Genomic DNA, 112,235 nt, shown 5'->3' with positions numbered 1-112,235 from the left:
TCATCACCAAATAAATAGAGACTAATGACAAGAACTAAAAACTATCAATTTAAAAGTGTTAAGGACCAAAACAGGAACTCTTAGATTGCATGGACTAAGAACATATTAAACTAAAAAAATGGATTTTTCACATCACGTTTATACCTCTTTAAGAGCTTTGCATACCAGTCAAAGTTCAAAAGTAGGAGAGAGGTGTATAATTAAATTTGATCTATTTAAAGTTTTAAACTGCACAATCTATAATTTCATTTGAAGTTTGTAAAGTTCTGCATTTAATTTTAGCAATGTACTTTGAATGGAAGGGTTGAACACATCAGCTAGTGCTAAGGTTTTGTAGAACTGCAGAAGAGCTACACTATATATTAGTGGTGGTCCTTGAATGTCATATTTTGCTGCTGAAATCAGGATAGAACTGAGGAAGGAATTAAAAGACTGAACCCACTTAAATGATGTCACATGGCATCTCTCAGCCAAAGTAATGTCCTAGCTTAGTACAAATTCACACAATCATCATTTTGGTAGGTTTCGATGACTCATATCCGCTTGCTTTGGTGGGGTTCTTATCATTATATTTAATTTAATTTCGTAGCTACTGCTTCATAATGCATATTAATCCTGCCATATTTTCTTCAATGCATCATTGCATCTATTATATATTATTATTGCATATAATAGTACTGTTAGAGTAAACATAGCTTTATTTTATTATTGCATAATCATAGTGTAGAGTAGGTTTAGTAATTTGATTCTACTATAATTTGGTGCTATGCGTACTATTCTATGCCTGTATATAACTTTTCACAAGTTGTTTTTTGTTTTGGGAAGATGGGGTTGGAAAAGACAAGGACATTTGTTGTCCTTAAGGAAGAAAATTAAAAGGAGACCATTTTTTTTTTTTTTTTTATATAATAAAGATATTCACAGTCGATCTTGACATTTTATGAGTTTGAACAAAATAATAAGTTTTGGCCTTTATATATAAATAATAATATTTAAAATATAAATATTTATAATATAAAAATATATACATGATTTAATTGAGACTTAATATATTATTTGATTTATATTTTTTTAAAAAATTTTTAATTAGGCCTTAAATTAAAATAATAATAATGTGGTATTTCATATTTTTATATTAGTCTCTATGATTTTATAATTCATGATATTTAATTTGACATAGTATTTTTTATTTTCTTGTTCTCACACAACTATATTAGATTATCATTCAATATCATCATTTATTTGTATTAGGTTTAAAATTTCATTGGTCAAAATTTCCTATTATGCAAGAATTATTATGATTAAAGAAACTATGAAAATTTTTATAAATAGATTAAAATCCGTTAAACATGTACAATTATGTATGATAATAATTTGAGGTGACTTTATGAATATAAAGATATAAAAAAATGTCATGTAAATAGATCTCTAGTCCTATGGATAAAATTACGAGAGAAAAAAATCAAAGACTCGATTACAAAGTTTTTAGTTTTGAGATCTAATTAAAATTTTCAAAAACTTAATAGACCAAATAATATATTAAACTTTTAATCGAGTACAATATATTTTATTACATTGAAAAAATAACAATGTTAATAATATACTAATATGTTTTTATTCAATTTACTTTTATATAATAATTTATTATAAAATATAATAAATAATTTTAAGGATTAAAAGTAATGCATCTCCAAATTAAAAGGATAAAAATAAAACAAATAAATTAAAAATTTGGAATCAAACTTGAAAAGTTTTCAAAGGATAAAAATATAATTTATAATTTTATAAATATAATACATAAAAAAATTAACAATAAAGACAACAAGATATTATTTAAATATAAAAACAGAAATATATAAAAGATGATAATTTCAATTTACTTTTAAAAATAATATAAAATTATAGCACAATTGTATAATTTTAAAAAATAATAATAATTGGTCTCTCTTGATAACGATCCTAATTAAGCAATTGTCCTTACAACCAAGCTTTAACATTTTTTAACTGATAATCAAAAATTACTTTTTTTTAATAATAGAGATTACAAAGTTACTTTTACTTTTGTTTCTCTTGAAAAAGTCTTTTCCAAAAAAAAAAAAATGATTATCTCTTAAATGTAAACTACATGCAATGCATCACCCAATGCCATATACTACCAGATTAAATTACAGTTCCATTATTGCAAGCAAGATGTGGTTCTTCTTTATTATTAGCTGAAACATTAAATTTTATAAGTTGTACTTTATATTTAATAAACTTTTTGTGATTTTATAGATTCATATAATTTCGACAAATAATAAAATGTTACAAAGAAATATGTTAAACAGTAGGGAGAGCATTAGTTTCTGTTGAAACTGTAAGTTTAAGACTCAAGACTTTTGCTTAACAAAGTTTTCTCTATTCTCACGGTGACATAATTGAATCCCTGTTAGTATATTTAAATAACTCAGTTATCTACCAGCTGTGACCCTCTTGATTTTAGACTCAACAAATGAAACACTGCTCTGCATCTCCTCTCACTGGTTTTAAGTTTTAACCATTTATGTACGTGAACTAAATACCTTTGATGCATCGCTGTCCAACTACATTTTCAGCTTTCCCACTATGTGTTGCCTAACCCTCATGCTTAGTGCTAGTGGTTATAACCTTTTTGCAGAAGACAAGAGAAAACGTCCATATCCACTACCCTTCTAACAAAGGGTGTCCTACTTCTTCAGCTTACCCCCCATTATTGTCGAGGACACTGACGAGGTTCTCCTTTGTATTTTTCTCACTCTCATAACTCTTAGCTGGCTAGCTAAGGGCAAAATTAAGGAGTGGACAGAAAAAAAAGAAGAAAAAAGCCTTTCTAGTTTTAATATCCACACAGCCCAAGTCTAGTGCAATAAGAGAAATTTTACATGGTCTACATTGTCTAATAATTTCTCCACTTAAGGATCCAAAAAATAAAAATAAAAAATATTTTGGTTAGAAGAATAAAACAAGAAAATCCATGTTGATCCTGTTTTAATCTGCTTTTGTCCAGCATGTACTTTGAATTCATAATAGCAAAAAGGGTTAATGTCAATTTCTGAGCATTAACAACTGAAAAGGACAGGATTTTGGACACGTTAAGATCAAAGACATATGCATAATAGATAAAAGGCCAAAAATGATTCCCTACTGCCAGTGAACGCTTTGTTATTTGTTAGCCAAGTCATAATGACAGTACGATATCTCTTCTATTCTACACTCACTTAGTATTTCTCCCACTTTGAAGACCATGTGTTGTGTTAGAACACTATAATCCCTAGGCCTTAACTTCCCCCTTAAAGTTGTTTCACCATGATGAGCCTGAAAAGCAGTAAGAGAGGAATGATGAATGGTTTCATGTGCCACTCTCGAGCATCAACAGCAGTGTGCACTTGTAGCATCGATCTTGGGTCTGTGGTTGTGCCAAGGACTAAGACTAGGAGTCATGAAAGAAGTGTTTCTTTGGATGATACAAGGTTGATCAACTATGCCAAGTACTCCAAACTTGTTAAACCTACAAGGTTCAATTCAGCTCACAAGAAATCTGCCTCTCTCTCTCTACCAAACATCAAGCATCAAGAGAATGAATCAAAGGAACTTCAGAAAACGCCAACAGATAATGTCTTCCAGTTCCAGGTTATATTACTATACACTTTCTCATACATACGTCAGATGCAAACAATATTTTACCATCCAAACATTTCCTTTATACACCGTTTCTCTTCCACATTTGTAAAATTAATATTCATCCATTAAAAAAAATTAATCATGTGGAGGATCAAATTTAAGTCCTCGTATACATTTGCTCAACTCTCCGACCACTATCAAACGTTGAATTATTTTGAAATATCATGTTAACATGTTAAGAATTGATGGACATAATAATTGGAACAAATATTTTGAGTGGGAGAAAAAGGTTATACTACTTCATGTTTTTGCATTTTACTTGCACTAATTTTGAAGGGGTTACATGCAGGTGGTTGTGATGCGGGTTGCTATTCATTGTCAAGGATGTGCTGGTAAAGTGAAAAAGCATCTGTCTAAGATGGAAGGTAATCTAGTCAACAATACCATACAAAGTTTGTGTATACATGCATAAAGATATTAATCTGAATTTGTAACTTGTTTTTTTTTTTTTTTTAACATATGATCTCAGGTGTTACATCATTCAGTGTGGATGTAGAGTCGAAGAGGGTGACAGTGATGGGACACATTTCTCCCATGGGAGTCCTTAATAGCATTTCAAAGGTGAAGAGAGCTGAGTTCTGGAATTGTTAAGATCAGTACCTTGATTGTTAGCATTTAGCAATAGAACTAGACTAAACATGGTGGAAATTTGTATTTTGCCTTTGCCTCTGAAATTTGACCTAGTAGTGGTTATCTTAGAATAAAATTAAGGAATGTGACTAGGCAGTTAGTGATTGTGAAGTTCAAAAACAATTATTGATATCTAGCCCTTCACTTCCTATTTGCAATTTCTTTCATATTGAATCCCTTGTAAGATCATGGCGTTGGTGCCTCACTTCTTATCTTTAAATTTCCATTTCCGTTGAATGTAGTTATTGATGAAAATTAGGTGACATATTTATTCACCAAGAACAATTTTGTTTATTGGATAAAATATTCTATACGTTTTAAGCTTAATTATGACATTAATATGCACCAAGGCACGTATATCGGGCAATTGATTTACATATAAATTTTGTAGGAAAAATAATGAGTGTGAATGCTCTTAAATTATATATCTTTCTTTTGGATAAAGTGAATGTTGCTTTTCTTAAAATATGAATATTAACGATAATATCACAAAATTAATTAACATTATTAGGAATTCACATGATAGTAAAATAGAAATTAACGATAAAACGACATCTCATATTAAGAGAATAAAATAAGAAGTTACTACATTAGTTGTTCACAAGTACTAATTAAGACTGTTTAGAAATGATCGAATGAGAAATGGACCCAACCAAATGGTTGAGACCCAATGAATATGGGTTAAGTGTGAAGATGAAGTGAGTTTGAAACGATGATTGGGCCAATTCAGGAGAGTCTCTCTTTCGTTTGCTCAAACGTTGTAAGGTGGCAGCAAATTACTTCAACCCACTAGTTCAAATGTAGGGATTTGGATTTTTAAATCAATAGTGATTTTTTTTTCTTCTACCACGCTATCTCCTACTTCATTAATCTAGACACTGATCTTATTCGTGATGTTATAATTGTTATTGATGAACAAATTTTTATAGGGAAGCAGTGATATTTAGGATCGAGACAGGATAATTAGTATTTGGTTGTTACTTTGGGAGCAAGTCTCATGAGACAGACTAGAATATTCCAATTGGCACCATTTCCCTTTGTCTCTTTCCCTCAACATCGTGGACTCCAACAATAAAAATTGTCATTATTATAAATTATGAATGAAATTACAAGGTAAAATAAATAGATATAGATATACAAAAGAAACATCGCAGAAAAAATCAACAACGTATTTCCAAAAGCCGATCGACTTTGAATATTCCATTCATGTCTAATTTAAGAATCAGAATCTGATGAACTTTGCTTAATATTGGGAACTAGTTCATTTGTAACCAGGCAAAATCATATTTTATTTATTAATTCTGACCATGAGAGTTTTAAATATTCCGTATACGGGAAACCAATGAATTTTTCAATATATATATTTGTATTCCTCTTCTGATTGATAAGGATTTTACTTTTGTTTTCTATAAACCGAAAATGATCATTTTGATAATTTTTTATTGATAGAGTATTTGTTGTTATAGGAGGTTTCGATTTCAATGTCCATAAATAAGCACACATGTCATAAACCCTCTATTATCCTTATCTCGAAACTTCAAGTCTTGTTCTGCCTTTTTGCATAGAATGATTCATTTCTTGGAAGAACATCTGCGGATTGAAGCATGTTGAGCTCCAAATTCAGAAACATTCATATTGTTGAGATCACTGAGATGGGAGGAATTAAACGAAGCTCCAAACATGATGGTATGATTCAAATTTACTTCTGATTTTCAGTTTTCAGTATATATTTTGTTTCCATCGTTTAACTCTATATCGTTTCATATTATTTCTTGTGCACCTTCATCAAATGGACTTGCCATATGGAATCTGCGTTACTACTAATTCTTTTTTTTTTTTTACATAATTAATAAAATGAAATATATCAATGCTCATTTTTTATATACATATTTTTCTCTGGCCAATGATATAAGGGATGCGTTTAATTTCTCCACAAAAATTAATTTTTTTCAAAATCCAAGTGAACAAATTTGAACACACAATTGGTGTATAAGACATAAAACATAATGTAGAATTGAGGGAGAGAGTGAAAAAGATGAAAACAGAAGGAGAATATGAGAAAACATTTCTCAGTTGTTTCTATTTTTCGGTTTTTAAAAAACCTATTTTGAAAATATCTTTTAAAAGTTTGAAAATTTTGAATGAGATATTAATTATTGAATAGTGTGAAATTATCTTAGAAAACAGTTTTTAATAATAAAAAATGAGAATATAATCAAACATGCCCGAAATTTTCTATTTTTTTAATACTATTTTTGCTGTGAATTTTCTGTTCTGATCCACTTTAGCATCTCCTTTAATTTGTCAAGGGCACAATTAGGATAAATATTTTAATAATAAACAACAAATAATTAAAATACATGACATAGTGTTTGCCGTAATCAAATGTCTTGATGCATATAATACGGAAAGATAACTTCAAGGTCCAATCATTTGTTGATAAACTACTTCTAGTCGATCAAAAAAGTTATTTAAGTGTCGTAATTAGTAAATTTATATTTTTAATCATTTTTATAGTATATAAATTTAATAAATTTTCTTATTAAATTGTGTTATATTACACTCATATCATATATTAAAATTCAGTAAATTAATTTAGACTTTTCAATACATGTTATTTAATCATGTGTATTTATATTTTAAATATCATATTACATGTTATAAAATATTATAATAGACTATTAAATAATTTACAATTGTATGAAATTTTATATATTTAATTAATAAAAATATTAAATATAATGGTTAGATTAATTAAATTTATATTTTATACAAAATTATTGAATTTATCAATTTAAATTGAATTATGTAATGTTACACATATAATTATGTATATTAAAACTTACGTAATTTAAACTTTTAAATATATGTTAGAATAATTATCTTGAACAAGAAACTTTTAAAAAAAAATTTCTTAACTTATTATATATTTCAAATTAAATTTTAATATTTTTTAAAATAAACTACCAATAATTAAAATAACTTTGTACATCAGAATATAAAATATCATTTTAAATGTTAAATTTTAAAATAATTGCATGTTAAAAAATATTCATTATAAATTTTAGTTATCTAAAATAAATATTTATCATGTTAAAATACTAGCATATATAAAATTTAATTACAATATACTACTAATACATAAACATATAAGATTAATTAGTATTAAATGTCAAGTTTTTGCATTTATCTACTTAATAGTCTTCGTAAAAATATAAAGTTAATTAATTCAATTGCTATATTTTTTTAAAAAAATTATTTCTAATAAAATACATTAAATGTTATAAAATCTATAAAATAAAATAAAATAAAAAACAATGTGATAAAATATTAATTAATTAGTTTTTTTATTTTCATGAAATTTTATAAATTTAGTCTAGTTTGTTAAATCTTTGAATTCAATGATTGAAATTCTTAAATTTAGTTAATGTGGGGTGTTTTATTTAATTTTCTTTTAAAGGATTTCAAAATCTTAAATATAAATCAAATTTTATATAGAAATTAAACTCAGTGCTAAAAAAAAATTAATGCCAACTCACACATCCTATTAATCAACTGAATTAGACTCATATAATATCAATCAATTTAAATTGCTGAACATTTAAATGATGATCATCACTTTACCTCATAAAGATAAAACATGAGTCAAACTTAAAATAAAAAGGAAGAATCATACTTATTTTTATTTGGAAAATCATCTCTTGTAAAATATAGGCTTAATTGTATTTTTATCCTTCAAATATTGTAATTGTGCAATTTTAATCTCTTTCATTAAAAATTTAATAATTTAAATTTATATATATATATATATATATATATATTTATATATATATATATACACAATATTTTAAAATTATGTTATTTGTTTATTCAAGTTAACGTATATTATAATTTTTATTAATGTATCAAATGATATATATTTATTATTATTAAATAAATAAAATTTATATATTATTATTTTTATAATATTATTGATAAATTAATATCAATAATATTATTACTATATTTATAGATAAACTAATAATTTGATAAATATAACTTATTATATATTATTATACTTTTACAAAAATATAAGTATATTAATTATAAATATACATATCTTATCTAATATATTTATATTTTTGTAAAAATATATTACTATATACTAAGTTATATTTATCAAATTATCAGTTTATCTATAAATATACTAAAAATATTATTGATATTAATTTATTAGCAATATTAAATTATTAATAATATATAAATTTTATTTATTTAGTAATACTAAATATATATCATTTGTTACATTAATAAAAACTATAATATACGTTAACTTAAATAAGCAAATAATTGTTTAATTTTAAAATATTATATATATATATATATATTAAAATTTTAAAATTATTAAATTTTTAATGAGAGAGATTAAAATCGCACAATTATGATATTTGAGGGACTAAAACTGTTTAATTAAAAATTGAAGGACTAAAATTACACAATTGTAATTTTTTAGGAACTAAAATTATCCAATTAAAATTTTAGGATCAAAATTACACAATTACAATACTTGAGGGATTAAAAATGTAATTAAACCTAAAATATAATATCTTCGTACGGAAATGTGATAAAAAATAACATGAGCAAGTGGATGATTAAAAAAGGTCAGTGATTGATATAATTGATAAATAAAATAGTAAATTAATGATAGAAGAAGAGAAACTCAAGTAACAGTAGCCACGTGGCCATCCACCAGTGGTTCTAAAAGAAACAAAAACTCAATTCTCATTAGGACTTGACCGTCTCCAGAATGCAGATTGCCAGATTCAATGAATGTAGACGTATTTATTATTATTATTATTTTTAATTCATAGTATTATTTTGTTTTTTTAGTAACTTTATTTTTTTTATCAATAAATATGATTAAATTAGTCAAAATTAACGACTAATAATTAATCTGCGTTCATATGACTAATGCTTAAAAATTAGACATTAAACATTAGGATAATTTCTCAACCTTTAAAATTTGTATAAAATAATTAAAAATAGTTGTGAATTATATGGAAAATAGGATATAAATAAAATATTTAGAATATAAATTTAAAAATGATAAGAATGTTAACTTAATTATTAAATATTTTTTTAATAAAATTAAAATGCATTCAAAATATTGTATTTCAAAAAATAAAAGTAAATTGATTTAATTAATGAATGACGAGTATTTCACCGATGATTACAAATACTCCTAGTACTATTTCATTATAAACTTATAATTATATTAATAGAATAAATTTAATCGTAGATTAAAAAATAATTTCAACTTAATTATGCTTTTATCCTCTAAATTTAGTATAATTATTTTTTATCCTCAAATTTAAAATTTTATGATTTTAGTTCATGTAATTTTAAAAAAAATATTATTTTAACATCAATATATTTTTTTCTGGTCCTTCAAACTTAATACATGTGTTTTTAGTCTTTAAAATATAAAAAAATTATTATTTTGATCCTCAAATTTTTAGTTTTTTAAATTTAAAATTTGTCATTTAAGTTTTTATAATTTAAAAAATATTATTTTAGTTCTTAGTGATTACCGATAATATAATTAACAATAACAAATTAATATAATTTTGCAGTATTAGTTAATTTAATATAATATTGTTACTAACAATGACATTAATAATGACATAATTGACCGTGACAATTTTGCAATATTAGTTTATCTAATATAATTATTTTAATGATAATGAAACTAATAAAAGAATTATATGCAATACATTAATTATTAACATTTGAATAGAGGACTAAAATAATAATTTTTTATATATATTTTGGGATTAAAAACATATGTTGTAAAATTGATATGTTGTAAAATTGAATTGATAAATTAAAATAATATTTTTTTTATATTTTGAGGACTAAAAATATAAATTTTAAATTTTAAAAACTAAAAAATCATATATCTTAAATTTAAGGGAGTAAAAACATAATTAAACTTTCAATATATTTTTACTTTTAGTAAAAAATGAATGAACTTTAATTTTAGTTTTTGTAATTTTTTTATTTTTCTAAAATTTAGAATTATTATTTTTAGTCTATAATATTATTATTATTATATATCTGTTAATTTCTTATATTTTATTATAAGGTTAATTGATTATCTTATATAATAATATCCATAATTATTTGTCATATCATGTTATTATGTTCTTTTAATTTTTTTTATGAATTATTAAAATAAATGTTATTTACGAAGAAGAAAATATTATTTATTAATATTGAAATGAATATTAAGATACAAGAATGTCTTCGAATCTTAGAGAATTTTTTTTTAAAAAAATTATATGATCAAAATCAAAATTTATTTATTTTACAAAATTAAAATAGTTATTCTAAATTTTAAAAGGATATTTTTTTTACTAAAATTAAAATTTAAATTTGTTATTTTTTATTATTAAAATATATCTAATTCTTAAAAATTAAGAATATTTTTAATTAAATAATAATTAATAACTGATAATAAAATACCAACCTACATATTAAACACAAATAGTTATATTATTTGGAGTGAATTTGGAAATTTTTCTTTCATGATAAAACTTTTAGAAATTCTTTTACATTTTTTTATCTAATTTATTTATTATTTATCCTAATTATTTATAAATTAAATTGTAATATTTTTAAAATAAATTTTAAATAGACAAAATAAATCTTATTATAATATAAATTATTTATTATAAATCTAAAATATAATTTATATATTTAAAATATTGATTTTATATAAATTTTAAGTATAATTTATGTGTTTAAAAAACATATTTATTTATATATAATTTATTATAATTATAATTATATAAATCCTAAAATAGTAGTTAAATTAAAATTGATATATGAATGGAGTGTATGAGGGTGGGTGTGATAATGAGAAACATAGAATGTGAAGCCAAACCCAATATCAGTATTCACCATTCACCATTCACCATTCACCATTCACCATTCACCACCAATGCATTATATAAAGAAACCACCACTTTTTTCACGCCTCCTTACTCCCCTTACTTGCGTCTAATATAAAATCTTCATACTTGCTAACACTCTTTACCTTTACCTTTACCTTTTTATCAAATTAAAATTTTACTTTAATTTTTAAATATTAATTTTTCATTTCTATATAAAAATAATCTTCTAAAAATTCTTTGTAATTTTTTTTAAAATAATATTTTTAAATAACAAATTAAATATGAAAGACTAACATTTTTAACCTCAAATTTTTAAAAGAGTAAAAAATTTCTATTTTCTAAACGCTTCATTAAAGTTAAATTTGAGATATAGATGTACTCCAATGAACTATGAAGTTGTTAAATATATTATTTAATGATATGCTAAAATAAAAATTAAAAAATTGTATATAATTTATTGAGGATGAAAATTTCCGATAGTGATTTTTTATTAATATATATATATTATTTTGTTGATAATAAGGTAAATAGTTATATAGTAATGGCGTAACAAAATAAATGTTTAAAGTCAAATGGTGAATTTTAATGTTGACGATGATGGGCCTTTCCATTTTTTGGGTAGAAGTTGCATTATGTTAGGACTGTGATATCAAAAAGAAGCAGTAGTGGGTTGTTGAGATCGATTCTTGAGAAATGAGAAGTGCAGAAGATATACGCTTAATAATACCATATCAATGTCTTTCACTTAGGGATAGTAGGATCCATCAATTTTTTTAATTATTATTATTATATATATCGGTAACATGTTGTGCTGCTGCATATGGTGTATTCATAAAATAAAGAATAAATTACATTTTATATTCCTGAAATTTCATGAAATCCCACGTGATTTTCTTATTTTTTAAAGTTTACAGCAACTTCTTTTATATTATATGAAGAAACACATGAAAAAAATATATACAAGTTTCCTATGGATTAGAGAAATAACTCCAACAAAATTCATATAATTGGAAGATAATTTTTATGTGGTAGTCAATTTTGTAAAATTAAATTGAATTTAAATTCATTCTTTTAAAATGATACTAGAGTTGTTGTAAATTCATTTAAAGAGTTACTTATCAATATGATTTTGATGTTTTTTCTTTTCCTTACTTTTTGTGTCCGAATTCCTCTCTCAGATGAACCTTCCCTCTTTTTCTAATGATTTACATGATGAATTTAGTCGCGCACAATGTTGATTTGGTACGTCAAGTGACGCGAGCATTTATGTGTAACTCCACATGTATGCCAAATTAGTGGAGATCAAAATAAAGTTAATAAGGGTTAAAATCAAAATCATTTTTTTTTTGACAGAAAAATGAAAATTGTTTAACCTTTGTTTCTTAACACTCATAATTTCTTCCCATGCTCTAACCTTCACTCGATCGATTGTTTTCTTAGTAATACACTTTTTTTCTTTTTTACAATCTCGTTATTTCTTGAATAACATCTAATGTTTATTTTTTTTAGTTTTGTACAGTATTTTAAGATTTCATACTAATCTAATGTTTATTAACAGGAGGAAAAATTACGATAGAATAAAATGTGTCACAATCACTACTATATTGAAGGATTATTTTTTTTCCCGCCTAAATATGTATTCCTTAAGCATTTTGAGTCATACGTTAAAGATTCCCTTACAGAAAATAAATGAAGATTTTCTTGCGAGCATGACGTACGTGTAGGTTAAAGATTCATAAAGTAGGCAATTTTGTTGTTGAAAAATGTCATCATAATTTCTTTCCTTTGTGAACTCAAAATAGTTAGGTACTATGCCAAAATGTAGAATGATAAACACAAGGACGGAGCCAAGGGGGGACCTACGGGTGCCACGGCCCCCCCAACAATTTTAATTTTTTTTTATATACATATATATTACTATATGGCACCCCCTATTTTTAATATAAACTCATATGTATAATTAAATGAATAACCCAAATTTATTTTTTTATTCAACTTTTGGACTTCTGGTACGGCCTGCTATGTGGTATCACTTTGGAATTTTTTTTTTTTTAAAAAAATGTAGCGCCTCATTTGATCATTCCAATTCTCGGCCCCCCAGTATTGAAATCCTGGCTCCGTCCCTGGATAAACATGAATATTTTTAAGTGTGGAAAAATTCTTCAGTCTTATTAAAGAAAAATTATAATATTTTTAGTGTGGAAAACCTCTTTAGTCTTAGTAAAGAAAAATTATGAAATTTGTAAGTCTCTTAAACTTTCACTATAATAATAACATAGATATAATAATAAATAATAATATATCTTTAATTAGTGGGTAATACTAATAAATTAACTTACTAGTTTTCTCTCTCAAATTAAGAAACTCTCTAAGATAAGGATGACAATAGAGTGAAGCGAGTATGAGTTTCAGTATTCTCATTCTTGTCTATGCTCTGTTCCCATACCATATACCTATTGTCGTTTTTATACTCGTTGGATACAAAATTTACATCCTCATCCTTATTTTTGTCGGGTATCGGATATATTTGTACTTATCTTGTTTCAGTAAAAAGATAATTAATTTTTTTTTGTAAAAAATATTAAAAAAAACAAAATTTTTAACATAGAATAACAATTAAAAAATTACATTAATTAAATTTTATTTGAAATAAATTTAAAATAAAGTAAAAATTATATAAAAGTCAAATACATTCTAAAAAAAATAAATTAAATTTATAAAAATTTAAAGTTGGTACGAATACATGTACTCATATGAATTCTATATCCATATTCATATTTGATCAAATTAAATATTCTTTGTCAAAATTAAGACATATTCATATATCACTTGCGAGTATAAATTTACTTGTCATTCTTATTTTATAAGAATTTCTCTATTTTCCTCAAATTCTCTTTCTCTTTAAGTGAGTATGTCTTGCTCCTTGATGCTTGATCAATGACTTCTCTTCCTATATTTGTCGAAGAGGTTTGCACTTGGTGCAATTAATGCACCGAATGGTGCTATTGGAGTTTGAATATTTTCACACCTCCATTTGCATTATTTTCCATTCACGTACATGTTTCTTTCTTATTTTCCCGTTGGCCGGTAATTTTAAGGTACAAATTCTTACATTCACGTTTGCATTGGGTGGTAAATTTCCAACCCACTGCATTTGTTTGCTGGAACTCAAACTTATATACACTTCTATAATTTATTCAAATTGTATGAGATGTTTATATTGAAATATTTATTAATTTGTTTGAGGAAATCAAACCAAAAGAAAGATTCAAGTTAAAAAAAGATTGTTCATATATAGAAAGACGTGGTTTTACATCTGAAATTCATTGAGCACTACAACAAAATCAAACCAGAGTAATTAAAAATCATAGGATGAAATGGTCAAGCTAAACCATTTTAGATCGGAGCCTCTTCAACTCTTATGCCACCAGTAACCCTTCTTTGAGTTCTTCCCCCTACCCTTCTTTCACTTCCATATTGAAAGGCTTGGACACCAATAGCCTCAATTATGGGTGTCCATAACTTTTCACATTACAACACATGACATTAAGAAATTAATTAGGGATGTATGAAAAAAGGATGGTGTAGGAGTGGCAATGAGAGGAATACAAAGTAGAGGAAAAGGAGGTGGGTGGTCATGGGCTCATGGCAACGGAGGAGAGGAGAAGAAGAAGGAATGAGTTAATATAAGAAGGATTGATTTTTTATTTATTTATTGAGAAATGTTGGTGATATATTATTTAACACATTTTTTTAAACACTTTCTATTATTGATTAAAATTTATTGAAAACTATAAAATTATGAGTGTGATTCATTAAATGAGAATAAAACTCCTAAAATTTTGTAATTTCTAAGGACATCCATCAAATAATAAAGAGTATGTTCAAATGAGTGTTGTTAACATTTTTTTTTGAATTCCTATTGAATTCATTTTAATCCATATATACATTGTCTTAAGAAAGTAGATTTTAAGTCTAACTCAAATGATGTAAATTTTTTAATACACTTCTCTCATGTTGAAAAATAGACATTTCTAGCATAAAATTTGTAAGACTAGATATCTATGGATTGTGGTTGACTTGATGATAACCCAATAATGAGTAACTTAATAATTCTGACAATAATTAATAATCATTAGAATAAGCTTTGATATCATCTTTAAAAAATAGATTTAAAATCTAATTCAATTTTATAAAATCAATTTGTAAAATAATGATTATTCTATACTTATATATACTATTATGACTTTGTCACTAATTGATATGATATCTTTAATAAATGAAAAAGAGTGTTTTTGCACCATGTAATGTGTTAATCAACACTAAAATGACACTAAATTATGAGCCCATGTTAGATATTAACTCAACTAATGATAATTTGGTTCAAAGGAGGGGGAGGAAAAAAAAATTAATGGAGGGAAAGGAAGAGAACGTGTTATAAATTTTGTTTGGTTGAGAGGATGAGAGGAGTGGAAAAGTAACTATTTTCTTGTTTAATTCACAAGGGAGAAAATTTTTAATAATTAATTTACTTTTATATCCTTATAATTTTATATTTAATAACATAATTAAGAATATTTTGAATACTATATTAAAAATATTTCAAAATTTCTCATTTTGCCTTCAAATTCTCTCAATATTGGAGGATAACTAATTAGATGAGGTGGAGTTTTGCTCTACTCTTCTCTTCTTTCTATTCCTTTTCTAAAAATTGAAACAAACAATAATTTTTTTTAAAATCCCTCCAATATCTTCTTTTATTCTCCTCCAATCAAATATTATGTAAAAAAAATTAGATTAAATTTTAAATTTCGTTAATTCTGATAACTGATTTGACATGACATTACAAAACCAAAATGATGATAATTTATCTAATAAAAAAGAGGTGATTGTTCCACAATCCTATTAATTTCTAATTCTTTCCTTTTTTTTTATTCATCAAATATCTTATTATGTAAGTAAAGTGCAAATTATAAAAAATGGAAGAGTCATTATCCATAAATCATCAAGATGGAGTAAATATAAAGTATATGAGATCCGGTGACCTTAGTTTTATTATTTGAAGGCACAAGTATACATGGTTCTGCCCTAAACCATTCCGATGCCATATAACAGATCTTCCAGGAATCCCAACCTCCGCTGGGAAGGAATTCATACTACCACAACCTCATTCGGGTTAACTTAATTATCATTAGCAAGTAAAGCAGTTAAATTAATAACAAAAATCACACCAAGATCATTGGCTTAGCTTACCAAGTAATGAAATAAATCTGTATCTTGGAGTTGGAAATCAATTTGGCCCCGTTTAGTTTTTTTTTTTTTTTTTTGAAAAATACTTGTTTTTTTTTGTCAGACTTTTGCTGAGGAAAGATCAAAACACACGACAGCATAAATAATAATTCAGCTGAACGAATCTCTTAAAAAAGAATCCCAGCTTTGTAATTTAAGTTTTTCTTTTAAAAAAATGAACCATAACCTTTGAGTTAAAGAGTTCTTACATCATTAGATGGTCTAAGATGTATTAAAACGAATCAAACATAGTAACATATGAATGTGCAGATAACCATTCTCTTACTTTACCTTTCCATCATTGGAGATTCTGGTATCAAATTTTAATGACTATTTGAAATCAGTGTGCGTGATTAAATACTACTAATTATTTATTATATGCAGTTTTTTTTATTCATTTTATTATTATTATTATTATATATGTAATAATATGGTTATCAAAAATTTATTTTAAAATAAAAGCCTATAAGTATAGTAGCATCTCCTCTCAATTCAGAGTCAACGCCATTAAAACATTATTAATTTTGTGTAGCATAATCAGACAGACAGCAAGTAGGCAATGTGCTGTGCAATCCCATGATTAAAAATTAGCAGTCAACGGCTACACTCCATTCAAAGTTTTCATGAACTTGGACACAATATAGGCCCAATTCATAATTCATACAATGCCTATGCGTATTAGTATAAAATACTACTATATGTTTGGTTTTTACTAATTTTATTTCTTTTATAAACTCTCTAAATAAAAATTTATTAACAACTTACTTCAAATATGTAAAGCTAATCAAAATACTGGTTAAAAGAAAAGAAAATAGTTAATCAGATTAACCAAAAAAATCGATTTTTTTTTTAATTTTTTTGTATATTCATGAATTTGTGCGAGTAAATGACCCTAAGAACCGAATTTTTTTTGTCATTTTTACTTTTATTTTAACTGTTAATTATTACAACCTTTCTTTCTACTTTCAAACATCTATTATCTATTTACATTTACAAACTGAAGTACAGGTTGTGTGATTGAGATTTAGTAATATCAAATTCTTTTCCTCATATCATCAATATTTAATTTGTTAGCTTCTCTTCCTTTTTTTTTTTCCTGTCAAGTGTCAACTAACCAAATATTTAGTGCATTTGATAGAGCAATTTTAAGTGTAAAAGTTTCAATATCAGTTATTTTCTTAAATTTATCTTATTGCTTGTGATATTCAATTACAATATTTTTTGTGTAACTAAAATCAGCTGAGTGTAAATTATCAGCTACCACAATGAATTTTTTCCACACACTAACTCATTCTTTGTTGTTGTGTAATGTTTTCCAATATTTAGGAGTTGGTAGTGATATAATTTGTTCAAGATGGTGTGTGAAATAACTCTTAGTATTTTCGATATATATTTATATATAATATAATATCACGACTTATTAATTTAGTATCGGTAATTTTGATGTGAAATATGAGAGGATGGGAAGAATTCAGTATCATTTGCTCAAGAAAAATGAATTACAAAATTGCTTTGGCATTTGTAATTTAGAAATTGTTCTCTCTTTGGTTCAGTCATTTTCTTACAAATTGCTTTGGCACTTGTTTACCTAACTGTAAGTATACAACATTCAATGAATGATTGAATGGCCAACAACACGCATGTAACATTCAAGGAGAAAGAAAACAAACACACTGCTACCCATTTGTAAATTAATTGAAAATCATGGTCAATGGCAATAATAAAGCTTATCCAGGTGTCAATTTGTCAGCGAAAAGAAACTTAAATTCACACGAGAATTCGTTTGGAAGTGTTCCATCATATATAACCCCTTTTTTATGCTGTCGACGATTCAACCTTTTCGCCCTCCCACTCAAACAAAATAGAAATTGTAGAACCGTTTGTCTACGAAATCTCAAGTAGCCAACTGGTGTGGTTGACTTGGATTAATAAATAGAACAACAATTTGTTTAATTGAAGTTGAGCCTCACACATTACATCAGTTACAGTTGACATTCCCAACACTTCTCACTTCTGGTTCTATATAAAGCACATTGGCTTTATCACAAAAACAGCAAGTTCGTGGGGTATCATATCTTGTAACATCATTTGGTACTTTCACATTCACTGTTTCGTTTCAATTATATTCTTCTAACTAACAACTTCACATGACAAAATGTGACCATGCAACATTATAGAATGGTCTACTTATACAAATTACTACGTGCTTTGCAGGCGATATATTGAATGAGTCAGCGTGTGAGTGACGAGATTGTGGCAAAGGCCATGGAAGAAATAAGAAGTGGAGCTTCTTCAGGTAGACATGGAAATACTTTACCTCATGTTTACAAGGTTGGAGCTCCTCCTAAGCAGACACTTTGGCAAGAGATCAAACATTCTGTTGTTGAAACTTTCTTCTCAGACAAACCCTTTGAAAAATTTAAGGACCAAACTGCCTCTGCAAAGTTTTTTTTAGGCCTCCAATATGTCTTCCCCATTTTTGACTGGTCAAGGAACTACAATCTTAAAAAATTCAGAGGTGATCTCGTTTCTGGACTCACCATTGCAAGTCTGTGTATCCCTCAGGTAAATAATATTTTTTTTCTTCATAAAGACACTTTTTTTATTTGGTGAAATTTACGCAAAGTCTCATTTTTATTGATATTTTTTAACACACTCTTTTATCACCTGAAATTTATGTGTACCCCATATTAAAAAAGTGGATTTGAATCTTTTCTCGATCTCATAAAACCAGTATATAAGGTAAAAATAGAATATACAAAAGTGTAAGATAATCCTCAATTCATATTGAATTTGTAAAATTGTGATAAGTCTAAACACTCATCTTTTAAGATGGTATCACAACATATATATTATATATATATTAAAGGGGTGATCAACATATTATCCACATATAAAGTGTAATAGTATTGAGCATGAAGAGTGTATTAATAAAAGTTCAACTCTTATATAAATTAGAAATAAAATCAAAATAAAGTATATAATTAAGAGATGACCGTTATATTAATGTTGAGTTAGTCATAAAACTATGTTCTTAATACCCTAATTCTTATTTGATGGATCTCATCCTTAAATCAGTATGACTTGCATGAATTTTAACTGAAAAAAGCAATTGTGTAGGAAAGAAAGTGTTAAAAAATGTAACTATTCATGGTAGTAATTTGTTTTTTTTTGGATGATCACTTCTTAACATATGAATTCATGGCAGGACATTGCATACGCAAAGCTTGCAAATTTGGATCCCCAATATGCACTATGTGAGCATCTTGATTTCTTTTAAGAAAGCAACTTGGACATGTTAGCTCTTCAGTTATATGACTTGGCTTTCCTTTTGACTGTGTGCAGACACGAGTTTTGTGGCTCCTCTTGTGTATGCTTTCATGGGAAGCTCAAGAGATATTGCCATAGGACCCGTAGCTGTGGTGTCCCTCTTGCTTGGAACTATGCTATCTGATGAGATCAGTGACTACCATAGTCATGAATACCTGCGTCTTGCATTCACTGCCACCTTCTTTGCAGGAATCACTCAAATGGCACTTGGCGTTCTAAGGTATAGTACTAGTGTTTGTTGGACTAGTAAATGATTCTCATGCTTTGTTCTTTCTTGTTTTGCCTCAATTATTCTTGTGATGCAATCTAAACGTGAATTTTGCAGGCTTGGTTTTCTGATTGACTTTTTGTCTCATGCTGCCATTGTGGGATTCATGGGTGGAGCTGCCATTACTATTGCACTGCAACAGCTTAAGGGTCTGCTTGGCATACAAAAGTTCACTAAGAAAACTGATATTGTTTCTGTCATGCGATCGGTTTTCAATTCAGCACACCATGGGGTAAGGTTTCATTTTGTTTAGAAAATCACTTTGAAATGGGGTTCACAACTCACAAGCATATGTTTGCTTTAATCTTTGCTTACAGTGGAATTGGCAGACAATAGTCATTGGATTAGCATTCTTGGCTTTCCTTCTTACAACCAAGTATATTGTAAGAATGCCAAAATCATCTTTCATTGCTTTCTATACCTTCCTTTGGAACTTCCATTACCATAACTTTTCTGCTGTGATGGACAGGCTAAGAAGAATAAGAAATTCTTTTGGGTGGCTGCAATTTCTCCTATGATCTCTGTCATACTGTCTACCTTTTTTGTCTACATTACCAGGGCAGACAAGAAAGGCGTGTCAATTGTAAGTAGTATAAAATTGATTGAATAGTTGAAACATGAAACAAAAGTAAGCATTGTGAAACTTATTGAAAGTATTCTATTTCAGGTGAGACATGTTAAGAAGGGTGTGAATCCATCATCTGCTAGTGAGCTTTATTTAAGTGGAAAATATCTAGGCGCCGGTATTCGGATTGGTGTGGTATCTGGTATGGTAGCACTCACGGTAAGCAAATTTCACTCATGACTCCTCATTCCTCAGTGAAAAGTGAGCAATTAAATCCTCCATGAAGAAAATAAATGATTGAAGATTGATATTATGTGCACATGCATAATAAATCATGGATGTTTTGAAATATCAATAATTGATTTTCTCTGATAATTATATTTGTTGAACTTTAGGAAGCTGTAGCAATTGGGAGAACATTTGCTGCCATGAAAGACTATTCACTGGATGGTAACAAAGAAATGGTGGCAATGGGAGCAATGAACATTGTTGGTTCACTAACATCTTGTTATGTGGCCACAGGTACAACTACTCAACATGTTTGAGCCTCTACTAACTTCATTTGATTTTCTTTTAACTATTTACCCATCACTGTTATTGTTATGTAGGATCTTTTTCTCGCTCAGCAGTGAACTTCATGGCTGGTTGCAGAACTGCTGTTTCAAACATTGTTATGTCCATGGTTTTGTTATTAACACTGTTACTCATCACGCCACTATTCAAGTACACTCCAAACGCGGTGCTTGCTTCTATTATTATAGCTGCTGTGCTTGGCCTAGTGAACGTTGATGCAGCTATTCTGCTTTGGAAGATTGACAAATTCGATTTTGTTGCATGCATGGGAGCCTTCTTTGGTGTGATCTTCAAAAGTGTTGAGATTGGCCTTCTAATTGCGGTAATTAGAAAACCAAGAGAAAGTTCAAAAAGTGATATCTGTCATTTTTGCATATTCATCAATTTGGCCAACCACAATATTTAATATTCTTATTTATGCAGGTGGGTATATCTTTTGCCAAAATCCTTTTACAAGTGACAAGGCCAAGAACGGCAGTGTTAGGGAAACTTCCAGGGACTACTGTTTATAGGAACATCCAACAATACCCCAAAGCCACCCAAATTAATGGCATACTGATTGTCAGGGTTGACTCTGCTATTTACTTCTCCAACTCCAACTATATCAAGGAGAGGTAAATAACTGTTATCCCTAATAAATATGCGTGTGCATGTAGAATATAGTACACACATAATTTAAAATGGCAACTAACTAACTACAAGTGGCTGATATGACAATTTTTACCATGAAAACTGAGCTAGTAACCTTTTGGAATCCAGTGTTTTCATCCTTGTGGTCAGTTTGTAATGGGGATAAAAATGATGGTAAAATATTCATGGATAAGTTTTACTAGTAAAAAAATTATATTGAAAATTGAAGCATCCCTTGAGGTATAATATTATTTATCAAGTTGTAGACACTCCCAGGTCAGGGTCAGGAAAGTCTAGATATTGATTCAGTTGATTAAATTTAGGGTGATGAATAATTTAATCACGATTTGCAGAATTTTGAGATGGCTGACAGATGAAGAAGCCCAAAGGACAACAAGTGGCTTGTCTAGAATAGAGTATCTCATCGTTGAAATGTCACGTAAGACTTTCTACAAAATCTTTGCCAGTTAATTTTAATGAATGAATTTATTCAATCAATCGTGTTCTTGCAGCTGTTACTGACATTGACACAAGTGGCATCCATGCCTTTGAAGAGTTATACAAGAGCCTTCAGAAAAGGGAGGTCCAGGTAATAATAATTAAATAATCGTAGAATTTAACTCTTTCTACATCATGAGTCATTCTAGCTAATTAACACATTTAGCCTTGTCCTATTATCCTTAAAATTTGGCAAAAATGTCAACGAATTCCTAAGAACATGTATTGTATCTGCTGGACAAAGATACAGTTAAAGCCAATTAATTAATCAAATGACTTGCATGCGCGTGCAAAAAATGTCATGAATAGTGATATTATTGTTATTTTGTAGTATTAGAAAACGACGTGTACTAAATAATTGTGATGACGTTCATCTCTTTGGTCTTTTTCACAGCTTATGTTGGCAAACCCGGGGCCAGTTGTGATGGAGAAGCTCGACGCATCCAAGTTAACAAACTTAATTGGGGTAGATAAAATATTCCTAACAGTGGCTGATGCTGTTTCAACTTTTGGTCCAAAGGGTGAAGGTGTAGTATGAACAAATTCAATAACTGCTTCAATTCAACCGTTGAAGTCAAAGATGCAGTAAAGGGTTGGGGAAAGCTGTTCAAGGAGCTCCTTAGAAAGCTTATGAGCAGTGTTATGTAAATTTCTCATAAGTAGTTCTGTTTGATTCTCTTCGATTTTTAATCCCAGTCGATGTATAAAACATAAGGAATATGAAATAAATTTGGTTTGATTACACCTTGTCTTTGAGAGCGCCTTGTTTTAAGTTCTCTTTATTTTTTTATAGGAATAAAGAGGTCGAGAAAATGTAATCTCATGCGAGTTAACAAATTAATAATTCTTAGGCATATTTTATTTTTGGAAAAATAATAATATTCTCACATGTAATTATTTTTTATTCACGAGAGAAGAGATGAAATAAATGATTTTCATGGGACTATAATTAAATATGTCAAAATGGTACAATGCGACAACTTTGTCTAATAGTCAAAACAATGAGAATGGGTCGTGTTAGGAAGTTAACATCTAAGAATACTTCATCAATAAATAGTGAATAATTCATGTGAATGAACTTGATATCATATCTTAATCCAAAATTTTAAGACATTTAATTGGTAAATCTTTTTTTACTTATCCAACTATATTCAATATGGGTCACTTACATTTGAACTTCAACACTTCTTCTTAAGTGTGAATCACTTTCACATGGTCACACTTCTCGTTAAGGGAAAATCATTTTTTTATCATAAGTATTCAATGGTAGATACAAGAGATAATCTCACTCTTGAATCTACTGTCCTCCCTATTATTTGTCAACTCAATTGTTTAATAGGGATCTCACTTTTAGATTCATTGCCAATTTTATTAACCAATACTTATTTAAATTGGTTATTAGCTACTTACACTACTAGAATTTTTTTATTACATGCGACTTTTCCTGCGAATTTTTGTTCCTGCGAATTTTTCTGCAAAATTTTATCTGCAGGTAATACCTTCGTGGATAATATATTTTTGCGAATTTTAAAATTTGCAGGAAAGTTTCTTGCAAAAAAAAATTTGCAGGAAAGTTTCCTGCAAATTTTTTCGCAAGAAATTTTGCAGGAATATTTTTACGAAAAAATTTAAAAAAATTACTATAAATTCTATCAATAATTTTTCAACTTTCAAATGCTCACAATGAATTCATCCGAAGCATTTGTTTTCATGCCTCCAACATGTGATACATAATCTTTTAAATTCTAAGATTGTAGATTATAAACTTAATACTCAACCATACAAATCAACTTATAAGGTAAGTGTTGCCCCAACTTATATACTCCTTGATTGCTTTATTTTCAATCAATGTGGGACTTGAAGTTTTTTTTTAAAATATTAAACTTATAAATTTAAATATTTTTTTTTATTTTTCCTGCGGATTAAAATTTGTAGGAAAATCTACAGGAAAAGTTACCTGCAAATTTTTTTTACCAATTTAGTAAACATTACTTGCGAATTTATTTTTGCAAGAAAATCTGCGAGAAACAAAATAAAATTCTTACAATATTTTCTGCAAATTTTTACCATGGAAAATTTTTTTTATGATTATTAAAATTGTAGCAAAATTTGTAAGAAATATCTGTAAATTATTTTTCGCAAATAAATTCGCAAAAAATTTCTGCGAATATTTTTTCGCAGGAAAATTTGTAAAAAATTTCTGCGAATATTTTTTTGCAAGAAAATTCACAAAAAATTTATGCGAATATTTTTTTGTAGGAAAATTCGCAAGAAAATGACACTTTTCTAGTAGTGTTAATTAATTCATTAACTTTGATACCATTATTGAAATTAAATACTAGAAAACATTTTACTAATGGATAATGAGTAAATTATATAAATAAACTTCACACTACATCTTAATCTAAAATCTTAAGATATTGAGTTGATTAATCTTTCTCACTTATATACTAGTTAACAAGTTTAATTTTATCTTACGTGAATCTCTCATTCATACTTGAACTCCAACATGCTAGACTTCAAAAGAAAGTGAAAAAAAAATTTAGACCAATTGAATCAAGTTGGATAATTAATTATTATGACCAAAAATTGCTTCTCATTATTTCTTTTATTTTAAAAACTTTAAATTTAAATAAAAAATTAATTAATTTAACCTAATCTGACGAACAACGTGTTAAGCTGAATCACAAAATAAGTGAGTTACAAGAAAGTTGAGCTAAATCAATCCATTTGACAACTCTGTCGAAAATCCTTTATGTTAAGTAAGAATTCTTAAATACATTCGCTAGTTGCTGCTCACAACATTAATACCCTTCACATTTCATTACAGGACATGTGTCTTAATAATTATTAAACCGCTTTAATTTTTATGCATTTAAACATTACATTAAACTAAAACATATTGTATAATAACTTGAAAACCCATTTCATTCTAATATCTTGATTGACTTCTTAATATCATTACCGATTTTTTTGAGAATAAAAGAGAAAGAAAAAAAAACCATCATTAATTGATGAAAGAAAAGCATATTAATATTTTAAATTTCTAAAAGCAAAAGCGAAGAAAAATGTGTTCTGGTTTGATTATACCTCTGTTTAAGTGTTTATCTTTCTTGGTGGAAGCAAATGTTTTCTTTATGATTTACATATGCTCAATCGTTGCAGAAGAAAGAAAATAGATTTCATGGTTTGATGAATTGAATCATAATGAATTTCCAAATGGATCAATATTTATTATGATACGTTCAAACAATAAAATAATTAAGTATTTTTACAATGTCTCCTTATCAAGCCATATCAAATATTCAAACCCTTCGACCACAACGTAAGTTTTCCTCTGTGTTTATCTTCGCTCACAGTAATAATATAATGTGTTTATATATTAGCTAAATAGAATACAAAATTAAATTATATGTCCAATTCAGAATAACGTAAACTTTTTTGTTAAAATAATGAGTTTCAGACTTTCAGTCATACACTAATCTACAGATGTTACTCCGTCGTAGTTTTGGAGGCAATTTCCCTTAAATATTTTCATGTTCAACTAGTATTCAGTCACATAATTAACAGTTTCTCATATGATTACCACTATATATTATGATTGTATAATCATTTTTATATTTATTGAAGACGTAATTGAGAAAATGACATATTGTTTTCTTGGTGAATTTCTTGTCCATAGAAAAAAAATCGCAAATTCAAACAACCCATTGGTTTTTAAACTTTTATAATGATAATCTAATTTTTTATTTATTTTAATTTGTAAACCCTTTCTTACTTTTGAAACAAACATTTCACATTAGACTACTCTCACGATTAAGAATTCGTCTAAACAGTGGGCTTGAAGCCCAATTCACTCTCATGCCGTTATGCATCCCAAATTAAAGAATGTATTTAAACGTTAGATTTAATATGAGATAAAAGGTTGTGATTTTTGACTGGGCAAGGGATTACAATCTTCCAAAATTCAGAGGGGATTTCCTTGCTGGACTCACCATTGCAAGTCTTTGTATCCCTCAGGTAAATAGTCACTTCGATCTCAATCACGTTATTAGTATATTTATTTATGGCTAAAATTCACTTATGGTTACTTATTTATTTATTTTTTTAATATTACTTTGGTCTCTTAAAATTTAAAAAAGTTTATTTTAGTTCTTAAAGTATGTTTGTTGGACTAAGTTAATTCTTCTATCAAATTACCATATTAATTTGATCACTTTGGTGGATACATGCATAGTGAGAGTCAAATTGGTTAAAAAATTAACAGAAAGACGAATTTAGTCTTACTTGTATACTTTAAGATACCATTGTAAATTTTCTTTTTAGATACAAGGGATCAAACTGAAAAAAATAAAATGAAATGAGACTAAAATATATGTTAGCCAAATTATTGATATGAAAAATGTTAAAGAACACACTCTTTACCCATTTCTTATTTGGGGTCTCATTCGAGACAAATGTAACTTACATGAATTTCATCTTATAAAAAAAGAGAGATAGAAAATATACCGCGCGCTAATCGTTTGTTACGTGTTTTTGCTTCACTTTTTGACATATGAATGCATGGCAGGAGATTGCATACTCAAAGCTTGCGTATTTGGATCCCCAATAATATGCACTATGTGAGCATCTTGATTTATTTTAATATTTAAGAAAGCAACTTGGACATGTTAGTTCTTCAGTTATATGACTTGGCTTTCCTTCACTCTGTGCAGACACCAGTTTTCTGACTCCTATTATGTATGCTTGCATGAAGCTCAAGGCGCGTTGCCATAGGACCCGTTGCTGTGGTGTACCTCTTGCTTGGGACTATGCTATCTGAAGAAATTAGTGACTACCATAGTCATGAATACCTGCGTCTTGTATTTACTGCCACCTTCTTTGCAGGAATCACTCAAATGGCACTTGGTCTTCTAAGGTATAATAGTGTTGGTTGGATTAGGAAATGTATCGAGAAAATTTCATGTCTCATTTCAATTAAAACTAAAGCTAATATAAAGATATGTATGTGATAGACATTTCTCATCTTACAAATTTTATAGAATTAAATTAGGTCAAATTCACATTCTAATATTTATTAGAATTGTTCTAGATTCAGTATAAAAAAAAGATCACCCATTATTTATATATATTAAGTCCAATAATATTGAACATAAGATGTTATATTAAGAAAAATTTAAATCTCATATCAACAAAAAATAAAATTAACATAGATAGAATATATAAGAGATAATTCTTATTTTATAAACTGGTTTTATAGAATTGATTTAAGCTTTAACACACATTATGAGAAAATGATTATCATGCACTGTTGTTTTTTGCTTTTAGATAATACAAGTTTAGGGCCTAATTTATTCTCTACCCACTTTTATACACTATATTTTGGTCTTATTTGATGTGAAACTTACATATTTTTTAATACATTCACTCATGTTTGGTATTATTAGGTTTAGTATAGAATAGTATGGTATGTGATCTTTTTTTAATAGATCTAAGAGAAACTTTAATACATATTAGTGTGTGAGTTTGGAGCAGAAGTCATTCTTACGAAAGTCTTATGATGAGGATTGTGCCGTATTTTAATACTCTATTTTGGCCTTATATGTAATTAGCGTGAGACTTGGATTTTTCCATATATATGTTTTGCCTAAATTTTTGTTGTTACAATCTACAGATGAATTTTGCAGGCTTGGTTTCCTGCTTGATTTTTTGTCTCATGCTGACATTGTGGGATTCATGGGTGGAGCTGTCATTACTATTTCTCTGCAACAACTGAAGGGTCTGCACGGCATACAAAAGTTCACTAAGAAAACTGATATTGTTTCTGTCATGAGCTCAGTTTTTAGTCCAGCACATCATGGGGTAAGCTTCCATTTTGTTTAGAAAATCATTTTAAAATGGATCTCACAACTCACAAGCATCTTTGTTTACAGTGGAATTGGCAGACAATAATCATTGGATTATCATTCTTAGTTAATTAGCGTTGTACAACTACTCAATAATTAATGTTTGAGCCTCTCTTATAAAAATTTCTTCTATGTATTGATCAATGTCACATTAATCAGCGTTGTTATGTAGGATCTTTTTCTCGTTCGGCAGTGAACTGCATGCATGGCTTGTTGTAAAACACCTGTGGCAAACATAGTTATGTCCTTCTATTATAATACCTGCGGTGCTTGGCCTTGTGAACATTTTTGGAAGATTGACAAATTCGATTTTGTTGCATGCATGGGAGCTTTCTTTGGGGTGATTTTTAAAAATGTTGAGTTTGGCCTTCTAATTGCGGTAATTACAAAAACCAAGAGAAAATTTGAAAAGTGTCTTCTCTGTCATATTTACATAACCTTCTTTGTGCAGGTGGCTATATCTTTTGCTAAAATCCTTTTACAAGTGACAAGGCCAAGGACTGCAGTACTGGGAAAACTACCGGGGACTACTGTTTATATATATATATAACTTATATAATATCAAATTTTAGTTGGATTGAATTGGATTTGATCCAAATACTTAAAAAAATCTTATCCAAACTTATTGAGTTAATTTAAATTTATGAATTATCCATAAGAGTTTACCCCGTGTTAACATGCCAAATATTTACCAATTCTTAAAATTATTGTCTCAGTCAATGTCTTATCTCCATAGTGAAAATACATCCGAGAGTATATTACCTTTTTATTATTATTATTATATATATTTTTTAAAGATAAAACAGTAAGTTATTTGAAGAGATCTCACTTTTTTCAGACAACTCATGGTTATTTTCACCTTTTTCAAGAAAAATAAGAAATAAAAATAATAGAAAAAAAGATAGTAACTAGTTTATAACATGGAAGTGAATAATTTGAAATAGTTACAAAGATTAAAATGTCATTAAAAAAAAGTGTACATATCACCTTTATGTATATATGATTATAAATATATATAATATTACTATAAAATAACATAACGGAGTCACCACATTACTCGGCATTTTATTCAATTTGAAACAATAGCCAGATTGATTAGGTTAATTAGAAAAACTTAATTAGCTCATACTCGACTTATTACTTTTGTTTGATTGAATTTGATTTTTCGGGTTAACCGACCCATATTCTCTTGTTCAGCAGATTCAAGTCAACCTTAAAGCAACAACGTCCTCCTGTTCTTCACATTAATGAAATAATCAATTCCTGAAAAGTTGACCAATTCAAGAATCTTACATGAAAAATTACCTCAGCGATATACAGTACCATAATTGTTATTTGTGTTCTTCTTTTATATTAGAATTAAAGTTTTATTCTTAGAATATGCATATATAAAAAATTCATTACTCATTAGATGTCTATAACTATTTGATGTAAAACTACACACCAGAAAAGTTCCAGGTGTCAAAGATCAGACAATGTTTGCTGTTACTTAAAAGTTTGTTTAATTTGTATATAATATATATTATTTATAGACACAGATTACATTAGATAACGATTTTTAACTACTACAATGCTTATAATGAATATTTGTAACGAACAGCCCAGACATGAAAAATTCATACAGTAATATTCAGAATCATTAGGAGAGAAAGTATAGTTTGAATATTTCATTTGATGTGTTGCGCCCTGATTCTACTACGTACCCCACGATGATCCCTCCTTTCGTGCCATTCTTCTATGAGACCTTCTCTTCAACTCAGCCACTTGCTCCTGCCACCTAATTCTCCAACTCTCATCACCAACACTCATTTTACTTCTCAAACCCAACTCATAATCATACTCTTCTCGAAGCCTCGGATTCGACAACGTTTCATAAGCTGCGTTGAGTTGAACAAACATCCTCGTTGATTCTTCTTTCTTGGAACTATCACGACACACGTCAGGGTGGTACCGAAGCGCCATTGATCTATACGCTTTCTTTATGTCATCCATGCTTGCACTGTTCGGACTCAGAGATAGTACTTTGTAGAAGTTTTCATCAACACCTCCACGCTGCTTCGTGGCTATGCATGAAACACAAAACTGCGTACCAGGATTTCTCTGCTGTTTCTTAGAGAGTGGATGGAAGTTGAATGGCTTGGAAATATTAAGGCTTGAACTTAGGCTTAGGACATCCATTGCTCTAAGTTGTTTGTTTGTGTCTCAACTTTTGAGAATGAGAGGGGTGTATTTATATTTAGTTAAGGAAAAGAGATATAGTAGCGTTCAAATTTTCAACAAAATGATATTTTGTATTTAATCATTGTAAGCCTTCCCGCGTTTTTGTCATGATTAGCGCGTTTTCTTTTAGGAAAAAGTAAAGCAATATCTGGTAATATAGTTATAGCTGGTTAACATATAGCTGTATGCTATGTCATTTGGTATCCTTTTTCTTTATCATTATCCACATTGTTATTATTCTTCTTACCCAACTTGAGATAAATATGACATCATCCCGCGTTCCAACTTGGATTGAATTGGATTTGATCCAAAAACTTTTAAAAAATAAGTAATCCTGATTTGAAATGATATATCATCATGTTTATATATATATATATATATATACTTTGTCATCCAATTTAAGTCTAAAAATGAATTTTTTTTAATTACCTCAAATAAAGATCACTCTCATTCAAAGGATAATATAATGTTTACATTTAATTCAACTTGCTCATGACACCATCAAAATAATGAAAAAGAAAAAAGAAAAAAAATGAACTGAAGGCATGAAATGGACATTACTTCATCCTTATTACTATTGGTTGTTTCACTAAATAGGTTAAGATAGTTTCTTATGCTAGTGTCACAAGAAATATGATGGTCAAGTTTATCAAATGAGAATTAACTTGTCATTAATGATCTATTGAATCATATCATTAACTTGTCAAAAGAGAATTAATTGGTTAGTTGTTCTTATTCTCAAATCTAAATTTATTTATTTAATTAAATAAATAAATTTAACCAGATACTTAACGAATCAAACTTAAATATTTCACTAATAACTTTTTTTTATTTACGTGTTAGGGTGATTGTTTAGGAAATAAATTATCTTTTATCAATTTTTTAAATAACATTTTGTGAAACAATTTATTCGAGATATAATTTCCTGTTAGCATGAATATTGTGCATCATAAAGTGTTTGTTTTGGTAAAAAAAAAAAATTGAAATCACTTTTAAAAAAGAAAAAATGAAAGATTTTTTTATAAACTAAAATTAATTTAAGTATAAATTAACTTGTGGAATCTTTCTCCTATCAGTTTTTTTTTTTAAATTTTAATTCTAATTTATACATAGGTCAATTTTAAGTTATAAACTATTTTATTTGAATTTTTTTTATTTTTTTCTTAATTGAAAAAATTCATTTAAACAAACCTAGGGTCACCATAGAACCTTGATATCATAAGGCTTTCGAAAGCTGTTTTAGTGCTTTTACTTCCGGTAGCCAGCCATTTATTCTTATGCTCAGAAGTTTTATTACATTTCCAAAAATACCCCTTGAATTAAAGAATTAAAGAACACCCTTTTGATTTTCTACGCTCTTCTCTTTACTTTCGTTCTGCCTTTCCTCAATCCAGAAGACGATACAAAACACCTCAATTGAAAGTCGGTATTGTGGTGATGCATTAATAACTTGTTTAGATATATATAAGTTATAAGTATTTTTTAAAGTATTTCTATTAAAAATAAGGAATATTTTTTAATAAAGAAATTTTAAAAAAAAATACTTCTAAACTTGTATATAAATAAATTATAATTGAAAATTGTGAAAAGGTTTTCAATAAAAAAAATAATGAGTGAATTATTAATATGATCAGTACAAGTAGTCATTTCCACTTATATTATTAAAAGCAAATAACAAGTGATAGCAATTTCGCCTTATATTATTAAAAAAGAACAAACTGCAAATAGCACTCTCTCATAGGTACTGCTCATATTTTCAATCACAATAAAAATAATAAGTTGTGTGAACTAATCATTTCTCCTGTAATTCTAGATACTTGTTTCCACTTCTTCCGAAAGAAAAATAACAAATAAAAATAATAGAAAAATGTAAAATAAAATAGTGAATGATTTATAACATAAAAGTGAGTAATTTGAAGTAGTTATAGAGATAAAAACATCATTATATATGACTACGAAAAAAGACACTTTGTGCCTGTTTTACAAAAAGAAAAACAAAATAAAAAGGTAGTTATTTGAAAGTGTACTCCTCTTGTTTAAAAAAATTAAAACGAAAAAGAAATAATAGAATTGAATAATTATTTGAAAGATGTAGGTGTTTTATAATTTTTTAAGGAGTAGTTTAAGAGTAGAATTAGAATTAATAAAATGTGTATGTGAACTATTTCAAAAAAAATAATAATAAATAATAAAAATTATATAAATGAGATAACCCCTTTTAATAATAATATAGATTATAAATAATAACTATAAAATAACATAATCAAGTCACCACAAATTAGTTGACTTTTATTTTATTCAATCTTTTCCTTTTAGTCCATGGACATAATTTATATGGTATCTTAAAATTGATAATTAAAAATTAATCTACCTTCCCGTTAACCAAATTGATTAGGTTAATTAGAAAAACTTAATTAATTAGCTGATCATACTCGACCTATTATTTTTGTTTGATTGAATTTGATTTGTTCAGTTAACCGACCCATAAGCCCTTATCCAGCAGATTCAAGTTAACATTAAAGCAACAATAACTTACTCTTGTTGGTCACATTAATGAAATAATAAATTCCTGAAAAGCTGACGAATTCAACAATCTTATCGATACACAGTATCATAATTGTTATTAGCGTTTTTCTTTTACATAAGAATTAAAATTTTACGTTCATGCATAATGAAAATTTTCACTAGGTGCATGATACTTCATTTCATGTTTTGCACCCTTATTCTACTAGCCCACGACGAAGCCTCTTTTCGTGCCACACGTTTACGAGATCTTCTCTTCAACTCAGATACTTGCTCCCTCCACCTAATTCTCCAACTCTCATCACCAACACTCATTTTACTTCTCAAACCCAATTCATAGTCATACTCTTCTCGAAGCCTCGGATTCGACAACGTCTCATAAGCTGCGTTGAGTTGCACAAACATCCTCGTTTGTTCCTCTTTCTTGGAACCATCACGACACACGTCAGGGTGGTACCGAAGCGCCATTGATCTATACGCCTTCTTTATGTCATCCATGCTTGCACTGTTGGGGCTCAAAGAAAGTATCGAGTACAAGTTTTCATCAACACCTCCATGCTGCTTCGTGGCTACGCATGAAACAGAAAATTGCGTACGAGGATGTTTTTGGTGGTTCTTAGAGAGTGGAAGGAAGTTAAATGGCTTGGAAATATTAAGACTTGAGCTTAGAGTTAGAACATCCATGGCTCTAATTGTTTGTTTGTGTCTAAACTTTTGAGAATGTGAGGGGTATATATATATAGTACGTGCCAGGAAACAACCTTTGACATTGATAGGACTGCCATTGAAACTTCATACTAATTTATATTAGTTGAGGAAAAGAGATAAGTTTCAAATATTCAACAAAACCATTTTTTGTATTTAACTATTCTAAGCCTCCCCCACGTTATTGTTATGATTAGCATGGTTTATGTATTATATTTTTGTTTGATTTATTTTTTCTCGGTGTTTTTTATTCTTTTATATATTAATAATCTCTTTAATTTAATAAATAATATTTTGTAAAACATGACATTATATTTATATTAATATTATTTGTTTAAAATATATACTATATATAAAATATATATACTTCAGTATAAAATTACATATATTAATCTAGCTGTTTGTATATACACTAGATTCAAAGTTATGAATACTGATTAAATTAAATTAAAATAACTGGTATGTGCTTAAAAAAAAGCATGAGAGTCTGTAGTCTATGTTATTTTATGTATAATAATGAGTCTAACAAGATTTGAATTTAAAGTCGTCTAGTGTAAATTATTTAAATTTCTCTTATCAGTAGGCCGAATTTGGCAGATATATAGGTGTTGAGCTTGAGTTGAACTAAAAAGAAAGACAAGTTGTGGTGTCTTAAAAGAAGAAAACGTAAAGCAAGTGAGTGATTAATCTTGCATTTAAATAATTGATAATATGAGAAGTTGTTTTTGGACCAAGCAGAAGATGTTAATTAAGAAGATAAATAAAATGTAGAGGCAGCCCTTTTTTGACTGATACAGTCTATGTGTTTTTTGCATAGTCCGCCGGCAAAGTCGAATCTAGCTAAGGGTTCATTTTGAAGGCAATGAACGACACAAATTAAAGTACTATTATTATTTCTATTTTGTTTTACCATGAAATTAATATGTTCATGTTCCTAATCCTATGCATCGCCGCAAAAAAAATTAAAGAAAGAGAGAAAGTAAATTAGCAAATTCTTTTTTCTCTTTAAATAAAGTAATACACTTGTTAAAAAAAAAAAAAAAAATTCATTAATAAAACAAACGCATGATAGCTGGCCGCCTGGCCTCATGCCATATAATTAAATTAAAGGTCTTTGATATTTTATTGGTACACTCTATATTTTAGTATTTGAGATAACTTTTTTTTTTATATAATTAAAATTTTTAGTAAGTAATAAATATTTATATTGAAACAAAAATAAAATATAAAATGTTTGAAGATGTGAAATGTATAAAACCCCTTTTAAGTTGTTAAATGAATTTATCATCATTAAAATAAAACCTACTACAATCCTTAAAATTTGATATGACAGTATCGAATCTATTTTAAAATATAAATAAATTAAGAATTTATAGGTGAGTTCTCTTTATAATCTTTGGATACTTTTTTAAAAAGTTAAATGTATTTTTAATTTTTTTTTATCTTATTCTTTTATGTTTAAAAAGATTTATTTTTGTTCTTTAATTTTTCACATTTGATTGAGTTAATGATATCAATATCATTACAAAACGGTAACCCTTTTAAATTTTATTTTGAATTTTTTTTTATTGATTCAATAAGTGAATTTTTTTTAAAATATTATATTTACTTACGTGAAAACAATATGATTTAATTAATATTCTAACCAAAAGAAATCATACACATGGATGGTGAACAAAAAAATTCTAATATCGGATTTGATTGCTTCTGATATTCATTTAATAAGGCAAATTTTATATTTTGAAATGGTCACAGAATTTAAAGGGTTTAAAAAGTGTGCTTAAAAATATTCAAAATGATAATTATTTTGAAAGAAGAATATTAATTCAAATTTAAAAGTTAAATAATTAAAATAAATTTAAAAAGATGAAGGATGAAAACATAATGAATACTCTGTCATTCTTATTATAAGATATTTTTAATCACATATACTAATATAAGTAGTTATATTAATTAATTTTATTATGTTTATAAAATAAAATCATGATGTATCAATTTTATCCTCTTTATTTATTATTAATTTTTTTTAAATGTGAATATATTATTTCATATCAAAATTTATATACTAATATCAATAAAATTGATACATGGGAATTGAAAAGTGTGAGAAGTGAAAAAGAGAATATTTATTTATCAAATTCTCTTTTCATTATTTAACAACAACAAAAAAAATATATATATATATATTCTCACCATCTTTAATAAGAATAAAAATAAATAAATAAATAAATAAAATTAGTACTTTATAAAATATGTTGTTAAAAATATGAGTATCTTTGTTTTTAAATTGTACCTTTGCATGAAGAACCGGGAGTATTTATTTTTAGTACATAAATTGTTCAAGTACCTACGATGTGGTGGGTGTGCCACCGAACTACTTAATGACCATGATGGTGAGTAAACGGCGGATACACCAGCACTTAAGGTTTTGCCGTTTTGCATTATGATTAATTGGTCCAATTCTTATACATACCTAAATCTAATAATTAACACATAACTTCCTTTGTGGTTCCTCTCACTCTCTCTTTCACTTCAATTTTTATCACGTGAGATATAAAATAAATTTGTCAAAAAAATGTAAAATATATGAACTTTTTTTATTATAATTAATATTATTATATATAGCCGGTAAGGTAATAATTGAGGTCCTATTGAGAAATTTCTTGGATAAAAAAATACTTTTAACTAATCGTATATATCCATTAGGGATAGCCTTCTGTTGTATGTGATTAAGAATTAAGCAAGGATTTCTGCACGTCTTTGCTGGAAAATACAATGAAAAAGACAATTTGGATTTGTTAGCTTCATATGATTATTTAATTTTGCGTACACCATGTATATTTTGTAATGGTGATCATGAGGAGAAAATGAATTGTGTCTTTGTGCGTAGTATGTTGCTCAATTCTCATCTAACTCTAGCTTCTCGTCAACAACTTGTGCAACTTTTATTATTATAAGGTTTCAAGAGGGCAGAAATTTTTGAATTGATTAAATGAAACAAAAAGTTTTTTCACAATATATATTCCTGTTCACGTGACACGGAATCATCAAGTTTTAGAGTCGTGTTCGTTACTTCTAGAAATTAAAATTAGCTCCTTAATTTGTATATGCTAACACTCAACCTCCTATTAGTTAGTTTAGGTAACATCCACTGATCCAATAAATGCAAGTTTGGACTCATGCAAAACTTTTAGTTTGGCCCAAGACCCAAGTCATCGATCTTCCTGCACCCTAAAATTTCTGTCTCCAACGGGTATCTTACTAACCATATATCACTATAGTGCTATATTAAGAAAGTTCATTATATAAACTTAACTGAAAATTATATTATATGATAAATATGTAAAGTTAAAATATTCTTCACTTATATATATACTAATCGAACTGAAATTTTTAATATAAATTTTTTCATGTTGAAAATTGAACATCTCTTATTTAAAGTTTGTAAAATTAAATATCTAAAAGTAATCTAATAAAAAACAGATATAGTCTATGAAAAATCTCTAATACTATATCTTAGATTTTAGGTTTAATAAATAAATAATATTAAATAATCATAAAGTACATTCTTAATTACTCAAATATCTAATTAAGAGTTGTTATTTTATCTCTAGATTAAAAGGCTTAATTAAAAACATGTGGGAGCATAGACACTCCACAAATATCCAGGTGCCAAAACCAATACTGAGCCTGAACCTTGGAACAGTGGAATACTATAAAAGTTCCAAGCGGATCAAAGATCAGACAATGTTTGCTGCTACTTAAAAGTTTGATTAATTTGTATATATTATTTATAGACATATAGATTACATTAACGATTTTAAACTATTATAATGCTTATAATGAATATTTGTAGCCACGAACAGCCCAGACATGAAAAGTTCATACAGCAGTAATATTCAGAATCATTAATTAGGAGAGAAAGTATAGTTTGAATATTTCATTTGATGTTTTGTGCCCTGATTCTACTACCCCATGATGATCCCTCCTTTCGTGCCATTCTTCTATGAGACCTTCTCTTCAACTCAGCCACTTGCTCCTGCCACCTACTTCTCCAACTCTCATCACCAACACTCATTTTACTTCTCAAACCCAACTCATAATCATACTCTTCTCGGAGCCTCGGATTCGACAACGTCTCATAAGCTGCGTTGAGTTGCACAAACATCCTCGTTGATTCTTCTTTCTTGGAACTATCATGACACACATCAGGGTGGTACCGAAGCGCCATTGATCTATACGCTTTCTTTATGTCATCCATGCTTGCACTGTTCGGACTCAGAGATAGTACTTTGTAGAAGTTTTCATCAACACCTCCACGCTGCTTCGTGGCTATGCATGAAACACAAAACTGCGTACCAGGATTTCTCTGCTGTTTCTTAGAGAGTGGACGGAAGTTGAATGGCTTGGAAATATTAAGGCTTGAACTTAGGCTTAAGACATCCATTGCTCTAATTAGTTGTTTGTTTGTGTCTCAACTTTTGAGAATGTGGGGGTATATATATATATAATATAGCTAGGAAACAACTTTGACATTTATAAGACTATTACTAGTTTGCCATATGGCAGCTACATTATTAAAATTATAATTGAATTTAAATATATTTTTAATTCTTTAAATTTAAAATAAATTCATTTTTAATCTCTCAATTTTTAAATTAATCTTTTTAATCATGTAATTTCAAAAATCTTATTTTAATCTTTATATTCAATTTTTAAAAAAATATCAAATATTATCATACAAAATCTATCTACTAGTATCTCTTTTAATGAAAATATAATATTATAAATTTCATTGATATTGTATAAATATCTTAATTTATCATTTTTAAATATATTATTAATTATTTAAAAGATTAAAAAAATTAAAAACTATAAACTAAAAATAAATTTATACTAAATTTAAAGATCTAAAAATATATTTAAACATTATAATTGTGACCTAATCTAAACTATTCAAAATTTTCAAAATTTCCAAAGTTCTATTAATGTATTAACTTTTAGAATTTCATAGCTATACCCAATAATATCAAAATTAAGACCTGGGAATATTATTCAAATTTTGAAATTACAATCTTATGCATACTATTCTTTATTGTTTAATATTGTTTATCGAGTCTAGTAATTATTATTAAATGTTGTCATTAAAATCTGACACCAGTTAATTTTAATTAAGAAAAAGAATGCCCAATTTTTCAAAGATATATATGATTCCGGCCGTATTTAATTATTCAAAACCTCCCTTACGTTCTCTTTAGCTTTAGCAGCGACGGTCTTTTTAGGCTAAACTAAAGCAATCTAAGGAGATAATTAATTAGTTATCTAGAATTGTTTGTTTTTGTTAATTTTAAATAAACCGTGTCCATTGACGATTGAGTTTTGACAAGAATAATCTGGAACTTTTAATGGTATGAGAAATGGTCTTCAACCCAAGTTGAATCTTCTGGACGTTTGGGGTGACATAAGTATAAATGAAGACAAGTTTTCCTGTCTTGAAGCAAGAAAACGTGTAAAGAAGTCAATGATTAATGATTTAAGTATTTGATAACATGAGAAGATGTTTGGGCCAAGCAGTGCATAAAGCAAATCCTGTTCTAGAATGTAGAAGCGACAACATCAAGAGGGAGTGGCAGCCATAGCTATATTAATTTGACTGATTGTGTTTGTTGCTGCGTTTTTGCATCTACTTGTACAAATGCCTCACTTAACTTTATAGGAGTAAAGACAATGAACGACACAAAGTAGTCCTAATGCCTATTATTTTACCATAAATTAACCCTTTTTTTCAGGGCCGAATTCAACAAAGTCCAAAAGAGAAAGTTAATTGAGAAAATCATTCTTGTCTTTAAATTAAGTGTTTTATACTTGTTAAAAAGAAAGGGAAAAAAAAAGGTTAGGTGGTCTTATATGTAATAATAAAAAATAAAAATAAAAGGTTAGGTGACCTTGTATGCAATAATTTATGTTTTATATAAGATTAGTTATTGTTGTTTAGTTTAATTAATTAATTTTTATATCACAATATAAAATATTTATTTTAAATTTAAAATATAATATCTATATATTCAAAATATTTAATTATTATGATTTTCATAATTTATATATCTTATAATATCTATTTGTTATAAATTTTAATTATATAAAAATAAACATTTATCTTGTACATTTTTCGTGCCAAACCACTAGTTCAAAAATAAAGATGAAAAAAATGTTGAAAGAGATAAAACTAATTAAAAAGATCAACGAAAATATTTTTGTTGAAGAATTTTTTTCTAAAAGTACTTTCAATAAAGAATAGTCCTAATAATACTCTCATCTAAAATAACTATTATAATTTATATAGAGAAAAAATTTATATAAAAAAATAGTATTAATTTACATTTAAGCAACTTTACATTAATGTCACTAATTTTACTTTAATAATTTAATTTTTTATGTAAAATATTGAAAAGCCTATTCTAACATTATCTTTGTCTATGTACAAAAATATATTATCTTTGTGACTGTATTGTTGCGATATTGTTTTTCAAATTTACTGGATGCGTACCACATTCATCAATTATCTAACAACGTTTATCTTACAAAACTGTGGGTAATGTGTTTGTAAATAGCTACTTGGATATACACATATGGTAGAATACCATATAAATATTACTGGCACGATATATACTCATTTGTACGAATTATACTCTTATTTTAATGTATATTTAAAATATATTTGTTTACTTTTAAAATTAAATTATTCAAATAATTAAAATTAAAATCATACTCAAGCTCTAATAAAAGAAATCCTTTTTTATAAGTTTAAAATAATTTTTTTTATCGATATTAATTGATACATAGTAATTTATATTTCTTAATAAATTATTTAAAATTTGAATATCGATAATATTGATTTTAATCTACAAAATAGACTATGTTAAGTGAGAGACGTACCAATATTATGGTTATATTATAAATAAAAAAAACATCTTTTCCTATTTCGATATATATTTTTATTTTTTGTAGTGCCACTCTCCTTTGCTAGAGTGGTTTTGAAAATTTGATTCGATAAGAGAGGTATAATAGAGTACAGATACATCCTATACTTCGGAAAGAGAAATATCATTGAAATAAGTGTAATAATGATGATAATGATTTCTTTAATTCGAATAAAATCAGTAATAATAACAGTATTGAAATAATAAAAAGAAAGAAAATTTTGAAGGGAAAATTTTGCATGAAGTGTTGACGTGTATCCTAATGAAACATTGTTTTATTAATAGTAATGGATAGATAAGTTTGCTTATAATAAGATAAATAAAATAAAATAAGACAAGATAATTCATCTTGTTTTTTTTTATAATATTGTTGTATCACCACGATGGACTTAAATTTTTCATAAATATTTTTAAGAAAAAAATTTCTTCATGAGTTAATTAAAATCAAATTAAGTATAAATAAATTTGTAAAAAATCATGTATTAGTTTTTTTTTAACTTTTATTTATATATAAACTAATTTTAACTTAAAAAATTTATTATATTTTCTCACTTACACTACAAAAATATTCCATATAATGACATATAAAAAATGTCACTATATGTATAATATATGTAGGTATGTACCTATTTGACATATAATTACATACAATTTTAGTGTTAATTTTGAATGAGATTTAACAATAAATTTTATGTGTCACTATAGTCTATACCTACACTTTTTAATAATATATCAACATATATTATATTTATTGTGTAGGTAAAAATAATTTTTAGTGACACGTATTATGTCATTATAGCGTGTGTCACTATATAACAATTTTTTTGTGTTATTTTATTCTTTTTAAGTGCTAATGATAAATTAATTGAAAATTACACGAGATTTGATATTTTCTAACCACTTATTTTGACAAGGAAAACCACATATCCCCGGCTTGTGTTTTCTACTGTCTTTTCCGTCAAACCACACTCCCTCACACCACTTTAGACCACTTTAATTGGACGTAGGGCGTGCAAAAGATTAAAATATATCTGAATTGATGCATAATCAAATTCATTTATATTAAAAAACTTGATTAATTTTGAGAAAAAATCTGAACTGATTTATTTTGTAAAATTAATTTGGTTATTCGACTTAATTTTATATAGCGGATCAATTTAATTTTTTTTATAAATCAATTCATATATAAATAAAAATCAGATAATCATACTGTATCAAATAAATCTAATTTGAAAATAAATTATCTATATTTTTTAAAAATCAAATCATCTAATTTATAAAAAGTGATTCAATTTTTTTTTATCAGCCAACAAATATTTATATTATTATATATACCGGTACAAGAGGTACCAAAACTCATATATGTAAGATATGTAGAAGATTATAGAAATCTGTCCACCTACAAAAAACCAAATTAACTTTTTAATTGAACCATTTCCTTCTCTTCTTGGTATAACTCTCCTCCCTAGTCGACCCGCCAATTTTAATTATGACAATTATAATATCCCCCAACTCTTTCCATACTAAATCCTAAATTTAAAATATAATATTTTGTAATCCCCTTTACCCTAAACCCTAAAAATGATTCAATTAATTGATCAATTTTTATAAAATAGATTAATTCAATTGGATTTATATTTTTCAAAAATTTAATCTACACACCTATAGTTGAACGACAAAATCAAAGACTCATAATAAGACAATTAATTGAAAACATATATTATTCTAATCAATGTGTTCAAATTTGATCCTAATTAATATAATATAATATAATATTTATATAAAATAATATGTTAGATAAAAGTGTTGATCGAATTGATTTTATCATTTAAATATGACTTTTATCTTATTTTATAATTATACAATTTATGAAAAATATAGAACAAGGATAGCACAATATTAAAATTATTAAATATAATGTAACATACAATACAATATAGAGCCTATTAAAAACAAGAACTTAAAAGATGAGTTTTCAATTAGAGATGCTCTAAAATAATGTGAATACTTTTCTAGAACATGAACAATTAAAAAAGAAACAAGTGTTTACAAAAAGTATTTTTTTAGAAAAAATATTTCTTTAAAAAGTATATAAGAATTATTTCTTAAAAAAACATTTTTTTAAAAAATAATTTAGACAAATACATAAAAAAAAAATAGAAAACTGTTTATTTTATTAAAAAAAATTAAAAAAAAAAGAAGTAAACCAAATAGACCAGTACTTAAAACCTACATGGATGCCACCCTCAACTCCTTCGTGGCCATAAGATCTTCTTTATTTATTTTTTCTTTTATTTTCTCTGGCTATAATTTCGGAGATATAAATAGAGATTTGTGACATTTGACGAAGAGTTTTATTTATTTTTCCGAAAGCATGATAACGGAAATATATAGAGAAAATAATTTTTCAAAACAAACTGTCAATGCACCACAACTAATAAGAATATGGTAAAAAAAATGTATAAGTAATTATGGGGTATTGTTAGGGGTGAGCATTAAACCGGCACCTGAACCGAACCCGAAAAACCCGATAAAAAATATTGTTTTTGGGTGGGTTCGGGCGGGTCTTATGGGTAAATCGGGTTAAAATTTTGATTTTATACGGGTTATATTGGGCGGGTTCGGTTTTGAATTTTTAAACCCGCCAAAAACCGAACCCAACCGAAAATGAGATAAGTTTAAGTTTTTATTACTTTTGTATAACTAAACAACAATGGTCCAAACTTAAAAGTCTTTATTTCAAGTATAATATAGTCATCAATTTGTAACTTATTTTTTTCCTTTTTCTCATAACTTAGATATTTATTTTGTCTTCTCCTTCCTCATTCAACTTCTCAAGTCTCAACACACTAGTCCATTTTTAGAGTTATCTTTTTGCTTCTTTCTTTGTCTTTCTTTTCCATCTTCTTATCTCCATTTTGAGTACATTTTGTGTGACTGTGATTTCTTATGATTTTGTAATCTAACTTTATATTTCTTTTCCATGTAACAACTATGAATTTTGTTATCTTTTATTTTTGCTTCTTTAGTTTGTAAATGTTTCAACTACGAATCTACTTACACCATCTATTGTCACCTTCATTCTATTTTTATACACTATTTTAAAAATATTTTTTATCGTTTTAAGCTTCATCTTCCTTAAGATAAATTGGTTTACAAAAAAATTCAAACCCGATTATACCCACCCGCTTAAATCCGAATCCGTTTCAACCCGAACCGCCTCAAATCGAAAGCTCAGTCGGTCGGATATGAGTCACATTTTTTCAAAGTCGGTTTACAATGGGTTGGACATTTTTCACCCGAACCCGACCAAACCCACCCATTGCTCACCCCTAGGTATTGTCCTCGTTAAACGCTTCAGTCATTGCATTATGATTTATGATTGGTCTATATCTTACGCAATTAACAGGTATACGTGGTCGTATCGTAAACAACAAGGACCCGTTTTAATTTTTACGTTATTTTTTTTATATATATACTTTTACCGGAAGGTCGAAGCTTCCTTTGCTTTTGCTCTTCACTTTTTATCACATGTGACATGTGAAGGTGACCAAGTCAAAAAAGGTAGGTAATTAAGGTTGCGTTGTCTCATGTTGCGAATTTTCTTCGCAAATGGTAGAAGAACTATATCGAGGCAAAAATTAAAATACAAGCAAGGAGCTACTCTACACTAGGATCAAATTTCTTTACCATCATTTTAGCTTCCCTAGTTTCCATGGACTTGTTGGATAAAAACTACATTAATTACCAACCATATATTTTATATATCATTAGGAATGGCCTTCTGCTATATTTATGAATTATGCAAGGTTTTGGTTTGAAGATACATGATACAATGAAAAAATAAATAAATGGATTTGCAAAGTCTTCATTTGGACCGGGAACACGTCATTGTTCTAGACCTTCTAGTTTCATTTGACACTTTGTTTACGTAATCATATATATGTCGTAATGGTGTTGAAGAGAATATAAGAATTGCGTCTTTGTGCGTACTATTTGTCTCAATTTTCATCCGAGTCTTAGTCTTCATCGACTACCTGTGCAACTTTTATAAGGTTTCAATAGGGCAGAGGATTTTGAAAGTATATATTAAAAATTAAAAAACAAAGAAGTTTTTTCACATTCATGCTCATGAGATGGAATCGAGTACTAAATATATGACCTTTTCCAGGAGAATTTTATATTCGTGGTTTAGCTCCTTTTGCTAAGACCCAACCTCCCGTTAATTAAGGTTAAATTTTCTTTGATATCGCAATTGGATGTTTCGATCGATCGGTTGATGCCAAACTTGATTTGGCACGAATCGTGTTCATACTACCCAAAATTGTCTCTAACGGGGCATCTTAACAAACATGTCACTAGTTAGGTACTAAGCTGGATTTTAGCCCAAGTTAAGATCCGTGATACCAAGACATATTTTAGCCCAATTAAGCATGTCACTAGAGCGTGCTGTTGGAATTTTCTTCATTTGGTTTTCTATTTATTCATATATTTTGTTTTATTAAAATACGAGTTGAATATATATATAACTTTAAATATTTTATCTGTTTATTGGGCCAAGTCTAATATCACGTCAAATTCATATGTTTATTAGAACAAGTGTCCTATGTAAGGCCTAATACCTATGATGGTAGGATATTAGGTTAAGATAAGATATCCTACAAAACTAGTGCTTTGTGACAATTCATTGATAGTGTATTTTGGAAAGTAATTTTGTATGTATTTATTTAATTTTTTTTTACTTTTGTATGTATTTTATATTTATGTTTTGTCTTAAATTTATGATAGTGGTATTATTTGATGATTGTTGCAATTTTTACTCAATTTTTGAATTTTTATCCATTTTTACACTCTTTTCTTGTACATGTCATATCTGGACTCCAAATATTGGATTTCAACGTTCTTGGTGTTTATGGAAAGATAAAAGAGAGTTTTACAACTTCTCTGTTGAGAGCAAAGGTTAGCTCAGTTGTTAAGGGAGCCAAAAATGCATTGTAAGATTGCGATCTTTTACAACATTTTCTGTTTGTTTTTAGATTGTAATGATATGATTTGTTTAGTGATGTAATTAGTTGATTTAGTGGGTTGGGCCTTTAAGTACTAAGATTAGGTCTATTATATTTCTTTATTAATAGGTGTTGTAAGAATTATTGTGTACACTTTACACTCATTTATGAATTTCTGATATCTTGCGGTAGAAGCTTCTCTCATTTTTCTCTCGACTCTCTTCTTTTATTTTTCACGAATTACTCTCTATTTTAGTCGAGACTCTTCATCTTTTTTTCGAATAAATTTGTGAGTGAACAATAATGGAGATGCGTGACTAAGTTCTCTTAATCAATTCAAGTTTTCGATTATGCATGACTAAGTTCTCTTAATCAGTTCAAGTTTTTGATTATGTAGTAAAATCCTCTTAAATATCAATTTCTCTCTTCTCTTCCTTTTTGTTCTTCAATTAATTTTGAATTAAATTCATGATTATGGATTTCGTTTTTGACTAATCGAAGAACATAATTATTTCAAATTAATTTTAGAACACGGAATTGAATTCAATTCGAACTAGGAAAATAAACTTTGTAGGGCTTTCAAAGAGCACATTTGCATTTTTCGTTCTTTAATATGAATTAAATATTAAATGTTGAAATTCGAATTATATTATTTTTATTGCAATAATCAGAACTTGAATAGATTATTTATCCAATTGGATTTAAAAATTCGTGATTTTGTAGAGTTTAAATTTTAATTTATAATTACTGTACATAAAGTGTTGGATAAAAATTCCCTCTCCAATTCTTGATAAAATTCAAATTCCTGTGAATTATGTCCTCTGTGGAGATGACCTAGGTTATTCCCTATACTCCAAATAGTTTTATGAGAAAAAATCTAGTTTTATTTGATAACGTTCGACATTGTTATCACTCACTACTCAATTCAAGAGTCAATCAAAGAACGCTTGTGTATCTGCTTCTATGAGATAAGGATTGCTCCAGAAACAATGTTTTTAAAAACTATGCAATTTATGAGTACTTTCTTTTGTCAGTAAATGCTAGTAATTGTGCAAATATATTTTATTATTCTTTTGGGTGCTCTAAATGTTGGTATAAATCCAATTATTTTATGCACACCAAAAAAGTTCCAATTGTCAAAAGTTTGTTGTTACTTAAAGTTTGTTTGACTTGTGTATATAATAATAGATTATAATAGATAACCATTTTTGTTTCACCATATTTGACCTTAATAATTGGACATCATACTTTGAAAAATATAGTTAAAGCAAAATAGATAATGTTTTTGAGTTCTCTTATCCTATATTTAGATAAGAAATGAGATAGAAATGAAAGAAACGTCAAACGAGGGGAAAAAATATAGAAATTATATAAGAGTAATATTAATTGCTTAGTAAAATAAAGGGACAAATTATATACGAATAATTCAAATCACTTTTGTCAACCACTTAAGTTTTTTTCCCTTCAAATAATGCAAGTTCCTACTTCAAAATGTGGAGCTTATTTACTTATTTGAGAAATATATATTTTTCTAAAAACCTTCCTATTACTTCATAAAAAAACATTAGATAAAAAATAAGAGTTAATCACCTATACATTGTCAGTGTAAAATTTTTTATACTGACAACCAATCAGATATGTTAATAGTGTTTTATTTTATTTTAATTTAATTAAATAAGAAAATGACATGACACTATTAATAGATTTGATTGGTTACCAGTGTAAAAAAACTTTATACTGGTGGTGTATAGGTGATTAACTCAAAAGTAAATGTATCTTGGAAAGGAAAAAAAAAATACAAAACACTCGCACAATCGGTGTGAGAATAAGGGTAACCTTAATGACATTTTAGTGATCCAATAACATAGAGTAAGAGTACAGCCAGCCCAAACTCTGGATAAATATAAAATAAAATAAGGCAATAGTGGTCGCTACAAACTGCATTCAATTCATTTTTCTTTTTTTAGGACCGAAGAGATGCGTAGTAATAACTAGCATCCTCAATTTCAATTAATGTTATGTCCCTTTACCTTAATCGTACAAGCGACTAAACACTAAAACTTGTTCATACAGATGGAGCTGTAATTATGCGCAGTTGTGACACTAGAAACTTGTTCAAGAACAAGTTACACCTATTGCTGAATTGTACAATTGATCCAATATATTACCCAATACATACGATTCGTGTCGTGTTCATACACATTCCAATCGATGAAGTATCCAAATTTTTATTTTAATGTTTCCAAAAATTGTCATTTCTTCTTGTATCCAACTTTTCAGTCTCTACGTTTATGAGATGAGATAAAAGAATAGGTAACACTTAGCCCCAAAAAATTGATCTCCAAATCTTCCAAAGTCCAATTCTGGTTATAGACAGACATTAATTGTGGTCCACATCACTGAATTTGACATTTGCGTCGTGCTTGCTAAAGATTGTGGCAACACATTCACCCTCTATCCTCACGTACGCGACTAAAAGTGGACAACAAATTGATGCCTTTCGGCTTAGGTGAAGGACCACAACATGGGGTTATTGAATTCGCAGTCATAATTTTATGCCAAAAAACAAATCAATTAACGGCATGCAAGGCTCAAAATCTTGTCGGTGCATCTTATAAAAAGACAAAATAACAAAGTAATTGAAATCTTCATGAGTTCCAGACACATCTTGCAAGAAAAATTTTGCACAGGGAGTTGGTTGTGAACCATATGAGAAAGCAGATTCTAGCAGCATTTGTGTTTGTGGGTCATGTAGCATGTGTAGCTAGTTGGAGTTGGCATCCTTTTTAAAACAGTTCAACCACAACACCATAAACATATAACATGCTCTGCCGTGTGTCTAGTGGCACATGAATTAGTCAACAAGAAATGGAATGCTCACCCACATCAATATCAATAATAACGCTAAAACAACTACTCAGATAAATATACATAAATATAACTTATTAAACGAGAATACAAGCAGAAAATAGGTTCGAGTCACGCTGAATTTTATCTACTTGATCAAGTAATGTAACGCAGATGGTAAAAGTGAGAAAACATGAAAATAGTCCCTCATGTGATCCCATTCCCCTACTCTCAAAATGGCATGAGAGAAAGTAAAAGGCAGAAAATAAGGGGTCCAGCAGAAAAGGGTATCAATGGTGGTGCTGCGTTCCCAGGAGATGGTGTTGGAGCTCCATTTACAGTACCAGTTGCTGTAGTAGCAGATGTAGGAGAAGGGCCTGCAACGAAACTTATAATCATTCAAATTAGGAACACCAGTCAAAGGTGAAAAGCTTCAAGATCTTTCACACACAAGGTAGTAAATTATTAACACATTGGGGGGGAAAAAAACAAGTAATTGATGGCACAATAAGTCTTAAAAAAAGAAAAATGTTGAGAAAGTAGGTAAGGTGGAGAAGAGAGTATGAGAGACATCCCCCATGGCAGGGTTTAGAAGAGAAGCAAAGAAAGATTGTGATACCAGGAGCAGGAGCAGGAGAAGGCGGTAGAGAGACTGCAAAAGAAGAAAGAGGGCATTAGGAAAAAAAGGGATAAAAAAGGGAAGTAGTGTGAGAAAAGAGGGACTGACATCCACAGGAAGAAAAAGAAGGAGCAGAGAGTTTGCATGCAGCAGGAAGAGAGAGGGCCTTGGTGACATTCAAAACGATGCCGAACTGAGAGCTGCTCTTGAGAGCCTCACAGAGGCAGTGGGGAGCGCTTTTCAGGACGCTTTTCAAGGAAGGGCAGCATGTTCCAGTCGGCTTCGTGGCGGTGCTGTCGTTCGTCACGAAGGACAAGCAATCCGACAAGGTCAGGGCCAAGCTTGTGCAGTCCACCGACGGTGCCGGAGCCTGAGCCTGGGCCTGGCCCAGATCAACGGCCCAGATGGCCACCACGGCGCACACAATGAGAAACCACTTTGAAGATGATGCCATGGCGAAGTAATGGAAGTAATGGAACTTTCAACTTTGAGGTTCCAACCAACTAACAAAGAGAGTGTGTATGTGTCACTTGTGTCAGGTGGTCCTTTATGGTGGACCTGTCACCTTCTCCGCTGTTACGCAATATTTAATTATCACAAGTACCAATTCTTATTATTTTTTTAATATTACTTTACCTTTAACTCTTTTCAATTTTAAATTTTAGTCTTTCTAATCTAAGAGATTTTTTAATTTATATATTTATAATTCTTTAAAAAAAATGAGATGAAAACTATTAAAGTTGTAATTATGATCAGATTCACGCAAGCTAATTACAATATTCTCCATTGGCACAAATCGAACCAAACAATTGGCCTGGTAATCTTGATTGTATTAGGACATGTGCTGTATTATGCTCACCTATAGGTATAATTCCACCTTGGTATAGAAAATGTTTACGTTATTGTATAAAAAATAAATGTTCCAATAGATCAATCAATGATACCTGTGATTGTATGACTAGATGTGGTTTGACCAAGTCCATTGATGATAACATAGGTAAGTATTCTCTTACAACATTAACCACATTTTAGTATTTTATGATTGAGTAAAAATATTTTTACATGTTTTTATAATTGATTTTATGTGGTAGATGTTCGTAATTTTGCTCCCAATGTGGTGAATTCTTGCTTACAAGAGTGTCAAAACAAATAAAATCTTGTTGGAATAAGGTTTGTGAGAGTTGTCAGAAAAATAATATTTGTGCACAATTGTAATAAAAAAATCTTAATAAATGAATAAATAACATCTCTAGCTTCTTAATAAATGAGTAAATATGCTTGTTAATAACGATCACACTAATAAGTTATTAGATTAAAATGTAAAAACAAATGTATATGAATAAATATCAATGACCAATTAAACATATTAAGAAGCTTGAAAACATTTCGTATGAGCTTGGCAACAAAGCTTTAAAAAAATTAGCTGGATTTTTTCTTTTGAAAAAAAAAAGTTCACTCCTGTATAAAATTATTTTTAAAAATTTTAATCTTCTTCTTGAACTAAAGAATAGAGCTATATATTAGAAACCAAATCTTGTTTATGTATAATATTCAAAGAGTAAAGAATACTTGCAATTGATATAATGCATTTACTGTGAGTCCTCTTTGTCTAATTTTCGTTTTGCTTTATATAAGTGGTTGTTGTGATGACTTGCAAAAGAGACCGAATAAAAAGGGAAAATTAAAAATAGTGAAAAACACGCATGATATTTTTAAGCAATTCTTATTTCATACATTGTCGGAAATAATTTTGTCTTTTTTTTTATATTTTTTTTAAGTGGAGGATAAAGTTGATGGGGGGGGGGGGGGGGGTGAGAATGATAGAGGACCGAATAGCTCTGGAAATATAACGAGAAAAAATAATAACTCATGACTATGAAGATAAATTCACAAAACTGTTGTTTTGTATGTACACATGGAACATAGATAACATGTCAAAAGAATGAGAAAGAGGTAACTAGCTAGCTAGGTTGAACTAATGACACTATAACAGTTACGTCATCAAGCTTGCCACCAATATATCCCACATACCCCACAGCCTGGGCTGCATCAGCAAAAGGACTTCTTGTGGATGTTGATCTTCCAACATCTTGTGCTCTCATCGCCAAGAATTCTGCTATTTCCTGCAACTTACCCCACATAAGCTGTCAAGTGGTTTAGACTTTAAACTCCAGAAGAATCAGCTTTCATTACAGATGACTTTATTGAAAAATGTTGTCTACTTTTGTGTTCCTTAACAAGATAAATGACTGTTTTCTCACCCATAGAGTTGAGATGACGAATTCCATGATACATGATATACATATTGTTAGGATTCAAACAAGTTCTACATCGATAAAATAGGATAAGAAATAACAATTTATATAGCACAAACATACTTCAATGATTAAGAGGCTTTTTGGGTGATAACCAAAAACAAAACTGTGAGGGCTTAGGCCCAAAGCAGACAATATCTCATTATTGTAGAGTATGCTTGTGTAATAATCCTAAGATATGCTAGTAACACTCTTTCTAACATTCTCTTGCTAATACTCTATTATTGGTTGAAAATCATAAATTTTAGTGAGTCCTACCACTAAATCAAGAGAGAGTCTTGTTAAATGAGATACAAACTTACAAATTTTGTGATTTTTAATAAACTTTGACAAATAACAAAGAGAGTGTCACTAGCATTCTTCGTATATATAATGCTGAGAAGAAATTTCTTTAAAAAGCGGAAGATACATTGACGGATCCAAAATTAAAAGAAGGGCAAAGTGAATCAACCTGAGGTGTCAAGCTAGCCTGAAGTGATTTTGATATAATTGATGCTATTTCTTGCTCATAAAGATTGTCGAAAAGGCCATTTGTGGCGGTTACTATCACATCACCATCTTGTAGTTCGATTTTGTACCCCTGAAACATGTTTTACCTTGAGTTGATATCATATTAAATGAAATATGTTCAAATTAATATTTTAGTTTTAATGAATATTAATTATTTAGCAATCTAAAATCCTCCTGTGTCACTTGTAAACTTTAGTCTCACTGTTCAAATGAAGCGTAACTAAAAGCTCATCATGGCCACGGGAGAAAGGTATATAAGGAATAATGCTTCCAAATATGATAAAATGCTACAGGTTAGATTACATACCTCAATGAGTTCCGAGGGATCATCACCTTTAACTATATGTAATGGAAAGTTGAATTCATGAAACATTGGAGTTGATTTTTTAAAGATGGAACCATCTCTTATAATGATAAATCCAGTGTTCCCAACATTGGCTGCATGAAGGACCTGCAAATAAATTGTTTTATGATTCACATAATTGAAAAATGTACTGCAGGGGGAAGGAGGTACACTGGATTTGTACTGCTATCAATCATTTGAGCTACACAATTTAGAGCCTATTTGAATACTAACTTTTGAGAATTTCTTTACTGGAAAAAAAAAAAAAAAGAGAAACTCTAAAAGACTCTTCTAAATTTGTACCCAAACACACTATTAATCTGTTATAATTTAAACCATTAAAACAGTCAGTCATTTACCTGTCCATCAAAATGAGCAACCAAAACTGCAGATGATCCTGGAGATTGTGTTTCAGCAGCACCTCTGGTGATAACTTCCAAAGGTTTTATCGCTGAACTGTTTTCATAATTTGACACAATATTTTCACATTTTTCCATGAGCTCCCTGGTATACAGTCCAGCATTGCTCCCTGCATTATTTTCTCAGGTGTATAAGCAATGTATACATTTAAACTTGCAAATTCTACAGATCAGAGATCTGACAGTGGCAACTGGCAAGCTATGTGAAGCTTGTGACGGATGCTAGCCACTCTTATTTCAGTCCAATAGATGAAGATAGTAAATGCAGATTTGGAATTTACAAAAGGGAGAGCAAACCTAATTTCAATAGTAATAAGCTAACATTCTATGCAGAAATTTTGTGCCAGACTGCACGTCTTTAAGCCGACACAGAAGGGGAAAAAATGAAGGCATATTAATGCTCATGGGTTTCCAAATATTGTAGAAAGGATACCATTAAATGACCACTGGCCAACTCCATCAGCCACTGCTAGCCAGTTTTGGTGAGAAATGAAATAAGCATCCTCTCGACCTGTCAATGCCTGAAATGTGTTATTAGTTGGTTTATTAATCATCTGTCATTCGAGATTCAAGCCAGAAATCACTTATAAACGTCATGCATATGTTCATGAATATATAAATGCAATAAACATGTCAAATTTCTAAGCTACAAATATTTGCAAATTGTTGGTTACATTGCTTCTAGATTTGAGTAAACTAAATAATGCAGTTTGGAGCTCCAACTTCTAACAACTTAGATTCCATATCCTGCTGACCAAAAAATTAAAGTTAGTCACTCCCATTCGAGTGTCATTACTCATTACCTTCGAATAGAATTTAACATTTCTCACTTCCTTCTATCTACTGGATATACACATCTGACATGAGTACTCCCAGATTTATTTATTTATTGCTTGTTTGTAGCAATCTTCCCAAAAATTTGTGTATAACTCTATTTTTCAGTTTCACTTTAAAAACATCATACATATCAATGGTACCAAAATTGAAACAAGAGCAATTTTGATAACGACTTTTTTAAAAGAAAAATTATATTAAAAAGGAAACGGGAAACAGTCACAAATTCACAATAGTGATTAGTTATTAACAGAGGAGTAAACCTGTATCATTCCCTAGCAACATATAGAAAACATAACTTGAATCATTCAATTTTTTTCCCCAGAATTTGGTTTAACTAGGATACTAAAATCCCATCACTCTGTCTTTTGTAAGCTTAACATGCTTCATTCTCATCCTTATTGTCTGAGCAGAATGACTCAAGATATTGAGGTACGTAAGGTACCTTAGAGGGATGAGGCAAGCAAGCAGCACCAGAAATCAGGAAAAGCTCCGTTCTTGACATTTTTTCCCTACGTACATGCAAGTAAACAACACAAAGAACCATGAAAAAGATGTTTCCAAATTCCGAAAAGTTTTTCAAGCATCAAACCTATATACTTGCATCTATAATGATTTGGTTCTGCTTTTTTCTTTTATTAGAATAAGATGACCATTGGGTACTATTGTGCTTCATTCCTCACTAACAGCAATATTATAACTCGCACCTTATATAACTTCTATAACACTCCAAGTTTTGAAAACTATCATTGCTTTATCACTAAATTCAGTAATTAGATCATATGCAGAAACAATCCTTTTAAAGGAAAAAGGATAAAGTTTTCACAGGCGAGAATACATTTCATAAATCATAACTGAAGACAACAGGAAGAAAGAGTGAAAATAATTTAGAATACAGAAAAGAAAGAAGAAAGTTGGCATACCCATTACTAGCCATATCAACTGAATGTATCTGTGGCAAAGTAAGCTGTGATGTGCTTTCATAATCACTTCTTTCAGTATTGCCAACATCTATGTTGTTTTCCAAATCTGAGGATGGAACCACGTCATGTAACTAAACCCAAAATTAACACAGAAATCATATTAGAAATGGTAAAACATAAATCCAGAAAAAATCGATTCTTGAAGGGGATGTTTTCAGCAATTAAGGTCAATATAGTTGGATAGCTAAATGCACTCAAACAAAATCACATGCACAGAAAAAGTAAATTTTAGCCTTTGTAAGGAAAGTTATTAAGACTAACCAATTCTGAATTTCCCATTTTACTTGTATCAATTGAGTCATCCACAATGAGGTGAGTTTTTTCTTCTTCATTTGCTACTAGTTGAGACTGTAACGAAGTGGATACTGGCATCAATTCACTTAAGTTGGCTTCAACATCACCAATCAGGTTGTTTGTTTCACTATAACCAACTTGTTCAGACTCTAAAGAAGTGGGTTCTGGCACCAATTTACTTAAGTCGGCATCAACGGCAACAGTCTGGTTGTTTGTTTCACTATAACCAACTTGTTCAGACACTAAAGAAGTGGGTTTTGGCACCAATTCACTTAAGTTGGCATCAACAGCAGCAGTCTGGTTGTTTGTTTCACTATAACCAACTTGTTCAGACTCTAAAGAAGTGGTTTCTGGTACCAATTCACTTAAGTCGGCATCAACAGCAGCAGTTTGGTTGTTTGTTTCACTATAACCAACTTGTTCAGACTCTGAAGAAGTGGATTCTGGCACCGATTCACTCAAGTCAGCATCAACACCACCAGTCAGATTGTTTGTTTCACTATGACCAGCTTGTTCAGACTCTAAAGAAGTGGATTCTGGCACCAATTCGCTTACATCAGCATCAACAGCAGTAGTAATTGGGTTCTTTGTTTTACTTTTACCAACCTGTTCAGACTCTAAAGAAATGGATTCTGGCACAAATTCTCTTAATTCAGCATCCACAGCAGCAATAAGGTTGTTCGTTGCACTATAACCAACTTGTTCAGAGTCTTCAGACTCTAAAGAAGTAGATTCCGGCACCAATTCACTTAATTCACCATCCACAGCAGCAGTCTCGTTGTATGTGGCACTATATCCAACTTCTTCAGACTCTAAAGCAGTCGATTCCAGCACCAATTCACTTAATTCAGCATCCACAACAGCAGTTTGGTTGTTTTTTTCACCATATACAACTTGTCCAGACTCTAAAAAAGTCGATTCTGGCACCAATTCACTTAATTCACCATCCACAACAGCAGTCTGGTTATCTGTTGCACTATAACCAATTTGTTCAGACTCCAAAGAAGTGGATTCTGGCACCAATTCACTTACATCAGCATCAACAGCAGCAATCTGGTCGTTTGTTGCTTGATAATCAACTTCTTCAGACTCTAAAGAAGTTGATTCTGGCACCATTTCACTTAAGCCAGCATCAACAGCAGCAGTCAGGTTGTTTGTTGCTCCATCTTCACCATAACCCTTGCCAGCTGTAGAGAGATGAGCAACTTCAATGTTAGCCTTCTACCTGACAAACACAACAATAACTATTAAAAACTTCAATGGATCATGTTGACTAAAAAGACACTAAATAAGCCACAACATCACCTTTTTCTTCCTCCTCAACGTTTGCATAAGCGCCACTGTTCAGATCAGAAACTACATCAAACTCAGAAGCAACAGTTGAAACTACAGCTTCTTGGTAACTAACAAGTTCAGAACCGTCCTCAACCAGGACACTATTACACTCAGCACCAACATCTTCACCTAAAATTCCATGTTGACCATCACCATCCTCCACGGAATCCAACTTCAATTGTCGATTGACTTTCTGTGAATCATTGATCACTGGTGTCCCAGAATCGCTATAAGAAATAACACCCTCCTTTTCATTCACGAGAATCTGATGATTTTGATCAGCAACACCAACTACTACAGTTGAAGAAAACTCACTTTCATCCCCTAAAGTGCGATCAACCTCAGTGTTCAATTTTTCAACACTTTCACTCACCAAAACAGCTTTGCCCTCTTTCTCAATACTCTCACGAGCAAGTTTTTCTCTGTTCAATTCATCTAATTTTTCTCTAATCTCGCTAGCATTAGCGAACCGGAACACAAAACTACCATCAGAACGCTCTGCCAAAATAATCACAAACTCAAGTACATATTGCAAAGTTCAGAAAAAATAAAAATAAAAAATTGCCAAAATTGACACAAATACCAGTTGAAGAGAGAATATCAAAATCTTCAGGAACAGAGTTTGGCGAAGAAGTAGCATTGTGAAGCACATGGGTACGGTGGGTTAAGCTCATCCACTGCTTGGGAAGAGGAATTGGAGCATAATTTCGAAGCCTTTCAGAAGATTTTGGTGGAAGATTGCAGCATGGAAACCAGAGACAGTGGAAACTTCGGGAGAAGAGAGGAGCCATTTCATCAAGTTCTGTTTTTTTATTTAATTTTATTAATTTTTTTTCAAGTTTTGCATGATTTCCATTATGGGTGTGTTTATGAAACCGAGAGTGAGGATGAAGGTGTAGAAAAGGAAGGACATGTGGACAACAGATTTCAGACAGAAACAAAGGAAGAGGAATTGCTGAATCTTCTCCACCTTACATTCATCCATGTGTCATTATGTTGTGTTGTGTATTACCTTCCAAAAATAAAAAGTAATAATAATAAACAAATCTATTTAAATTTGTAAAGTAGAGCAAAACAACTATAAAATAAAGGACCACGTGAATCTAATCATTCTTGCTAAGGTATGGAAGAAATTTTACACTGATTTAATCACAATTTGGTATGTATTTTGGGTTTCTTTAAAAAATTGTTGGTTAATAGTTTTTAATATTAACCTGAGGGCAACCATACAGTGTTTAACAGTGAGGTTGGTATAGTGGAGTAAGTTCCTTGAAAGGGTCCTAGAGGTTGATCATGCAAAGTTGCTCCATCGTGTTGGTGTGGTGGTGAAGGAGATGCGTTACTAACCAAGTTTTATATGATACATTATTAAAAAAATATATATTTATTAATTGTATCCCGTGAAAATAGACTAAGATATGGTCACAAATTATGTAATCATTTTCTACTCAAGCAAGAGATATCTATCATACATGCTACATGCAAAGACTGGGACGCTATTGTCAGAACATTATGTGTAAGGTACATACTTGGTCGAGATCGCACATGATGTATTTACAGATGACAATTGAGAGGTTTGATTTTCATTTACAATCATTATTTTTTATTTACACACACACAAAAAATATTTTCTATTGATTGTTGAAGATTATTTTTTTTTTCTTTCTGAGAAGTATAGATCAATAAAATGAATTTTGTTTTTTTTAATAAAATCTTCTTCATTTACAATTTAGAAATTGAATCTCTAACAACATACTTAAATAACTTAATTATCTATCAAATGACTTCTCTTTATTTTAAGAACTTGTACATATGATAAGTTTCTCTCGTAAGAGTCACTCTACTGTAAGTTGAAGGTAACAAGATTAATAATGTTTAATAGTTGAGTGACAATTTTCTTTATTAATAAAGTATCCAGTCGAGAAAAGAAGATTTAATGAATTAGTCAACCAAGAATCAAGTTAAATACTTATTGACCCATTAACAAGTGTATCAATGTCAATGATAATTAATTATGAATATAAGTCATTTCCTCATGAACGTGATTGATAAAAGATCATTTCATAGTTAAATTAACTAATTAATAATTTTATTCACAGGTATATACACAAAGGCTAATTAATTTAATGCAACAATAAATTACATATGTTTTTATAAAAGCAAGAATTATAAACCAAATCAAGAGAAGTTGAGAAATTCCAATGATAGATAATTTGGGATTGGATTCCCCTATTCCATTCCTTTGTGATATCAATCAAGCAGACATTTGATAATCCCTATCTCACAATATTATTTAAAATTAAAACCATGACCATTTTATTATTTTATTAATTTCAAGTTTAAATACCTTTTATTTTTATAATTTCATTAATTTTACTTTTTAATTTCTATAATTAAAAATATTTTATTATAATATTTATACATATCTATTTTTTGTATAATTTCATAAATTTTACTTTTAGTCCTTATAATGATATATGAATAAATTTAAAATAATAATATATATAAATATTAAAATAAAAACATTTTTAGTTATAAAATCTAAAAGATAAAATTAACTATAAAGACTAAAATTAAAGAAAACCTTTATACAGAGTTAAAATTTCAAAACTGATTCATTCTTTCATTTTTTTTTTTATCTACATTTGTTTCTTGAAAACAAAAGTTAATTTTACTCAGTATCCGTTGACCTTCTTATAAAAAGTATATGTTGTAGTGTTCACTTAAGTGTTGTATATTTCGTTTTCTCAATGGTTAGTGATAACTATTAGTGGTGGTGTTATTATCAATTTACTAACTTTTGTTTGTATGAGATGTTATTAATAAAACGATTATATTAGAAATAAAAAAATATATTTTTATTAAAATATATTATATTTAATACTGTTAAAAATGTCCTCAGATATAACCTTTAAAATAATTATTAAAAAGTATATTCTTTTCATATAACAATAATAATAATAATATATAATTAAGTGGTCGGCACTTTCTAATTGATTTTAATATTTTAACATGGTTTTTAATATAATATTTTTTTTTTGTGTTATACAACAAAGTTAAAACTTATAATTTTTTTTCATTAGCGAGAAGTATTTTTGTTGAATATAATGACTAATTTTATTAAAAATTTGACAGATATTAAATAAATGAGATTCCTCTTAATTTAAGTTTTTTACGTTCATAAAAATTAATATTTGAATTCGTATCATTTGGTTAAGCAATATGAGATGAAATGATTCTATATTTGTATATATTATTCATATATATAGTGTTATATTGACTCTAATGGATTATAAAATATTTTATATATTAATTCTTTAATCATAAAAAAAATATTTTTCAAAAAGTCAAGTTTTTTACATCTTTTGTAGAAATTTTTACTTAAATAATATTTTTTTAAAAAAAATTACAAAAGTATCAACTGTGCAAGTTTATTTACCAATATAAAACTGTTTACAGGCTCAAAATTCGGTTCCCGGGGAACCGAATTCTGAGCTTCAAAATCTTATTTTTTTTTGTTTTGTTTCAAGTTTATTTTTTTTTGTCTAAATATATTATTTTAATAAAATTGATTGAATAGTTAAAATTTCATCCGATAATTATATTGTCGGAGAGAATATATTCCCTATAATTCAGGGATAATTGTACGTTTTAAGCGCAAGATATTATCTTAAGTGATTGTCTAAATATATTATTTTAATAAAATTGAATGAATAGTTAAAATTTTATCTGATAATTATATTGTCGGAGAGAATATATTCCCTATAATTCAGGGATAATTGTACGTTTTAAACGCAAGATATTATCTTAAGTGATTGTCTAAATATATTATTTTAATAAAATTGATTGAATAGTTAAAATTTTATCCGATAATTATATTGTCGGAGAGAATATATTCCCTATAATTCAGGGATAATTGTACGTTTTAAGCGCAAGATATTATCTTAAGTGATTGTCTAAATATATTATTTTAATAAAATTGATTGAATAGTTAAAATTTTATCCGATAATTATATTGTCTGAGAGAATATATTCTCTATTTATTGCTTAATATCCCATTATTTTAACTTTATTATCTTCTTTTAAAAAAAATAAATAAAAAATTTAATCTTTTTTTTACTGTTTGACCAGAACGGGCCGTTCCAAAACCAGAACGTCCCGTTCCAAAACCAGAACGGGCCGTTCCAAACCACGTTCTACTTCCTGAAAACATCTTTCAGAACGGGCCGTTCCAGGGCCGTTTCAGATTAAAAAAATGTTAAATTTTTTTATTCTGGAACGGACCGTTCAGGGCCCGTTTTAATTTAAAAAAAGGACTCTGTATTTTTAAGCAGAACGGCCTGTTCTACTTCCGGAACGGGCCGTTCCACTTCCAACATTTGCCCAATATGGGCCAGAAACACGAAAAAAAAAAATTTAAATAACTCAGAATTCGGTTCCCCGGAACCGAATTCTGAGTTGAAAAAACAAAAAAAATAAGATTTTGAAGCTCAGAATTCGGTTCCCCGTAAACAGTTCTATATTGGTAAATAAATATGCACAGTTAATACTTTTGTAATTTTTTTAAAAAAAATATTATTTAAGTAAAAATTTCTCTTTTGTATCTCCTTCAATTGGTTTCTCCTTTCCTTTGCTTAAGCCAATATTCACATTCAACACAAGAATTGGACCATTTTATTTTTATGGCCCAGTTAACAACGATAACGATTAAAAACATCATCTATAAAGTGTTATTTATTAGTTAATCAAAATAATAAAAGTTACTTTGTTTAGTTAAAATGAGAAAACACAAGTTGAAAAATGAAGGAAAAGCCTCATAATGTTTATTTATTTAGATAACCCTTTAAAAATCTAAATTTGGTTTTATCTCTCTACATTTTATCTTCTTTTTACTTTTTTTTTACCACATTTATCATTTCCTTCTCTTTTTATTTTTATTTATTGTCTCTGCCTTTTACTTTTACTCTCCAAAATTAGAGTATGCATGAATCATTATTCTTTTTATATCTATTTATTGAAAATATTTTTTTAAAATTAAAGCCCAAAAAGTTTAAAGGTTACTTCTTTAAATAAATGATTTTGGAAAAAGTACCAAAAACAAGTAAAAGTGCTTCCAATTAAAGAAGAAACTAACTACTTTCTTTCATTGTTCAAGCACTATTTATTTAAGAATACTAGTAAAATGCAATCTAAGTTATTTATAAAATTGGTCTAATATTTAATCTAAAAATTAATGATAAAAGATTAGTTATATCGCAACAGAAATCCAATTGTTATTTCTTGTAAGAGAAAAATTTAGTATACTCTTTATCACACTTTTTATTAGAAGTTTATTGAAAACACAATTTTATAATTTTACATTTAATGAGTATACTAATGAGTTTATTGTTTCTAATAAATTATAACCAATAATATATAAAAAAATGGTAAGAAATCTATTGCTAACACTCTTTCAATCAAAATATCCTTGGTTTTTAAAACTTCTCTCTATCCTTGGTCCTTGTATTCTTTATTTTTTTTTAAATTGTAAAATAAATTTTATTCACTTCTTTGGTCGCTGTTAGATATTGGCCGTGAACTTTGATGAGAAGCATTTGAAATAATAAGGAATATACGATGGATTTTGTGAGGTGAAGAAGCACGTTGTGCTCATCCACATGTTGCTTCATTAAAATGGTTTTGTTGGGACGTGCTTCTCTTGCAAATTATCTTCCTAAACATGGACAATATACAAGTGGAGTGGAATAGGTGGTTGAGTTATCCACGTGGCTAGAGGCAACATGGGATGAGGATGGACATCTAGTTCCCATTGGTCCGAAATCTATCCACGATAGCTTAAGATTTCTTCTACAGATTTCATTGTCCTACTTGGCCTTCTATCAGAATCCCTTAGATTTTCTCCCACTTCACATCCACTCATACATAAAAATCACTCCTAAGTGGTGCATTTGCAAAATAAACTTCAAAAGGAGCCTCTATTTTCTCACTGTCACTCCAGAGAACTTTGTAGAGAGATGGCAGCTGCAACATCTGGTGCTGTGGTAAATGGGTTGGGATCTTCCTTCTTGAGTGGAGGAAACAGGAGCCAAACCCTTCTGGCCACTGCTATCGGAGGCAAAGTTGGTGCTGCTGTCAGTCCCAGAAGACTCATTGTGGTAGCTGCTGCTGCACCAAAGAAGTCATGGATCCCTGGTGTTAGAGGTGGTGGGAATTTCATTGACCCAGAATGGCTTGATGGATCGTGAGTCTACCCAAATTCCTTCTCAAATTTTGGTTTTAAAATGTCCATGCATATTTAGCAATTAATTTTTCATGTTCTGAAAATTGTTTTCAAAATAACTGCCTTTAAAAACCGAAATGGTCGAGAGATGTTTTCTCATCCTCTTCTGTTTTGTGGTCTTAGATCAGGGGTATGAACCTGTGTAGATACAAGTTAAAATTTTAAGAGTTTCTCAACCGGAAAAACGTCTTTAATTTCAGTAAAGAAACTCTTCTAAACTTATACTCTGACAAGCTCTCACTCATCTGAAATGGTGTTGAATGTGGGGAGACATGAACTTGGTGTAGTTTGTATATTTTGAAAACTAAACAATTTGTCTTCAGATTTTGAATTATTGTGTTTGAATTGCAGGCTACCAGGTGACTACGGTTTTGACCCACTAGGGCTTGGCAAGGACCCAGCATTCCTGAAATGGTACAGAGAAGCTGAGCTGATTCACGGAAGGTGGGCAATGGCTGCAGTTGTAGGCATCTTTGTGGGGCAGGCATGGAGTGGAGTGCCATGGTTTGAGGCTGGAGCTGACCCCAATGCCATTGCTCCTTTCTCCTTTGGTTCTCTTTTGGGAACCCAATTGATTCTCATGGGGTGGGTTGAGAGCAAGAGATGGGTGGACTTCTTCAACCCAGACTCACAGTCAGTGGAATGGGCCACTCCATGGTCAAGAACAGCTGAGAACTTTGCCAATGCCACTGGTGAGCAAGGCTACCCTGGAGGCAAATTCTTTGACCCTTTGGGCTTTGCTGGCACTCTCAAGGATGGAGTTTACATCCCTGACACTGAGAAGCTGGAAAGATTGAAACTGGCTGAGATTAAGCATGCCAGGATTGCTATGTTGGCCATGCTCATTTTCTACTTTGAGGCTGGACAAGGGAAGACCCCCCTTGGCGCTCTTGGCTTGTAAACTAAACAATTCATGTAGATAATTGAACCGAGAGGCTAGACAGTTGCAAATGAACCTTTGTTCTGTGTGTGTTACCCCATGACAAATTCAAATTCCATGCTCTCTAATATTGGATGCATTCACTTTATCTCCGTACTCTAATCTAGCCATTGTATAAATACTTGCATTTACTTTTCTTTCCCAAAACAGGTGTAGCTTAAGTCATATGGGAGACTTGAAAATTTTACGTTACGTCATGTCTGTGTGGACAATTCGTAGAGTTTTAAGTATCCTTGTCATACGCAATGGGGTAAAATAACATACAAGGATTGAATTGCCATAAACAAATACTCTGAAAACAAATAAGAGAACACAAGGTCAAATGACAATGTGTTATCCAGCAAAGATAATCTCGCACTAAATAGAACCAAATGTTCAGTTAGATTTCATTGAAAATGCATACATTAAATTAAATGTTCACAATGTTCTGCATTCAAAAGCAGAAGCATTTAATTAAGAGATGCAAGAAAATAAACTCTATTCCAGTTGAAAGGATCTGTCTACTTATTCGCTCCCCATCGCCATCAAAAATTCACCCTCACATACAACTTCACCTCCAACATATGCCTTCCCTTCCATCTTGGCAATTCCAAATCGCTTTTGCAGCTTAGTAAGTGTCATTCTCATAACTAAGGTATCCCCTGCAATCACAGGCTTACGAAATCGCACTTTGTCTATTCCAGCAAAGAAGAAGTTTTCACGAGAACCTCCCACTTCAGGTTGCAACATGACCAACCCACCAACTTGTGCCATTGCCTGCAGCAAAAGACCTCACATTCATGTCCGTTTCTAAAGCAGATAATTACAACAGAAATCATACAATTTTTTTCCATTTACTTTCTTACATTCCAGGTTGAGATAGTTTCTCGTCAAATGGAACTTTTACATAGCTTTTTTGCAAGTAATTCTAAAACTTACTGATGGCTAGATATTGGACTCTTGCTGATGTTCTTATCAAATTTAAAATGGTAAAAAGTACACAAATTTAAACACAGTAGACACCAAGGGGCAACCTGTAATTTGAGTATAATGCACTCAACCCAGAAAACTGCATGCATACTACACTTGAATTTCATTTCCTATGAAAGTATGAAGTATGAACCACAAATGCCAAAAATGAGGCATGGATGAAACTTGACACAAAGAAAGAGCGTCACCTACATAAATAATTAAATATCACATTCTATCAAGGGAGAGTGCATGAACATGAAGTTAGTCAAAACTCAAAAGTACTAATCAATCTGAGTCTCCAAATTTTACATTTCAAGATGGTTTAGGGTTTAGGATTTATTTTAAAATTAATTAATCAGTAAAATTGAAGTCATTATTTTACGTAATACAGACCTGCAAAAGTATGGGAACTCGTGTACATGCCATGACTTAGAACCTTATATATTTTGGCCACACACGAGATTTGTTCCCACTTGTTTTTTAGAAGGGAAATCTAAGCAAGCTATAACATTGGATTAGCTAAAATACTCCCAAAGCTGTAGCTAGATAAAATACTCCAATTTATTTTTTAGAAGATTTTAGCAAGCCAGAACTTAAATTCGCTAAAATGTTACCAACGGTGTATCGTGTATGTGTTAACATCTAAAATACTGGTTAATTATTCAAAATCCTGAAAATGTCCCTCACTCACACTCTTTTTGTGAGAATGACAAATTAATTTTCCCCTCCTTAAGATGAGTGTCCAGGGAAACTCATGAACATAAGAATGTGTCATTGTCTTACATAAGAAATGCCATATAGGTAGTGTCTATGTTTAATTCAACATGTAGATGCAAAGACATGTGCCTAAGCTGCATACACGATATTGATCAGATGGATGAGCTTTTGATAAGTCTCAGAATCTAGCACAGAGGAGCACTATTCTTATCAAACAACGGGCTAAAAAAAGCACAAGCCTACTATTGTTGCACTGCTAAAATAAATATTCAATCACACATTTAAAATCTATGCAAGTTGCAAACAGGATAAGAGCATGTCTTATAGATGACCCCAACATTATTTATATACAATTAATACATATATAGAACACCTGTGTACTTGCTAGCTCTGGCTACATTCAGGACTGGGGAGCAAACCAATGATGTTAAACTAAGTCAAGATTTTTTCACTTACAATACCCAATCAGTAACTCATAGCTTAATTGATTTGTTGATGGCAATAGCCGGGTTAGGGTAACATGAAGAACTAGCACAATCTAGAATTCCAAGATCTTTCAAAAATTCCTATCCCATGTGACTGAAAAAATTTATCCTCCAATTCAAGCTTTTTTTATCCTATGATGCAAAGCATGCACAATACTACAGTAGACTAGTTCACTCTTTTAGTGCATTTTCAATATATGTAATAAAGGGAATAAAATATAGGCAAATATTTACATTTACCACATTCAGTCCTATAAGTACGAATACACTAGAGAGGTAGAAGACTTGCATGAATAAGTGAGATTATAATAACAACATAGATTCATTTTGTAGAAGAAAACAGTCAACTTTACTGTTTCATACAGCAAGGAAGAGAGTAATCATTGTTCAAAAGCATCTACATTAACTCCTTAAAAATTTTATTATTGATATTTAAGCAAATTTATAGGTTTTCTCACGTGTTAATTTGGTTAAACCTCTTTAACAGACAGTGCACTTCTTAGTGTGGCAAATTTATAGGTTTATTAACAACCATGTTAATCTACTATGCATGTTACCTGATATGATGATGCCTAAAATCATTTAAAAATTATATTACAGAAGTTCCATTTCAACTGCAAATACAACAAGTTTACAAACATGCAAATGGATACATCATTTTGCAGATGCAAATTTTATAAGAGATTATTACTTCTCAATTCTTACAGTTTCAAATGAACTACTATTGTAAGGAATGAGGATACATCATAAATCCAAGTAAAGCAAGAAAGATTGATGCGATATCACAAAATTTACACAACTAAACTTAGGTGTAGACATCATAACAAATCCGTTCTATTTTATCTAATCCAATAAACAAATTACCACATTCCAGAAACACAAAAAATATCATCATATACTTAGAGACAAGGCAAGGACAATATAATAAGAGATATTTCAAAGATAGGGGCATAGTGTATTATAGTTTAGTACCTCGACCATTAGAACACCAGGCATGATTGGTCTTTCAGGAAAATGTCCAGGAAAGAAGTTGTCATTTATTGTCACATTCTTTATGGCCACTGCAGAAACTCCAGGATTGTATTCAATCACTCTATCCACCAGAAGAAAAGGAAACCTGAAGGATAAAAAAAGTGGCAAATTTGAATCTAATTTATATAATTAACAAAACAATTTAGAAAATGAGAAATGTTGAGAGAGTACCTATGGGGCAAAATATCACGAATCTGATTGATATCCATGACGGTAGGGAATGCGGGATACCCTGCAAAATGCACGAACGTGGTATTTCAGTTGTCAAAGAAGAAAAGAAATTGGAATGAAGAGAGGGAAACAAAATCCATACTTAATTCAATGGGGGTGTCGTGTTGAGGAGCATTAGCATTATCCGAGGAGCAAAAGGTGGTGAGCGACGTCGTTTTCCTCAAGGGGGTAGGGAAGTGACGGGATCTAGTGTTGGGGAATTTGAGAAGTGAAAATTTGGGTTGCGAGGAAAGGGGTTTTGGTTTGGACGGAGCAGAAATGGGAGAAAACAATGCGTTGGAGAAAGAAGAAGCTGCCATTGGCACACCAGAGGATGTAATCGTAATCGAAGTGAGTGTGGAATTGCAACACAGGCTAATTCACGTTAAAAGCGAAGGAAGGCGACAAAAACAAGAAAGTTCAATGCTACGTTTTGAGTTTCAGGTAGGGCGGAGCCTCCCATGTTGTCTGTCCAGTGTCCACTGTTGGACTATAAAAACTATAACTCTTTCTGTCTGTCACTCTGTAGTTAGTTGCTTACTATTTCAATGTTGGATCTCTTCTAGGCCCATTTCAAATCTAATGGCCCAACCTCATACGCAGGTATGCACCTTCACTCATTTTAACAATTTTGTTCAATAGCTTTCAATTTTTAGCTAACAAGTAACGACTCTCAAATATGGATTAGCTACTTTTTCAGCTTTAAACTAGCTTATAAACTATGTTTATAAAACATAACCTTCGTTCCCATAATATTTAAGGAAATTCACGATCATTAAAGTGAAATAAATTATGCATATTACTCACAACAGGATCGATGCACTTGTAGCTAGTAAAACAATTGTTTCTGTTAGGTCCAGAGTAGGCTTAATAGTTACTCACAGCTAAAACAAGAGATGAGTAAAAAGAGACAAGGGAGAGAATAACCACAGAAAAAAATATTATTTACTGAAAGGGAGGAAATTACAACACTTCTCTCTCTATAACTTACTCCTTTCTATTAGGAGACTACTACTACCGAGAACAGATCTCAAGGTGTATAAGAGAGGAAGAGAGAAGAGAAGAAGATTTGGGATGAAAATTATGATTTTCAGCTTCCCTATTTATAGGAAAGTCCCAATGGCATTTTCGTAATTTCTCCTAAACTTTTAATATTATTTTATTATCATGTGGGACCCGCTTTTAATTTTAAATTAAAAAAGCCACCGAAAGTGGCATTGGCAGCTGGTGGCAGCTGTTCCCAACATTTCTCCCACTTGAAGATTATGATTAAGTTAATCATATCTTCACACCATTGATACTTCATGTTGCTTATGTTTCCAATAGGCCAAATAAGGATTGACACCATGTAAACTTGTCAGTGTTGACAGGTTTTGTCATTACGTCTGCTATGTTGTCTTTTGTATGGATCTTCTGCATATCCACTTTTCCTTCTTCTACTACTTCACGAACAAAGTGATATTGAATTCCTATGTGCTTTGTCCTGGAATGAAAGGCTGGATTCCTTGCAATGTGCAAGGCACTCTGACTGTCACAATACACAGTAATTTTCTCCTGCTTGTGCCCGAGTTCTTCCAGTAACCTTTGAATCCAAATTGCTTCCTTGCATGCTTGCGTAGCTGCCATGTATTCAGCTTCTGTAGTAGATAGAGCTACAACAGTCTGTAACTTAGACAACCAGCTCACTGCTCCTCCAGCAAGTGTAAACACATAACCAGTAGTAGATTTTCGTTTATCCAGATCTCCTGCAAAATCTGAATCAACATAGCCTCTGACAACAAACTCCGATCCTTCAAAACATAATGCAACATCTGAGGTTCCTTTGATATATCTAAGGATCCTCTTTACAATACTCCAATGCTCTCTACCAGGATCTGCCATAAACCTACTGACCGCTCCCACTGCTTGTGCAATGTCTGGTCTCGTACAAATCATGGCATACATAAGGCTTCCCACCGCTGATGCATACGGCACTCGAGACATTTCCATCCTCTCTGCTTCGTTGCTAGGACTCATACTTGAGGATAATTTGTAATTGACAGGAAGTGGGGTCGAAATTGGCTTACAGTCTTGCATGTTGAAGCGCCGCAAGACTTTCAATAAATAATTCTTCTGAGAAAGCCAAATCCTCCTGTTTTTTCTGTCTCGGTGAATTTGCATCCCTAAAATCTTGTTTGCTGGTCCCAAGTCCTTCATATCAAACTCCCTAGCCAATTGTGCCTTTAATTCTTGGATCTGATCTTTGTTGGGGCCTACCACCAACATGTCATCCACATACAACAGCAAGATGATGAAATCATTGTCATCAAACCTATTGTAGTACGTACAATGGTCTGAACTCAGTCTGTTGTAACCAAGGCTAATAATGAAGGAATCAAATCTCTTATACCAACACCTTGGCGCCTGCTTTAAACCGTACAGAGATTTGGTCAACCTACAAACCAAGTTTTCTTTTCCTTGTTCTTTAAAGCCTTCTGGTTGGAGCATATATATTTCTTCTTGGAGTTCCCCATGAAGAAACGCAGTCTTTACATCAAGTTGATCAAGATGTAAATTAAATGCAGCACACATAGCTAGAACAACTCTGATTGTGGTTAATCGGACAACTGGCGAGAATATCTCGTTAAAATCAATGCCCGCTTTCTGAGCATATCCCTTAACCACCAATCTTGCACGATATCTCTCCACTTGATCATTGCCATCACGTTTGATCTTATAGACCCATTTGCAACCAATGGCTTTTCGACCTTTTGGAAGATCAACAAGTTCCCATGTTTTATTTCTATGTAAGGCCTCCATTTCTTCATGCATTGCTGCCATCCACTGAGAAACATCAGAACTCCTCAACGCCTCTTGAAAGGTTGATGGTTCTCCTTCTTCAGTTAAGAGACAGTACGCATCATGACTTGCCATAACATAGTCTGAATGCCAAGATGGTCTCCTTCTCTCACGTCTTATTTGTTGAACTTCTTCATCATTGGCTTCATCTGGTTCTTGTTCCTCATGCTCTTGTTCTGCTTCAGAGGTGTCATCCTTTTTAGACTTTCCTCCTATCTCCACTATACTGGTGTCTTTGATAGTGCTGTCATTTTCCTGCTCCTTTTGCAGTTCAGTTTCTGCAAAGACTACATCCCTGCTAACAACAACCTTGCGGGCAGTGGGATCCCACAAGCGATACCCCTTAACATTGTCAGCATAACCCAAGAATATACATTTCCTGGATTTTGGGTCCAGCTTTGTTCTTTCTTGGGAGTTGTACATCACGTACACAGGACATCCAAACACATGTAATGAAGAATAATTTGATGGTTTTCCATTCCACATCTCCATTGGTGTCTTCAAACCAATTGCTGTTGATGGTGAGCGATTGATCAAATAACAAGCAGTTTTGACTGCTTCTGCCCAGAAAGACTTGGCTAATCCTGCAGTTCTCAACATAGCTCTTGTCCTTTCTAGAAGAGTTCGATTCATCCGCTCTGCTACCCCATTCTGCTGAGGTGTATGAGCAACTGTAAATTGCCTCTTGATACCCTCTTGCTTGCAGAATGCCAGAAAATCACCATCTATATATTCTCCTCCATTATCTGTCCTTAAGCACTTAATCCTTTTTCCAGTATCAAGTTCCACCTGTGCTTTAAATTCCTTGAATACTGGGAACACATCTGACTTCTTCTTGATTGGGTACACCCACAATCTCCGGGAATAATCATCAATAAATGATACAAAATATTTTGCTCCTCCCATGGAAATTTCTGGTGATTCCCAAACATCAGAATGGATCAAGTCAAGTATGTGTTTGCTCCTTGTAGTTACTTTGGCAAATTGTAATCTATGTTGCTTGCTTGTCACACAGTGCTCACAAAATGGTAAGGTTACCATTTTAAGCCCTGACAAGAGATTACGTTCCGCAAGAATTTTCAGGCCTCGCTCTGACATATGTCCTAGTCTACGATGCCACATCATCGTTGCCTCTTCTTGACTTATTGCTGCAACTGATGCATCTGCTTCTTGCAACGTTTCTCCCAAAAGCAAGTATAGATTTGATGTGATCTTCTCAGCTTTCATCACCACCAAATTGCCTTTAACTACCTTCAAGATTCCACCTTCAACGTGGATCTTGCACTTGAGATCATCTAGTTGCCCAATGGACAATAGATTCTTTTTCAAGCCCTTCACATGTCGTACCCCTTGAATTGTACGAATAGTACCATCATACATTTTTAATTTGATAGTACCAACTCCAGCAATTTCCAAAGCATGATCATTTCCCATAAATACGGATCCTCCTGAGATTGATTCATAAGTGCAAAACCAATCTCTATTTGGAGTCATGTGCCAGGTTGCACCTGAATCCAATATCCAACATTCATGGAGTTGTTTTTCGCCTCTGGAACTTATTGCTTCACTGTACAAGATTTCTCCATCTTCTTGGGTACTAGCAACACAACCTTGAGAGGTTGACGCTTCAAAATTCTTCCCTCCTCCACTCTTCTTGTGCCAACAATCTTTCTTCATGTGCCCTCTCATGCCACAATTATAGCATTTGAGGTTCTTCCTTCCTCGAGATTTTGATCTACCATGATTTTGACTCCCACTGGAGCCACGTTCCATTGATCTTCCTCTCATCATCGTCAAAGCTTCTGCTTGCTTTGAACTTTCCAGTCTGTCTTCCTTATTCTTTCGCCTGGACTCTTCTTCAAGAATAGCTCCGGCAACATCCTCAAAGGATAGACGACCAACAACATTATTGTTTGTTATGTTGATGATGAGTTGATCATATGAATCTGGTAAACTCTGAAGTAGAAGCTCCGCACGTTCATTTTCCACTATGTTGAAATCAGCTGTTGAAAGCTGAGCAAATAGCGTATTCAGATTGTTGATGTGGTCCGTCACTGCTGTGGACTCACTCATTCGAAGAGTGTAGAGTTTCCTCTTTAAGAATATTCTGGTGTGAAGTGACTTGACCTCGTATAATTTTACGAGCGTGTCCCAAATCTCCTTTGCAGTTGTCTTCTCTGCTATGCTCGACAAAACTGAATCAGCCATTGCTAAGTGCAAATTGGCAACAGCATTGTCATCCATTTCTCTCCACTTTTCATCAGTAATATCTGATGGTCTGCCTTCAATTGCTTTAAGACAGTTGTCTTTTCTCAAAATTGCTCTTATCTTCAACTTCCACAAAGAGAAATTATTCCCTTTGAACTTCTCTATCTCAAACTTTGCTGCCATAATTTCTTCTATTAAACCGACTTAAGTAACTTCCACTAGAATAGTACCGCCTACTGGAACAATGATAAAATCCAGTAACAAGAATAATTCTTTTCTGATGTGACTGATCAGACAATACTGCAGCCACAGAGCATACTAAGAATTTTCTCCGATACTATACCAATGTACACCACAGCGGAATAATAAACAACCTAGTGGCTCTGATACCACTGTTAGGTCCAGAGTAGGCTTAATAGTTACTCACAGCTAAAACAAGAGATGAGTAAAAAGAGACAAGGGAGAGAATAACCACAGAAAAAAATATTATTTACTGAAAGGGAGGAAATTACAACACTTCTCTCTCTATAACTTACTCCTTTCTATTAGGAGACTACTACTACCGAGAACAGATCTCAAGGTGTATAAGAGAGGAAGAGAGAAGAGAAGAAGATTTGGGATGAAAATTATGATTTTCAGCTTCCCTATTTATAGGAAAGTCCCAATGGCATTTTCGTAATTTCTCCTAAACTTTTAATATTATTTTATTATCATGTGGGACCCGCTTTTAATTTTAAATTAAAAAAGCCACCGAAAGTGGCATTGGCAGCTGGTGGCAGCTGTTCCCAACAGTTTCAAATAAAAATATATCCATGTAATAAATAAAATGTTTTAAGATTTTTTTTTACTATTAATTTTGGTGGTGAGTAAGAGTAATCTTATTTTATTTACGTTTTTTATTTAATCTAAAAAACTTTTTTTGAAACAGCATTGCTCGAACCAGTTGTAATATAATGTTGGCACGGAAAGGTTATAGTCATGAAAAGTTTGTTACTAGAGTCAGCATCATGTTGTCGCTGTCTTCTAAAAACCATAATCAGCAAATGAATATTAATTAGTGTTGCATTCCCACGGTAATCACATCACATGGTATTGTCTTTAGATTCAAACCACTAATTAGCAAATGTCTCTTTTCGACCATTAATTATATCCACTACGTACTCGATCCTTCTCATCAACCAGATATAATTAAGATCAACAACTTGTATCAATCAGAAGATCAAACTCATAAAATTTTTCGTTGTCCCACATAGCTAGAAATATCTCATTCTATTTATTATTAATGCAAGTTGATTGAGTAAACCGAAATTATAGAAAAAAAATAGTAAAAACACTATGGACAAGTTGTGCATTAATATTTTGTAGCTTTTTCATATCATAGATAATACAGCTAGCTTTGATCATTTTATGGTAGACAGATTTCAATGGCGGAAGCTGCTATATATAGTTACCACCCGTCAATTCTTTTAAACAACTTATCGAATATAGTACTATAAGTTATAACACCAATTATTGCACTCGATAGAGTGCCACTGTATATACCACACTCTTTTAATACTTTTTTTTTCTTTCTAATATATGCTTTTTATATTCGATTAAAATTTATTAAAAATTACATGATTATGACCATAAACCCGCATGCACACTATCGAGTCATCCCCACACTTCTGATATTTGTTTAAACTCGGATCAAACCAAGCTTAATATTATGAATTTCATGATATCTATATGCTTCACGCGATTCTTTAAGACAAAACTACACTTTATCATAATTAAGCTATAGCATATATATAGTAAGCTTTAGCGTTAATGGGAGGAAACGAAGGGAAAAGATTATTTTAAAAATAATTAATTTAGTTTAAATATTTAAAAGCAAAAAGAGAGAATATGAGGATCCTTGTCTTTATTTTAAATATTAAGGGAATTTGTGAGAGAGGCTTCAGATTTAATAAAATATCTTAAAAATTTATTCTATTACATTTTCTGTAACTTTTACACTTCCGAAACATTTTGTCTCACCAGCAAAAACAGAAGAAAAAGAAATTTGAGACTACGAAGTTATGATATACACTTGAAGAAAGATAAATAAAACCACTTTTTGGAAGCAATGTATCAATCTATTTCAAGTGGGTAGCTAGTTGATAGCAGAACAAATCTTGCGAATTTCACCATCAGTACCGGTCTTCAACTCAATGTTGCTCATCTTCACCATAGACCTTCCAAATTCCACGTTGAATACCAAGCCTTTGAGGACCACATACCTCTGCACAAATGTCTTTGTGGAAGCATCATTCCAAAGCGCTTGATCAGACTGAAGAATTCCACGTCCGTTCCTCAAGTTAGCGAAGTAAGATGCATCAAATCTGTTTTGACTACCGGTGTCTAGTGCAACTCGGTTTGAAGCACCACTGTTTTGAGGGCACAGTGCTCGTAGTTGAGGAAGAAATGAAGGGTTGATGGAAGAGTCAGGACCATTTGCAGTGAAGTTGTATAATCTGTTACTGAAGAATTGACAAGCTGTTGTTCCAATTGTATGTCCACCTATATATACATTCACCAAAATATAAATATTTAGTTCAACTCTCTATTGTGAACTAGTCCTACCTTAATTTCATATAACCTTTTCTTAATTGTATAGTCGTTGAGAACTAACGTCTTTTAATTTATTAAAACAGCTACAAAGTAAACGTCATATATATATATGTGTATATATATATATGTGTATATATATATATATATATATATATATATATATATATATATCACTTGACAATGAGAGAAAACTAATTAAGACCTAAAAAAGATGTTTCCATTTTCCGATGAACACGTATAAGAAAAGTACTTGTTGCATCTGAAAAAGTCAACAATTCAGCTCAGTATTGTCATTGTATTTGTATTTTGCCACTACGTAGTGAGAACTGAGCTATCACAAATTAAAGCAACCGTGACACTATTTGATTATAGGTATAGGTAATTACCAACAAGGGTGACGAGGTCTTGAGTGTTGAGACCCTTAGCTGAGAACTTTTGTTTTTGAACATCAACAGAGTCAAAAGGAGCTGGCAAGTTATTTACATCGGAAGCCTGTGATATGCGTCCATCTCTGCGTCCAGTAGGCACCTGCCAACTAAGTCCACCACTCTGCCATGCAAAAATATAGACAAATTTTATTTATAAACTCATTACATAAAAGTATATGAGATTCAAACATTGCAATATAATCTGAGTTAATTACCAGCACAACGGAATCACGAGCAGCAAGAGCAAGGATGTCAGCACAAGACACAACACCGGGGCATGCAGCTTCGAGCTGTGTCTTTGCATCATCAATGACTTCATAACCTCTTAAACCAAGGTTTGCAAATGCTGTTCTCTCAGTGCCAGCACCAGCAATGAGAACGGAAGCATCACAACCTTGGACAAAGCAGTCATGGAAGTGCATCCGAAGCAACCCAGCAGCCAAGGTAGGATCAGATCTAACGTGGGATTGAACCGTGGACCTAACAATGAACTCAGCGCGTGGACATGCACTTGAATAGAACCCTACACGCGTCCCTTGGCCATGCACCGTGTTGACAATGGCCAAAGCAAGCAAAAGACACACTAGGGGGTGCAAACTACGTCCTTCCATTTTTGTGAGGGAAAAGTTTCAAATGCACAACGTAACCTAAGTGAAATGAAACTAAGAAAGGTTATATATATGAAATAGAAAATGTTTGTTTAGGCAAGTGAATGAGAGAGTGTGGAATAGAATGCGATGAGGAGGAGTATTTATAAGAGTGGTTTGGTCAACTTAAGCTGAAAAGTAAGCAAAACCGGCTGGTACAAAACAAAAAGTATTGATCATGAAATGATAAGGCTAAGGCCTAAGGGTCACGGGTTTTGGTTGTCTTGTGAATTGGGATACCGCGTCAGTAGTCAAAGGGTGTTTACTTTTTCCTATCACCACCACTAGCATGCAAGTAAGTGGAATCTAATGCTCAGTCCAATCTAATGTTCACGTAACCATGTTGACTTTTCCCCCTCTCTTTATCCAAGATATTGACCAATGTTTCCTAACTATATAACTTTTTTGTAAGATAAAACCAAGATTTTAATGACACAAAAAATTAACTTGCTATTATTATCTTTGTAAATTTTTCCTCTCAAAGGCTTTATAAAATTGGTTACGACTAAAAATTCTGAAAGTGGTCTTCATTAGGGTAACTTGCTGTCACTTTAATTTATTAATTTTTCATGTTAAAATATAAATAGTTTTTTTTTCAAATTATAACCATTTTGCTATAAATTGCGTTTATATACAATATTATTATAATGATTGGATTAATAATACTCTTGGTATTTTTTCGTTTCTAGTTAATGTTCAATTCCCAATTAGGGAACATGATTAGGAAAGCATTTTATATTTTAGTAGTATACATGTGACCATCGACAGAGAAGGAATGAGTGGCTTTTATGTGTACCAATTTTGCCATATTATATACTAGAAGAATAAAGTTAATGTTTTGGCATAAGTAAAACCTACGCCTTAAATTGACCAATATCTGAATCCTCATTTGTAATTGCATGAATATTATTTTTGCTTTATTCCTTTCTTAATAACAAATTAAAATTACATCAACTGCGATTTTAATATGTTTAGATAACATATGCTAAATATCATTTGTACTATTAACGTTCGAATTCCGTTTTTATTACAAAAGGATGCAGTCGTTGGGTCATACTCTAATTATTTGGGTACAGAATTTTTAGCAGAGTTAAAATATTTTAACTAACAAATTAATAGGTTGAAAACAGTTGTTTCAAATACTCTTACCGTTCTATTTTATTTAATTTAATAAAAAAATATTTTAATTAGGAATGAAAATGAGACAGGATGGATATAGATTTTTCTATCCCCGTTCTCTTACTCTTTACCTATCCCTATCCCCATATCGAGCGGATATGGAATTCATGTTTTCATCTATGCATTTGTTGGGTACATCGATTGTATTCAGGTTATACCTGTTAAAAAATTAAGTAAATATTATTTTTTGTAAAAAATATAAAAAATAAAAATTTTAACATAAAATAATAATTGTAAAATTATATTAATTAAATTTTATTTGACATAAATTGAAAATAAAATAAGAATTATATAAATATTAAATAAATATTTAAAAAAATTAAATATCTAAAAATTTAAAATGGGTATGCATGAATACGTAACGGATATGTGTATATTCATTATCGTCCTCATACCTGATTTAATTAATCGTGCATAACCTTTATCTGTACTCATGTCTGGTCATATTGGATATTATATCCATTAAAATTGGGAAAGGTTCGAACATTATTTATTAATATAAGTTTATTTGTCATCTCTAATTTTAATTTTAATTAATCTAAAATATCATAAAACATTAAATGTATTTTTCATATTATATTTTTAACTATTTATACTGAAATGAGACAATACAAAAAGAGCATAGATGAAATAATCAAATTAATATAAAAGATATATAAAAAATATATAATTAATAATTTAATGAAATTTCAAATAATGATTATATATTTTTAATATATTTACAAAATTGTCAAGTTTCAAACAAAATAAAATGGAGAGAATAGTATGTTTTATACAATAAATAAATTCAACGAAAAGGTTTTAATTAGTACGTCATGACAAGTGTGCTACAAAAGTCAATTTCATGTTTTCCCTTTCATTTTCAAAATCGCCACAATCGGCGGATGAATAATTGGTATTGCATTCCCATGGCATGCATATGACTTTGTCTTAAATTGGAATCTCTGAGCAATTATGTCTCTTTTCATCCATTATTTCCATTGTAACCAGGTAGATCGAAACTTATGCGGGATAAACTTATCTTCATTACAATAAATGTTACATATAGTGATATATAAAAAAAATATCACTATAAATATATAATATATGTAGGTATATGTCTATTTGACATATAACTATAGTTACACACAATTTTATTGTTGATTTTGAATGAGATTTAACAACATATTTTGTGTGTCACTATAGTTTATACCCACACTTTTTAATAATATACCAACATATATAATAATTATTGTGTGGGTAAAAGTAATTTTTAGTAACATGTATAGTGTCACTATAGGGTGTATGTCACTATATGACAAATTTCTTGTAGTAAGCCTTATCAATGCGAGAAAAATATAAAAGTGCAAAATAAATTATTTTTGAGTTTTTTTACTGCAAAAAACTATTAGTTATTTTTAATGGTTAAAATCAATTTATACAATTAATTTTAACAAGTTATTTTTATTTAACTTCTTAAAATATTAGCTTATATAAATTAACTTCGTATTTTAAGAAGTTACTTAACTAATAGAATATTAAATATTTTGATATATTTTATTCATTTCCTATAGATACTTATGAAACATCTATATTCCAATAGGATCTTGATAATCATGTCGACAACTTGTATTCATTGTTCAACTATGAAAGATCATACTCGTCACATTTTAAGTTGGCCAAATTAAAATTTCTCATTCTATAATATTAGTTGTAATTAATGCAAGTGTTGGTTGAGAAAACCGCCAAAAGAAATGTGGACAAGTTGTGTACCAATATATATTCTGTAGCTTTTCTACATATACATATTACAGCTAGCTTTCATGCGTTTATCATAGGAAAATTCAATGGCAGAAGCTGCTATAGTTATTAGATTGGCTCATTGAGAAGGAGTTAGTTAGTTATTGATCAAGAAATCAATTTTAGGATTCAGGAAAAAAAATTAATTACAAGTACCTTGATCATAAGAAATTTAGAAACCCGTAATTAATAAATAAAAGAAAAGGATAAACAAATAAACCATGAATATTAAAAAAGTTGTAACTGGTCTAATATATTCAAAATATTAAGATTGCTAGGATATTGTTGGGGTCACTCGAAGAAATATTTATGGAAACTATTTGAAGAGGGAGTAATCGAAGAGATACCTAACAAAAGTTGAGTAGTTACACCAAGGAGGTTACTAAATAGCGAGTGGAGAAAATAGAAAACACGTGAGATGAGCGGTTACAAAGAGTTACACTTAAAGTCACGTAATTTACGTAATGGACAGCGATTATGCACCTACGATGAACCCACATAAGATTAACCGCTCTCGATCATCTCTATAAATAGAAGAGGCAATCTCGTGTATAAAGGTCAAAAAATTCATACTTACACTTTAATTTGTAAGTACTTTTTACTTGTGCACATGACTTCTGTGCATGAGATTGCTATTAGGTATGACTTCTTGGCCATATTTTCTTTCTTAAAAATCATTATACATTGTAATCCTGCAATTATGTAATTGAATGATGATTTATATTGCCAATGTATGCATCATTCACTCAATTCATTTGAGTGTTTATGTGTATGAAGATTACTGTTCAGTTACTATTAATGAGTATTTGGAAATTAGCACTTGTTAATCATCCTGGATTATTTGTCTCTTTGTTCTTCTAGTTAGTCATTTTGTGTTATCTTCATTTTTATATTTTTGTTAAATCTCTACATATCTAAATTGAAGAATTGTGCTAGTTTGCTAGTTCGAGTAAAAAGAGCTCATTAACGAAATCTCCATCAAACAGATATTGAATCAAGTTTAATTTCAAGCGCAATTTCATCTATGATATATGTTTTTTTATTTGTAAAAAAAAAAGTGAAATATTTTTAAAGCATTCGATAGACAATAAAGATTACCTAACGCATTTAAATCCGAATTTTGAAGCTTTTCAATCTTGTCCATCTTCCTTAAATTAAAAAGCCCGCAGAAAATTAGTGTATTAGTACATTTTTTTCATTTGAGAAATCTCAAAAATCACATAAAAATACACATATAAATGAGTTATATTTAAAAAAAGATATCTGATATTATTAATGCTTTGAAACATATAGATCAATGTTCTATAAATCATTGTAGGTTTATCATAAGGCACCCATACAACTGATGCCTGATTTAAACTTTAAGCCCTCCTCATGCGGGTTGAACCAATTTAAAAATAAAACGAATTATATTCACGATATCTATATGCATCGCACTCGATTGTTTAGAAAACATAACCTTTTTTTTTTAAGATAGAAAACATAAACTTTATCATATTAATTGCTATAGCATAAAGTTGATATTTCCATTTAGTGTTTACATGGAAAGAAATGAAGAAAAGAGAATCGAAGGATTTCTTAAAAATAATTAGTTCAAATATTTGAAAGAAAAATAAAAGAAATAAAGAATCAGAATCTTTGACCTCAGTTCTATCTTTCTTTTAAATATTAGGGGAAGTGGGAGAAAAGAAAGATTTAATAAAATATTCATGACTTAAACACTTAAAGTCGATTATTTATTTATTTATTTATTATAATATTATAATAGTGTTATTTTTCCTGCAAACTAAACAATCTTTTATTTTTTTTAAATTTACCAAATTAGAAGCAATTAGTTTACCAAATGGCAACAGAGACAAATAAAACGACTTTTAGAAGCAATTAATTTATTGTTTTAAATGGCTATATAGTTGATGGCAGAACATATCTTACGAATTTCACCATCACTTCCGGTCTTCAACTCAATGTTGCCCATCTTCACCATAGATATTCCAAATTCCACGTTGAATATTAACCCAAACACCCCTCTTAAGCCTAAGTACTTCCGTACAACTGTATTCGTAGATTCATCATTCCAAAGTGCTTGATCAGACTGGAGAATTCCACGTCCGTTCCTCAAATTATTATAGTAAGATATATCAAATTTGTTTTCGCTACCAGTGTCTAGTGCAAGCATAGTGCTATTAGTTTGAGAAGAAATGAAGGATCAATTGAAGGGTCAGAACCTTTTCCACTGAAGTTGTATAATCTATTACTGAAGAACTGGCAAGCTGAAGTACCAATCGTATGTGCAGCTATACAAAAATAAATCCGTTAGTTCAACTCTTAATCTCGATTAATTTCTTATAACATTTTCTTTGCAAATATAAAAGATAAAGTTGTTCGTCAATTAGTTCAAGTTAATTTGAGTACGTCTTGGTTTTGAATTTCATAAGGACGTATAAAAAGACGTCACATCGTAATAAAGTGTAATAAAGTGTATTAAAAAGTGACGTGAAGAAGTCAACAATGAAGTTAATGTAATTGTCATTCTATTTGCATTTTGCCACTATATCTAGTTAGAATTGAGCTGTCACAAAGCACCAATGATACTACGCGATCGCATGATCGAGTTTTATTTGAAATTCTAATGATGCATGATTAACTAAGTGATTGATTTGAAGTGTGTAAAGTGTAAACAAACTTGTACGTGTAAGTAATTACCAAGAAGGGTGACGAGGTCTTGAGTGTTGAGGCCCTTTGCTGCGAACTTTTGTTTCAAAACTTGAATAGAGTCGAAAGGAGAAGGAAAGTCATTGACATCGGAAGCCTTTGATATGCGTCCATCTCTGCTTCCAGTTGCCACTGGCCAAGTCAGTCCACCACTCTGCCATGCAAAAATATAGCCATATATGCATATTTTATTTATAAACTCCTCACATCAAAATATATTAATTCAACTCTAACTTGCACTATACCAATAAAGACACATTATGTCTCTCTCTAAGTAGAACTATGCTAACTCATTTTTATAAATCACTTAATAAGGTGAAATATATAGAATTTTATTTTAATTATTTAATTATTGGACATGAGAATTCCGATAAATATATAGAATTTGAGTGAATTACCAGAACAACATAATCACGAGCAGCAAGAGCAAGAATATCAGCACAAGACACAATACCAGGGCATTCAGCCTCGAGCTGTTTCTTAGCTTCATCAATAACCTCAAATCCTCTTAAACCAATAGGCTTGAAGCTGCTTTTCTCTCGGTGCCAGAACCAGCAATGAGAACGGAACCGTCACAACCTTGAACAAAGCAATCATGGAAGTGCAATCGAAGTAACCCAGCAGCCAAAGTAGGATCGGACGTAAAGAAGGATTTGACTGTGGCCTTAACAATGTACTCAGCGTTTGGGCATGTACTCGAATAGAACCCTACACGCCTCTCTTGGCCATGCACCGTGTTCACAATGGCCAAAACAAACACTAGGGTGTACAAACTACGTCCCTCCATTTTTGTGAGTTGCAAATTCACCACCCTAAGTGAAGTAGATCTAATTCTAATGAAATGTTATGTATATTATATGAAAGAGTTAATTACCTATACACTGCCAGTGTAAATGTTTTTTATACTGGCAACTAATCATATCTTTTAATAGTGTCATGTCATTTACTTATTTAATCAAATAAAAATAAAATAAAATAATTTAAAAGATATTATTGATTGTCAATGTAAAAAACTTTACACTGACAATGTATGGATGATTAACTTTATATGAAATATATAATATTTGTACTTAGGCAAGTAAATGAGAGTATCAAATAGAATGTGATGAAGTGGATGTATTTATAAGGAAGGTTTTGGTCAATGTTTTGAAGAATGAGTAAGCAAAAGGAGGACGTTATAGTACCTAACCAAAATTCATTCACATAAATAGTTACAACTCAAGTTGTTTAGGATTAGAATTCTTGTTTTAGGTGTGAAATAAATTATATTAAAAAAATATTTATTATATATGATCTTGATATTTTTGACAAAAAAATAGTTATTACCTCTAATAGTAAATATTTTATATCAATATCATAATTAATTAAAAATAAAAATAGTGCTTACAAACTATAATATGGCTAAGGTTGCATAATGAAGTTGAGCTCATATTTGGTGATTATTGGGGATCATTGCAGTGATATAATGCAAATGATTTCGCGTGAACGTGAAAGTGCATTTCGTCAAAGAATGTCTACAACTTACTTTCTTTCTTTTTTATTTTTTTAAACAAAAGTTAAAATATACTTTTATTTTTGTAGATGACACTTTTTCCTTTGCAATGGGCAATGAGGTTGAAATTGTAATTTAATATTTTGTGAGCCTGCGTTGAGCGAGAAGATCTCTCACTTAGCAAGAGAGCACCATCAAAAAGTTAAAGAAACTCTATGTTTGGTTGACACTAAACACCTCTGAAATGTGTTGAGCACGAGAACCAATATGGTTCACAGGAGAGTCATCTCTAAGCGAGTCTTGTCTCACTAAGCACAAGTTTACATAGAAAAGTTATGTGTTGGTTCACTAAGGGAGATGGATCTCGCTAAACGACAATACCAAAGGGAGTTCCAATTGTTTTGTCGCTAAGCCAGGGAGCCACGAAGAACAACCTTTGTTCTTTGTGATCTTGACGTTAAGCAAGAATTTAAAGAGCAATGTCTAATTCTTATGATATATGTTGCTAAGCGCGAATCCCCTGTTTCAGGATGTTAACGTTTATATGTTGGCTTGTGATTGGATCATATGATTTTATAATGCCTATACTTATGAAACTGTATCATGGCATTACGAAATGCGTTATTGAAAGAAAGTGCCTAATGTACCTAGACAATGGAAGTCACAGAGAAGTGATTCCCTATCTTGAGAGAAATTACATATGTTGAAAAAACGTCGATGACTATGCTGATCATCCCATAATTATATATATATTAAGATGTATCAATGGTAGCTAGATATAGCTCTAACGAGTTACCAAAACAAGAGTATACTATGTTGAGGGTGTGGTAAACGCCACTTATAAGCATCAAATATTCATGACTTAAACACTTAATTAAAAGTTGATTACTTTATGACTTTATTTATTTGTTATAATATTATAGTGTTTTTTTCTTGCAAACTAATCAGCATCTACTATTTTTAATTAAAACCAAATTAATTAGAGAGAGATGGCGGCCGGGTAGACGATATGATTATTGCCGAAAACAAGTGACGGGTCCAGCCATAGAAAAAAAAATTATTGTGGTAGGTGTGATAAGTGTGGTAGGTGTGATAAGTGTGGTAGGTGAGGTAGGTGTGGATTAATAATGACCAAGTATCAAATCAATGGTTGTGGTGTTTTCTAGTCACATATATCCAATGGCCATGATACATTCTTGAAGTATATATATAGGAGGCTTGAGAGGAGGCTTAATCATCCAAGAGTGAAGCATTTCCACTCATAGTTTGAAGAAATAGAGAGAGCCTTAGAGAGAGTTTCTCTAAGAGAGAAAAATAGTGAGCCAATTTGTGAGTGTCATCCACAAATTGAGGATACAATATTATTGTATTTTGTATTCCCATTATTTTTATAGTGGAAGATTAAGTGGCCTACTGGTCCCGTGGTTTTTCTTGAGAAAAGTTTTTCCACGCTAAAATTTCTGGTGTGATAATTTTACGTTTCCGCTCAGTGCCCATTTTGAGTTAACAGAGAAGGGAAATTATGATGCCATTTCCCAACAGTGGTATCAGAGCTCTCAGAGCTCTTGAAGACTAAGGTGTCATTCTCATAAGAAAATTCTTAGTATGCTCTGTGGTTGCAGTTTTTATCTGATCTTCCACATCAGAAAAGATTATTCTTGTGGTTGGACACTATTCAGCCTGTATAATTCAAGATGGAGAGTACCACCACTCATGATGGAGATATGTTCAAGCTAACTGCTGATAATTTCTCATATTGGAAGCCGATGATGGAAGACCATTTATATTGCAAGGATTTGTATGAGCCAATCACCCAGCAAAGTAAGCCAGAGGGGAAGACTGATAAAGACTGGGAGATCCTGAATCGGAAAGCTGTAGCTGTGATCAGAAAGTATATTGATCGAAGTTTGTTCGAGCATGTATCAACTTATACCAATGCGTATGAGTTGTGGACAAAACTTGAATCTTTAATTCAAAAGAAGACACCTAGGAACAAAGCCCACCTTTACAGACGACTTGCAAAGTTGGAGTACATGGACGGTCAAAACATGATCGAACATCTGAATACCTTCAAAGGTCTTGTGAATCAACTGAAGAAAGCAGAAATAAACATAGATGATGAGGTGCAAACTCTTATGCTCTTCAGTTCTCTACCTGAAAGCTGGGACACTTTAATTATCACTCTCAGCAATTCTGCTCCAGAAGGAAAGCTCAGTCTAGATTCTGTTACAGACAGTTTGCTAAATGAAGAATCAAGACGAAGAGAAAGAGGCTTAAACAATCAGTTTGAAGCCAATGTCATTGACAATAGAGGGAGGAGCAAGAATCGTGAAAAAGGAGGACGAGGAAAATCACAAGGTAGATCCAAATCTCGTACAAGAATATGTTGCTATTATTGTGGGAAACCAGGCCATAGGAAGTCTGAGTGCAGATTCTTGAAGAAAGACCAACAGGCTGGAACAGTCCATCCTGACCAAATCGACCCAAGAAAAAAGAAGGAAGATGGAACTACTACTGCAGTAACCTCAGATGATGTATTTCTTGTCGGAGAAGAAAATTATTTGAATATTGCATTTGATGAATGCATTTGGATAATTGACTCAGGAGCATCTTTCCACGTCACACCTCATGAAGAATTCTTCTCATCATATCAAAAAGGAGATTTTGGTATGGTGAAGATGGGAAATCATGTCACAAGTAAAATTGTTGGCATTGGTGAAATAGCTCTAATGACTGAAAATGGAAACAAGCTTATGCTGAAGGAGGTAAGACATGTTCCAGACATGCGATTAACCTTATCTTAGTAAGTAAGTTAGACGAAGCTGGGATGATAAATCAATTTAGTGCCGACAGATGGAAACTTAGTCGAGGAAGCATGATTGTTGCTCGTGGCAAGAAGGAAGGCTCCTTGTACACTATGCAGGGAAAGATATGTAAGGGAGATATGAATGTTGCTCAAGATGCATCCAAAGAATTATGGCACAGACGGTTAGGCCATATGAGTGAGAAGGGCTTGGAGATTCTCGCAAAGGATCATCTTCCAAATATTAAAGGGCAGCCACTTGAATCCTGTGAAGACTGCCTAGCAGGCAAACAACATAGAGTATCTTTTAAAAGACCAGATGATGCAAGAAGAAGAAAGCATATACTGGATCTTGTTCACTCAGATGTCTGCTCTACATCTGAAAGATCCATTGGCGGTGCTCAATATTTTGTTACCTTCATTGATGATCACTCCAGAAAAGTGTGGGTGTATCCATTAAAGACAAAAGATCAAGTTCTTCAAGCTTTCAAGGAGTTTCATGCTTTAGTTGAACGTGCAACTGGAAGAAAGTTGAAATGTATAAGAACAGATAATGGTGGAGAGTACTTAGGTCCATTCGAGTATTATTGTAAGACTCATGGGATCAGACATGAGAAAGTACCTCCCAAGACTCCTCAGATGAATGGAGTAGCTGAAAGGATGAACAGAACGATTGCAGAGAAAGTCAGAAGTATGCTTTCTCATGCTAAAATTCCCAAGTCATTCTGGGGAGAGGCAGTATTAACTGCAGCTGATTTGATTAATTTGTCACCTTCAAGACTGTTAAATGGAGAGATACCAGAAGAAGTATGGTCTGGAAAGAAAGCCTACTATGGTCACCTGAAAGTTTTTGGATGCAGGGCTTTTGTACATATTCCTAAGGATGAAAGAACAAAGTTAGATGCTAAAGTGAAGGAGTGTATATACCTTCGTTCACCAAAAGATGAACTTGGCTTTAGATTGTGGGATCCTGTAAATAAGAAGATTGTTCGAAGCAGAGATGTGATATTCTTTGAGGATCAAACGATCCAAGATATCAAGAAACCTGAGAAGCCAAAGCAAAAGGAGGTTCAAGATTCAAGCCCATAGTGATAAACAATTCAAGGGGAGAGATTTCTCAAAGAATTGATGAACCTAATCAGACAGAACAGTCTGAGTCAGAACAAAGTCAAACAATGCAAGAAGAACAAATGGAGACTAATCAGGAAGAACAAGAACCTGAAGTTAGAAGATCAATGAGAGTCAGACAACCATCAAAAAGGTATCTCTCAGATGATTATGTTAATCTTACTGATGAGGGAGAACCTCAAAGCTTTATAGAAGCCATTGAGATGAATGATAAAGAAAAATGGTTGCAAGCAATGGAAGAAGAATTGCAGTCCCTGAAGGAGAATGAAACTTATGAACTAGTGGAGTTGCCACAAAGAAGAAAAGCATTGAAAAACAAGTGGGTGTTCAAGCTCAAGACTGAAGAGAACAACACAAAACCCCGATACAAAGCAAGGATTGTTGTTAAGGGGTGCAACCAGAAAAAGGGAATAGGTTTTGAAGAAATCTTCTCACCAGTAGTGAAGATGACATCCATCAAAGCAATTCTCGGCCTAGCTGCGAAGCTAGACTTGGAGATAGAACAACTCGATGTCAAAACTGCATTCTTACATGGAGACTTAGAGGAAGAAATCTATATGGAGCAACCTGAAGGCTTTGCAGAACCAGGCAAAGAACATCTTGTGTGTCGCCTGAAGAAGAGCCTCTATGGTCTGAAGCAAGCTCCAAGGCAATGGTACAAGAAGTTTGATCTTTTTATGGCCCAACATAATTTCAAAAAGACCTCCGCAGACCAGTGTGTGTTTGTGAAGAATTATGAGAATGGTGAGTCCATCATACTATTGTTGTATGTTGATGATATGCTAATTGTTGGAAAGGATAAAACAAAAATAGCTGCTCTCAAGAAGGCATTAAGCAAGTCCTTTGCCATGAAAGATCTGGGCTCAGTGAAGAAAATTCTTGGAATGAAGATAATTAGAGATCGTTCCAAAAGAATGTTGTGGATGTCACAAGAAGACTATATCAAGAAAGTTCTTGAAAGGTTTAATATGCATAACGCCAAATCTGTGCATGTTCCATTACCTGGTCATCTCAAATTGAGTAAGAAGCAATGCCCAGTGAATGAAGAAAAAGAAGAAATGAGCAAGGTTCCCTATTCCTCTGCAGTAGGTAGCCTTATGTATGCAATGGTCTGTACAAGACCAGATATTGCTTATGCTATAGGAGTTGTGAGCAGATTTCTATCAAATCCAGGAAAGGAGCATTGGAATGCTGTGAAATGGATACTACGATATCTGAAAGGAACTGCCAAAAGTTGTTTGTGTTTTGGCAATGGAAATTTAATGCTCACTGGATATTCAGATGCAGATATGGCTGGAGATGTAGATTCAAGAAAGTCTACATCAGGATACTTGATTACTTTTGCAGGGGGAGCTATTTCTTGGCAATCACGACTACAAAAGTGCATTGCCTTAAGCACCACAGAAGCAGAGTTTATTGCAATCACTGAAGGTTGTAAGGAGATCCTGTGGATGAAGAAATTCCTACAAGAATTAGGACAAGATCAAGAAAGTTATGTTCTCTACTGCGACAGTCAGAGCGCCATACACCTCAGCAAAAACTCGACATTTCATTCAAGGTCGAAATACATCGACGTAAGGTATCACTGGATCCGTGATGTGTTAGAAAGTAAAATGCTCAAGATTGAGAAGATACACACCAAAGACAACGGGGCTGATATGATGACAAAATCTCTACCAAGAGAGAAGATAGAAGTCTGTAAAGAAGTTGCAGGCTTAGCATCAACCCTAAAGTAATCCAAGGATAATCCCTCTTTATGGCTGGAGGGGGAGAATTGACGGGTCCAGCCATAGAAAAAAAAATTATTGTGGTAGGTGTGATAAGTGTGGTAGGTGTGATAAGTGTGGTAGGTGAGGTAGGTGTGGATTAATAATGACCAAGTATCAAATCAATGGTTGTGGTGTTTTCTAGTCACATATATCCAATGGCCATGATGCATTCTTGAAGTATATATATAGGAGGCTTGAGAGGAGGCTTAATCATCCAAGAGTGAAGCATTTCCACTCATAGTTTGAAGAAATAGAGAGAGCCTTAGAGAGAGTTTCTCTAAGAGAGAAAAATAGTGAGCCAATTTGTGAGTGTCATCCACAAATTGAGGATACAATATTATTGTATTTTGTATTCCCATTATTTTTATAGTGGAAGATTAAGTGGCCTACTGGTCCCGTGGTTTTTCTTGAGAAAAGTTTTTCCACGCTAAAATTTCTGGTGTGATAATTTTACGTTTCCGCTCAGTGCCCATTTTGAGTTAACAGACAAGGGAAATTATGATGCCATTTCCCAACAACAAGAAGAGTATATTTATTCTATATATCACATTTTCTTGTAACTTGTGCACTTTCAATCTTGCCAGCAAAAAAGCAAAACCAAACCACAAATGTATATGAAACACTTCACTGGCAAATGCCAACAGAGACAAATAAAAACCACTTTTAGAAGCAATTAATTTATTGTTTTAAGTGGCAAGCTAGTTGATGGCAGAACATATCTTACGAATTTCACCATCACTACCGGTCTTCAACTCAATGTTGCTCATCTTCACCATAGACTTTCCAAATTCCACGTTGAATTTTAATCCAAGCAACCCTCTTATCAAGCCCAAGTAGTTCTGTACAACTTTCTTTGTGGAATCATCATTCCAAAGTGCTTGATCAGACTGGAGAATTCCACGTCCATTCCTCAAATTATTATAGTAAGATGTATCAAATTTGTTTTGGCTCCCGGTATCTAGTGCAACTCGGTTGGTAGCACCACTGTTTTGTGGGCATAGTGCTTGTAGTTGAGGAAGAAATGAAGCATCGATTGAAGGGTCAGGGCCATTTGCAGTGAAGTTGTACAATCTATTACTGAAGAATTGGCATGCTGTAGTACCAATAGTATGTGCACCTATTTATATATTCACCAAAATAAATTCGTTAATTCGACACTCTAAAGTTGTTTGTCAATTAGTTCAACTTATAATTAATTTGAGTGTTGATTTTGGAATTTCACAAGCACCTACAAAATGTCACATCACTTGATAATGATAGAAAAATAACACGGAAAAAATTATTCTATAATGATCTTTACGTATAACAAATTGCAATAAAAAAAAGTGACGTGAAAAAGTCAACAATGAAGTTGATGTAATTGTCATTCTATTTGCATTTTTCCATTATCCAGTTAGAACTGAGCTGTCACGTACAAGGCAAAGTGATACTACGTACGTGACCACACGAGTTTTATTTGGAATTCTAATGATGATTAATTTATTGATTTGAAGTGTTTAAACAAACTTATATGTCTAAAGTAATTAATTACCAACAAGGGTGACGAGGTCTTGGGTGTTTAGACCCTTTGCTGCGAACTTCTGTTTTTGAACATCAACAGAGTCAAAAGGAGCTGGCAAGTTATTTACATCGGAAGCCTGTGATATGCGTCCATCTCTGCGTCCAGTAGGCACTGGCCAACTCAGTCCACCACTCTGCCATGCAAAAATATAGACAAATTTTTATTTATAAATTCATTACATAAAAGCATATGAGATTCAAACATTGCAATATAATCTGAGTTAATTACCAGCACAACGGAATCACGAGCAGCAAGAGCAAGGATGTCAGCACAAGACACAACACCAGGGCATGCAGCTTCGAGCTGTGTCTTTGCATCATCAATGACTTCATAACCTCTTAAACCAAGGTTTGCAAATGCTGTTTTCTCAGTGCCAGAACCAGCAATGAGAACGGAACCGTCACAACCTTGGACAAAGCAATCATGGAAGTGCATTCGAAGCAACCCAGCAGCCAAAGTAGGATCAGAATTAACGTGGGATTGAACTGTGGACTTAACAATGGACTCGGCACGTGGACATGTACTCGAATAGAACCCTACACGCGTCCCTTGGCCATGCACCGTGTTGACAATGGCCAAAGCAAGCAAAAGAAACACTAGGGAGTGCAAACTACGTCCTTCCATTTTTGGGAAAGAGTTTCAAATGCACCACGTAACCTAAGTGAATGAGAGAGTGTGGAATAGAAAGTGATGTGGAGGAGGCATTTATAAGGATTGTTTGGTCAAAGTTTTGGAGAATGAGTAAGCAAAGGAGGCTGGTATATGAGTAAGGGTTGATATATAATGAAGCTGGGGTCATGTCTTTTGTCTTGTGACTACTGGGATACATTGATAATGCAAACGATTCCGCGTGGCGAGAGTGCATTTTGTCAAACAACGTTAACTTTTTCTTATTCCACTTGCAAGAATTGGAATCTTTCTGTGTAATGGGCTCAATCCAATAGTGCGCTTGCCTTGTCACGTTCGAAGGCAACGAAATTTCGGAAGATGCCACGAACAGTACCTAAGAAATTCATATCTAACTTTTTATTTCTTTATTTCTTTCTCACTCTCTTTTTGGCTCAAAATCCCAATGTGAGTCATGCTTCTAGCCTACCGCACTTTCTTTTTTTCTTTTTAAACAAAAGCTAAAATATATTTTTCTTTTTGTAGATATCACTTTTCGTTTCAATGGGCCGGGGGTTGAAATTATAATTAATTTATGATTTTAATTAGTTTTATTGGAACTAAAGTTGAGTCATAATCATAATATTATGTTGAACCATGGTCGGTGGAGTTTGGAGCAGTGTACATGAAGTCATTGATTCGAAATGTCATTATACAAAATAACATAAATTTTATGCTTGAGTTGTAAAAGCATTTAACATATAAAATTAGAATTCCAGATTTATTGTTTAAATGGAAGATTAATTTTGAATTTTCTTTTGGTACATTAGATGTAGAATTTAAAAAGATTATGATCAGTTTCTATTGATTTGAGAAGTAAGGGCTTTCATTCTCTAATACCATATCTGGTTTGAATATTGTGAAGCAAAAGTAACGAGAGAGATTTATTTATTTTAGCCAGTTGATTCAATTTGACTCATACATATATATTAGTTGGATCTAAAGTGACTTTGGAAAGGTAAAACCTAAGACAAATGATTAATCAATTATGAATATTATCACCTTGATAATATGTTTATGATATAATATTAAACAATTTGAATTTAATAATATATTTTTTATCATGAAATAATAATATACAAAAGCCTTTATCTTTTAATTAGTTTGACTAAAAGTTTCACTATTTTCATTAATCAATAATTTCGGTCTCTTTATTTTAAAATAAAGATAATTAGTTTTTTAACTTTAAAAATATAAAATTTCAGTTCGTCTATCAAATTAACATATTTTAACTATTAAATTTAATATTTATTCATATTTAAGGAATACGACACTTAATAACATAATATTTAGAAATAAAAAAATATAAATAAATTTTTTATAAATAAAATAAATATCAATTACTCGTAAAAATATATATAAATAAATATCTTTTTGTATGTTATTTTTAATTTTTATTTTTATATATCACGTCATTAAATATCATATTACTTAAACGGTGGCCAAGTATTAAATAATGTCAAAATTTAATGATCAACAAACATCAAACTAATGAATAAACTAAAATTCCATATTTCATAAATAGAAAACTAAATGTTTCTATTTTAAAATAAATGTAACATAGCCTTTTAAGTTTCTTATAATAATGATGGGTCTTAAAAAATAATAAAACATGAGGAACACAATATTTTTAAATCAACAATATATTTAACACTTTAAGTGGGTCCTTAAGAATGCTATTTATAATATATATAATTAATAATAAATTATACATAATATTATATTTATTTAAAATTTATATTAATAATTATTTTATATATATAAATTATAATTGAATTTATGATAAATAATTTATATTATGATATAATATTATTTTTAAATATGATAAATATAAATTAAAAATAAATTTTAAAAATATTTTTGGTGAAGAAAATTTAAAAAAAAAACTTTAAAAATGATTGTACGGGAACATTAAAGGTTTTTTAACTTGACTCCTCAGAAATAATTGTGGAAATAATTTTGCGATGTATATCTCCATATGCATCATTAGTTAAGCACGTGAAATTGCAGATGAATCAAGGCTATGGATTTTCTACTTGCTACTTGAGAGTAACAGGTGAGATGGGTCATTTTCAATTTTTCTTCACATTACCATCCATTATAATGGATTAATTGATACGTCAACATCTTTAAAACTGTTCATTCACGTCTTACAAAAAATATATTTCATTTAAAATTATTAAACCTGCAAACAAATTATTTTTATCCTATATTTGTTTAGAGAAAAAGAAAATATAGAGAGAGGGTTTTTTATTTTATTTTTTAAAATTTCTCTTATTTGGTTAAATAGAAACTAAAGAGACTAAAATTATTTTTAAAATATTAAAAAAAATCTATTTTCAATTTCTTTCTAATTTAAATTTCAACTTTACTTTTTCTTCTTCGTTTGTCTTGCATCATTTTTGAATAAAAATTATATTTTCACTGTTTCTTTTTACTCTTGATATGAAGTTTCAGAAAATGATAATTTTAAAAAATAAGTTATTTTTTATGAGATTAACAAAATCAAACAATATATAATACTAACGTTGTTGTTCTTTTAAAAAAAAAAAAACAATAAACTAACGTTCTTAATTTACGTGAATAATTTCTTTTAATTATATTAACAATCAAAGTAGTATGTTTTTTCTACGTTCGCACTAAAACATTGCAACCACGTATAAACTTTACATGCACGTCAAATATATTGGATTGGTTGTCTTTGAAGGATAAAAACTACCTAGGCGATCCTCATAATAGAGACGATGGAGATAACTCTATTTTCTTTTCCACCACATTAGGTTCACTATGTAGAATTTCTTTTCCTTCCAAATCTTATCATTTTTAACCTTATAATAGGATTAAATGACCATTAACTACAATATTGTTGCCCTTGTCATGACTTGGTAATGTGAGGAACATATTTTGGTCAAGATATATGAATGCCTTAAATTATTCTCCTCATTTTCTCCTCCTTAAACACTTTCATATTGTGATTTCAAATCTAATTAATGTACTTTCCTTGTTTTACAGACAACTGATCCCCATAAAGGTATTTAATTTGTAGCAAAACTAATGTGATGACCATAAAAATTATAATTTTATACTTTTTTTTTCATAATAAGTAAATGTCATCTTAAATTATTTTATACAAATAAAAAATTTAATAAATAAATAAAATTATAATTTTATAAAATGAAATTTATAAATTAATTTTTTTATGAGAAACAATGTACGTAACATAAAAAATTCTTTCTAAATAATATTATTAGGGACAAAAATGAAAAATACATAATTAATACTACATTAAAAAGTTAATATAACTTATTTTGACTTATTTTTTCTTTTAAAACTACATTTATTATGGGATGAAGAAAATATAACTTAAAAAAAATTAAAATTGACATTAGTGATAGGTAATTTAGATTTTTTTATCCATCAGAATTACATTGATGATATCATGATTTGAATTTAGAATTCTATGCACACTATTTTAACCCTCTCATGACTAAGTCAGATTTTTATTCAAAAATTTATTAGTATTATTGTAAGAAGAAAAAATCTTTAAAAAAAAATACCATTTTTCAAAAGATAAATCAAAAGAATCATGCTCAGAAAAACCTCTCCAAATAATATATACATGAAAACAACTTCTTGTAATTTTAATTTTATAATCAGCCACTGGCTTTGTTGCTTCGTTTTGTGGGCAAATTTGTTGCAGAGTTTGGACAAACGAAGCCTTGATCGAAGAATACGTATTATTTGAGCTGTATATTCTGTCTGCGAAAATTCAGAAGCAGTTCTACCAATCGTACGTGTTCCAACCTATATACGTATTCGCATCAATTACATACATACATATATATATATATATATATATATATATATATATATATATATATATATATATATATATATATATATATATATATCAGTAGCTATAAAATCTTTAATTGTGCTGCATCTTCATAGGAGGCATGAAACCCTACTTATATAGTGCTGTTGCTGTCAGAAAAATTATAATATTGGCCAGTTTTATTGTAAATTGTATTTGTAGATAAAAAAAAATTAAAAATAACTTTTGTATAAATTAAATTGTACCTTAACTAATTTTAGTTTATAAAGAAAATTATTATTTTTTATTTCATAAGTGCTTATGGAAAAAAAAAACAAACAAAAATAGAACTTCAGTATGTAATAACACAAGAGATACTTCAGATTAAGAATTATACTTGTTAGTCCGAATCCGAACTACGAAATATAACGTTCAATTGTTAGAATCTAAACGTGTGCTTTTTCTATATTAATTTTAATGTAATTTCTTTTAATTTTTAACTCATTGTTAACTCTTTACTTTTAGTATATTTAATTTTGTTTTGATATATTATATTAAACTTTTAACACAAATTTTGAATTGCAATTCTTAAGTAGCTGCAAATTGTTGATGAAAATATATATGATTAATTAAATAATATATATATATATATATATGAAAAAATCTATTTATTTCAAAAATAATTCTATCTAGATTTATTCTATTTAATAACTCATATTTTATATTAAATTTTAATTATTTAATCTTGATTTTAAAGTTTTTAATATATAAATTAGGTCTGTAAAATTTTAAAAATTTATAAATTATTTAATATTTTATTTTATTAATTTTAATTAATATATAAAATATTTTTATAATTATCTGTTAATATAATATAATATAATATAATATAATATAATATAATATAATATAATATAATATAATATAATATAATATAATATAATATAATATAATATAATATAATATAATATAATATAATATAATATAATATAATATAATATAATATAATATAATATGATAATGTAAACACTCGTCATTAATACGAAGGTGCATCTGTCCCACTTGATGTTAATATTTATGAATCATAGAGCATGAAGTTTTTCATATTTATGAAAACAATGGACTTTTTAGTCCAACTCCTTGTCACATATAAGCGAGCGATTGAATTTATGAATGTTAAGCTTAGATGATTCATTATGATCGATGGGAGATATATACCTGCCAATCAAATTAATTAAGTAAGAACAGGTCACTGACAAAAAACTTTTTTTTTTTTTTGAAGTGGTAAACAAACAAAAAACAAGCAAAAAGTTTGATAAAATCATTAACGGTAATAATTTATTTTTTCCAGAGTTAAATATAACTACTATAAATAATAAAAAATTTCTTCTAATTATTTAATACAATTCAATTGTATATTCAAAATGTGATATTTTTTTAATGCCATAATACATAATAGATAAAACTAAATAAAAAAAATCATAATGGATATTCAATATTTAACATAAAAAATAGTATCACATTTTAATTTAAACAAAAATAATTAAAATTCAAATAAAATTTAATGTATTAAAATAACAATTATCCTAAAACATAATGAAAGAAAATAAATCTTAACTAAATTATTATGTCACATCCTATTAGAATATAAATCTAAATGCAAGAGCTAGATCTCATTACCAATATTCCTAATATTACAATGTAAATCACCTACATAATAACAAAATGATAATAATAAAAAATAGAGGATAAGAAATATATTACTTTAACTTACGATGCACAAATGTGTAATAGATTCCAAATCATAATTATATATTGTGTTTTGTGTAACACTCTAATAAAGTATTATTAAATTGTATAAAATTTTAAATAAAAAAAAGGTTAAACAAAATATTATAACTCTCAGCCGAGAAGTTTAAAATCCAAATAAGATGAATTTATTGAATAAATATCCTAAACTAATTAACAAGAAATAAATGTTTAATGCAACATCTCAATCTATATGCTCTGACATATTTAAATTATAGTAATAAATTTTTGTCTTAATTAATGTTTTATGGCACACCACATACAATTAAGATTTTTTTGGGCTGGTGTTTGAGACAAGGACAAAATAATTGATACAATTAAAATACAATATTGACATTGAAATAAGGCGAAAGGTAAATTATCTTATTTTTGAATTTCTATTTGAATAGAAGATATAATCTCTAATAATATAAAAGTATTCATCTTATTAAAGATTATATCTTCTATTCAAATAGAAATTTAAAGATAACATAACTCACCTTTCACCTTATTTTCTATATACTAATTCTTTGTGCAGGATTAAAAATATTTGTATATTTTTTATTTTTACTTAATATTTAATTTGTAATTTTTTAATTTTTAAAATAATAACACATTATTAGATATATTTAAACACTTTAAAATTATATATATACTTATTAATATGTATATCTAAATTTAATAGTTTATTAAATTTTAGGTACGTACTTATAATAAATTTTTTATTACATAAAGAATTTATTAAATAGAATCATAAATAAGGTATTTATCTAAACAAGACATAATTGAGGTTTATTGTACTATTAATCTCGAGACTTGTCAGAAAATTATGCAATTAACTGTCACACCAAAAAAGCTCAAATATACTTTTATTATGATCTTCGGGCATACATGTTGACGTACTACATGAAGCTAATTAACAGCAGAACATTTGGTGCGAATTTCACCATCAGCATCCGTTTTGACACCAATGTTACCCATCTTGATCATAGACTTGGCAAACTCTTGGTTGAAGAGACCTGTGGCCAAGTATTTGATAACAAAGGGTCTTGTGGAAGCATCAGTCCAAAGCACTTGATCAGAACGGAGAATTCCATGCCTTCTCTTTAGGTTAGCAAAGTAAGATGTGTCAAATCTGAATTGGCTACCTGTGTCTAGTGCCACTCTCTTCGTTGGTTGGTTTTGTGGACAAATTTGACGCAGAAATGGAACAAATGAAGGGTCAATCGAAGGATCAGTGCCGTTCGGACTGTATAATCTGTCTGAGAAAGATTGGCAAGCAGCTGTACCTATCGTGTGCCCACCTATTCACACAAATTTATTATCACCAACTATTTTTAAGGCCTCAAGTTGTGATGAATATTCTGTGTCTTGCTCTAAAAATTAAATTATCATTTTCATTAACAAGAGTTTCAACTTTACAAAACCAAATTATAAAGTGATCTATCACTTATATACATTTTAGTAATATTACTAATTAATCTGTCGATTAGTTAAATGATTCTAATAGGTTTAAGATAAATTATAATAGTGTCTTAAAAATATAAATTTAGATCTATACAACTTGTGTTTAACCCATTACGTATAATATCGTGCAACATAAATGAGGATTGATTTAACTTGCACCTAAACAGCAATATTGCAAGAAAGCGATTTGGTGCCTACTTTAGATTAATTTTATTTTAAAAATATTTATTTTTATTGCTTGCGGAGATAATTTTAAAAGAGATCCAAAATTATGAAGAAGAAAAAAACGTGTTTAATTGAAAAGTATGCCTACCAGCAAGAATCACAAGATCTTGAGTGTTAAGGCCCTTATCAGAAAACTTCTTATTCTGCACTGCAACTGTATCATTAGGACCAGGCAAAGTGAAGGCTTCAGTTCCAATTGAAACTCTTCCATCTCTGCGTCCTGTGGGCACTTGCCAACTTAGTCCACCACTCTGCATGCAACTCATGTATATAATTCAGTAGCTAGTACAATTTGCCCAGATCCAATGTTGGATGTTCCAAATCATATATTTATTAGGCTTATATAAACAAGTTTTATTCTCTAAACATTTATATTCAAAACAAAATGAAAAGTAAAAAATTAATTTATATACTTCATTTTTTTTTTTTTGAAGAAATTAAAAGCGAAAACGTGTATAAAAAATTGAAGTGTATAAATATAGATTTAACTTTATGAAGGGAAATTTATTTCATTATTTTCTTTTTCTACAAATATTTATTAAAACTTTATTATGTTCCTAATTTATTTTTTTAAAAGAAATATGCACTGAAACGACAATCAATTGTTAAAGGAAAAAAAAAAAGAATAAATTACCAAAACTACAGAATCACGAGCAGCAAGGGCAAGAATATCAGCACAAGACACAACACCAGGGCACACAGCTTCGAGTTTTGCCTTTGCAGCATCAATGACCTCGTAGCCTCTCAAATTACGGTTTGGCCCCGCTGATCTCTCGGTATCAGAGCCAGCAATAAGGACAGAACCGTCACAACCTCTCACAAAGCAATCATGGAAGTGCATCCGAAGTATCCCTGCTGCTAAAGTAGGGTCAGACCTAACGTAAGATTCAACTGTGGACCTAACTATGGACTCGGCACGTGGACATGTTCCAGAATAGAACCCTACATAGGTGCCCTTGCCATGCACTGTCTTCACAACAGCCACAGCAAGCAAAACGAACTTTAAAATCAGCAACTCTTTGTTCCACAAACCACCCTCCATTTTTTAATAATTAAGGAATATAATATAGTATAGAACTACAGATTGAAGTGCAAATTAAACTTTAGTTTGGAAAGGGGAGGGTTTGGTTGATAGAGTGTGAAGAGTGTATGTATTTATAGGGGTTTCATGTCATTATTAATTTTCGGAGAATGAGTAAGCAAAGCTCACTGCTGCTACATATTAATTGCCATGCATGAACCAATTCAAAAGTATGATTTGCAAATGCAAGATAGGGCCTACGAGCGTTGGGATCACTAGTGTTATTAATTTCTTAATAATTATATGAATCTTTTGATCAAGTCTTCTTGAATTTTCTGCGAGGCATATATAAGCTTTTTTATTTTTTATTTTTTTACTAAAATAGGGTATAGTGTTTTTCTTTTTAAATTTACCAAAGTATAATACTTTTTTAAGAAATTAGTTATATAGTTTAAGTCGACTTTTGTTTTATTTTTACACTTTCTAATGATTAAAATTTACTGCAAAAGATTTTTTGGTTGTCTTTTACCAAAAATTGCTTTCAGAAAATGTATATCCCAAGTCAAATTTAACTAGGTTTGCCTAATAGTGAAATGGAAAGTTGAAAGTAATATTTACGCAAGTCTTAATTTTAAACTTTGTTGTGATCATTATAATTTTTATTAATAAAATTAATAAATCAACTTATACAATGCAGTTATTTTTTAAAAGTATATTACATCGTAAAAAAATTGGTGAGATCAGACAGTTGTATTTACCTGGAGATTGGTATATATATAGATTAAGAAAAACCGTAAAAAGTTGTACTACATCTACTTGTGAGTTCAGAAGCATAGACTATATGGGTTGGTAAGAAAATTCAGATACCTATGGAGTTTGTTCTCAAAGCTAACAATCATGGATCCAAAGAAAGTATACGTACCAAAAGTTGGTTTAAATTTGTGTTGCATGTGCCTCAAGGACAAACAAAAACATCGACAAGCTAGTACCTAAAAAGAGGATAATAATGTTGCCTCAGCTGTTGGTGAGAAATTTATGTCCAACGCAAATTTTGAGTTCTAATGTGAACCACTAATAGCAAAGTACATGTATTTTATCTTATGTTTCATAACTCTTTCTGGTTTTATTATGCTTCTATTGACTTAATTGATGACTTGCCTTAATATGTGTGTTTCTTACTTTTAGGTCCTTCCTTATAATGCTTTTATACCATGTCATATTGATTGATACTAGAAACTAGCATTACAAAATATCGTTAGTTAATATTCATATCATGGCATAATAATTTTTATTATATATATATATATATATATATAGTCATGAATATATATAGAGTTTAAATACAACCATAATAAAAATGAATTGCATGTAACAAAATGACTTTCAAGTTTCAACAATTATATTTTATTTGACCGCAAATGACTTTAACAGTAAGATATTTTGTACCTGTTAAAGAAACATTTTGCCTTGAAAACTTTATCCTATGAGAAACGGAGTTTAAGTCTGTGTTCCTCTTGGCAGTAGCCAAAAGTCAAAACCAAACCAAACCATAGTTTTCAGCTATTAATTAAAACGGATATCTGGATTGGCTCTTGACAAGATATATTAGCGTGATTCGTGAGTAACCCTTTTTGTTTGATCTTATCTATATATATACAAGTTGTAAGAACGTAATAATAATACTGAGATTTTTCAATAAAGGCATGAGTGGAAGAAATTACTAAGTAGTTCAGTAACATATGATTTTAATTAGTATCTATATAATATCTAATTAAATATTATTAATTTTTTTATAAATTAAAAAACTTAAATATATATTATATAGTGATTAGTTGAAACCATAATTCAAAATTATCTAATAAATTTTCCATGAATAGGCCTACAACTAATCCAAAAAAGTCCAAAAGAAAATAACAATACACGTTAATGGGGAAACTACTCATGTTTCCGCACATGACTCGCTCTTTGTTTTTGGCGATGCGTGTACACTGTAGTAATGGTTTCGCTATCTAGGTTTTCATTAATTTATTAATAATCTGTACAGTTAGTAGTAATCTTTTCTACCCATAAAAATGTATACGTACACGGTATTGTGATAAATATATTTATTTTAAATATATAAAGAATAATAAATATATATTCTTTTTGTAATAAATTAAATTTATAATTTATATAATTTATATAGGTTAATAATTATATAATTTAAATAACATTATCAATATTAATTTATCAATAATATTATTAATATTATTAATTTTTATAATTTTCATTTATTAGTATTAAATATATGTGCAATTTAAATTTTATATACCAAAATCAATTTCTATATATTAAAAGTAGTTTTGAAAAGAAGTAAAAAATTAAGACATAACCTTAATTGAAAAAAAATATTTTTCTTAATTTTGGTAAATTAATTATTTAACTTCTAACATAAATAAAGTTTAATGGTAAATACACTTACATATCATCTAATTATAATCTACCATAAATTATATAAATTTATTAAATTTTATAATTATAACTATCTTAAAAGTTAAAAGTCACACAAACTAATTTTTTTTTTGGTTGAGTGTATTAAAACTATTTTTAATAAATAATGATGGTAGTGTTTCTTTTTTCAAGAGACTTGTTCCATTATCACGTGTGCCAATTGAGTACAATCGCAACTACAACACATTATTCCGTTTTGCTAATATGATGATACTACCAAGTACCAATACTGCATAGAAATTTGCCTAGCTCTCACGTTTGCACCAGCTCACTCGTTGCCTCACACTATGACAAATGTTTGCCGTCCTGACCTGTGAGAGTTACAAGAAAAATCCTCCTTTTTCCAAGGCCTTGGTCATATACAACATTATAATTCCAATTTACTTGATAGGTCCAAGGTTTCAATCATCACTTGGTTCTGGCTGGAAACATCGTATGGAGTTAAACTATAAAAATCAGAATCTTGGTATTCTCAGGAGAATATCAGGTAGATGCCCTTGTTATTGTCTGCAACTAGGAATTGTTTAGGTTCTTAACATTTTCCAGTTGCATCCATTGGAGAAATGTGCCAGTGGTTTCATCGAGCAGTTCAGCCAGTTTTCACACGTAAAATCCTCATGCAATAGCTGCAACACTGCTTTCAATCTCAAATGCACCATGTGGTTTCCTCATTTTGTTCTTCAACACATTACTTTCTTAGTCCTTGCTATTTTTATCACACTTGTTATAGCTCAAAAAGATCATGTAGGTAACATTAATTCTCCTACCCTACCACCCTCAAATGACACAGTCAACATTGGAGCCCAAGATAAATCTTCAGATAAAAATAGTAGACTCAATAATATTTCAATAATCTTGAATGTGGTTCTTCTTGTTGCAATTGTGTTGCTATTGCTGCTTTACTACAACACATCCAGAAAGCTCAATCAAATAGTGAAGAGACAGATTCCTACAGTTACGGAAAAAGAAAATGATATGGAAATCAGTGTTGACAAGAAGATAGAGATAGGAGAGGGGACAATGATGATGGCAGTGGAAGAGAGAAAGGAACTAATATTCTTTAATGATAGGCCTAAATTTCAAATGGGTGAACTTCTTAGAGCTTCTGCTGAGGCATTGGGTCATGGAATATTGGGAAATAGTTATAAGGCTATGCTGAATGATGGACCTACCATTGTTGTAAAGAGGCTTAGGGACTTAAAGCCACTTTCTAAGGAGGAATTTGCCAAGATATTAAATGTGATTGCTGATATGAAGCATCCCAATTTGTTGCCCTTGCTTGCTTACTACCATTCAAGAGATGAGAAGTTGATGCTCTACAGATATGCAGAGAATGGAAATCTTTTCTCCCGACTTCATGGTAATTTGCATCAACTTGCTTTATTTTTTTAATTTGTTCTTCTGTGCATTAGTGAAATTTAATTAAAAAATTCTGCAAAAACCAGCAAATAGATACTGAATACAACGACTCAGTCAGCAGTAGGAACATTTTACGCGATATAATTTTCCTTTGGACAGTATCATAATCAAACATTCCAATCGTTATCCTTATTTAAAAATAAATAAATAAACAAAAGAAAAATGGTCGAGGTAAGGATCCCAAGTTTTCTAACTTTTTCTAACTCTGGTTCTGGTCCGCATTTTGTTAAATAATCACCATCAAGGTTTAATCTTTAAACCTTTTGTCTTGACAAATACTTCTTATGGCTTTAGTTCTGGAAATTAATCCACTCACCAAACGTTTGACGTGTAGATAAAAAAAACGTCAAAGTTAGAAATCATAGCTGAAAAGATAATTGTTGACGATCACAGCATGGAAGGGATTTCACAACTCAGATAACTTGTCAAATCAAGTTTTACAAAAACTCCAATTCACATGATCTATTTTTAAGTGTATTTTCTAGCAAAAACTGAACGCGAATAAACATTAAGAATATGTTAATGATATCTAAGAAAAAAATTAAAAATACGTTTACATTAGAATATACATTTTTCTAAATTCATCTTACAAACAATAAGGCAAGATATTAGTGTTTTCCTTGATCTTAAGCTAAATTAATAGCTTGAGAAAGGGAACTTAGGACATAAAGAAGTGGAATTGCGGAAGTAGAAGCTGGTTGAATAATACAGGAACTTTCATCATTCCTAAAAGGAAACTTCTCAAAATGACCAACGCCTTTTCATTTTATTTTATTTTGTTCTAAAATGGTCCCCGGGAGCCAGCACCCCAGTTTGCATCTTCATAAATGTGATGGTTCTCCTCTCCTCACTACATGTAATATATAGTACTTTATGTATCAGTACATTATGGAACAAAAAGACTAACTTTTACAAGAACCCATCACCCAAATCTTTCTTAATTTATTTCCTGAAAGAGCCAAAAGCTAAATATCTCTGCATGATTTAGTACAATCAAATTAGTTCTAGCACTTGTATAGTTACTACCTGATTTTTTGTCTAATGACTTCATAGTAATGAATTGGCAACCAAACTATGCATCTTTTTATATATCTTGTGCCCTCAAAACTGAACATTTCAGATGGTAGAGGTGGAAACCGGGTTCCATTCAGTTGGAACTCAAGATTGTCAGTTGCACGAGGAGTGGCTCGAGCATTGGTGTACTTGCACCTCAACAGCAAGATCCACAACATTGCGCCACATGGCAACTTGCGGTCTTCAAACGTACTGTTCGATGAAAACGATGCAGTTCTTGTTGCTGACTTTGGTCTTGCCTCCTTAATAGCACAGCCAATTGCAGCGCAGCACATGGTTGTTTACAAATCACCCGAATATGGGTATGCAAGAAAGGTGACAATGCAATCCGATGTTTGGAGCTATGGGTCCCTTCTAATAGAGCTTCTAACTGGCAAAGTATCTGTGTACTCAGCTCCATCAGGGACCAATGGCGTGGACTTATGTAGCTGGGTTCACAGAGCTGTCAGAGAAGAATGGACTGCTGAGATATTTGACAAAGAAATTTCTGGCCAAAAGAGAGCTCTTCCTGGGATGCTGAGGTTGTTGCAGATTGCAATGCGTTGCATTGAGAGGTTCCCAGAAAAACGTCCTGAGATGAGAGAGGTGGTCAGAGAAGTGGAGAAAATACAGGCCCCCTTGATCTCTGAAGATGATGATGATGTGTCTGGGGATAGGTCTCTAACTGATGATTCCCTTTCAACCAGTACTTCCATTTCCGTTATTGGAGATGAAAGATAGATGATGATGAGAGCTTGGGCCTCTCATCTAGAACACATTGTTCCTTTTGTTATAACATGGATTTAGTACATTGATCCTAAATAAATAAGTTGCACATTCTTATGCATGTTTGTTTCTTTCACAAAATAAACTCTCAAACCCCACTATTATCTGTGTTACTCAACAAGAATATATATTTATTTGGTCAAATTCATCTCGTGTCTGTGTCTGCTCTTCTTTCTTTTGTGCTATATCACATGGAGAAGGTGGGTTTGTTAAAATTGTTTTCTTTTTTAATAGAATCATATAATCTTGGTTAAATACCTCTTTTGGTCCCTTACAATATTTTTTTGTTTCAATTTAGTCCCACTTTAATTTTAGGTCTCAATTTGGTCCCAATAAATTAAATCATTGCAATTTGGGACTTCCGTCTAAATGATTTAAACAGAGTTAACTGATGGCCACGTGGATGCCAGGTGGATGTCACGTAAGTGGATCCCAAAACACTAGAATACACCTGGAACCAGAACGGCCCGTTCTGAAACCAGAACGGGACTTCTGGTTCCAGAATTTAATCTTTAATTTTTATTTTTTTAAATTTTATTTTTGCTAATCCAATAAAAAAAATTCAATAAAATCCAAGTTATCGAAAATAAAAATTATCACAGGCGAATATTTACTTAAGTACAAAGCATTTCAAACACTAGATTTGGTAATATTATTAATGGGGATTGATAATTTCAATTGCAAAACATTTGGGCTATACAGTGTATCATTAAGGACGATGCAATGTATCATTAAGGACAATGGTAACAAGTTTTATTTCATTGTTAGTCAAACTGGAGTAAACCACTTACTACTAAATTGACACTATACAGTCAAGGATGAAACAAAATGGTATTTCACCTTGAAGTCATTGACGATGTACCCCAACAATAACAACATGTTCTTTAGGAGGTACAACCTGAATTTTTGTGATTTAAGGTTTTCCTTCAGCATTATCCAGATGATTTCCTTTCTCAATAATTTCTTTAAACTTTTTTAGTATATTTTATGTTCTAAATTTTTGTTTTCAGTTTCTAAACCATGTTTCTATCTTTGAATTTATGATATATTATGAATTTTTATTTTCAATTTTTGAATCACATTGCGACATTTTAGTCAAGATTTTGAACTGGATAAGCTCAAATCAAATAAGGATTTTAGAAGATCTTATCTTATTTGATTTTTTTTTATAGTTTTATTCATAAATAAATATTAACTTATTGTATTTTTTATTTATTATATTTTTATTAATATAGATATAATAAAAAAATACAATTAAAAACATGAATTTGACATTCTGGAACGGGCCGTTCTGAATTCAGAACGGCCCGTTCTAGAAGCAGAACGGCCCGTTCTAGAAGCAGAACGACCCGTTCTAGAAGCTGAACGACCCGTTCTAGCAATAGAACGGCCCGTTCTAGAATCAGAACGGCTCGTTCTTCTGCATTCATGTTGTGTTAAATTTGCATTTGAAACGGTCCGTTCCAATTGCAAAATTAATACACCAAGAGTGCATCCAGAATGGGCCATTCTGGTTTCAAAACGGGTTGTTCTGGTTCCAGGTGTATTCATGCAATTTGGCGTCCACGTACACATTCACGTGGCCAACAGTTAATCTCGTTTAAATCATTTGGACAGAAGTCTCAAATTGCAATGATTTTAATTATTGGAGACCAAATTGAAACAAAAAATTAAAGTGGAACTAAATTGAAACAAAAAATTATTATAAAGAACGAAAAGAGGTATTTAACCTATAATCTTTGATCCATGCTAATGGAATTTGATCATAATAGACTTGAAATGAGTAACGGTGAACATATTTCGGCCAGAGCCGGATAATGGAAATAGGGGGTAAATATTCCCGAGGTGAAGTCTTTCTCTGTTTTCTTATTTCTGGGCTCATTATAATTCCTCTGTGTAGGTGTGTTAAGCATGAGCCAACGTCAAAACAATCGCACTCTAAATTTAAAATAATCAAGTTGGTAATAAAACAAGTGGTAAACATATTGCCATATCGCACGATAGAAGCATAAAACAAGTTATCAACCAACAGTCAAGAGTGGAAAACTTGGATTTAATTCTAATTAAAAGCTGCTACAAGGAGATATAATTGGTATTCCGGAAACAAGTAATAGCATCCAGATTGTACAAAAATAAAATAAAATAAACAAAATACACCTTCTCGTGAACTTTTCACATGAAGAAAGAAACACAAGAACCTTAAATAAGATGACCTTATTAAAAATCAAAAATCAAAAAATTTCTATTTAATGTCTTTGCATCTACCTCTTCACAAGTAACGCTAGTTTCATATTAATTTGATGGCTGATTACGGGCTGTGCGGATAATTGTGATCTTTCGGGTTAAAATAGTTGCAGTACAGCATTACTCTGAATCATCGTATATGTACCTTATCATGATTATGATACCTTTCCTTATCAGATTAGCACAAATTTACATCAGTATTGTGGCATCCGATGCAAAAATGGATCACAAATTAACAAAGGGATCCGAGTAAGCCCGAAATAATTATACATCATCATACACGACGATGACTGGAAAGTAAAAATTGTACAACGAAATGCGCCAACGCTGATTTCACTTTCATTATGTGTTACCGCCTAAAAACTTCTTTTCCACTCCGGTTGAAGAATCTTCCTGACAGACCTGTTTCTCAGTCTTTACTGGTGGATTGATCACTGATCCATGTATCTGTCGATAAAACCAGAAAATGAGGCTTGGACTTGAGAGTAGCTTTTACTTCATTGAAAAATGATAAAAATTCATGAAAGCATACCAAGGCACCGGATTTGAAAGGTAAGGTTTCGTTAGGTAGCAGCATTGATGGGTCTGAAGGCCTGTGGAACAGTAAGTGTGCTACAGACCGATCAATAGGATTTGTGTCAGTTTCCATGTCCATTAATCCGGTACACCTGAATGAAGCTATGTGTTATCAAAAAGATTAATTCATAAACACAGTATTTAGAGATAGATCCAAAAAGCATTGTGTCAGCATGTGAATAAAAATAACAGAATATTACATCTTTGGAAACACTACAAATGCCAGATAAGTAGAATAAAGAACTACTAACAGTCAAAATCGTGCTACAACATTCTAATCGCTTTTTACAATGGTTAGTGGCTATCTTGTAGTCAAGAAAAATATAAATCTGAAGCGAAGAAAGTGAGCAATACCTGCTAGCATCCTGCACCATCATTGTTTTGCATGTTTCATTGTCTCCAATGCAACCATTTGCATTTGAATTATTATGTCTTTGTTCAGCACTCTTAGCCAAGCGGTATAGACTGTCCCTTATGCACAACTTGGTTTTAATATCCAGCTGCAGTCAAGCAAATTTTTGGTGAGACAAAGTAAATTATAAATAATTTAAGTGACAGATTTCAGCGATGAGTCACATGCAAGTAAACCTTAGCATTACAACTTTAAATTACTAAATACAAGCACTATTAGCCTACTCCCTATAACTGGAGGCCCAAAAAAGGCAACCAAGTGCTATAAAGCTCCAGCCATTATAGATCTATTGCAGGCAGCCTTACCTTGCATTTGCAAGAGGCTTTTCCCACAACTCGAACTTGTGACTTGTTAGTCACATGGAAGCAACTACAACTAGAGAATATAACAAAAACTAGCACATTCAACAAAGATGGAAATTTGTAAAGACTGAAAACTAATAGTTATAAAGATAACTTGATATCTTTATTTTTCATTTCTTGCTTTGCCTCAAATTCTTGAGCTTTGCAGTAAAAAGAATAAATTTGATAATCCTTTCTGCTCTTTAAACCGAGTATATTTTTGTCTCATTCCTTTATTGAATAACTCGTACAAACAGTTCCAACAACCAAGATATCTTGCTGCATTACCAAACTTTTCCACCTTCATTCATACCAAGAATATAAAAAACTTTACTGAGGCTGACATCCTACTGTAAGCAAACACTTTGGATACATCCAAATCATTGCTGCTACCATTCTTCTATCCTCACTTTCATATATTTTCATAATCCATCAGGAAGTGTGTTAATCATCATGAACATGTTGTTATTATTAAACATTACATCAAAGTAATTTTTTCAAAGATCTGTAACTTATGCAATGCCCAATATTCAACCATGCCAAAGTGTCACCAACTCTCCCAAGAGCTCGAGTTATTAGGGGGATGCTCGTGAAGGACCTCATACCAACTGATAAGCTATAAATTTACATGCTATTTTCTCTTCAGGATTATGCACAGCCAACCATTACAAAACAAGTTTAGAGTACAATGTTGAGATGATAAATACAATAAACTGTTTCCTCTCAAGATAAAAAAATGTAAGAATAAACAAGATCAAACTTTAACATCACACAAGATTCCAATACCTGATCCATGATCTGTTGCAGGTGGCAAAAGCTAGTAGCTTCAAGGGTGGTTTGGTCCAGAGCAGAGCCCATGGATGAGCTTTCCTGCATTGTTGATGAATCTATTTCTGGTGATAAGCCTACGGTAACTCCTTGGACTTCACTATGACCTTCATTTTCATTTTCAAACTGATGACCTACTTGCTGAGCTGAACCTGGACTGCAAAATGGCATTTGATTTGGCATGTTTTCATTTTTGAAACTACTACTTAACAGCAGTCCATCACAGCAATGATGCAACTTTTCTCTATTCTCATTTGTTTGCAAGGCAGAAGCCTCCAAAGAATGACCAAGAGAACTCTCCATGTTTGACGCATAAGATGATTCTTTAAGAGAAGGAGACAGATGTCCATCATGCTCAAGTCTTGATCCAGACATAGTTGGAAAGAGGGAAGTGTGATTTGGAGTATGACTATAGTCCGGGTGTGTTGTAGGAATTTGTGTCTGCACACAGCCTAAAGAATCAGAATCTATGTTCAGCTTATGTTTCTGGATGCTATCAAGAGAAGTAACCCCACTGGAAGAGGCTCCAAAGGGTTGCTTTGTATCTGCATTTTGCTCTGGAGGAGCATAAGGATGAACAGAACCACCATTTTCTAGGTAACCATTTTTCCGCCTTCCTGCTGATGCCTTTGGCAGCTTCCTCTGCAGCTGCAAAACAGAAATTGTAGGTGATGTACTAATTAAGAATCAATTTAGTTCGGTACCCTGAAATTGACTTTTTGACTTTTGAGTATTACATAAAGGTCTCGAGCCCAATTTTTCCATCAACAAAATCATCTTATGAAAACTGTTTACTAAAATTATTTAAAAGTTCTATATCTTAAAAGTTTTAGGAATCAATATTGATATAATTTTGCTTCATTTCATAATTATAAAAATCTTTTAAAAGGGTGAATGTATGACTATATTCAGAAATTAACTGAATCTCATTAAAATGTATGAATTCCAACATTACTATCCTTGAAATGTCGAACATAATCAGTTCTATAGCATGACATACTTGAATTATCATATTCAATAATTCAATTCAATGGCATTAACAATTTTTACCAGGTCAAACGCATATGACAAACTTATTATGTCACACACCTTGATAGGACCACTACAGGAAATTGTTTATAATATACCCCAACCCAAACCACCCATGTGATGGGTAAAAGAATCCACATCAAATATTAGCTGAGTTATAAAATTGAAAAGATACAATAAGATAAAATGAAGGGTAGCCAACCTTTTCTTTGGGAAGTGGGTCAACTATATTACCAGATTTCATGTCTGACTCACTCTCACTTAACATTGATAATGAAGCAAGGACACTATCATCAATAACATCCATTTGCGACCTGATTTTTTCATCAACAGGAGATGATCTTTTGTTGGAATCATTGATTGGAAGACCTACAATATTTTCCTTGGAATCCATATTATAATCTGATATACTTTTCAATGGACTCAATTCTGCATATGAAAACTTGAAGTCAGACTTCAAAGCATCATCAGAATCTTCAACCCCGTGAGAAGATGAGAGCCAGCAGAACTCCTCATCATTATTGAGGCTTCCAGTTCCAAATGTTAAATCACAACTTCTGCAATTTAAAAGTGATATTCAGATACTTATGATTGAAATGAATTGATTAGCATTTCAAGCAAAGGGAAAGATGAGGAAATTTCTGTCAAATAGGAGAATTTCTTACAATATCCGGTCAACGTCTTCAAAGTTTCCTATATCCAGCCACCCATCATTATCAAGAAAACTGAGTTCATTGTCAGCTTGGGATATGTGATTGATTGGATATTGACAGACACTGTCATCTTCCACCACACACTTGTCTCCCAAGATAGAATCATCTGCACAGAGCTCGCAACCACCGGAATCTAAATTGCTGCTCTTGAAGCAATGATTGGGCATGCCTGTGTCATCTAATGTTAGCCTATTGGCTTCTTTCCTCGAGTCACTACCACATGAAGAAAACACACCTTCAGGTGTGTGAGACCATGAATCCTTTTCCAGCATTCTTTCTTTTTGGGTCATATTTTCTAAGTATAATTCCTCTTTACCTTGTGTACCATATCTATTCACATAATCAGTATTTCTTATGACACGTAATTCTTGCAATGAGTCCCTTCAGCTATCTCCCTGTATTATAAACTGGTTATTATGTTTGTCACCAGCACGGGGCACTATATGATCATCTTTTTCACCAAACCCATTCCACACATTATCTTCAGGCTGTAACACAAAGGCTCTTATTAAGAAAATTACTTGAATAACCTGGCATCAGATACCATAACAAATCGATAAAAAAACATATGGCATCAAAAGAGAGAAATAGCAAGCATCAGGCTTATAATTTTGTTAAAGCTCATACAAATACAACCCCAACCACTCTGCTGGTATCTGCAAGAAAAAGGAAACAGGAAATAACAATACAACCTAAAAGTTTTTCCATTATTCATAATGACTTATGATAAAAAGTCCACCTTACATAACATGAACCATGTCATCCAAGATTCAAACTGAAATTTAAGGAAGCTTAACTCAGGCCTGATCAGTTAACATGCAGTACTTTAAGAATAGGGCTAGGCAAATAAGGAAAAAAGTGGAGCTGATGCAGGCAAAGTGTTACACAAATTTAGATTTCAAATTTACCATTCACAAGCACTGAACACTTCAAATTAACTGTAACATCCACTACCCCCACCACCAATCAACAACTAGCTTTTCAAGGGTAGCGCTTCAGGAGTCTTATTAACAACTACCAAGCAACTTCATCTCTAGCTCTTTTGAGATTGGATTTCACAACAGCCTTCTAATAAGATTATACTACAGACCAAGAGTTCATTTGCATATAAAAGTGATATTCAATTAGAAATAACATTAGTACTTGAATGAAAACATCTAATGAAGTCTAAATAGTGATGTCATCAATAACATTACGGAGCAGTTCACATTATATGAGTAACAAAGGAACATTCTTCAGTTATAACGAAGATCTGCCACTGAGCATTAGCTATAGTACGGCATACTTGTCAGATTTCCTCCAGTTCACACACACTGTTCAATATTTACTGCATTGCTTTAGAATGATGTATATACA

General features: G+C 30.6%; 14 protein-coding genes and 1 pseudogene across 23 annotated transcripts in view; 4 read left to right on the top strand and 11 right to left on the bottom strand.

The window, feature by feature from the left end:
• The first annotated feature begins 3,157 nt into the window (after positions 1-3,157).
• LOC109805271 (heavy metal-associated isoprenylated plant protein 30) lies at positions 3,158-4,592 on the top strand. The gene is made up of 3 exons (XM_020367293.3): positions 3,158-3,648; positions 3,989-4,064; positions 4,169-4,592. The coding sequence occupies exons 1-3, from the start codon at positions 3,325-3,327 to the stop codon at positions 4,288-4,290; spliced, it is 522 nt and encodes a 173-aa protein (XP_020222882.1). The 5' UTR covers positions 3,158-3,324; the 3' UTR covers positions 4,291-4,592.
• A 1,238-nt stretch (positions 4,593-5,830) lies between these two features.
• Positions 5,831-23,173, top strand: LOC109805168 (high affinity sulfate transporter 2). 2 transcript variants are annotated; one of them, XM_029272652.2, is made up of 14 exons: positions 5,831-6,015; positions 18,768-19,118; positions 19,762-19,810; positions 19,899-20,103; positions 20,209-20,383; positions 20,469-20,534; positions 20,621-20,734; positions 20,819-20,935; positions 21,112-21,238; positions 21,325-21,611; positions 21,713-21,903; positions 22,273-22,358; positions 22,432-22,508; positions 22,812-23,173. In XM_029272652.2, the coding sequence occupies exons 2-14, from the start codon at positions 18,780-18,782 to the stop codon at positions 22,953-22,955; spliced, it is 1,977 nt and encodes a 658-aa protein (XP_029128485.1). In that variant the 5' UTR covers positions 5,831-6,015; positions 18,768-18,779; the 3' UTR covers positions 22,956-23,173. The 2 variants fall into 2 exon arrangements, with proteins under 2 accessions (XP_029128485.1, XP_020222756.1); XM_020367167.3 differs by lacking the exon at positions 5,831-6,015 and adding an exon at positions 18,537-18,644.
• A 6,618-nt stretch (positions 23,174-29,791) lies between these two features.
• Positions 29,792-30,577, bottom strand: LOC109805295 (chaperone protein dnaJ 20, chloroplastic). The gene has a single exon (XM_020367328.3). The coding sequence runs from the start codon at positions 30,499-30,501 to the stop codon at positions 30,019-30,021; it is 483 nt and encodes a 160-aa protein (XP_020222917.2). The 5' UTR covers positions 30,502-30,577; the 3' UTR covers positions 29,792-30,018.
• Positions 30,578-32,870: 2,293 nt separating this feature from the next.
• On the bottom strand, positions 32,871-33,831 carry LOC109804757 (chaperone protein dnaJ 20, chloroplastic). The gene has a single exon (XM_020366598.3). The coding sequence runs from the start codon at positions 33,748-33,750 to the stop codon at positions 33,244-33,246; it is 507 nt and encodes a 168-aa protein (XP_020222187.1). The 5' UTR covers positions 33,751-33,831; the 3' UTR covers positions 32,871-33,243.
• Positions 33,832-37,529: 3,698 nt separating this feature from the next.
• On the bottom strand, positions 37,530-38,258 carry LOC109805319 (chaperone protein dnaJ 20, chloroplastic). Its single transcript, XM_020367357.3, has one exon. The coding sequence runs from the start codon at positions 38,216-38,218 to the stop codon at positions 37,712-37,714; it is 507 nt and encodes a 168-aa protein (XP_020222946.1). The 5' UTR covers positions 38,219-38,258; the 3' UTR covers positions 37,530-37,711.
• A 10,413-nt stretch (positions 38,259-48,671) lies between these two features.
• On the bottom strand, positions 48,672-49,767 carry LOC109805013 (non-specific lipid transfer protein GPI-anchored 31). Of its 2 annotated transcripts, none has more exons than XM_020366941.3 (3): positions 49,332-49,767; positions 49,224-49,256; positions 48,672-48,992 (listed from the first exon to the last, which is right to left on the bottom strand). In XM_020366941.3, exons 1-3 carry the CDS (start codon positions 49,675-49,677, stop codon positions 48,940-48,942), a joined length of 432 nt encoding a protein of 143 aa, XP_020222530.1. In that variant the 5' UTR covers positions 49,678-49,767; the 3' UTR covers positions 48,672-48,939. The 2 variants fall into 2 exon arrangements, with proteins under 2 accessions (XP_020222530.1, XP_020222529.1); XM_020366940.3 differs by having other exon boundaries at positions 48,672-48,981; positions 49,332-49,760.
• Positions 49,768-51,070: 1,303 nt separating this feature from the next.
• On the bottom strand, positions 51,071-57,227 carry LOC109804831 (uncharacterized). 3 transcript variants are annotated; one of them, XM_020366703.3, is made up of 10 exons: positions 56,840-57,227; positions 56,227-56,754; positions 54,889-56,108; positions 54,568-54,698; positions 54,090-54,156; positions 53,244-53,331; positions 52,751-52,920; positions 52,356-52,499; positions 51,990-52,118; positions 51,071-51,352 (listed from the first exon to the last, which is right to left on the bottom strand). In XM_020366703.3, the coding sequence occupies exons 1-10, from the start codon at positions 57,045-57,047 to the stop codon at positions 51,185-51,187; spliced, it is 2,853 nt and encodes a 950-aa protein (XP_020222292.1). In that variant the 5' UTR covers positions 57,048-57,227; the 3' UTR covers positions 51,071-51,184. The 3 variants fall into 3 exon arrangements, with proteins under 3 accessions (XP_020222292.1, XP_020222293.1, XP_082923715.1); XM_020366704.3 differs by having other exon boundaries at positions 51,071-51,346; positions 56,840-57,225; XM_083067589.1 differs by having other exon boundaries at positions 51,071-51,367; positions 56,840-57,211.
• Positions 57,228-62,182: 4,955 nt separating this feature from the next.
• LOC109804875 (chlorophyll a-b binding protein CP24 10A, chloroplastic) lies at positions 62,183-63,572 on the top strand. The gene is made up of 2 exons (XM_020366775.3): positions 62,183-62,497; positions 62,888-63,572. Exons 1-2 carry the CDS (start codon positions 62,271-62,273, stop codon positions 63,435-63,437), a joined length of 777 nt encoding a protein of 258 aa, XP_020222364.1. The 5' UTR covers positions 62,183-62,270; the 3' UTR covers positions 63,438-63,572.
• A 266-nt stretch (positions 63,573-63,838) lies between these two features.
• On the bottom strand, positions 63,839-67,336 carry LOC109804876 (uncharacterized). The gene is made up of 4 exons (XM_020366776.3): positions 66,975-67,336; positions 66,833-66,893; positions 66,602-66,746; positions 63,839-64,232 (listed from the first exon to the last, which is right to left on the bottom strand). Exons 1-4 carry the CDS (start codon positions 67,189-67,191, stop codon positions 63,981-63,983), a joined length of 675 nt encoding a protein of 224 aa, XP_020222365.1. The 5' UTR covers positions 67,192-67,336; the 3' UTR covers positions 63,839-63,980.
• A 6,525-nt stretch (positions 67,337-73,861) lies between these two features.
• Positions 73,862-75,670, bottom strand: LOC109805194 (cationic peroxidase 2). Its single transcript, XM_020367202.3, has 3 exons — positions 75,153-75,670; positions 74,896-75,058; positions 73,862-74,458 (listed from the first exon to the last, which is right to left on the bottom strand). Exons 1-3 carry the CDS (start codon positions 75,546-75,548, stop codon positions 74,052-74,054), a joined length of 966 nt encoding a protein of 321 aa, XP_020222791.1. The 5' UTR covers positions 75,549-75,670; the 3' UTR covers positions 73,862-74,051.
• Positions 75,671-79,653: 3,983 nt separating this feature from the next.
• LOC109804948 (cationic peroxidase 2-like) lies at positions 79,654-82,195 on the bottom strand (annotated as a pseudogene).
• Positions 82,196-88,953: 6,758 nt separating this feature from the next.
• Positions 88,954-90,712, bottom strand: LOC145949341 (cationic peroxidase 2). The gene is made up of 3 exons (XM_083067588.1): positions 90,236-90,712; positions 89,978-90,140; positions 88,954-89,563 (listed from the first exon to the last, which is right to left on the bottom strand). The coding sequence occupies exons 1-3, from the start codon at positions 90,629-90,631 to the stop codon at positions 89,145-89,147; spliced, it is 978 nt and encodes a 325-aa protein (XP_082923714.1). The 5' UTR covers positions 90,632-90,712; the 3' UTR covers positions 88,954-89,144.
• A 6,403-nt stretch (positions 90,713-97,115) lies between these two features.
• Positions 97,116-99,110, bottom strand: LOC109805313 (cationic peroxidase 2). Its single transcript, XM_020367351.3, has 3 exons — positions 98,602-99,110; positions 98,056-98,218; positions 97,116-97,579 (listed from the first exon to the last, which is right to left on the bottom strand). Exons 1-3 carry the CDS (start codon positions 99,007-99,009, stop codon positions 97,188-97,190), a joined length of 963 nt encoding a protein of 320 aa, XP_020222940.1. The 5' UTR covers positions 99,010-99,110; the 3' UTR covers positions 97,116-97,187.
• Positions 99,111-102,015: 2,905 nt separating this feature from the next.
• Positions 102,016-105,353, top strand: LOC109804949 (leucine-rich repeat receptor-like protein kinase PXC1). The gene is made up of 2 exons (XM_020366874.3): positions 102,016-102,838; positions 104,018-105,353. Exons 1-2 carry the CDS (start codon positions 102,136-102,138, stop codon positions 104,689-104,691), a joined length of 1,377 nt encoding a protein of 458 aa, XP_020222463.1. The 5' UTR covers positions 102,016-102,135; the 3' UTR covers positions 104,692-105,353.
• Positions 105,354-107,106: 1,753 nt separating this feature from the next.
• Positions 107,107-112,235, bottom strand: part of LOC109804822 (protein LNK1) — a 6,810-nt gene continuing 1,681 nt past the window's right edge. For 3 of the 6 annotated variants that reach the window (XM_020366685.3, XM_020366687.3, XM_020366688.3), the window contains 6 exons: positions 110,832-111,367; positions 110,369-110,723; positions 109,096-109,785; positions 107,911-108,056; positions 107,513-107,648; positions 107,107-107,427 (listed from right to left, as the gene is read on the bottom strand). In XM_020366685.3, the coding sequence (XP_020222274.2) occupies positions 107,323-107,427; positions 107,513-107,648; positions 107,911-108,056; positions 109,096-109,785; positions 110,369-110,723; positions 110,832-111,169 (1,770 nt within the window). In that variant the 5' untranslated portion in view covers positions 111,170-111,367 and the 3' untranslated portion in view covers positions 107,107-107,322. Of the gene's footprint in view, positions 107,428-107,512; positions 107,659-107,910; positions 108,057-109,095; positions 109,786-110,368; positions 110,724-110,831; positions 111,410-112,235 lie in introns of all 6 variants that reach the window. The other 3 variants (XM_020366686.3, XM_083067587.1, XR_002240258.3) reach the window with 2 other exon arrangements.

The sequence above is a fragment of the Cajanus cajan genome, chromosome 1 (genome assembly GCF_000230855.2).
Source record: "Cajanus cajan strain Asha chromosome 1, NIPB_CcT2T_4, whole genome shotgun sequence".
In the NCBI taxonomy this organism is placed as follows: domain Eukaryota; kingdom Viridiplantae; phylum Streptophyta; class Magnoliopsida; order Fabales; family Fabaceae; genus Cajanus; species Cajanus cajan.
This window is presented reverse-complemented; position numbering and strand designations above follow the sequence as displayed.

Excerpts from the sequence above, each read along its gene's own strand:
- LOC109805271 (XM_020367293.3), top strand. The coding sequence starts at position 3,325 with ATGATGAGCCTGAAAAGCAGTAAGAGAGGAATGATGAATGGTTTCATG. Across the intron at positions 3,649-3,988 it reads ATAATGTCTTCCAGTTCCAG|GTGGTTGTGATGCGGGTTGC; the intron begins GTTATATTACTA and ends GGTTACATGCAG. Across the intron at positions 4,065-4,168 it reads GCATCTGTCTAAGATGGAAG|GTGTTACATCATTCAGTGTG; the intron begins GTAATCTAGTCA and ends ATATGATCTCAG.
- LOC109805168 (XM_029272652.2), top strand. The coding sequence starts at position 18,780 with ATGAGTCAGCGTGTGAGTGACGAGATTGTGGCAAAGGCCATGGAAGAA. Across the intron at positions 20,104-20,208 it reads ATGGCACTTGGCGTTCTAAG|GCTTGGTTTTCTGATTGACT; the intron begins GTATAGTACTAG and ends TGAATTTTGCAG. Across the intron at positions 20,735-20,818 it reads ACAAGAAAGGCGTGTCAATT|GTGAGACATGTTAAGAAGGG; the intron begins GTAAGTAGTATA and ends ATTCTATTTCAG.
- LOC109805295 (XM_020367328.3), bottom strand. The coding sequence starts at position 30,501 with ATGGATGTCCTAAGCCTAAGTTCAAGCCTTAATATTTCCAAGCCATTC.
- LOC109804757 (XM_020366598.3), bottom strand. The coding sequence starts at position 33,750 with ATGGATGTTCTAACTCTAAGCTCAAGTCTTAATATTTCCAAGCCATTT.
- LOC109805319 (XM_020367357.3), bottom strand. The coding sequence starts at position 38,218 with ATGGATGTCTTAAGCCTAAGTTCAAGCCTTAATATTTCCAAGCCATTC.
- LOC109805013 (XM_020366940.3), bottom strand. The coding sequence starts at position 49,677 with ATGGCATCATCTTCAAAGTGGTTTCTCATTGTGTGCGCCGTGGTGGCC. Across the intron at positions 49,257-49,331 it reads TTCTTTTTCTTCCTGTGGAT|TCTCTCTACCGCCTTCTCCT; the intron begins GTCAGTCCCTCT and ends CTTCTTTTGCAG. Across the intron at positions 48,982-49,223 it reads TTCTCCTGCTCCTGCTCCTG|GCCCTTCTCCTACATCTGCT; the intron begins GTATCACAATCT and ends GTTTCGTTGCAG.
- LOC109804831 (XM_083067589.1), bottom strand. The coding sequence starts at position 57,047 with ATGGCTCCTCTCTTCTCCCGAAGTTTCCACTGTCTCTGGTTTCCATGC. Across the intron at positions 53,332-54,089 it reads GCTTGCCTCATCCCTCTAAG|GCATTGACAGGTCGAGAGGA; the intron begins GTACCTTACGTA and ends AACACATTTCAG. Across the intron at positions 52,500-52,750 it reads TTGCTCATTTTGATGGACAG|GTCCTTCATGCAGCCAATGT; the intron begins GTAAATGACTGA and ends ATTTATTTGCAG.
- LOC109804875 (XM_020366775.3), top strand. The coding sequence starts at position 62,271 with ATGGCAGCTGCAACATCTGGTGCTGTGGTAAATGGGTTGGGATCTTCC. Across the intron at positions 62,498-62,887 it reads CCAGAATGGCTTGATGGATC|GCTACCAGGTGACTACGGTT; the intron begins GTGAGTCTACCC and ends TTTGAATTGCAG.
- LOC109804876 (XM_020366776.3), bottom strand. The coding sequence starts at position 67,191 with ATGGCAGCTTCTTCTTTCTCCAACGCATTGTTTTCTCCCATTTCTGCT. Across the intron at positions 66,894-66,974 it reads CGACACCCCCATTGAATTAA|GGTATCCCGCATTCCCTACC; the intron begins GTATGGATTTTG and ends TGCATTTTGCAG. Across the intron at positions 66,747-66,832 it reads CGTGATATTTTGCCCCATAG|GTTTCCTTTTCTTCTGGTGG; the intron begins GTACTCTCTCAA and ends TTTATCCTTCAG.
- LOC109805194 (XM_020367202.3), bottom strand. The coding sequence starts at position 75,548 with ATGGAAGGACGTAGTTTGCACCCCCTAGTGTGTCTTTTGCTTGCTTTG. Across the intron at positions 75,059-75,152 it reads CTCGTGATTCCGTTGTGCTG|AGTGGTGGACTTAGTTGGCA; the intron begins GTAATTAACTCA and ends TTTGCATGGCAG. Across the intron at positions 74,459-74,895 it reads AGACCTCGTCACCCTTGTTG|GTGGACATACAATTGGAACA; the intron begins GTAATTACCTAT and ends ATGTATATATAG.
- LOC145949341 (XM_083067588.1), bottom strand. The coding sequence starts at position 90,631 with ATGGAAGGACGTAGTTTGCACTCCCTAGTGTTTCTTTTGCTTGCTTTG. Across the intron at positions 90,141-90,235 it reads CTCGTGATTCCGTTGTGCTG|AGTGGTGGACTGAGTTGGCC; the intron begins GTAATTAACTCA and ends TTTGCATGGCAG. Across the intron at positions 89,564-89,977 it reads AGACCTCGTCACCCTTGTTG|GTGCACATACTATTGGTACT; the intron begins GTAATTAATTAC and ends ATATATAAATAG.
- LOC109805313 (XM_020367351.3), bottom strand. The coding sequence starts at position 99,009 with ATGGAGGGTGGTTTGTGGAACAAAGAGTTGCTGATTTTAAAGTTCGTT. Across the intron at positions 98,219-98,601 it reads CTCGTGATTCTGTAGTTTTG|AGTGGTGGACTAAGTTGGCA; the intron begins GTAATTTATTCT and ends AGTTGCATGCAG. Across the intron at positions 97,580-98,055 it reads AGATCTTGTGATTCTTGCTG|GTGGGCACACGATAGGTACA; the intron begins GTAGGCATACTT and ends TTGTGTGAATAG.
- LOC109804949 (XM_020366874.3), top strand. The coding sequence starts at position 102,136 with ATGTGGTTTCCTCATTTTGTTCTTCAACACATTACTTTCTTAGTCCTT. Across the intron at positions 102,839-104,017 it reads TCTTTTCTCCCGACTTCATG|ATGGTAGAGGTGGAAACCGG; the intron begins GTAATTTGCATC and ends TGAACATTTCAG.